Below are 144,179 nucleotides of genomic sequence, written 5' to 3' on the forward strand. Positions count from 1 at the left end.
GGTTACAGGAAAAGCAACAAGCCCAGAGGACCCCGCACCTCACAGCTGCTGGACAGAGGACTCCTGCTTTTAAAATACACGGTGATTTCAGAGATGTCTCTAATGAAAATGTGGGAAGAGAAGAAGGACACACCAGTTGCCCCAATTGCTGGAGTAGAGCGTCTTGTTGAAGTCTCTCAAAACAACCCTAGGATGCTAATGCTCATTCCTAGTTTAGAGACAATAAATAATGGAGCTCAGAAAGGTAAAAGAACTTGGCTACTGTGTCTCTCAGTAAATGGTGAAGTTAGAATTTGTGTCTCGTTCTGGTTCCCAAATTCACCCTCTCTCCATTACGCAATGTTGTAATTATACTCAGGAATGAAACCAACTAATCAATGGCAAGATATCTCCCTAACAGTAACTAAACAAACCCTGCTCTGTGTTTGCTGAGTAATTCTTTAGAAAGTGGCTTCCCATGTAGCCACCAAGGAGATCAAGAAGCAGAGTATTCCCAGTAGCCTCAAAGGGTGGCATATGCCTCATCCCAGTAGCAAACCCTTCCCTCAGAATCGTGGCTTCTCTGCCTGCCTTCTTCGTGGTCATGTTATACCCTATCTTTTTATAATTTCATCATGTATGGAACTGCATTAAATGTGTTTGTGTCTTGCTATTTTTCACTCAATAGATGGCACTTTTCATTGGCACTGTTCTATTTTAGCCTAAGAATAAACTACAGTTTCTCTAACTCCAGTGTTGATGGACATTGAATTATATAAAATTTTCTACTATTACAACAAAGGTTGCTAAGCACATGCATGCTTATATTTTGCTATGAATATATATTCTTTTGCATAACTCCATGAGTTTGTCTAAGATCATCGTTCCCAAACAATTTGGTCTCGGGACCCCTTTATAATTCAAAATTTATTCAAGAACTCAATGAGTTTCTGTTTAGATAAGCTGTGTCTTATTAATATATGCACATTAGAAATTTAAAATTATAATTTAAAAATATTTACAACCCCACATATATAACAATAATAAACTCATATCTTAATACTAAAATGCTCGTAATGAAAAATATGACTATATTTAAAAAAACAAAATTATTTAAAACTTTTCATTGTTTCACATTTTTGCCATTGTATTTAATATTTGACATAATAGAAGGCAGCTGTATTCTGCTACTTACTTCTGCTTTAACTTTGTTGTAATATGTTGTCTTACCTAAAAGGGAAAAATCCCAGGTCTCACACTGAATAAATAAGCAAAAAAGACCCTGATTTGTCATAGTTTAAGCTCAAATTCCCTTGTTCAAGGAACAGGTTAAATATTTTGCCTTTTATCGCCCATTTATTTTTCTGTGAATGGAATGGCCATATCCAATTTTTATACTGCCCCAATGATAACTCTCAGAAGTCCTTCAGTGAAGGTTTCTCTGTAACTGTGTATAAACATGGAACTTTGTGAGCACAGCTACTTTCTTTCAAACATGACTGCTGACTTGCTTCCTTTACCTGTTTGAGATGCACTCACGGAGTGTGATCATGTTCACAATCCCTAAAAGCACCCGGAAATCTGACTCAGTTCTCCATCCCACAGAGCTCTCAGCTCCTTTCTTCTCTCTTTTTCTGTTAAAATTCGGACTTTGATTGATGTCGGTGTGCCATTACAGACAAGGACTAATAAGCAAAGCCATCATAGATATGAAAATAGAACACTTCTCAAATAGTCAACCTTAAAAATTAGTTCAAAATATTTTTGAAGTTTTTAGTATCATGTGTTTCAAATTAGTCTCAGGGATTTTCATCAACAAGAAACTTGAATGTCAATTATTTACACCAAAAAGTCCCTTTGTTGAGCAGATCCTGGGGTTGAGTTACACCATTTCTGCTAACTCGGGGGTTCATTTCCAAGTGCTGCATATATTTCTTCTAGCTTCTGTGAAACTAAATATTGGCTCAGGGCCTAAGGAATTCTTTCCCGTGGCTTTTGGAAGTCAGATGTTCCTCTTCTGCATTACAAGAAAAAAGTCTTAAAATATTTAGAGACCCTCCAAGCTTGGGAGCTTTGAAGACGTCGGGAAGCCCACGCTGGGAGCTGGGAATTGCCATATCAACAATATTCAACAAGGAATTGTAGAGTTATTTTTTCCCTTTCTGCCTGGGGATAAATAAGGAATTGTAAAATGAAAACTTAAACTTTGCCATTTTTACTTACTATTGATAAATCCCATTATGACCTAACGTTAGCCAGAGTTTCCAAAAAAGAAAACAAGAGAAAGAAGAAGAAAGAATCAGTGTAAGAATGGCTGTGAATTTCATAGTTAGAACTTGGTTATGCAACCATGTACCCTGCTTCCCTATAACTGATTACCATAAGCCTCTATTTTATCTGAGTCCCCAAATTGTGCTTAGTGTTTTCCAAGGAAATTCAATCAAACACAGAGATTCTTCAACCCTTTTATTCATATTAGGATACCCCCCTGCACATTCAGTCTCTCCAGGTGCTTTGTCACCTTACCATGACCTGTAGGAAAGATTTCATCTTCTCTTCACCCCCCACCCTGACCCTGCCTGACAAGTCTTGGTCCTCTAGCTACCTTACCCCTCCTCATGGAAGTTATCCCACGTGGTCCCTACATGGATCAGCTCTCACAAATTACCCACCAAATATGATCATCGCAGCCATAGAGTATGATGCTAAAAAATTCTGGATGTTTCTCTTGAGTCTTCTGATGTTGAATGGTAAGCATTCGGTGGCTTACCTGTTATTTGCTTTAGGTTTATCACGTATAAAATAAGAAGGCTGTTTCTATACAGAATGTTTCCTTTTCGTTATGTCATTTGATCCTGTCAAAATCACAGCGAGTTGGCTGCTACTGCCCTCATTTTGTAGGATTTATGTAATAATTCCCATAAAGTGCTTTGTTGGAATATAACAGAGGGCACAAATCTTTACTATTCACAAGATAGTGAAAAATAAACATTTGACTGGAGGTCAACCTCACTCTTAAAACACATTTATTTGGACAATGTTTATTTGCTCTTATAAATTCTAAAGGGATAAAAATCGATTGCATTTATTTCCTGGGTCTAACTGTATCTAAACATGAACTGTAACTTAGTTTTGCTTTCTTATTCTTTCTGTCTTTGCCCTTCTTTTAGGATCATTACCGTTAAGGTACAGAATAAAAGAAAATGAATTCCATCAGGAGTCATCACTCATCATCCAACTTCTGCAATTTGTCTTGGGACATTTGATAATCATAGTATTATTCCACCATCCACTTGTATTGAGACTAATACAAACATGTCGGGTTGAGCCACACAGGATGTTCTAAATCCAGAAACATAGTATTGTTTCTTTGATAATCATAGTATTATTCCACCATCCACTTGTGTTGAGACTAATACAAACATGTAGGGTTGGGCCACACAGGATGTTCTAAATCCAGAAGGAGTCACTTTCTAGGGACTGTATTGTCCACAGTGCTGAGGTCAGGGCATAGAAGAGCTGGGTAGAATGTTAGAGTAGGGTCAGCTAAGGTGCCTTCTGACTAAATCTACTCAAAATGTGCATGTTGGAGGAGATGTAAACATCTGCAATTATGCGTGAAGTCAATGCCATGTGGTTTATTGCAAACCAGAAGAGGCCACGGAAACCAAAGGATGCTGGGTAAAGTCACAATCCTTTCAGGAGGAAGCATCCGGACTCCTTTTAGGGTTCCCTCCTGATCACTGACTCACCCAGTAGGATGTATAGACGAGGACCAGGGAGCTCAGGTCCCCACGCAGAAGGAATCTGACTGGTTTTGATCATCTGGTAGTTTTGCGTATATTAACCCTACATTTTGCATTTTGTGGCCTAGAGGAACTTAACAGATCTAAGAGAAAGCCAAAGCCTCTGATATGTAAAATCTTTTCTGTTGATGTTTCTCTCTAGGCTCCTCCTCTCTCAGCAGTGATGCCTGGCAGACCTCATGGAACAACCCTGTTTTGCCAGCCACCAGCCTTCTGTGGATGGGGAAAAAGTCTTTTCTGATTATCCTGGCATGACTGTTGAGAGGTCTGCATGGGAATGAAGTTAATTAGGCTGAGCCCCCTGCACAGGTGCCTTCTAATGATTTCATCAGAGTCCGTGCAAATCTCCAGCAAGTCATCTTTGTAGGATCAATTTCCATTCCCGAGTGTCTTCAAAACTGACAGCTCTCAATGAGAAATACTGGTGTGTTATCCTAACATCAAAGTGGGGCTGAACTGGAGATGCATTGATGCTTTATTTCCCTCTCCTCCCCTCTGTTCTCTTCCCTTCTCTCCTCTATGGTCTCGTACACCAGCACAGAATAATGCTAATGGCATTGACCCAGTCTATCATAAAAATAGGCTGGTACCTAGTGATGCTGTTAAATGACTCAGTGTAAACATTATATACCTATGGGAAAATCATGTTTTATTTGTCCAGACTTAAGATGTGTACTTTATTTGGAATCTGACATCTTGTAAGATAATATTTGCTTGTCAGTTGCTTAAGACTAATACCAAGTAATAATAACTGTTTTTTTGTGTTTTTGTTGTGTGTGTGTGTTGTTGTTTTTTGTTTTTTTTTTGGGGGGGAGGGCGGGCAGGGAATGTAGCAAGTAGGTAGAGAGCAGTTAACATAAAGTCTGAAGTCAGTTTTTAGGGAAGAAAGTTAGACTTGGTAAGGTATGGTGTGTTTTAAATGGCTGATGCTTAATCGACAGCCCTAGGGTTGAAAGTTCTGATGAGAGAAACAAGACAGGCTTTCTTCAGATAGAAGATGTTTTATAATTAAATGTGTGTTTTTTTGTATATATAAAAAAGAGAAGATGTTAGAAGAAGACAAGCATTGTGTGGCATATACATCATTTTGCTATTCTAATGCTGCAGTGAGAAGAGAGACAAGAGTAGATGAGAAAAAAAATATAAGAAATAATCAGGCAGATGGTTTTAGGAAAATTCATTGTTAGGTAACCATGGTCCAGCTATACACCTTCATTTTTAAAATAGAAGAATAGTTCTTTCAAGATAATAACAAAGTCGATACATGGAGTAATAATACTGGAATCTTAGAAAGGTTATAAAGCCAATGACCTCATAGATAAAAATAATAAAGAATCCATTCATTTCTATTCAACACAAGCTAGCTTAAATCTGAGCTTCTTGGGCATTTGATTTATACACCTATAATCTGAAAGTTTCCATTCACCCACACAGTCAAGACATGCCACAGAAACAGTGTGGGGGCTTGGCACACAGATAAGAGCCAAAATGACCTTGTCTGTCACAAAAGAAGTATCAACAAATAAACAACTGGCTGGGTGTGATAGATATGAGTTTAGCATTGTTATGTTATTGTTATAAGTGACTGAAGGGAATGTTTGATTATTTTGGAAACATGAATTTTAATTTTATAGGAAAAAGAAGTTTACAGAGTAGGACATTTTGTTGAAGAGCTTGATTTGGTTAGGATACATGAAATTATGCCTTTTGGCGATATTTCCTAAGTAACTAAGTTTACACGTTATTATGTTCAATCTCCAAATGGGAAAATAAGCTGACATCAAATGTGTACAAAACATGTAACTTTTAAAGGGAATGTGTTCCATCATCATCATAGAGCCAAATCTAGGTATATAAAATCAATCATCAAAAAAGTAAGTTAAATTGAATTACATAGTAAGTGTTCAATAGAGGTAGTTATGATGTGATTAATTGTATTTTATAATCTCTTTTAGTGAAGAAACAAACACAGTCTTGTATCAAAACAGGTTTGATATAAAACTGTGATACTGGAGTTTATAGAGAACTTTGTGAAGTATTTTTAAATGTTTATTGAACTGTAAATATCTTACATTAAATGGTTAACTTGCCAAATAACAACCAACTAATCGACACTCAAACGATTAGAAATTAATTTATATTTCCATAATAAAATGACTGCATTAGGGTTGAGACTGGAGAGTAGGCAGATTCTTCAATCACTTTTAATGTACCTCCTAATGCAACTTCTCTGAAATGGGAGCACACTGTTTTTATTTAGACCACCTTTATCTCTGTTCGCTGAGGGTGTCTAAAGTGCAGAACACATACCCACACTGCTGCGTCAACTAGCTGGTGTTTCCGCCCATCATGCCCATTTCTGAATTATGAAGAGAACCTTCAGACAATGAGAACAGAGCACTTATATTTATTCGGATGCTGTCTTCAGAGTTTAAGAAATTCACAGGTTGTCCCAACAATGAGGCTTGGCAACAGGGTTTTAATGTAGTCCAGGAGGACATTTATTAATTTATTTTTAAATATATTTTTATTGATTTCAGAGAGGAAGGGAGAGAGGGAGAGAGATAGAAAAATCAACCATGAGAGAGAATCATGGATCGGCTACCCCCTGCACGCCTCACACTGGGGATTGAGCCTGGCAACCGGGCATGTGCCCTGACCGGGAATCCAACCATGATCTCCTGGTTCATAGGTCAATGCTCAGTCACTGAGCCACACCGGCCAGGCTAGGAGGATGTTTATAGCAGGCGTTCTATTAGTTCCATCAAGCAGGAGGCAACAAAGATCAACACCATGTCTGATGTCCTCATTTTTCGTTACTATCTTGGCTGAAGTATGAGAAACATGTTAATGAAACATGTCAGCTCTTTACAACTTGTTAAGGGACAAGAGGCAGGACTTCCCCAGGCCATGGATCATGGAATCTCGCGTGCTCGCCAGGCCCGGGGCCGTGGGAGTGCTGGGGCCTCTGTTTCTGTGAGCTGCTCCCTCCCACCGGCGGCCATGGAGCTGGGCAGAGGTTCTTGTCTCCCTACTCTCCTAAGCCTGATGAGCCTGGGCGTCTAGAGCCCTGTCAGTGTGATCTTCGCTCCCGTATTTCCCCACAGGAACATTCCATTTTCCCTGCTGCTGTTCATCCTGTTGAGATGTCTGACCTGCACAGGTTAACCAAGTCTGTTCTGAGGGAGCAGTGCCCTGGGGAGCAGGTGTGATCCATTGGTGTGGGGGCAGACACCAGCGGGGCCGGGAGTGCTCCCCAGATCAAGGGTCTCAGTGCTGTGTGTCTGTACATTCCTGCCATGAACAGAGTTTAATTTTTGTAAGTAGACAAAACGGCAGTTTCCACGAAGCTTGTTTAACACTCCCGGAACAAATTCTCTCCTTGTTTCTGAAAATCCATGTTCTGCCTCTTCCTGCTAGCTGAAGTAAGTTTCTTATAAGATTCTCATTTTATCCTTCTAGTTGGTAGAGATCCACTAAGAAAAATGAAATTATGAATCTGAATTCATTTCTCCTGGCTATTATAATAGCCAACAGTCCCCTCTGTAATTTTCAATTATTGTAGAGGCTTTGGAATTTGAAAATAAGCCAGAAAATTTCAAAGAGATAATATAGTGTAATGATTAAATAATACCAGTACTGTGAACAGTTTCCAGAAAAAAAGAGAAGTCCCATTCAGTCACAAGAACTCTAATACTCAAGGTGGTTGTTTTGGGGAAAAAATCATTTATCTAAATGTATTGCCTGAAATCATTCATTTCAAAATTTAAAAATGAACGCCATTAAAATCCTCATTTTCTTTTTTAATCCGTTTTGGAACCCCTGAGTTGGTGGTTGTAAAGAAGAGGTATTCTGTTTTCCCTGAGGTGGTACCCTGGACACGTGACCCAGCTCTGGGGGTGCCCACTGGACTCTTCAAACAAGGCCAGAACCATCAGAGAGGTAATTGCTGGAACATTCCCGGCACATCCCAAGTCTGGATGGCAGTTGCTCTTGGGGATGCCAGCCGCTGTTGGAATCACTGTCTGAAGCGACTGTTTCCCTCCGAAGGAGCGGAAGGGCTTGAGGTCCCGCAAGGAACCCAGGGGTCAGATTCCCCCCTCCCCGCCGGCCTGTGCTGGCTGACCACTGGCCTGCTCCGGCACAGCGCATGCTCAGACGTTTCCCTCAAGTGTTACTTCCATCCTGGGTGTCAATCACGTTTTTGGAGAAAATGATTTCTCTTCGGCGCACCGTCCGCCACTCTCTTTTGTACAGACGTTGGGGGGGAATGGCTCCCCAGTCTGTATGTGTTTGACCTGATCCCGACCCCCCTCTCCGTGAGCCCTGCTTGTCCTGCTTCCTTCCTCCTCACACAGTGGGAGCTGTGATGCTGAGTCCCAGCTCCTTAGACCCTGCCTGCAGGAGCCTCTCCGCCTCCATTTCTTCTTCTGTTGTTTTGGGGTATTTAGTCATTTATCTGGTCTGAGCCATTCTCTCTCTCTCTCTTTCTCTCTCTCTCTCTCTCTCTCTCTCTCTCTTTCTCTCTCAGCATTTCCCGCATTTCTCCTCATCCCCGCCTTGCCTAGAGGAAAAGTCAGTATGTGTTCCAGGGGGCGGGGCACTGCCTCAGGTTAAGCCTTGAACTTACTGACTCCCTACATGTCCACAGAGTAGAGATCTGGGCCATCCCGGGCCAAGGTGCAGGATTGCTCTGGAAACCTGTTCCTCCCTTTCCGGGTAGCAACAGGTAACCCCGCCTCCCCTCGGGGCTCCTGGTGCTGCCACTACCTACGGAGCATTTTATTGCCTGGTGCCCCCTAGACGGCTGTGTGAGGGGCACCTCCACGCTCCTCCTGGGCAACCCCAGCTCTGCAAAATGTTAATGCCCCTCATCCCTTCTTCTATATCATTTCATAGGAATTCATTCAGTGGCGACTGCAACATAGAGGGGACACAGCACCCTTCTTTCAGATTAACCCTGTAAAGCTAAGGGTCACATCACTCTGTGCACGACTGTCATTCCCTAAGGTAGAGCTGCAGAGACCACGGGGGACAGATGCACAAATGTCACGACTGGACCCAGGTTGAGGAGTGGCCTTCTCCTCGTGGGAGCTGATGCATTCTGCCCAGAGCAGAGGCATCTGTGCTAAGATGAACCTGCATCGGGCTAGAGAAGATTCCTTTGAGCCTTAAAAAGGTCTGGTGTACATTCTTTTCATGTCACAGTTTTTCTATCCCGCAGACCACGGAACAGATTTCCGTGTGAGCCCCGTGTTACATGCTAGATGGATTACCTGGGGACCCTGAAAAGCCCTATGGGATTCCGAGGGGAGACGGATGGTACTTGTAATTCAGCTCAACAGTAGAATAGCATGGCATCCGTTTTTAAGTAATGCCTCTGTTGTGCAAAAGCAAGCCCCATCAGAGTGGTACATTCCTTGAATTCCTCAAATTAGACTATAAAAGCACTATTTTAATTTGCAATGTTGATAGTTGCTACTCAGGAAAAATCCCCAAACATGTGATACAAGTAGAAAATCTCTTCATTTTAACAGACGCTGGGATAATGTAGTTACAGCTATAAATCCACAGCAAATATTTTGCTTCATCTTACCCTCACGTCCACAAAACTCTATGTGGTGATGTTTAAATGTTTTCCATACAAAGTGGAATATGCTCTGATTCATTTCAGAACGGCGTCTGCTCGAGCACCCAGGGCCTCCAGGCTGATTCCTGGAAAATGTGTCTCTATGAACAGAGGCAGGAGGACAGGGAAGTGCCTGGCTCGGGGCAGCCTGCTCTCCAGGGTGGCATTTCTGAGAAGGGACGTAGCTACCCAGCAGCTGGCCCCCCCTTGCCCGCCTGGCAGGCCCTGAGTGGCGCTCAGGTGTGGGTTTTGTTTGGTTGGTCATCCTGATCTTGGTGTTTCCGGTGCGTCCCTGTTTGGTAGATGCTCTCTTACCGGTGCTGCAGACTCCGAAGATGTTACCTTCTGGGGAGAAGATCCCTCTTGGCCCATTGGTGTCCAAAGCCAAGACCTCAGAGGGATCTACGGGCACCCAGAGTGGCTGCTTGGCATCTCTCAGAGCTTCCGGAAGGGTGGACAAGTGACCCTTCCCAGCTAGTTTGTGTGGCTCCCTGTTTTATTAAGTGACTCCTTAGCTGATGTTCTAGAGATTAACTCGTGTCTCTTGGCCAGAGGAGCTGGTGACACAAACCCGGAGCATGAAGAGAAAAAAGCAGTATAAATATGATCTTTTAATTGGTTTTCCATCACGGCCTTTGTCGTGTTTCATTCCGAAGCCCCAGAGCAAGCACACAAGCCTGCGTGATCGATGGCGTCTCCCCCACAAGACGGCCTTGCTCAGGAGGCTGGAGGGGGAAGAGCAGAGTCCAAGATGGACCGCAATTAATTGTGTCATTGATTTACTTTGTCACTATGTATTTAGCAAATATGGATAAAACTCTCCCAAGGAAATACATGTTGCCAGAAGCGGGGGCTCCGTGGGCGCAGGCGCAGTGACATTCTCCTCCAGCTCTCATTCTAGACTGATCACAAAGGAGGAAAGTCCTGTTACAGGCAGAAAGACAGGGAGGGATGGGCTCTGACAATGTGTCCTTAACCCTTCACTGTCTACGCCTGGACACGGTCAAACTCGCCCCAAATCAGCACATTACACTTACTCTCCATTACTTTCATTTCCACTATCTTTTCTTCACTGCACATAAATCAATGGAGCACCTATTCTGTTCCAGACGAGAGGATACATAGAATACCCCGGATGAACCAAAACTAAAGACATACTTCCACTAGCCTCGTATTTAAAACCAAAAAGGGTTCTGACTCAGAAACTTATTCTGCTCAGAGCCGCAGGGGAAGCCACGCATCTGTCCTTTAATTCGGCCGCAGGATCCATGAGGGGCCCGCGCCAGGCTTCAGCATCTATTTGATGTCGGTAAAATCCATAGACTCTGAGGGAGAGCTGATCGGTAATTAACAGTGTTACTGAACTAAACACAATTACCGGTGTTTACCTCATCCCATCATGCTGCTTGCACCAGAAGCAGAGATCAGATGAGTTTCCTTTCCATTCTGGTTAGACATGGTTTTTTAAAAAGTCATCTAATTCAATTTAATAACGAGAAGACCCCAAATCAAGTTTGGACAAAGCGCCGACTTGCCGATGAAGGCCTCAGCCCTGCAGGACTGCGTGTGTTCCAGGCCAGGCCCCTAACCCGGACACTCCTCCTTCAGCGCTCACACACTCCTGCTCTTCGATGATACTTTAATCAGGGTTTGGGCTCCTGACGCCTGTATTTGCACTGCAATTTGCCCTGTAAAAACAGAGATTCGTCATTACTAAAGTACGGTCAGTATTGCGAAGCCCTCATTTTGTGACTATGATTGCAATGCTGATAATAATTTCATTCAAAGGCAAATATCTGGGGTATTACATTATTATATTATTTTCAGGGCACACCTGAAAATAATATAATAATGTAAGGCAATTGTAATTGAAAACAAAATGATAAGATAAAAAAGGCAAATATCTGCACCAAGGGAACATGATACAAAACATAGATTTGCCTACTTGGTTATCAAATTAAATATCATTGTAAAGATGTACTTAACATATCTGGTATCACATATTCTGAATAGGAACAAGAAATAATTTAATAAGAAAGAAATAACCATGATCTGATTAAAGAACTTTTGGGATAATTAAAGAAAAGCATAACATGATTTGTATGTATATAAGTGAAGTTTAGGTTATTAGGATATTTTCCATATTTTTCTAAAGCAGTAGTTCTCAACCTTTCTAATGCCGCGACCCTTTAATACAGTTCCTCATGTTGTGGGACCCCCAACCATAAAATTATTTTTGTTGCTACTTCATAACTGTAATTTTGCTACTGTTATGGTAATGTAAATATCTGTGTTTTCCGATGGTCTTAGGTGACCCCTGTGAAAGGGGTCACGACCCACAGGTTGAGAACCACTGCTATAGAGCCTAAGACCATCGGAAAACACAGATATTTACATTACTATTCATAACAGTAGCAAAATTACAGTTATGAAGTAGCAACGAAAATAATTTTATGGTTGGGGGTCACCACAACATAAGGAGCTGTATTAAAGGGTCGCGGCATTAGAAAGGTTGAGAACCACTGCTCTAAAGACAAGTATGATGTCCTGAACTGCACGGGGTTATCGTTATCCACTCAGATTATAAAAAGCTGTTTCAAATCTTAAAAATCTAAAAAAAAATCCCCTGCCTGCAAAGGAAGAACGTGTGTCTTCTTCCCACCTTCCGAACTCTCTGGTGGCAGTCTCAGACCCGCAGGTGACGGCCGGGCTCCTGGAGGGCCCACCGCCCACCCCCCGCTCCCGAGGCCCAGTCAACACCTACCCACCCTAACCTTTACACAACTCAACACTTATCTCCTCTCTCAAGATTATTTTTTCTCCTGACAATGACAGTAGTCTTAATTATTCAGATTTTGTCTTTTGACTTCCTTTAACATTTTACCTGTAAAAAATGTACTTTTTCTTTTCACTTTTACATTTTGGTCTTCCACTAGACTGGGAGCCCCCTTAAGTTCAAACTGTATTTTTTTTTAGCTTAATACTTGGTACTTTCTGGCATAGAGCTTAAACGTATTTAGCGAATTAATGAATAAGGCTGCATAAGGCTAGAGCTGCTCAGTTATTTATTAAGTTAAAGAATGGCATGAGAAACTTACAATTTCTGGGGCAGACTGAGATATGATCCAAGAAATACAAAATTTGACCTAACACTCCCTGTAGCCTCAAAACAAGCAAAACAACAATGGAATGAGAGAAGACTCATTTTTGCTGTCTCTTCCAACGTTACACTGCAAATTGTAGAATTATTTGGGGTTCCCTGAGAGTAGAAAAGGTGTATTATTTCTTTTATTATCATTTTTTTGCACATAGTAGGTACTTAATTTGTGTTACATGAGTAAATGCCTGTGCACACACAAGAACAGTTATTAAACTTAAAAATTTTATCCATCAACCTAGCAACCACTATGGATCTACCACTCTCCAAGGTACTGAAAAGGCGGTAATGAACAAAACAGACACTAGCTCCTGCCTTTACGACACTTACATAAACCTTAAATTCAAAAGTGACATGTTCATGCTTGCAATATACACAACCTAATTATGAGCTATAAGACCTCCCATATCTTTTAGACATAGCAACTGAGTATTGAAGATCCTATTAGGATTAATTACCTGTTCATTAAAGGATCATACCTGTGGCTACAGTCTATGAATATTTAAAAATGTTAGAAAGTTATTTCTGTAACGTGGGATTGCTTTACCTAAATTAGGGCTGTGCTGCAGGGCTGGCTCTGGAATAAAGCTTAACAGTTCTCTGAATCAAAGCCTGATTTATATATGAAAATAGTTAATCATTGGATATTAGTCTCTATGGAGTGTGGGAATATGAAATTCAGAATTTGAATACTCCATGGATTTTCAAGATTTTGCAAGCCGTGATAATGTCATGGGCATTATTAATAAAGACTGAGTAGTCCTTCATGCATGACTGTAATTGGTTTCATGTGCTTAAATCACACTCTTGAATATGTTAGGCCAGAAATCAAAATAGGTTTGACTTCCCTAGCTCCCAAAATAACAAATATTTCTCCAGAAATTTCATCTTTCACTGCCTTTCATTCATCTCACCATTTCTTTATTCTTCCAAGCATAGTTACTGAACATTGATTCTGTTGCATGGTCGCCCCGATGCTAGTTTGTGAAGAAAAGAGAGAGATATTGAACAAATCTACAAAATATTGAGTTTGTTATAGTAAGGGGATAACTATACACTGAGATAAGATCTATGAGAGCATACACAGAATTCTGGTCAGTTTTGGGGGTGGTTTCATTAAGGATGTGACATGAGCTAAGATAAGGAAGGCTTATTGAAGGGTAGCACTGGTGTCATTAGGAAAAAGGAAGGCATATAAATAACATTTATTATAGACAGAGAAATCGACTGGTGACGAGGGTGCGTGTCACCTTTAAGGAAGAAAAAGAAGACTCAGACACACATGGGCTGAGTCAGGCTGGAGGCATATTCATGGCTACAGTGTGCAGACCCTGCAGCCTGCTGTGAATCATTGTGATCCTCATACTTAATAAAGTAGTAAACCACCCAAATGTTCTAAGGAAGATGGCGGTATGTGTGTTGCTTCACGTTCAATCTGGCTCTGAGTCGTTTACAAGGGCGGAAGTGGGCATGGAGAGAACAGGTGAGAGAGCATGGTGATATTCCAGACCAGAGACAGGGGTGGTTCCTTCTATTGGATGTGGGAGGAAACAAAGAGAATTAAGAAAACAGGGTAGATGCCCTGGCCAGGTGACTCAGATGATTCGAGTGTTGTTCCATGCTGGTTTCATTCCCGGTCAGGGCATTTACCTGGGTTTTGGGTTCATTCCCTAGTGGGGAAGTGTGTGGGAGGCAACCAATTCATGTCTCTCTCTCTCTCTGACTTCCTTCCTCTCTTTCTAAGAAAATCAGTAAAAATATATCCTCAGGGGAGGATTAAAAAAAGAAAGAAAGTAAACAGAGTAGATAAAATCCAGTGGGGATAGTGGGGGAGAGATCAACAGAAATTTGCTGCAGACAACAGATAGACAATAGGACCACTCAACAACTAGGAATCACAGCATGTGATGCAATTTGGGTGGAAAAGCATGGCTTCCTTTGTAGACGTATTTAACGTTGCTGAATAAACCGTTAGAAACATTTCTGTATCTGTGTACAGAAACGTTTGGAGATAGAAATGTTGATGTCATGTGTGTAAGGTTTTGTACATATATGCTTGTATATTTTTTTCCAAGGATACTAGTTGGGCTTAGGACTAAATAATGTTACCTAAACAAAATGCCAGGCTGTGTACAGAGATGATTACCAAAATCTTCGCCTCTATAGTAACCAGTGGAGCTAACAAACCAATAACTTGAGAAAATGGCACAAGAAATATTTTTTTAGGGGGAACATTAAAAAATGTGAATAGACCATATGTTTAACTTGATGCTTCACTGCTCAAAAATGCCATCTGCTCTGCAAACAGATCAAAACCTATGATGTAAAGTCCTAACCCTTAGACCACTGGAGAAAGCCCCATATAATGGGGTGCTGGACAGGGTCCAATACTACTGAGCACTTCCTCATGTTTTCTTTCAGGTCTTGACACAATTCATGTTGCCTCCCTCTCTTCCCCACACCAAATTCCCGGCCTTAATGTCTTTCTTATTCCTCTCCATTAACACAACAGCTGAATAGTAAGGGACCAGCTCTAGTCACAACTTCCTTTTCTTAACTTTCCCACATGCCTACCTACCCCAAGGGTACAGAGATCATGGTCACCTCCAAATTCCTAAAGTATTATTGAATTTATTACACATTTAGGTATTAGATATATTTTTCCTGAGATATTTTTAAAATTATTTTGTAAAAATTATATTAATAAGAAGTTACAAGTAGATACTCACAAACATTCATATTATTGATGTTTATTTTTTACACACCCTTTATTTTACTATCTACAGCTGTATACAAGATTGTATAATCTTTAAGTTTCACAGCAAAATGAAAAGTAAGAGAAAGCACAATATATCCTAACACAGTATCTCCATGATGCACAGCACAATCAATGAACACACTAGGTAACACAAGCAACCTACTGAGTGTGACTATGACTTTTGCAGTGTTTTTAGAAAGCCCAGGTCTCTCTACTTCAGTAGTTTTGGTTGTGACATGATATAAAGCTGATGAAGTAGAGTGGATATCTGGCACCAAAAAGTTATATGGGAGATGCTTCTTTTTTTCCTATTAATATTTTGTTTTTGTTTTTTAATCAAAAGTATATTTCTTTTTCTGCCTAGCCAATTTTGCTCAGTGGATAGAGCATCAGCCTGTGGACTGAAGGTCCTGGGTTCATTCCGGTCAAGGGCACATACCTCAGTTGCAGGCTCAATCTCCCTGGCCCTGGTCGGGCTCATGAGGGAGGCAACCAATCAATGTATCTCTCACGTCCATGTTTCTCTCTCTCTGTCTCTCCCCTTCCCTTCCACTCTGAGTGTGGCATCTAGGAGGCTCATGGGAAAGATCTTTGGGAAACAGACCCTATATGAGATGAGGGAAGCAGGATGAAGTATAAGATAAAAAACTGTGGTTGAGTTGCAAGATTCTGGAGTAGACATTGCAATTTAAATATGTTCTGAATTGAGTTGCAAGAGCCAGACTTTGTACCCAACATTGACTAGTCATGGGAGGGAGATTGATCAGGTGCCAGTCAACTTCCCTGGCCAATTCCCAAATAGGAAAGCATCTGTAAGCTGGGAGTCGACCCCCCCACAAGCACAATGGGGCAGAAGACCTTGGTCTGCAAAGGACATAGAGTGGCACGACCCACCACCCACCTACTAATCCCATCAACAGAACTTGCTCTTGTTCTGAAACTGAACTGCACTTTGCAGATACACATTACATCCCAGGGAAGGCATGGGAGGAGATGGAGATAAGAGATCAACCAAAGGACTTGTATGCATGCATACAAGCATCACCCATGGACACAGATGGGGGGTGAGGGCATGTGCTGGCGGGGGGGGGGGGATGGCTAGGGAGAGGTCACTGGGGGGAAAAGGAGACATATGTAATACTTTAAACAATAAAGAATTTTAAAATATAAGAAAACTTTCTTTTCACAACGTATGGCAATTGTACGATGGTTCCTATTTTTCAAACTTATTTTTCTTAACCAACTTCTACCCAGCTGTAAGGTTCATCAAAAGTGCCTCTGAGCTCACTAAGAGGGGAGTAAATAGATACAGCAGGGAAGGCCCTGCATCCCATGCCTGTGTGGACAACACAGCCCTGCATTTCTTTTACAGATTGCAAATAGCCTTAACATTTCACCTATTGCCTTGTCTACTGCTACGCAAAGTTTAACACATCGCATTATTTAGTTTTGTAAGCACTGCCCATTAGATGGAGATCCAGACTGATACACAGAGGTTAAACATATGTTCCAACTATCCCAAGCTAAGAGGCCATAGTGCATGAATTGAAACTCGGTCATTCTAAACCTAAATTCAGTATTGTTCTTATCACACAGCCATTTTGGATTTAAGAAGTCATTCATTTAAATTACCTTTGCATTTACACACCCTTTTTGGTAAAATTTAATTAATTAAAAGGGTGAGTAAAATTAATTATCTGAGTTCATTTGAGTTTTCACATTATAATTCTAAACAGCTTCTATATTGGTGCAAGACACCTAAGTATTCACATGTTCTGTTTCATATTCTGCCAGGGAGGTGAGATTTCCTGAAGTGCCCACACCGTCTGTCTCCTTGGTTGGGTCTGTTTTTTTTCCCGGCACTATCACTTTATTTTTGCACAGCACACTGTATAACATTATAATTAAATACAAAGGTTACGTAAGTACTCAGATACTTGAGCTCTGATCAGCAGAGCTGTTGCTTTCTGGATAAGTGCCTACAGAAGAGCATTACTGTCGATTTTAATTTCGTGTTGCTTCAGTGGCAAAGATAAGTGTGATGCTGAGCAGATGGCTGTCCTCACACAGGGCGATTTAAAGCCCTGGGAAGGGACACAAAACTTGGGGCAGCTCTCAACCCCGAGAACTGCACTTTGGACGAATGGAACTAGAATAAGGACAAGTAACGCAACGACATCAGTGTTAAGGATTAACACATAATGTAAGATTAGGAACATTTTTTTAAAGTAAGTTCATAAATGAAAGAAAATCTAAGCCTCTAGAAAAATTTAAGTTCTCTGAATTTATGCCCTATTTTATGGTGACTTCTTAGTCAAACATTGGGGGCATGGGTGTATTTAGTTGGGGGTATATACCCAAACGACTGTAAATCAAGCCAAATTATTCATAGGTTCCATTCATATCTAGTACCATTGTGCTAGAAAGAGACTCTAATAGACGAATTTACACTAAGAAGGCATGATTATATTTCTCTTGTCTATAGGAACTTTAGAAATTGCTTGCAGTTTATGCGTTTATAGTTTATTTCTGTTTGGCAAAGTTTGCTTTCATTAAGTAATTATTTTATACATAAAGTAGTCTTTTATTTTATCCACATGTTCAATCTAGACTCCTAAGAATTTGTATGTTTGATAGTGACCTTATAATGCAATTATTATTAATAAAATAATATTGACAAAATTTACTCATTCTCTTCACATCCCCCAAAGGAAAACAAATAGTACGTTGCTAACAAAAGCATGGTTGGAGATTATTTTAAGTGGCACCTAGCAGCAGGAGCATCTGAGACATAAATTCTCCAAACTTAGTTGTTGTTTTTTTTCCCAGGGTTCTTCCTTCTTACATACCATTTCCTAAATTTTACTTCTAATCCATCCTATATAATAAAAGCCTAATATGCTAAGTATCCGGTCATCGGGTCGTCTGGTCAACCAATCAAAGCGTAATATGCTAATGATATCCTAAGGCCACTCAATTGCTCACTATGACACGCACTGACCACCAGGGGGCAGTCAACTGGTCAACCAGTTTCTATGATGCGCACTGACTACCAGGGGGCAGACGGTCCAACCAGTAGGTTAGCTTGCTGTGGGGGCCCAGCCTATCAGGACTGAGAAAGATGGGCTGGACACGCCCTGGAGCCCTCCCACAGTCCCTCCTGGGCTGGCCAACCTCCTGCATCCCTCTCCGACCTGGATTGTGCATTGATGGGGTCCCTAGGCCTGGCCTGTGCCCTCTCACAATCCAGGACCCCTCGGGGGATGGCAGAGAGCCAGTTTTGGCCTGGTCCCCTTCAACACAGGAGCTGCTCCCTGGTGGTCAGTGTGCTCCCACAGGGGGAGCGCCGTTCAACCAGAAATTGGGCTCATGGCTGCCGAGCACAGCGGTGGTGGTGGGAGCCTCTCCTGCCTCTGCAGCAGTGCTAAGGATGTCTGACTTATGGCTCCTGGGCTCTCCCCAAGGGCTTCCGGACTGTGAGAAGGCACAGGCTGGGCTGAAGGACTGCCCCCGCCCCCCCCCCCCCCCCCGAGTGCACGAATTTTTGTGCACTGGGCCTCTAGTTTAAAATAAATAAAAAAAGATCCTCTTTGGGCTTTCTTACCCCCTAGCTACTTAAGGTCACATGTTTTTCTCTAGAATTCCTTCAGTTCTGTTTACATTCTGTGTTTTGATTTTGCAACAAAGATCAATAAATAAAGCAGTCAAGGACACTTAAGACAGAAATTTATTTTAAACATGAGAGACATGATAAGACCATTTTCAAAGTCCTTTTATTATGTGGCATCGGATAAAATAGTACATTAGAGGTTTTCTATTTCCCCTGCGACCTCTAGGCCTCTCTGCACTAATAAATGCTGGTGAACTTCCAATTCTGTGGCATGGGCACTTGTCACTCCATATAGTTGACTGAGGGAGGAAGGGACAAAATTTACAAGGGGTTGTCACTGACGTTTCTCATGGCCAGTTTCCCATGACCAGCAATCCCTGCGCAGCACCTCAGCCTCCATTACCGGTGCTGTCTCTCTCTAGGTATGATGGGAAATGACAAACCCTGGTCTCAGCTCTGCAACCAACTCCATAGCTGATCTGCTGTCATGACCATGTGCAAATAAAGGACCACCCTGGGTGTGATGGATGCAAACTACCCCCAAGAACCACTAGCTGCCTGGAAAAGAATACATTACATCTCTGTCTGCCCCTCTGTTCAGCCAGCTTGTGAGCTCTCCATGAAGGATGCTCCTCTCTATTTAAAGCACCTTGCACTATTTTTCCTTAACCTCCATCCTGGGTGAAATGACATGAACAAAGAAAATGTTGATATCAGAAGAGACTCTAAGCTTCTCCTAAGATATTACATGTTCTTTCTGTTAGAAAGAGAAACAGTCATTGAAATGGATTAAATGGATGTCATATGACAAATTTATTTTTAGAGATCATTCTTGATTCTGCATAGAGAGCAGCCAAGAAGTGAAAGCAAGAAGATCAGCATTCCCAAAGTAAGGTCACTGTATGTATTTATTTTTATTATTATTAATTTTTTTTTTACTGATTTCAGAGAGGAAGGGAAAGGGAAAGAGAGAGAGAAACATCAATGATGAGAGAGAATCATTGATAGGCTGCCTCCTGCACACCCCACACTGGGGATAGAGCCTTCATCCAGGCATGTGCCCTGACCAGAAATTGAACCATGACCTCTGGTTCATAGGGCGATGCTCAACCACCAAGCCACACCAACGGGGCTTATACTAACACAGTGGCAATGGACATGGAGAGAAAATGTAAAAGTGGGCATCTTTTATAAATAGAATTTTAAATAGAATTGATTCAAGAGGAGATTTATGGAAAACAAGAATGATGGAGAGAGGGAGAGAGAGAGATGGAGAGAGAAAATTACCAAATACACTATAAATCCTGTTGCCATGTACAGAGGTGGGGTGACTGAGCGTGGGAACTCATGTGGGTCCAGGTAGAAGTTTGGCTCGTGAAGAAAGTCATGGGCAAGACATCACAAAGCTCCATCCCCTCTTTGTGATGGCGCAGCAAATACTTGGAAAAACATGCATTTGTCAAAGGGCAGGTCACATGCTTGGGAATCCTTGTGGAGTCCAGATTGACTCTCACAATGTCTGCACCACGTTTTCTTGTCAAACAGCATCAACGTTCAAATATTCCAAGGTGTTCAGTGTATCTGCTATTTCTCTCATTACTACCCTTACGTTCACTTGTGCTTTGGTTTAATTAAAATTTTGGTAAATGTAGAAACAGTGAGAAATGGAAAATTACATATCCGTACCAACATAAGGCATAGCTGATATGATTTGATGCTTATTCTTCAGATTTTTTTTGGTATTTTTCCATGATTGGCATGATACTGTGTATACAGCTCTACCAACTTTTGGTTGTGCTGTGTTTACAAAAGATCACAACAAAAGCTTGTATATTATCGGTCATTATACGGCTGATGCACTGTCAGCACATTTCCTACCTTTTGCTTTTGCACTGTCAGTACATTTCCTACCAATGTGTTTAAGAAAACCTATCCTATCAAGTGGTACCTGGAGACCTACTGCTCATAGAAAAAAAAATAAAATGCTGTTTTTTTTCTACTTCCTTTATTATTTATTTAGGCTCTGAGCTACCATGGGTGGAAAAATAGGTCGAGATTCATATCAGCATTATGCCAGAATTCCATATAAGACGAGTGGAGAGCAGTGAGAGCTGAGAGCTCTGCTTCCTAGTTAGACGCCACCGAAGCCCCTGGGCATCTTAGTAAGAAGAGCCTGACTCCCGGAGCACCTCATTCTCTTCCTTCCACCCAGGACCTGTTCACCTCAATGGTCACTCGAATGACTCATTATTGCTCAGTTATTATCCATGGAAATGGTCTTCCAAAACCCTATCACTAAAATATTTACAGCATTATAATTGCTTTGCACTTCAGGGAACAATAACAGGGGAGAGATTTTTTTAAAAAGCCTGAGAACAGCTAGTTCATAAAAGAGATATATCTCCTTACTTTTCCAATAACCTTGAATTAAAAATAGTGTGTTTACCTCTTTCTGTAGAGATATAAACAAATATTAAATACTTTAGAAAAAAACCCCGACACAGGCACACAAAGAAATTTATTCCAAGGAGAGAGAAACAGTGTAGCAAATACAAACTGTGACTTTCGAGTATTGTAAAGCCAAGGTCATTATTAAGAAGTGCATATCCCTTCTCACCCAAGCCTTCTCTGCACATTTTCTGCTGTTATTGTCCATGAAATACGTAATTGTTTATAATCATTGGGGTGTATAAATAGTGCATGTCATTTGAAAGCAAACCAAGGAGTAAAAATTCCTATGAGCCATCACTTTGGGGTCACATGCCCATATCTACATATGCAGTTACGTTAATATCTGTAAGCAATACAAGCGCTGGAACTTTATGAGATTAGCCAATACCTTATCTTCAACACACAAGGTAGACAGAAGCCACATTGTCAAAGAGTACCTTGCTGCTTTAGAATCTAAACTTGGGTAGTTTATTCAATAGTTTGGATACTTAGGCCTCGGGTTTTGGTAATCCCACATGTTCATCTTCATAAAAGGGAAGTTAGTGTCCATAAGATTTCAGGCCTGGCTGGCCTGACAAGGGCTCCTCTTCCCATAGACAACATCCAATCCATGTCAAGTTTTGGGGTTTAAGATTCAAAACTCTGGGCTCCTCTCCTTCTCCTCTTTACCTATGCTTTCTTCCTTTGGTCTAGCTGATTAAACTGTTGCATCCTAATTCTAAAAGCATTCGAGTTTCTCTTTCTTATTTTATTCCTAGATCAATTTACTTAAATATTTTGATGTTAGCATTCAAAATTTTCAAAAATAGTTCTTGGATTAAGTATAGAGAGTAAATATAGTGTCACTGTTGACAACTTTGCTACCAATGTTCATCTTGGTCTCTTTACCTTAAGCTCTTGGGGAGCTACTTATGCTCACATCCCTTAAACTTGAGAGAGCATAGTGCCTTCTGTGTGTATTTAAATAGCTTGTGTGCCAACTATGTCATTATCTCCTTCATTGTTTTAGATTCTCTCCCAGTTTATGAAGGTCAACAGGTTAGGATATGGGCTCCCATATACCTAAGAGGACATTACAAATGTAGAGCAATATTAAAAAGAGAGCCAGAGAGAGAGATAATAAATGTTAAAAAATGGTTAGCTGGGTGTGGGCTGAATAATGCTCCCACTCTCCAAATCAAGACAGAGTGGAATTGGCACCAGATAAACATATATAAATGGAACTGAATTGACAGTATGAAAAACCACATGTCTATGGCCAACTGATTTTTTAAAATATATTTTTATTTACTTCACAGAGGAAGGGAGAGGGAGAGAGAGAGAGAAACGTCAACGATGAGAGAGAATCATTCACTGGCTGCCCCCTGCACACTCCCTACTAGGGACTGAACCTGCAACCCAGGCTGGGACCCCTTGGTCCATAGGACAATGCTCAATCCACTGAGCCACCACAGTCAGGCTATGGCCAACTGATTTTTGACAAGGGTGACAAGCCCTTTCATTGGGCAAAGAAAAGGCTTTCCAATGAATTCCCTGAGTCAACTGGACTGGCACATGCAAAAGAGTGGAAGAGGGCTGCTTTGTTACACCACACACAAAAATCATCTCCCTGATGGAGAGGAAGAGAAACTGAGCCCAGAGATTGAGCACACAAGCTCCTACCCACAGACTGGGAGGAAGAGTCGGGAGAGTCAACTTTTCATCTGCCCAACTGTGTAGCAGCCGTGTGGCCCAGTCTCCCAGGCCTGTTAAATTCGATGCAAGATTAATTGCCTGTCATCAGCCACTTCCACCAGAGCTAAAGAGCTGCCATTGTCTGTCACACATCTCCTCTAAGAGCTCTGTGGTGATAAGAATGGGATGCTTTTACTGAACTTTCTTAGCCTAGCACATGTTCCAATAGTTTAATGCCATTGACAGATACTTTCTGTTCATCCTTTCCCTTATCTATCCCTGTCTTTACGCTTACTGTAAAACACTAGTAAAATAAGAATGAAAAGTCACACACACCCAATCACCACCAACAACAAAAAGTGAAAGCTAAAACAATGAAACTATAAGGAAAATAAATTGAGAAGATGTTTATGACTTAGATTTGTAATTGATTAGATCTGACATCAAATTCAATACCAACAAACAAAAAAATACATAAATTGGACTTCATCAAAATATTTTGTGCTATAAAGGGCAATAGTAAGGAAAGTAAAAAGTCCTATTTTTATTATTCCAAATTTTCCCCTTTGCAATGGGGATGTCCTACCATTATAGCTCAGAATCAGCTAACTTGTTTTCCAAGTTTCACAGACCTAGATGAAGAGAATTTTATTTTTTCTCAAGATGAACGATATCTAGAGTCTCACCCATATCAGAATTAGATGATTTAGAAAATGAAATGTTGGACATTTTGAGTTCATTGGATTCACATAAGAGTGAGGACTTATGGTTAATGCTGGAATGGGTTAGGTATTTTGCAATGTTGAGATGGGGTGAATGTGTTTTGCATGTTGGAAGACCATGCATTTTGGGGAGGGGCCAAGAGGATATTAGGACCTTACTGCTATTACCGTACCCCAGAGGGGGCACACTTGAGGCTCAGTACCCTCTCCCCACTTCTGTGTCCTGCAAGGGTGGGTCGTCTATACAGATCACAGGAACTGATGGGTATATAACTATTAAAGGTCGGTATGTTCCTCTTGCCCTGCATTTTCCTTAATTCCTCCTTCAACCCTACTCTCCAGGTGTTCTATTTAACTGGCCTGGGTAAGGTTGTTTAGCACTCATTCTGTGCTTGTAAATAAACGAGGTTATGACTCTTTAAAAAAAAAAAAACTGTTGAGGGATAGATTGTGTTCCTTAGAAAAGATATGTTTAAAGTCTCACCCTGTACCTCAAAATGTGACCTTATTTGGAAAGTGGACCACTGCAGATATAATGAGTTAAGTTGAGGTCCTACTGAAGTGGTGTGGGCCCCTAAGCCAATATGATTGGTGGGCTTTATCAGAAGACGTTCATGTAAAGACCCAGAGAAGAAGGGAGCACGCCATGTACTGATGAATGCAGAGACTGGAGTTATGTAGCTGCAAGCAAAGTACCATCAAGGATGCTGGTGATGCTAGAAGTTGGGAGGAAAGCACGGATCAGATTCTCCCCTGGAGCCTTCAACAGAGCTCGGACCTGCTGATATCCCGAGTTCTTAGTTATAGTCCCTGGGACTGTGAGACAACTATTTTCTGCTGTTTTAAGCCAGTCAGTTTGTAGTACTCGGTTACAGCATAAAATGGATGTTAATTATTTTACAAATATTATGTTTCAACTACATTGGAATTTATAAAAGGCCCTCTAAACTTTAGAGTCTAAAGTATGTTAAAGTGCACTGGGCTGGACAGGTCTATAAAAATGCTGACTGAATACTAAATGGTGACAGGATTAGACCACTTAACCATTTGAAAGTAAGAAAACTTAGTTTCTTATGTTCCAGTATAGCCCTTCAATCCTGTCCATTCTTATGATGGCTACTAATGCTTTCATTGGCATAAAACTTTATCTTTATTGAATGGCTCCAACCAGTAAATGTGTGTGATTTAGAATTCATAATTATGGTGAGTAATAACACAACTTGTTGAACATCAAATGATGCTTAATTCAGCTGCCTAGACCAACAGATGTCTCCCACGATGGGAGACATTTCGTAAGAACAGAGTCCATGGAATGTTCTTTTTTATTTTTTCCCAAATAATTATATTACCTTACTAATAATTATATTGAAAAATAACTATATGCATCATATAGTGAGTGCCTAATCTACAGATTCTTTTTGAGTTGTAAATGTGTAGAAATTTAAAATCTAAGGCACAGAGAGCTTAGATAATGTGCCCAAAGTCACTGATCTGAAAAGCACCAGACCTGGGAATTGATCCAGGTTTTATATAACTCCCAGGCTCCCAGCCATTACATTTTACTCTAAAGAATCTGCCCTATGTGTCAGTACATGAGATATGGCGGGCCCACTGTCACTGCTTAACCTAAGAGCCTTGGACTCCTGAACACGGCAGGTTCTACGAAATTATCTGGCTTTGCTTAAGAGACAGGGATTGCCGCATTGGCTCACTCCTCTGATGTGTGTAAATAATGACCAATTCTTACACTGGGTCAAATGTGTTTAGTCAATTTAATTAAAGCCACTATACTTACTATTAGTGTTCCTGAAAGAACTATGGCATAGAGGTTATGGACATTCTATGATCGTACGTCTTTATTGGTTTAATAAAATGGTGCTCTCATAGGGGTTGGAGTATGAGCCTATGACCCACTAGGAGTGATGTACTGTCTTCGTTTATAGATCATATTAATCTGGAACTACCTCACGTGGAAAGCTCTTATCTTGCACTCTACGGTATATTAATTCATAAAGGGGAGATCTTGGAATTGGGTATTACATGAACCTACCAACGCCATAAATGCAAATTAGTAATGTTTTTTATTAAATATTTATTGTTGAAAGTAGTGCATATGTCCCCTCTTTTATTCCATTGACCCCTTATCGCCCCCCACACTCCACCAGGCCTCCACCACCCTACTGTCTGTGTCCATGGGTTATGCATATAAGTTCTTTGGTTGATCCCTTCCCACCCACCCCCACCTTCCTTTTGAGACCCGACAGTCTGTTCCCTGCTTCTATGTCTCTGGATCTACCTTGTTCAACAGTATATTTTGTTCATTAGATTCCACCTATGAGTGAGATCATGTGATACTTGTCTTTCTCTGACTGGCTTATGACAGTCTCTAGGTGTAAGTATAGAACACACCCATTCCTAGAAGCTTAACCCTTCAGAATCAGAACCACCATCAATTTATTCTAATACCTGCTTCAATATCTGTCCCCAGAGAGAAGGTTCCTGAACATCCTGTCTAAAGTAACATACCCAACCATGCCCTAGCATTTAAGCCTTCTCCCGATTTAGAGTCTGACAACAGCACAATTTTATTATTTAATGTTCTGGAGGCTAGAAGTTGGAAAATCCAGTTTCACTGAACTAAAGCCAAGGACTGGTTCCTCTGGAGACTCCGGGGTAGTATCTGTCTCCTTCCTTACCTTTCCCAGCCTCCAGGGACCACCTACGTTCCTTTCTGTCCATGTCCTTCCTGCCATCTTCAAAGCCAGCAAGTGTGTCACCCAGACCTTAGCTTCCACCGTCACATCTCCATCTTGCTCCATCATGTATTCTCTTGCCACTCTCTTGCCCTCATATGGACTGTGTGATCCTATTAGAGCCAACCTTATAATCCAGGTAACCTTCTGATGTCAAGATTCTTAACTCAATCACAAGTACAAAGTCTCTTTTGCCATTTAAAGGAATAAGTTAACTGCATTAGAGATTAGGACATGGATATCTTTGGGGGAACATAATTCTTCCTACCACAGGGATTATTGGGCAAATATCAGGTAATCAACTTCTTTCCAATAAAATAAGATTATTAAAATAGTGTGGTGAAAGCCTGAGTTGGGGCAGGGGCTGGGAGTAGGGGCACTAGCAGGGGAAAATTGGGGGACATCTGTAATACTGTCAACAATTAACAATAAAAATAATTACAAAAAAAGTTAAAAAGTAAAATAAAAGTTTGTTTAAAAACTCAAAAAATAACACTTTAGAGTCAAAAGATTATTTATCCCATTACTGAAGTGTAAAATACTAAGTAGAAATATGCTTTTGTTGTTAGAAATAAATGTAGTACTTTTTTAATTTGCATAACATTTTAGAGCTGTGGTTAATATACATATATTGGAGGCCCAGTGCACAAATTCATGCACATTGAAAGGAAATTAATTGGAAGAAATATTTTAATATCGCTATTCACCCTTTCTCTATAATAGAAGTGTCAACCAAATTCATGATCGACAATGACAGATGGAAACACATGCGTGCAATTGGCGCCAGCAAGAGCTTTATATATATGGATAAAGTTGCTTAATTAGACCTGCTTTCTGATTTAACGAAACTTTTTCCAGCCCAGTGAAGCACCCCAACTTCTCTTTCAGGTAATTGTCAGCAACACAGCAGTAAATATCAACAAGAAGCAGATTATTATTGTACTAGTAGATCACACAGGGAGAACAAAGGGTGAAATACTTAACTGCAGCAGTGTTTGACTATATTCTGTGCAGTGAGAAAACCTGAAGTCATTTTCAAGTTCCACTATATCTTACTTCTTTTCAGTCAGGTCAAGTTTCTAAGCTTTCTAAATCTCCATTTTCTGGCTAATAGAAAGAAAATAGGATTCCACCAAGCCTCCTATCTACCTACTCCAGGACTTCTGTGAGGATCAAATGAGATGAGGCATGGGAAAACGCTTCACAGACATTTGGTTAAGGTGCAAAATGTTTGTACCTGGCTATAAAGCAAGTCGTGTTCCTGGGCTAAAGAAACTCCAACAAGGTTAGTCGTCACTAGGGAGAGGAAGCCAGGCATTGCTATGTGACATCATTACCCGGCACCCACAGCCACCATTTCCAGGCTGGGCTGGGCTATGGGCCGCATTTTGTGCCATGGAGTCTTGGCAGCGTCAGCTGTGATTTGGTGGGCTGTTGCTCTGGGGTGGTGGCAGGGCCTGTGTCCCACTTGGGGGAAGCTGAGTGTTCCTTTGTGGGCACCAGGTCTGCAGTGCTGTTTCTCTGTAAATGGCCAGTGCGTGTCACAGCAGCTCCTGCATTGAGCGTCTGCCCACTGGTGGTCAGTGCACATCATAGCGACTGGTCAAATGGTCGGACACTTAGCATATTAGCCTTTTATATATAGAGATAGCTACCAAGTACACATCTGTACACACTTATCTCTCTATATGGATGTATATCCATGGAGCATGGAAAAGGAAGGGCAATGGATTTTACATGGTTTAAATGAATATGCACACAGATATACTCTTAAAAAGAGAGCCCACTAAACTAGGGCTATGAGATTCTCTTTGGGAGTAATTGAGATGAGTCTGCTTCACCTTTCACAGATTTTGAGACACTGGGGAGCGTTCCTCCTCCACGGGCTGTGATACTCATGGCCATGTGGAGGGCTGCCTGGGTGGACTTCGCCTGGTTCTGCGGGAGCCCTACCGCAGACTCCCCCCCTCCCACTCTCACCCCCCGAGCCATATGTCTCACTATGTCTCTATATGGAAGCCAAACTCGGATGTGGTTCATAAATTTTGGATGAACCTGCAGAATGCGAATTCAAAAATTAATGAGCGTGGATTAACACTCTCCGTGGGCAGTCTTTGTTTATGTGCTTCCCACATTAGACCTATGACCCATCCAAATCATTTTCTCTGCGTTATTGCAAACCTGTGATCCAGACAGGGGCAGGGCCATTGGCTAAGGCGCCGTCATAAATATCACCCGTGTCCCAGTGACTTCATTGCTCCCGCTGAAAGTCTGGGAGGCTCGGGGGCCAAGTATAAATAGAAGCTGACAAGTTTCATCCGGGAAAGGGAATGGCAGTGTGAACTTCATTATGACATCAGTATAAAAATTATATTTAAAATGTATTTTAACATTGTTCATTAATAATGCCAGGAAAATAAACTAGCTACAAAGAGGCAAATAGTCCACTTTTTAAAAATATACTTTTATTGATTTCAAAGAGGAAGGGAGAGGGAGAGATAGAGAGAAACATCAATGATGAGAAAGAATCATGAGATGAGGCACATGAAAACGCTTCACAGACATTTGGATCGGCTGCCTCCTGCATGCTCCACACTGAGAATGGAGCCTGCAACCCCGGCATCGAACCCAGGATGCAGGCCGAGGCTCTATCCACTGAGCAAAACTGGCTAGGGCAAGGCAAACAGTTTAAATGGCATGTTGATGTGATAAAAAAACAATTATTGGTGTCTAGGGGCTGGGAGAACAGAAAATACATGTAACTGCAGAGTAAGAATATCAGTAAAAGCACACATTGCTGGATGTAGACAACTTATGCAGAAATGAATATGGAATAGTCTATATACAGGTCAGGGTGCTGGCTGACTGTATGGACCTTGCCTAAATCTTGCAGAAGAAAGCTGAAGCCAGAATTATCTGGTTCGCTTTTTATATGCCTGTTCCAAAAAATTTGCATAGGTCCACAATTTCATCCAGAAACTATGGCAATTTGTAGAATATTTGAATTTTAACAAGATGATTTTTCAAGATCCTGAGGATTTATCTGTGACCACACGTGTGGTGGAATAATAAAGATGGCTTCAGCAATCATACCAATGAGTAAGGAAAAAAAAATGCCCAACTAAATGGTCTTCTGTATGAAATGATTTTTCTTAACATCCTCAGCTTTATCCTTTTTATCAAATTACAAATGACACAGATGACACGCTTATCCGATTATAGGAGACGCAACTGGAAGCTACAGCTCAAAACATCTAAACAGCGGGCCAAAGCGTTCACAATGAGCAAGCTCTGTTTTTTTGTGGGTTTTTTTAAACAGACTGTCCCTTCTTCCCCCTCAAATGCATGAACTCTAAATATCACCAAAGTTTCACGATCAGAAAATAGAGTTCTGTGAAAAGGACATTTATTACAAGGCTTTTAAGATTGTAAAGATTGAAGAAGATAGTAAATGCCATTAAAGCACATACTCAAGTCCATAGTCACACAATTCCGTGTGTTCAATCATTAGCAAACCCTTCCAGCCAGTCCTTATTATCCCTCAAATACTCCTCATTCTTAGGAGATGCTTGTTTCTATGTTTGCATCACTTCATGACTTTGACATTATGGTCCTCTAATTTACGGGTCTCTAAGCCCTTGAGAGCATGATTTTTTTTAAGTTATGTTTGTACTTTTGTTAACTTTTGGGTGCTTTATGAACAACTATTTCTAACGGGAAACATTAGGCCCTTGAAATAAAGTCTTGTGAATAAGTCTTCTTTCCCCCTGCAAATGCCTCTTCGTGTCTGGGTACTTTTTCTGTGAGTGTTCAGCTCTGAGCCACCTATTTGAAGATGGCACAGAGAAAATAAAAATGTCCTTTTAATTTTCCTAAGAAGTTGTCAACCTTTTCCAATGCTTGGCTGAATAGCAAAACATGAAGAAATGCCTTAAATCAGCAACATAAAAATTGCTTTCGAAGCTTTTATTATAAAGGAGTTCATCAACCTTGATAACATTTTTCCTTGTGGATAAAGGTAGGAGGAGAAGTGTGTTCATTTTCTACTGTTGTGTAACCATCGCCACAGAGTCAGTGGGGTACAGCACCTGTTCATTATCCCACAGTTTCTGCAGTTCAGAAGGTCAACACAGAGTCATCCGATGCACCTTAGGGTTTCAAAAGTTTGAAACCAAGGTGTCTGCTAAGCTGTGTTTTTATCTGGAACGTGATGTCCACCAGCTGACGCACACAGGGTGTTGGTGGACTTTAATTTCCTGCAGGTGTGAAGTGAGGTTCCCTTGTCATATCTGACTGTTGGCCAGGGGTACACTCTTTCCCCCGAGAGCCCGCCCCCAAGGTTCCTAGATGAATGGCCTTCCCACACGGTGGCAGCTTAGGAGAGTCTGACTCTAGTCTTCTAAAACAGAGTCTCATCTACTATAATGTCCTCTCACCTTGGTTTAGTGTAGTCTCATCCAGGAAGTGCTTTCCTGTCATGTGCACAAGTCTCACTACCCTCATAGGAAGAGACATGTGCCTTCGCGCATGGTAATCTGGGTGGGTGTCTCAGAAGTCTGCCTACCATGATTAATATATATATATATTACATATTATTACTGAGTGGCCAGATTATTATGACCACCTGACGTTTGTAGGCAAATTAGCCGTACACTGCATCGTATGGGATATGGAAGCCGTTCAAACTGGGATATGGAAGCCGTTCAAAGCTGTTCAAACACCTTTGCTGTCTGCAGTTACCAAGATAAAACGTCTCCAATTCGCACAGGAACACAAGGATTGGACAGTCGAGCATTGGAAAAAAGTCATGCGATCCGATGAATCACGTTTCCAGTTGCATCATGCAGATGGCAGAGGGAGAATTTTGCGGAAACAGTATGAAAGCATGCACCCCACATGCATGAGTACAACCCTTCAAGCTGGTGGGGGCAGTGTTATGGTTTGGGGCATGTTTTCCTGGCATGATTTGGGCCCTTTAATTCATGTGGAACAACTTCTGAATAGCACAACATACCTAAGTATCGTTGCTGATCAAGTCCATCCTATCATGTTGATGGCATATCCCAATGGAGATGGCTTCTTCCAACAAGACAATGCACCATGCCACGGTGCTCATATTGTGCAGGAGTGGTTTCAAGGACATGAGGGAGACTTTACCTTGCTTAGATGGCCCCCAAAATCACCAGATCTCAATCCAATTGAGCATTTGTGGGACGAAATTAAAAGAGCCATCAGGCAGCTGGTTCCACAACCATCCAATCTCACAGAACTGGACAATGCTATTCATCAGGCATGGTGTCAGATTCCTCGCATCACCTTTCAACATCTCGTGGAGTCAATGCCAAGAAGAATCACCGCAGTATTGAAGGCAAAAGGTGGCCCAACGAAGTACTGATGGCATGGTCATAATAATCTGGCCACTCAGTGTGTGTGTGTGTGTGTGTGTGTATATATATATATATATATATATATATATATATATATATATATATATAATTTTATATGTATATTTGAGATTGTTTGAAGACTTCCATTCTCTATCAACGTTTAGAACCCCATTTTTTAATTCATTCATGCATTTATCAATTTTTTCAGTAAAGACTTAAAAGCAGCCCTGCAATACTGCAATGCCATTCTGATACCACACACCGGGAATCGGCAGGCTCCACCGTTAAAGGCACAGCCACCAATGAGACCGCACACACTATAGACAAAACAAGACCTGGGGGTTTCACAACCATCTCAGGCTTGAAGGTCTGTTAGAATGACTGATGGAACTCACAAAAGCTCCCTTGGGCCTCAATGATTTTAATTGGGGTTGCGTTTGGTAGATGTGATTGATTGAACCATTAGCCACATGACTGAACTCAATCTTTAGCCCTCTCCCCTGCCAGGAGGTTACACCAATAGCATGTGGCTCAGTTCCAGTCCTCTAATCACATGATTCATCTTTCTGGCAAGACCAGCCCCCAAAGCTGAGTCATTTCCTTAGCACAAACTTGAGTATTTTTCAAGGACCTACCAAGAATAACAAAGGCATTTTAACAACTAGGAATACTTTAAACTTTAGAAACTCTCTCCAAGAAACCCAGGAGAAACATCAAAACATCATTATTATTATTATCATCATCATCATCATCATCATCATCATCATCATCATTCAATAGTCTCCTGTGTGGCATTAACTGATCGAGGCTCTATGGCTACTTTGTTGATCATAGTAAACAGAGGTTTGCCCTCACAAGACTAACATGTAGTATGAGAATAACAAGAATTAAACAAGTTGTTAAAAAAAAGAAGTCAGATGGACAGAATAAGAAAAAAAGGAAACCATGAAAACTTACATTAAGGAAAGCTTAACTCTTCAAGAGGAAAGAGAAAGCCTTCTTTGAGAAGTGATCGGTAGACTTAGGTTAAAGAATAGTAGAGAGTCAGAGAGAACAAGGTCATGTGGGAGTGGCCTCGTAATTGAATTACCATATGTAAAGTGTCCATGCAAAGTAAAGCCTGCATCAGGAGTGGCAATGAGGCACCCAGTCAAAACACAGTGGGAAGGTCAGAGTTGTTAGATGCGGTTTGGAGAGTTAAGAAGGCAAAACACCAGGTAGAATTTTATGAGATCGATGTTAAAGGAATGAGGAACTTAACACAGAAAACAGGAATTCACTGAAGGGTTTTCAGCAACAGGCTTTCCCTCATCACCAGTGTGGCTTTGACACTCCTCTGGCTCCTGAGGGGAGCCTGGAGGGAGGAGGACGGGACTCTCCCAGGCTGACCCAGTCCTGGTGGGAGATGATGGGGACTGTGCTGACTGGGGTGCTAGCAGTATGGGGGAAAAGAGGTGACTGTTTTTTAACCTCCTGAGATCATATAAAAGGCGAGGCTGGGAAAAGATCTGATCATTAATCACGTAATTGCACTCAGTCTAGATATCCATCATTGAGACCCTAGTGCAGTATCACACCCTCACCTCTTACGGAGCATCTGTTCTCCTCTGGGCAGTGCCCCATGCATTTGTCATGTATCACCTCATGGCAGCTCACGAAGACAGTGACTTTTTACACAGACAAGAGCTTAATTTTCCTTAGCTACCACGGAACATATATGCATACCCATGGCCATGGACAAGAATTTCGTAAAGGCTACGGAAAGAGTAGGCTGGGGAGGGTGGAGGTGGGCAAAGGGGCGGGGGAAGAGGGACTCCTGCAATAATGTCATGGCGATACTACTAGTTGGCTCCCCTTTGACTTTTAAATGACTCTGCGGGCATGATTAATATTCCATAATAACTGGATTATAAGCTGATGATGCTACAGCTTATACTTTGTAAGTTCCCATAATGCTAGCTTGCCTCAAAGAGAATGTACAATGATTATATGGGACAGGAAATCTCAATGTGACTGTCACCCCAGGAAGAAAATCCACACCCACAATTTTATACTTGCCATGTGTTATATCGTACCAATTTGTAAAATTTATTTTCTTAGTCATTCTGTGCTCATATTATAAATATGTCATGTGAGGGTAATTCGGCTATGCGAATGTTCATCATGATATTAACTTCAATCATAACCTTTACTGGGTGTTATATTAATGTGTCTGGCAACTCATTCTCATTGCTTCATATCGACTTGAATTAAAAAGACTAAATGGCAAGGGTTTAGGATCTCTGTGTCAGTGTCTTTTGTTCTAATGAGGTGACTCTGGGTGGACTCCTGGCTGTCTCCTGGGGGGATACGTAACAGGAAAGACCAAACTATGATTACAAGCTTGAAAGTGTCAGCCCTGCTTGCCCCCACCCCCCCATTCTATTGAGAAAGGAGAAGGGTTGAAAATGGAGTTAATGGTTGATCATGTCTATTTGTTTAAAATATATTTTTATTAATTTCATTAATTTCAGAGAGGAAGGGAGAGGGAGAGAGAGAGAAAAACATCAATGATGAGAGAGAATCATGGATCAGCTGCCTCCTGCACGCCCCATACTGGGGATCGAGCCCACAATCAGGACATGTGCTCTGACCAGGAATCAAACTGTGACCTCCTGGTTCATAGTTCTACGCTCAACCACTGAGCCACGCCGGCAGGGCTGATCATATCTATTTGATGAAACTTCCATACAATCCCAAACGTGTGGGGTTTGGAGAGCTTCCAAGTGGGTGAGCATAGGGAACTGCTGGAAGTAGGGTGCACCTGCAGAAGGCCAGGGAGCTCCAGCCCCCTTCCCCAGACCTCGCCCTACGCACCTCTTCCATCTGTGTGCTCACCTGTATCCTTTATCATATTCTCTTATAATAAACGGGTAAATGTAAAAAAAAAGCATAAATGGCAAATAATAACAGAGCAGGAATTGAAGTTAATTGGACCATAAATTGTCATCAACAAGGTCTGCCTCATAATTCAGAAAAAAAAATGATCATAACAAATACTGTATATAATATGTATGAGAATTTTACTTTGGTTCCAAACCTTTGCTTTAAAGTGTATTAATTGAAAAGTAGATTCTATATAGACACCTAAGTTATTCTGCCTAAAAGATGGCATGGATCTGACACGTCTACCTGCCCTTTATGAATGATTCAACAGAGTGCTGACGGCCTCACAGCAGTCAGGAGGTCAGGAGCTGCTCTTATCTCCGTGGGGCAGGATTTATGGCTCTGATGTCCTGAAACCTCAAAGTGGCTTACCTGAGGGATGCACCAAATGGGATAGTGTCATTGGCATTTTCCCATAATCCGCATAAAGTTATAAATTTGTCCATCTCAAGATTCAAAATTTAGGTTTATAAGACTGATACGAAGAAATAAAGACTATAAGGCACATGGTGTATAAATACCATTCATTCTAGACACTTCCCATTATCTCAGCTCTGCCCTTGATCTGATCCAAGAGACCAGGTAACTTAGCATTTTCATGAACTCCTTGTTTACGTGGTGAGCATCTTGGTCACTCCACTGGCTTGTGTTCACCGAAGGCATTTCCTTGGACATTGTTTTGGACCATCTGTGCATAATGCACTAATTAGATTGCTGTATTTCCATGATATTTGAAGCGGCTTAGCAGCTTAGAGCGAACATTTGGGAAGTGTCTCCATGGAACTCCAGCCAACTTGTGGCAGTGACAGCAGCAGGAATTGAGAGGTTCTGGAACATGTTTCAGACAATGTAAGCAAGGAATTAGCTTCGCTCAGTCATATTTACTTTTAATTTAAAGGGACACCATCTAAGAATTACCGACGTCCAACAATGCAGTGAACTGGTAAACTGTCCATCTCCATGGGCATCGGGACAGAGTCTGAGGTGGAGGCAAGTCCCTTCTACCGAGTGACTGTTGAAATTAATAATCTCCTAGCCTCAGTTCCAGTACACCTTGGCATGATTGTGATTTCAAAATATCGTGAGAGCAATAGACAGAGTTAGTTGATCATCAAAGCAAAAGACAAGAATGGGAGCGAGTGCCACTTCCTTAGTTATTTATTCACTTTTTAATCAGCTATCTTAGAGGTGGGAGAAAGGTAAGGTTTTCAGATTACTCTTAGAAAATGGAATACAGACTCATCACAGGAAACTGAAAATTAAATACAAGCTTACAGTGGAAAATTTGGGAGGATAAACCAACTTTTACAATCACCAAAAAATGTGTTTCTATAACATAATGAGCTCAATCACACTTATATGGAAATGTCGGTGCTACAGTACTTTCCAAAGTATGCTTATCCCCAAATGTGCTTGTTATTTCTACAGAAGACAGAGTTATATAGTATTAGTGCAGTTAGGACTCTCCCATGAGCCATCCAATTCTTCTTCAGAGATCTCTTCCCTAAGGTTACTTCTGAGTCCTCTTAACTCACAGACACTGGGATAGTCTCTTATGTTAAGGACTGAACTCTTGCCTTAAATTGTAACCACCATCAACTTGAAGTCTCTTAGCAACAGACTCTAAAATAAAGATGCAATTGTAAGTAGATTATTTAGGAAGTACAGAGAACATCGTTTGGAAAATAAATGTGTAATAATACTATCATATTCCAGATAAAATAAATCTTTAAATTTTAAAAAATATCCTTTATTATCTACATTTTCTACATGTCACCAAAACAATGGCATATACTCCCTTCCAGGAGGCAGGGAAAATTATTCCTATTTCACACTTTAGTTATTTAAATTGGCCTTAGGTGACTTTTTCTTTTATTTACTTCTTATATAATCTACAGTTGGTAATTTGGGCCATCTTTTATTATGTTATGTTATACTTCCAGTGAAAATGATAATACATTTTATGAAAGAATAAAGCACTTATTTTAGGTCAACACAGAATAGAAGACAAGGAGCAACAGAAGTTTGTGGACGATTGCAATTTTATTTTACCTGACCAGTTAAGGTGATAAGGTGAACATTGTCAAGACAGAAAGACATCTTGAAGAAGGTCAGTTTTTCAGACACTGGAAATCGTTCTGGAACAAAATAATCTCTACAAATCTTTCCATCTTTAAGTGTGAATACTAACAAAGGAGTGGTCTTGAATTTCTTTGTCTCCTTGATCTGTAACAATATCCCCAAATAACCTGCAAACCGCCCTCCTTTGCTGGAATTGTCATAACATAGTGCCGCACTAGGTGGCTTAAACCACAGAAATTTATTTTCTCACCTTTATGGAGGCTAGAAATTTGAGATCGATGTGTTTGAATCATCTGGGGCCTCTCTCTGTCCTTCTCCTCCTTGTGTCTGCACATGGACCTCCCTCTGTGTGAGTCTGTGTCCCAGTGAACACGTTCCTATGAGGCCACCAGTCCCATTGGGTTAGACTCCACCCCAGGGGCTTCGTTTTAACTTAATGACCTCTGCCAAGAGCCTGTCTCTAAGTGCAGTCACACTCTGAGGTCCTGCGGGTCAGGGTTTCAACATATGCACTAGGGTGAGGGAGTACCTATGCATTAGGGAGAGGGAGTACAGCTCGTCCCATAACACAAACTGAAGTCCTTCAGCTGCCACAATAGATAAACATGGAATAACCAAAAAGAAGGCAACATTTTGTTTTCAAAAACATCTCAATATCAAGGAAGTATTCTAAGGAAAGCAATAGCACAACAAATAACATCTAACGTGAACCTTAAGTCCAACAGGAATGCTATTACAAGCAGGAAGCTGTGGGGCTATATTCAAAGTTGCTATTCAACACACACTCACACCTCACTTTTAATTAAAGTGGATCGATGCACAAAATGGCATGGAGAAAAGCACCCACAAAGGTTAGAATGCATACACTGCAGGCTGGGCAGGGCTTTCTCCTTTTCTCGAAGGCCTTAGCTTAATAACCTGAATCCAATCTATTTTCATATTTCCACTTCTGCACTTTAAAGAAAATTATTTTGTGGATTTCAGACTATGGGCCTAGAAAAATAGAGAAAACGTATAGCAGATAAAATTGTATAGTACTTTATGTTTTTATTTGTTTGTTTCCATAGGAATTAATACCTATTATGAATATTCAAAGTTGCCTAAGTCCTCCGGGTGGTCTTCTGAAGAATCAGACAACCTCGACCTCTACTGCATTGGTGAAAGCACTTACATCAGCGGGGTAGTCAAATACCCATTATTCAATACAAATTGCTTAAAAATAATAGTAATTAAAGGTATACACTCCATTATTTTACTCTTCCTCTTGACAGAAATTCAACTTACTATCAAACACATAAGTCTATCAATGGTTTGCCTTGAGGTATTTTTTGTAAATGCCATAGTGGGTACACACACATACACACACACACACACACACACACACACACACACACACGTGACATACTTTATAGTTATGATTTAAACACCGTATCCTAAATTCAGCATTTATACCTTCAGCTCCTGAAAATTATTTAATGACAAAGGGAAAAAACAGCTCTACTTTTAGAAAATAAGATAAATTGAAACTCCTTATACATCCAATAAAAGTATAGATGGGTTACATGAGAAGGACCTGAAAGACACATATATCACACAGAGAGAAAGAAGTGGTGAGAATATCAAGAGGTAAAAAAAAAAACAACAGCAGAAATACACTCCCTGAGTGTGAAAGGCCCACCTCAAGGTGGAAAACCTGTATCTGTTTGCAACAGAATATTCAAAATCTATGGACTAAAAATAAATGAATAATAATAAAAGTGCATATATGTTCTGGTAGCAGATTGACACCAGCATTTATAATTATTATTATTATTATTATTATTATTATTATTATTATTATTGTATCTCTGAGGAGAGTCCAGTAGCAGTTGCAGAAAGCAAAGTTAGGAATGAGTTTGCCTTGTGAAAACTGACAACCGGCAATACTTGCCTAACATCTACTCATCCTCCAGAGACCTCCTCCAAACAGTTGGATCAGGAAAAATCCATTTGCTTTGAAAAGAAATAATACCTTTTTCTTAGTTGTTAGAAGAGCAACTGTATGACAATGGCATGAAAAAGGAGGTGGTAGGAAAAGTACAGGGAAGCCTGTCAACCAAAAATCGTTGCAACAGGTGAAAATTTAAAACATGTCTCAAGTTTAGTAACGATAACTCAATTCATCTACGAATTATACAAGCAATTACAAAAGTTGCAAAATACAGGGTGGGGGAAAGTAGCATACAGTTGTGAGTACACAAAACACAGAGCTTATTCCTGTATTATTTATTAATGACTATATTATTTTCCATACAAACAACTGTAAACCTACCTGTGCGTCCCCTCCACCCCTGTATGTAGGTATATATGCAGTAGAAGCTGGTAGAACAGAGAAAAGAATTGGAAAATTGGTTACTTAAAGGAAATAGAAAAAAATAGAAACATGACCATTATAAAATGCTCAGTAATGATTTTAAGAAATGGATAAGAAAGAAGCATTAAAAAGAAGTAAGGAATTTAAAATGATTATAGAGAAAATGAAAGACAAATTAGAAAAGATAGACATTTTGGAGTCTGCAATGAAAAAAAAAAACACACCCACATTTTAAAAATGAAATGAATATTTAGGTAGATAATATGATACTTTTTAATTAAAGGCATACATCTACATATAGAAAGGTACATCATATGTTGGTAGAAATTGTCACAGATTAGTCAGTATTGTAATCCTTACATAAAATTAAAATATGACAACCCCTACAGCAAATGTCCTAAGACATGAATGCACAGATTAATGAATTATCACATGATGAGCACGTGCAGAATTGCCACCTGGTCTGAGAAATGCAACCCAGCCAGCACCTCAAGTCCCTTTTCAATCACAAATTTCTAGTCTGTCTTAAGGAAACCACTTACTTTAACTGTAACACTTGTGTATCATTCTGCCTATTTTTAAAATTCATCTAAACAGACTCACATAATATATATGTATTATTGTGTGTCTGGCATACTTGTCTCAATACGTGTGTGAGATTCATGCTTATTGTTATAAAGTGTTCAGATTTATTCTTATAGCTGTACATTGTTCCTATCCACAACTCTATGCTAATTCTTACTGTCAATGGCCATTCAGATAGTTTTTATTACATGTTATTATAAGCATCGTATCTATGAACATTCTCAGACATCTCTCTTATTGCACAGATGCGTAAATTTATTTAATGACTAAATGAGGAATGAAATTGCTGACTCATCTAACTCTTCAGATTCACCTCAACAGGTTTCTAACAGTCTTGCCTAACGTATACTTGCTTACTTGTTTCACATCTCCATTACTACTCTATATAGACATTACCTTTGGAAAGTATTATAATAGCAAAATTAGGAGAGGCAATATCTACATGAAGTTTACTGTCCCAAGCCTCCTCGTTACCTGACTCTAATTTGTAATATGTTGGTTGCTGGGAGGCCCACTGCTTATAACAGGCATTTTCTGGGGAAATATCAGCACATGGTTGTCTGTCTGGGAGAATATATGACCATGCAGGGTATGTTGTTAAGTTCCACACGCTTGGAAGTTGGACTCCGAGTGCTGTAAAATAAGAAGAGAGGCTTATTTCAAGGAGAATGGCAAATTTCAGTGAAAACTCCTGCCTAGGGTGGCACATTTGACTTTGACCTATAAGTTAATGTATCATTTAATTTTCATGAATTAGTCCCAAGAGGTAATGGACCAAAAAAGTGGTTGGCACTTGAAACTTAATCAATTAGTGTTTCACAGGAAGTTACTGGAACGCATCCTATCCAGACCAGTTCTGGTTTATTTGCATTCATCGGACACATCCATGGGCTTTACACCCTATTGACGAGGTGGAGGCAAAAAAGAGGCGGTACTATTGGGTCCTAGAAACAAAACAAACATGTAACAATATGAATTAAAGGTTAAATTTTTTTGAGACAGATTCAAGAAGTTAGCATTTATTCTATTGGTCTCACCACCTGGGAGGTGACTACTCCCTTTTTGTACCTGAATAACCTTCCAGAGACTCGAAATCGCAAAAGCGCAGGTGCAGCTACCCTGACGTGCTGTGCTGCGACATCACTGAAAAACACGCAGCACAGACACAAATAACCAGAGACCGCCGAGCAAAGGCACCACGCGTTTCTTGAGGGCATTTGTCTAACAGATTAAAATACCTATTTACACATTTATTACTAGGTCAAACTCAAAGTTGAATCTACCTCACATTTCTGATGCTAAGCTCTTTATTTCCTTACAGAATTGGTTGTTATCTACACTAATAAAAGAGAAAGATGCAAATTGACCATTCCTCCACAACGCCCACCAGCCAATCAGGTGTGAGTATGCAAATTAAACCAGCAAAGATGGAGGGTTAATTTGCATACACAGGTGCAGAGCGAAGACTGAAGACTGAAGACTGAAGAGGCTTGGCTTCTCTGCTGTGGCCAGAGCGAAGGCCTGGGTCCCAGGTGCTGGAGGAAAACTGGTGCCGGCAGCCAGGGAAAGGAAGGCCTATTGCACAAATCTTGTGCAACAGGCCTCTAGTTTTAATATATTCAAACTTCCCATTTGTCTTTCACAGCTTATCCTTATAAAAATGTGTTTTATTAAGCCCAAAACAGAGCAGCGTACACCTCATCACAACTATGCATATCATTAGTCTATTCCATTTGACTTAGAAACTACTTTTTAAATGAATATACATTTGGCTTCCAGAAAATGATGGCTAAACAACGTGTGGGCCTAGTGCAAAATGAAACCCGAGGACCCCAGCTGGGGAAAAGAAGCTCCAGCCCCTCACCGAGGGCCTACTGTCTCAGCCCAGGGGACTGCAAAGCATTACAACCTCCCTGCCTGATGCTGTCAGCACTTGCATTGAGGGTGGGTGGGTGAGAGATCATAGTGAAGCTGTCCATCGAATACACCAAGGCCCTCTCAGCCTGGGATGGGATGGCCATGCCTCAACCTGCCCAGAGATGCAATGGACCACACATCTGACCCCAATGCTTCCTAGAGTTCAAGTCCCTGTGGGGTAGCGGGGGGAGGGGTGGTAGAGGGTAACAGCAAAATGTGTCCACCTCCACCTCATGCCCCCAAACTTCCTGGCCGCTGCTCCAGGTGGAGGCAGTAGGGGTCATGGAGCTGGTGCAGGAAGAGGGAGGCAGTGAAGGAGCTGAGGGAGGGAGGGAGGCAGGCAATGAGTGTTGGGACTGCACAAGAGCTGGGGCACCACGCCCCAACACACGCTCTGTTCTTCTATTAAATTGAAGATACAAAACCCAAACGCAGAGATAAAATTAGTAAGAATTTCAAGATAACGACCACAGAGCATCAAACCCCTGAGCATGGGTAGCATGTGCAGCGATGTGACTGCTTTGGGAGCAGCCTAGGAAGCTTATCCTGCCTCTAGATTTATAGCCCCATCATCTTGGAAACGTTAAAACACCCTCCTCCCAAAAATACTCTGTGGAGACGGAGCTCGTGAGTCAATTATGAATGCCTTGGAGATGACCTGCTACCACCTTAGTCACTGTAGTCTCAGACTTGGGAGGAATAGCGCTACATCAACCAACAATGCTCACTGGCTCTGTTTCTCCACAGATGCAGGTCATGGTCGCCTGTTGCAAAACTGAACACAGATTTTGAATAATATTACATAAGTGACTCTCTCAGCCTTCTTTCATGCCTCAAAACTATTCATAATGCAGCACGATTTTGTGAAATCCTCCTGAGACAGGCGACAAATGAGTTGCCTCTGCATTATTCTTCCATTGTCACATCCAGCCTCTGATTCTGGGGGCCCACTCACCCCTGAGCTAACACATTCCAGTCTGAGACCTCTCTCCCCATTAGGGAGGACCTCAATGTATTCAAGTGGATTTTTCTTCAGTATAATGTTTGCTTTCTGATCCTGGTTCTGCACTATACATACAATATATTTAATTCATTTTTCTTGTGAAAGCTATTTAAATATTTAAGGAGAGTTAAAATATCTTCTTTAGATTAATATGCTTTATATTTAGCAGCTGAGAAAAAGTCAGTTAATTCATCCTGCTAATAATTATTGAGTGTCTCCTCTTTGTCAGTGTGTAAAGATAAACATGATTTACAAGAGAGGCATTGCTCCTGCTCTGAACGACTGCAATGGTGTTGGTTAAACTGACAATTCTTCAAACAAACTAAGTCTGATACATGGGGTGGGGGGTGCCAAGTGCTAGGGAATCAGAGAACAAAAGAATCTAACCCACAGGCACCTGAGTATCAGCCAGGTAAACATGCACAGCTGTGAACAGGGATTGCCGAGAAGGGGTAGGAGGAGGATTGGAAGTATCCCAGGTAGGTATAAAAATTATATTATATACCAAAGGCAAATTACAACATGATATAACTAAGAGAGCTAAATTGATACTCTGGTTCATCTGGGAATAATGTGCAGAGGATGCAATGATGAAATAAAATGAAGCAGGACCATGTAGACCACTGTAAATATGTCAACAAGTTGGAATTTGACTTGAAGGTTAAAGAAATCATTCCAGTGATTTCAAAGTAACCTGTTCATATTTTGGTTAAAAATAGATTACTCCAAATGCATGATGAGACAGGGCAAGAATGAAAGAAAGACTTGAGGCCACAAGACCAGCTCTAGCAATGGACCCATGTGCAGGAGAAAGCAGGCACATTGATTTTCTCAGTGAAGTAAATACTCTATTAACTTTCTTTGCAAACACTCTGTAAATCAAAAATTGTTCTAAAGATGAAGTTTATTAAAAACTTGATTATCTACATATTAATCTCAATAAGTAAAAAATATAACAGAAAATCTTAAATGAGAAATGTAAGAGCAAACATAGTAAAATTAAACAAATATTAAAAAGAAAGCCAATACAACCTGTTTGTCTTTTAAGTAAGAATCGTGAAATAAAAATAATTATGGTGAGATTAACCAAAACAACCAAGCAACAATATGAAAAAGAAACTGGGAAAACAATCGTAAAATAAGAATGGGACATTCACAGGCTGTGTGGAGATTCTGAAAATTGTAACAGTACAATAAATTCCTTTAAGACAATAAAAATCAGTCCAACAGAAAAATATAGGGGGAAATGTAGGCAAAATATTTAAGAATGTTCCAAAACTGGTGAAATCTATCAACTCAAAACTTCCAGGAGGTAGGTCAAGCCAGGATTGGATAAAGATTAAGAAAGCCTCCTTAAAGAACACATACAGAAGCTGCTGAAAAATCAATGACAAAGGCACAAATCTGGAAAAGAACAGATAATCTTACATGAAATGACAATTATATTGACAGATAAATGCCCAAAAGAGACACTGGAAGCAAGAATCAATTGAATATCCTTAAAGACTAAAAAGGGGGGGAAAAGCTAACCTAAATGCAATGTTTAATAAAAATATCTCTCTCTTGAACTTACTGAAACCACAGAGCAAAGGTATAAAGTTGCATTTCAGACTCTGGACATTAGTCAACTCAGGACACTGATCCTTGAGATGCGGGTAGCAAAGCGGGCTCTATGTATGGTAGTCCCTCCCAGCTAACGTTTGGGAGAGAGTTTCCAGGCCACAGACCAGTGAGGGGACAGGCAGAGGGGACAGGCTCTCCCTGAATTGAAAAGGTAGAACCAGGAGCCCAGAAAAGCCAAGGCATCTAGAGTTCCCAGGACTGAGGACGAGAGAGGGGAGAGCTACAGAGTGGCAAAGACTCAGCGTACCAGAGAGGGTACTAGGGGAGTCAAGCATGGCGCAGGCCAACGCAAGGGCTGGCCACCTGAGACTGGGGAAAGAGACACCCGATGGGGCAGGAGAAACAAAGCTGAGAGCTCATACAGGAATATTGACATGCCGCCCGTCGTGGGAAGCTTTGTAAGTCCAGCAGCGGCGGATACTCACTCAGAAGTGCATTGCCTCGGCATTGGTGTAAAATCAGCCCGAACCGAGAGGTTTCTTGTTCTGCCTGCAAGGCTCCCAGCAGGGTGAAAATCACAAGACTTGGCAAGCGGTCAAAAAATAGAGTCATTCAAAAAGAATAGCATAAAGTATAACCCAGAATGATGAGAAAAAAAATCAAACCGTAGTAGATCCAGAGTGAGACAAATGAGAGAATTAATTCAAAATGGCTTGAACTGTTATAGAGCTTTATTCCATATGTTCAAGGAGATAAAGGCTGAGAGTGTTAAGTAGAGATACAGAAGGTATAAATAAGACTCAAATTGGAAATTTTAGAGGTAAAGAGAAGACAGTGGCTAAGAAAAGTAGACGCAGAAGAAAAGTTGTGTGAACATGATGGCATGGCATGGATGAGCTGAGCAACAATGTCAAACCACCTAAATAGGTGCAGCCGGAATCCCCAAAGAGGAAACGTTGAAGAAGAAAAATGTTTTAAGGACCAATGTCGATTTTATAATATGATTTTATTGATTTCATAGAGGAAGGGACAGGGAGGGAGAGATAGAAACATCCATGTTGAGAGAGAATCATGGATTGGCTGCCTCCTGCACACCCCACACTGGGGATGGAGCCCGCAACCCGGGCATGTGCTCTGATGGGAATTGAATCGTGACCTCCTGGTCCATAAGTCGATGCTCAACCACTGAGTCACACTGGCCAGGCCTTATTATATATATAATCCTCAGCTGAAGACATGCAGAGAGAGAGAGAGAGAGAGAGAGAGAGAGAGAGAGAGAGAGAAAGAAGATAGAGAGAGAGACATTGATTGGTTGCCTTCCGTACATGCCCCACTTGGGTATGTGCCTTGATCAGGGATTGAATGGTTAACCTTTTGGTGCACAGGATGACACTCAACCAACTAAACCACTCTGGCCGGGCAGGACCAATGTCCATTTAAAAAATGTTGAAATTTGCGAACCCACAGAGCTCAATGAACTACAAGCAAAAGAGGCTACACCTACATCATATTCAAAATTCTTAAAACAATGAGAGAATCTTAAAACCAGTCAGAGGTGGAGGAGAGGAAAACACACTGTGGACAGAGACCCTAATTTCTCATCAGAGATGATGCAAGTTAGAGAGACTGTAGAACAAAATGTTTAACAAAATAAAAGGGAGGGGGAGGGAGATCTCTTGAGAATTCTGTGCAACCAGGTATCTTTCAAAAACGATGGGAAAATAAGAACAATTTAGTTGCACAGGATCTGAGAGGCTTCCCCTCAGCAGAGCTTCAGGGACAGTAAAGGAAGTCCTCCAGGGAGAGGACAGGATGCCGACAGAGACAAAGAAGATTGGCAGCGGAATGGGGCCTACGTGGGGGCATGATCGCACTTGACAGCAGACTTGGGTAAGTTGACAATGTAAATTGGAAACCAGAAGATAATCACTAAATAACCAAAACAATGAAATGCAGCTAACAGGTCTTAAAGGAGAAAAGGGAAGTGTAAAACCACTCAATTATGTATTGAAAGTATAAACATTCATATGCTTTTTTCCTAGTGAGTGCAGCACTATTAGTAATAGGTAAGTTCAGAAATAACTAAACAGTGCATCAGTAGAAGATTTGTTGAATGTACCCGCACCATGGATGACTGCTATACAGTTTTAATGTAAGGAGGGATACAGCTTTTTTCCTACATACTGCTTTGGATTGTTTTCCAAGAAAAAAAGCAAATTTAATAAAAATCTGTAGATTATGTTACTATTCATCTAAGAAGGATACATATATTTAACAATGAAATAATAAAATGTTATTATACAAAGAGAAAGGGAAGATAGTAATGGATAAGGGCCAATATTTTTAAAATATACTTTGTTTGACAAATTTATTTTGAAACCATGTAAGTAGCTTACACAAATAATAAAAAATGTTTTAAAATCAAACTCTTAAGAAACAAATGAAAAAAATGAACTAAAAGTTATTAATTTTGTCACAAAACCTTACAGAGTCAAACTATTCCAAATGACTTTAAGTTCAAAAACATATATACATATATACACATATAGATGTAGATAGGTAGATGATAGATATTCTAACATTCTTAGATGTGAAATGGAAAATTATATTGGGAACCAGAATTTTCACCATGGAAATAGACTATATCAATCTAACAGTGATATTGGCAAAGTAAATTTATGCTGATTGTCATTGATGATGTATTTGGTTGTATTTATTAAATCTTATCTTGTGATTTTTTTTAAAGTTTACTTTATCTTTTTCTTGTCTCGAGGTATTTTCCTTTAGTGGTGATTTTTAAATATTGTGTTCTATATCTCAAAATATACATCTCCTTTAGTTTAGAAGCTATGCACATTATTTCTAGTGAATTAAAGACTTTTAATTTTTTGCATGCCTTTCTAACTTAAACATTCTAATATCAAAATATTCTCATTCTTCATCCCTAATAGAAAAGCTAACTTCTAATCTTCTGAGTTAATATTACCCAATCTTTCATTACCTTGTTTTATATTAACCAAGCTAGGCATTATTAATATCCCTTTATGCAGACCCCTTGTGATGGTCGTATTATTTCTGAATTGTGGTGACTGTGTGCAGTGGAGGGTTCTATGTGTCTGGGTCTGAATGACCGGGACATGACTGGCGCTGTGCACACACAGGCCTGCTTCTGAGCAGGGAGACTTTGGTTGCAGAATGTTGCAGGGAACGATAGCCACGGGCCATGTCACTTCACACCGACCAAGGGCGGGGTGGCCCGTTTGGAGGCACATATTGTCACATTCAGTGAGAAACAGAGCAAAAGCCCAGCCACCCATTATGAGTGGTGACCAGAGAGGCCAGATACGTCACCCAGTGGAAAGGGGGTGGGGGCAGCAAATACAGCTTCTGTGAGCAGAGGTCACTTCATCATCAGAACACGCCTGAAACCACTGGTTCCTTCCCCCCATTTTTCAGAGACCGCATGGGCCCTCGTCTGCTAGGACTGTCATAGCAAAGTGCCACACACTCACACAACAGAAAATGTTCTCATGGTTCCGGAGGCTACAGGTCAGAGGTCAAAGTGTCCAGGGTTGGTTCCTCCTGGGACTCTCTTCTGGGTGTAGATGCCGTCTTCTCCGCCGGTGTCCTCTAGTGTCTTGCTCGGGGTGTGTGTAGCCACATGTCCTCTCCTTGGAAGGACACTAGTCATATTGGAGTAGGACCCACCCCCACTGACCTCATTTTTTTTAAAATATATTTTATTGATTTTTTACAGAGAGGAAGAGAGAGGGATAGAGAGTTAGAAACATCGATGAGAGAGAAACATGGATCAGCTGCCTCCTACACACCTCCCACCGGGGATGTACCCGCAAACAAGGTACATGCCCTTGACCAGAATCGAACCTGGGACCCTTCAGTCCGCAGGCCGACGCTCTATCCACTGAGCAAAACCGGTCAGGGCTCCACTGACCTCATTTTAACTCAGTCACATCTTCAAAGACTCCATCTGAAAGTACAGTCACACTCTGAGGGACTGGGGCTGTGAATGTCATTGAGGGGAGGGGAGAACCATTCAGCCCATAACAATGTCCTTGAGGCTTATTGGATTAAATAGGACACATGATAAATTAGGGAAGCCAGCATTCAGAGCAACCCCTTTGTTATCAATCCCATGATTTTATGATGGAAAATTCCAACCAGATAGGTCTCTACAATTTAGAAAGTTATTAGTAGTATTTCACGCATACTGTCGCTTATTAAAATGTTTTCATCCAAATGCTTAACCACTTATACTTACATCCCATTACTTTCAATCATGTCGGGACAAAGCTAACTAAAGTAAAGACAAACAAGGGAGAAAAAAATGTTCCCAATGGTCACCCTGCTGAGAAAACGATTGCGTAGCTGTTTCATTTTCAAATATGAAGTGCAAGTTTAGATGTATTTGTGTAGCCAGACAGAGATAAATTTGTTTTGAGAAACTAAATTTATCTGAAATCAAAATGGCTTACACTTAACGGGTCTAGTTTATTGCTAGCAAGCATTGCTTTGATGGTTCCTTATCTTTTGGTGATCAAAGATATATATGTTTACTTTCCTCATTCAGAATTTTTTATAGACCCATTTTTCATATGTCACCTTGCTTATGCGTAAGCCTACCTGCAAGTCCGATCTGAACACAGCGAGCGTGCCTGCTGCTATCTGCTGGGCCTTCCACGACAGGTGAGGATTGGGATTTAGTGTCCCTCCTCTGCTTCTTTCCCAAGGCTGTGGACTTGCTCGGGATGCCATCTCTCTTAGAGGCAGTGCGACTGCTGGGAACGTGTAGCTCTTACCATGCGACTGTTCCTCAGAGCTAACATTATGTTCAATAATCTCCCCAAAGAAAGAATTCACGTTCAGGTTTTATTAATTTCGAATTGTCCATGTCAAATCTCAGAAAATAATATTATTGATCATGGGTATTGTTCAGGACACTGAAATGAAGGATCATTGGTGAAGAAAACAACAACGTCAATTTTAAAAAATATATGGCATTGGTCCAGAAAGTCACACTCAAAATAGATGTCAATTTACATAACAGGGATATTATTCTGGAATAAAATCATTGCTTCCTAAAAGTTGTAGAGTGGTGATAAGGTTATTCAAGAAGGTAGGAAATAGAGGCCATGGCTAAGGTTGAAAGCCAGATAAGATGGCTTTCCAAGTGCTGTTATTCTTGCTGTCAGTATGTCTACTTGTCCCTGAGAAACCTCCAGGCTCAGCTCACTGCCTTCTGAGTGTCGAAAAGTAGTTAAAGATGCATCAACACACGCTGTCAACCCGTTGAGGCAGTATGTTGAACCTCAAGGTTGCAGTAAGTGAAATCTAATATTTATAGTTTACACATGTCAGATTCATCTAATTTAGACAGTAGCTTTTAAGTTCAGTGAAAACCATAATTTATAACTTGGGCTTCATAACATTGATAGGTTTTTATACATTTTTAAAAATTTATTTCAGATAGGAAGAGATAGAAACATCAATGATGAGAATCATTGATCAGCTGCCTCCTGCACGCCCCCTACTGGGGATTGAGCCTGCAACCCAGACATGTGCCCTTGACTGGAATCGAACCTGAGACCCCTCAGTCCACAGGTCAATTCTGTATCCACTGAGCCAAACTGGCTAGGGCGGTTTTTATGACTACAATTCAAAACCACTTTTAGAAAACATATTAGTCTGTTGTTTCTAACATACTTAATCTAGAATAAATGAGAGTGGGGCAGGTGAATATTACTTCAAAGGGCTTATTGTATACTGAATCTAATATATCCGAACCTGCATTTACCTTTAAATACATATGAATTTTAATGGTAATTGTTTTTTCCTTTCTAAACTCTCCTGACTTATGAAGCATGATGCTCAGCATGCTTGTCTATATTTCCCTTTTGTATATTTTATAAAAAGCATTTTAAGAATCACTTCATAGCTTAGTGGGAGACTTGTATGTCTTGGGTGTTTTTAAATGAATTTTCTCAATCATGTGCATTTAGTGTGTTCTTAATGAAAAATGAAATGCTTCTATAGGAGACCATTTCTCTCCGGTGATAAGAAACCTAGGATATCCAAACAAAATCTTGGTAGGAGAGTGGATGTGCAGGTACGAGGGGAGATCTGCCCCTCTGATAGGGAGGTCCTTGGCTTACAGCCACCACTGTTGGGAAGACCTTAGGTGCCTCAGCCCTCCAGAGGAGCCGCAATGGGATCGGAAGCCCAGTGTGACATGTGACCATGACATCAATACTTGGGGTAGAAACATTTCTAAGTGGCCCTAGATGATTTCTAAATGAGCCTAGAATATTTCTAAAAGGCCCTAGAGGGTTGCTGTAATGTCACCTTGAAAGACCCACTACGCTATGATCTTCTGATGAAAGGAACGAGGCCCAGGAACAAGCAGCTATAATTCCGCCATGTATCAAGCCTTTCGCAGTCAATACCTACGCTTGGTGTCTATGTCAGTGTGAATGCGTCATTTCCCTCTCTTAGGACAGCAGCTGAGCAGATAAGGAGGAAGCAAAGAGCCTTAATAGCAGTCCTGGCACTAGAGCGCCCTCGGGCAGAAGCGCACAGAGGGACTAAAAACAACAGCAAAAGAACTAGAAGAAGGTTGGCAGACGTGACATGGATGACCATGCAGGTCTGACTCAAACCCAGATATTCCAGTCGCTAAAAAAGGGGGTTCCTAGTTACCTATGTCTACCTCCCAATAGTCTGAATCTTCAATAAATCGTGTCCGCCTCACAGCACAGACTCAGTGTTCCTCTTAGCCACCTTGTAAAAAATTATTTTTATTTTGTTCACTTTGCTACATACTTAACAAGGAGCAATTTTATAACATAACTAGTTTCCCTTTAAAGGCAATGGGTTAAGAGTTTATGCTGGTTAAAAAATACTGCCATTTTCACATCGAGGTTTTCTTACAGTCTTCAATAAACTGACATTGGTCAACACCGATATTTATTTACAAATTGTATTTCACCAAATCTTACCGCATATTTTGTTAAAATGTGTCATTCATCACCCTCAGTTTTAAATTATGCTGTATAGAATTTTTTGTCACTGTTATTACAATCCTATGTTCTTGGACATAATATCCTCTAAGTACTTATCCATTTAGCCATTCTTCAAGAAATTAGGTCAACCTAAAATTTTAAGAGACACTCAATAAAATAAAGCATAAATTTAAAAAATCTTAAATGCATTTCAGATATACTCATAATCCTTCCAGGAGGAGTGAAAAAGGAATATATTAGCTAGTTTGACACTTATACATTAATACATGTATTTCCATAATGGAACTATATTTCAATTAAAAATGCCTATTATGAAAGTCAGCTGAGTTCATGAACTGTCTCAGAAAATGAAGAATCAGGACAATCCCATGGGTTAGGCATTTGCTAGCATAATATTTACTTATATTAGAGGCCCCTTGCATGGAATTCTATACTCTGAAGAAAACTGTGTGCTCGCACCCGACCTGCACCCGCTTTGGCCTGGTGCTGCCTATGTCCGCCACCACACACCCCAGTTCCCCAGTTCCCTGGTTCCACGGAGCCCCCTGATCGATCGCCCCACAGAGGGTGGCCTGGGCCTCCCTCTGTGGGGCGATTGCGGAGCGCCTACCATCAATTGCCTCCTGACCGGTTGCCTGGGCCTCCCTCCCTGGAGTGATTGTGGGACAATGGTGGGCCCCCAAACCAATCACATTGCATCTGGCTTGGCTGGTCTGGCGCCAGTGCGTGTCATAGCCTGGTGGTCCAGAAGGTCGTCTGGACGGTCATTCTGCTGTTGGATCATTCGGTAGATTTGCATATCACACTTTTATTATTACAGATGGGAGGAGGGGTAGAGGAAACTATCCTGGGGCACTAAGGAATAGTAAGATGTAAGATGATGACAATGAACACAGGAAGATAAGTCTGTTGCATGTTTTGAGTTTTACAAATTCCAAAATATAAGGTCAAATAATTACTGCCAGAAGTTCCAGCTTCTACCAAAAGTAAAGACAGCTGGTAGAAGTATTTTCTATGGAAAGTATATGAAAAAACAAAGGTAGGATAAAGGTAAGTGGGCAAGATACAAAGTGTTGAGGAAGAAAGGGAACAGGAGGGTAGAAACAGCAGGATTGTCCCACAGAGTCAAGAGTTCAATCAGCACAGCGATTGTGAACTTCAGAGTCCCCTCTCAGCATGGTTACACAGTTTTCTTCAGAGTATAGCAGGTGGGCTTGTCAAAGATATTATTTTAACAAGAGTTCACTCTGCCCTATCAAGGGATACAGATCGTCTTTCTTAAAATACATACATATATGTATACTTAATATACATATATATATATATATATATATATATATATATATATATATACATACATACATACATATAACTGATTTTAGAGAGGAAGGGAAAGAGAGAGAGAAATAGAAAAATCATGAGACAAAGATGAGAGAGAATCATTGATTGGCTGCCCCCACTGGGGATCTAGCCCACAACCTAGGCAAGTGCCCTGACCGGGAATCTAACCCTGACCTCCTGGTTCATGGGTTAATGCTCAACCACTGAGCCATGCCGGCTGGGCCAGATAGTCCTGATTGTAGGAAGTGGTATAAGGATTGGCCCCTGGGTTTACCCTGGATGAACAGGGAGGTACACAATAAAGGGGTGGGGTGACCAGTGCTGGGTCATGGCACTGAACCTGTGTGGGGCTGACTTTCCTTGGAGGATGGTGACATCTTTGAAATGATAGTCTAAGGGACTGAATGGGTGATGAAAACGTCCCTGGCTATCACCGCTGGAATGAGCGGCTAAGGCGGGAGGAGGGCAAGTTCACTGGAGAGCAGGGGCTCCAGGGTTTTAGTTTTCAGCATATTTAATTTATGAGTAAATTATCTTATTAATAACAGTGTTAATTAACTTTATTTATTTACCCAAATTATTAGTAATTAGCAATTTAATGTAATGAACCTAGGTTAAATAAACCATGTTTCGGTCAGAAAAGATTACTTTTAAATGTATTATTATTTTTTAATTTCCTGGAACTTTCTTTTTTGTTTTCTTATGTTCTTTTCATGATTTATTATGTTTCCCTTATGACTGAGAATTTAGGGACACAAAAGAGTATATTGATCCAGAAAACAAACAAACAACAACAACAAAAAAAACACTTTCAAATAAAGAAATGATCATGAGTTTGATGAAGAGACAGATCAGAAGGAAACCTCGAACCTAGAGTTCTTCCTGATTTACATAAACAAGTGCATAATGTAGATAAAATAACTGTCCTGGGAATGCCGGAGCTATCTAAAGAGAAAGGAGAGGTTGGTGGCCTCAGGAGCTCAGCTGGGCGGGGACAGGTGCTGGGCTGTCAGGAATGGAAGAAGCTGGCCCACGCCATGAGCCAGACATGAAGGAGCGAGGCTCTCATCACGCTCTGATAAGGGATAAGCAAGAGTCTAAAACCTGAGGCAATGCCATCACCCCTAGACAATCGTCCATGAGCTGGCCATGCCTACTCATGCTCCCGGGAATGGAGTCTGGTTGAGGGTCAGACCCCGGGAGTTCTCTCCGCTACTAAAACCCCAAAAAAAGTTCCTGCTCTTTAATAGACACTGTGAAGGGCCAGGAGTAGAAAAGTGCCAAGTACTGAATCAGCATGGGGACACAGATCTCCCCTTCCTGACCCCACTAGAGGTCTCCTCAGAGGCTCCTGGAGAAGACCTTTGCCCAAAACCTCCGATGAAGAGACCTGGAGATGCAGGGACTGTGCTCAAGCCTGGTGTGGGCACGGCAGCCTCCAGGAGGTCAGCCAGGGAAAGCCCTTGTAATGACCTGTGGTCACACCCGAAAGGTCACACACCAGGGCTCTAACCGGAAGCCAGGCTCCTCAGGTGGAGGCCTCTTTTCAAGCAGCGCTTCATGTCTGACCACTCACTGAGATCCTGTGAAAATCCTATACAATTTGTTTTATGTTTCAGACTAATGAGTTATGATGTCTTTCTCTCCAGTTGTGAATATTAAGCTGGTGAAACGTAGTAAATAATGGCTACCACTCTCCATGTGGTTGCTCAGACTATATGGGTGAACTTGAATGTTTTGCAGGTGCATTATGGGAAAATGGGGGAATAGAAGTGTAGGCCATCTGGCCTCCTTCAACCACAGGAAGAAAAATGTGGTGTAAATGCCATCATCTTAAACTCAGGGGAGACAGGAACTGGGTGTCACGGGGTTCGTGCTGATGGCTCCCTGTCAGCTCTATGACCCTCATGTAGATTTGTATCATGAGAATCAATGGTCCCCTCTCACTCTAACGGGCACAGTCAGATGTCAGGGCAGCAGAGGATCTGGACTTAGGGGTGACTGGAAGCTCAGGACCTTCAGGACCCTGTTTCTCCATCACTTGTCTGAACCCAACCACTAGAGACCTGTCCCTTTACTTACTAGCATCATGTGTGTAGATGAGCTAGACAATTGCCACTGGGGTGCATTACCAACCCATGCCTATTCATGCCCATTTTGGCTCTGATTAGACCTGGATCTAAGTGAAGCATATACACCACTTAATACAAATGTAACGAATCCACTCTTGATGAGATCATTTTTAAGCTTCTAGATTGTTCCACGGTGATATCTCATTCGGTACTTTCAAAGCCCCCCTGAGGCAGGTGCTGTTAGTCCTTTTACAAAGGAAGAAACGGTGGCTTAGAGGGAGGAATTAGTCTGTCCAAGTTCACACAAGTATAGGACCAGGGAATATGACAAACTTCCGGAAACTCTGAGATAAACATATTAGCACCAGGATTGAATTTTCTTTAGTTTACATAGAGCCGAGCAGAATCCATGGGCACCCCAACAACACCTTTATAAACATAAAAAGAAAATGCTATGCCAGCTTCGTTTGAACTTAACATACCCCAGGGAGAGTTACATCCCCTATCTTCCATTACTGGAAAAAACGCACCCCAATAAGGCCTTGACTACCATGCTATTTTTCATTTAAAACCTATTAGCATGGTGAAAATAAATAATACCCTAACAGTTTCCAAAAAACACAAAACAACATCAATAGCTCTTGTGGTAAATATTCACCACGGCGTTTCATTTGACAAGGTTATCACAGGATTTTTCATCTTTGTGTTTTAATAAATTGCTATCATTTTTTTCTTCGCATTAGACTAGCGAGCTTTCCATAGATGGAAGTTATAACCCAATCATCTTGGAAGCGTAATATTTATTCTACTTGCTAATGCTGTTAGGAATTTTCTTATAGTCCAACGGGGAGTACTTGTGTTTACTTGGAATAAGTCTGTTTTTATACATAGCAATATAAATGCTTGGATCTATGCTCTTAGGTGCCAAGTTCACGGATACTGTTGGAGGGAGTGGGATGGGAAGGCTGATTCCAGGCACTAGTCACGTGATTTTTTTTTTTTTTGTCTCCTGGTTACCAGAGTGAGCTCAGTTTTAGCAGATTCATCCAGGTGTATAACTGGTACATGAAGTATATGATGACATGTGACTTTTCCATATTCATATAAAACCCAATTTAAAAAGTGTTTTAAAAAGTCAATGTTACAAAGTAGAAAGCGTCCTTTACAAAAGTCATTTTGTCAATGATAATGTGATAGATGTTTAAAGGAAAAGATGGGACTCACTGGGAGGAAATCTACCTCGCGGCTCTCTCTCTCACAGCTTTCAATACGTCGCTCCAACTTTACATCTAAATATAGATCGGGAGGCTTGATTTAATTTCTCCGAATTTATTTATTTGCACCCAGACACCACGGACCCCTGGTCTTCTCACTGTAAGAGCTAAATCACCACGTGCCCCAGGCCAGAGCAAGCTGCCGTCCTGAACCATTGCCGGGCCTCTGCCCATCGGCTGCAGGCACGGAAGCAGGTTGCACAGTGGAAAAGAAAAGGAAAAAAGAAAAAAACAGTGGACATTGCCCTGGCTGGTGTGGTTCAGTTGGTTGAGCATAGTCCCATGTACCAAGAGGTTGCTGGTTCAATTCCTGGTCAGGGCACATGTGTTAAAGAACGGAGAAAGAGTGAAATTAAAATATTGGTCAAGTTTCAACTTGATATAATGTCTTCAAAATATTGTGTAAAAAAAAAAGAGAGAGAGAGAGAGAGCGCTAAATCACTAGCCCTGCCACTGAAGTCGCTTGAGGGTGCGTGTCTCCTGTTGGTTGTGCCTCTCTGAACCCCATGGATGTGATAACCGTGTTAAAAACATAAAAACGGGCTGATGTTGGTTTTGAAGTGGGACCTGAAGGATTTTACTCAGACTGGACTCGCTGTGGCGAGAAGGCTGTTTCCCTGGAAGAGGAAGACAGAGGGGAGATGCTTTGGCTGCGGGGAGCGAACCTGGCGCGCATCTCCCCGCAGTAAACAGCCCGGTGCTGCCTGGAGCCCAGCGGGACGGGGTCCCGGGTGGAGGCCTCGTGCTCCGGCATGAAAACTGTGTTTCCCCGTCAGCCCTGGAGCCAACGGCACCGACGGTCCTTTTCCTCGCCCCGGAGCGAGGCGGCTCCGAAGGTCCAAGCTGCTAACGTGTCATCCAGGAGCCCAGGACAGAGGACCCTTCCTCCCGGCACCCCCGCCTGGCCTTCCTGGGGGGACCCCATTATGGGAACAGACACCGGCCTGAGGCCGGGGCGGGCCCACAGCAGGGCTGCCCAGAGCTGGGTCCTGGGGGCCAGGGGCTGAGCAGGGCGGGGCTACAGATGGACAGGACCTGGGAATCGGGCCGCTCACCACAGGTGACATCTGGTCCGGGGTTCACGTTCGGAGGAAGGTCCCGGAGCTCCGGGGGCTCAGTCTGTGGAGGTCTGCGTCCCACGGGAGAGATGTTTGGATGAGAAGGACAGCATGGGGCCTCCCTCCTCCGGCCCTGCTGTTCCCCCCACCTTGCGGGAGGAGATGCGCCTCTTGGAAGGACGCCCTGCGGCGGACAGAACACCCACAGGAGAGAGCAACGCAGAGGCCCGAACCGCCTGCTGCAGGGGGGCTCCGTGTTCACCGGGCTGGTGATGAAGTGGGGCTCTGGGACTGGGTCCCTGGGGCTGGGGGCTCTGGGCCCAGCCCCAGAGCCCCCAGCCCCCAGCCCCAGAGCCCCCAGCCCCCAGCCCCAGGGCCCCCAGCCCCAGAGCCCCCAGCCCCCAGCCCCAGAGCCCCAGCCCCAGGGCCCCCAGCCCCAGGGACCCAGTCCCAGGGCCCCGGCCAGCCCAGCGGCAGGAGGGGCGGTAACTGCTCTGCAAAGAACTGGGCAGCCATCGAGGGCCACTGCTTTGAAATGTGACCAAGGGAGCGGAGTCCGTTTTCTGTTTGGTTTGTTTTGTACTTAGGACCTCCTCTGCCTTCACTGACAAGCTTCACCGTAAACATACTTTCTCTCTCTGAGGACAGGAGCGTGCGCCCTCCCCCCAGATTCATTCCGCCATACGGTCAGCTGGCCTCAACTAACAGTGTTTCATTTAATCGGTTGGGGGGACATTGGTTACCAAGGCCCCACAGCGTTCAGTGCAATGCTGGGGCATGTCATTTGTAGGTTACACGGTGAGCCCCCTGCAGAGTGGCGGAGCAGTTTGGAGGACAGGCAGGCGCTCTGGAAGGAACCTGTCTGAGGACTTACCTCTGGTGGTGGAAGGACAAGGAGCAGGAAGATGCCCCCCATTCCTTTCCCATCCCTATTTGGGGTGCTTTCTTCAGTCTAGAAACATAGTTTCCGTTTTCTGAGTGATCTTTCTATTGTGTAATTTTTGAAGCTGATGAAATTGCATAACTAATTTGTTCAAGCATCTGTTTAATATTTTTACCTCGAATTAGCCCTACAATTAGTTATTCTATGTTATTTCCAAAAGGCGTCGTGTGCAGACACAGGGACTAGACCAGGTTCAAAGGGCCAGGGATGTTCAGGCAAGCAGGCAGGAAACGGGGTGATGGACAGACTGAATAATGAGCACCCAGAGTCCCCTCACCCAGGGAGGCACTCACCCAGGGAGACCCTCACTCAGGGAGGCCCCACACCCAGGGAGGCCCCTCACCCAGGAAGGCCCACACCCAGGGAGACCCCACACCCAGGGAGGCCCCTCAACCAGGGAGGCCCCGCACCCAGGGAGGCCCACACCCAGGGAGACCCCACACCCAGGGAGGCCCCACACCCAGGAAGGCCCCACACCCAGGGAGACCCCACACCCAGGGAGGCCCCTCAACCAGGGAGGCCCCACACCCAGGGAGACCCACACCCAGGGAGACCCCACACCCAGGGAGACCCCACACCCAGGGAGGCCCCACACCCAGGGAGGCCCCTCACCCAGGGAGGCCCCGCACCCAGGGAGACCCCGCACCCAGGGAGACCCCACACCCAGGGAGGCCCCACACCCAGGGAGGCCCCACACCCAGGGAGGCCCCACACCCAGGGAGACCCACACCCAAGGAGGCGGGGCCAGAGCACAGCTGGTAGCCATCCACAGAGGGAATCCACTCAGTAACATGTCACTTGAGAGAAGCTGGGGCTGGGAGGTGGGGGGTGGAAGGGGGGAGGGATGGATAAAGTAAGGGAGCCTCAAATCCTCAAGGGGAGGAGACCAGCTTTCTGAAGGAGAACTCAGTGGCCCTTAAACACAAGCACAGCCAAAGGAACGGGACACGTGGGGGACTGGACCCAGGAAGAGAGAGGCTCTGATGGAGGAGCTGAGCTTCGGGGTCAGAGGTCATCCTGCGCATCTCTGCAAGCAGCCCTGTCAGCCCTGGGACGAGGCCATGGGTCCCAGGGGAGCACGAGGGTAACTTACCTGAGACTGTGGCAGAGGCGGCCTGTGATCGCAAAGCTGCGGCTCCGGCTCCGGGGAGGCTTGGTCACCCTCGGGGCGTTCACCAAATTCACGCACACACAGAGGCAGTCTAATGTTTGATTTTAAATCAGGATTGCTCGGGGGGTGGCTACGGATGCAGAGGAGAGGCAAGTATCCCCACGTGGTAGCAGGGATTAAAGAGGGCTCGCTTATGCCCCTGACCACCCTCCTGCTCAGAGCGATAAAGCAGAATATTGTGGGAGCCCTTCCCATGTCCCAAGTGGCTCAGGGTTCCCTGTTCAGGGTTCCTTGTTCTGGAGAAGGCCGCACACAAATGAAGAGACTGGAAAAGATCTAATTTGGGAAATTGGGGGGCCAGGCGGGAGTCCACCTCTAGGGGGAGGACTCCCACTGCTCTGGCCTTGCCATCCCTTTTATTGGGGTTCTGAGATACACCCATAGCCTTTAGGCAGGAAATTCCAATAATAGACAATCAGCAAGAATTTACATATGATGAACAGGTGGAGGTTTCTTTAACTACCAATGTCTCAACTAAACAGTGAGTGAATAGCTCCGACCATTCAGAGCGATTAAGGTTGACCAGCCTTCCGGATTCCCTTTTCACATTTCTCTATTAGTGACAATGTTCGGTTTCCGGCAGAATATGGGCACAATACACTCCTGAAACAAACATTCCCAATTCTTCATTCATTTTACCAACATCTTTCTCACATAGACAAAGTCAGACTCATGGGCTCGTCTGGCTGGTTGGAAAGGATTCAGGATTGATCTCTCTCTCTCTCTCTCTCTCTCTCTCTCTCTCTCTCTCTCCTCTCCCTCTTCCTTAAAAGAAAAAAAAAAAGGAAAGGATGAAGGTTTCCCAGTTCCTAAGCAATGGGTTGGGATCTCTGCCTCCCCATTCCTGATCCCACTAGAGAGAAACCCAAGGAGGACTCAGAGTAAGACTTACCTGAAGCAAATATTTTTCACCCCGTCAACAACAGGACTAACGTGTGACGTGGCTCAGGTGAGAGCACTTCCGCGGAGTGCTCCGGGTGCTCCATCCTGGAGCAGGAGGAGGATATGAATGGAGAAACTGGTGAAATCCCAGCAGACTGTAGCTTCGCTAATACTGCAGTGCCAAAGCTACTACCTTCACCCCTACAGCTGTACAGTGGTTATGCAAAAGCTAACATTAGGGGAAGCTGAGTGACAGTCACATGGAAACTGTAATACCCCTACAGCTCTCCAAATCTAACGTATTCAACAATAAAAATATAAATTAAAAACGTGCAGTTCTGCCCGACTGGCATGGCTCAGTGGTTGAGCATTGACCTATGAACCAGAAGGTCATGGCTTAATTCCTGGTCAGGGCACATGCCCAGGTTGCAGGCTTGATCCCCAGTGGGGTTGTGCAAGAGGCAGCCAACCAAGGATTCTCTTTCATTATTAATGTTCTATCTTCCTCTCCCACTCTGAAATCAATTTTTTAAAATGTGCAGTTCTTATACCTCAAGTACCATATACTAGGATAGTAATTTGCAAAACGTTAGCTATGCAGCAAGAAAACAGCTTGAGAGTTGATTACCCCCTTGCAAGTTCAGGGTTTCGACTTCAGTTTATTTTATGCATTAAAATCTAAAGAAAGCAACTATTAAATATTAATCAAATCTCCCCTCTGACCTATATCATAACTTAATACAACACTGTAGGTTTAGGATGAGACTTAAATGTACTGTAATCAATCAATGTCTGAATTCCTTGCAAACGTCGTAAAGACCTTCTCCTCGAAGACTCCCAGACGTGCAAATGCTTCATTATCAGATTCTTGGTTCAGGAAAACTTTTTACTGAGCTAACACAAATACCCATTTATTTTTGTACCAAGAATACCATTCTCAGCCTCTTATTTTGACAGAAAATACATTCAATTAAAAAGCGATAGTCCTTGTATCTTCCCATTCCCGAGGTAGAACTCCCATCTTTCTTCTTGTTTCAAGAACCCTTGCCTGTCTTTTAACAGTACTTATGAGTCTCTAGCTATCCCTGATAATATCCTAGAAGCTAAACTGAACATTTTATATGCAAACTGATATAGTTAACACAAATTGAAGAGGGCTCAAAAATCTCTTGTCTACATACTTTCATTTGTTAACGTAACCTCAATTCCTATAAGCCCTTCATACCATTGACAGATATTGATGCATCCTCACCTCCTTTCACTTGTTTCTTAGAAGTATTTTTGATCCCATATTTTTGAATTTGGTTTTCTAGACCAAATAAAGGTGATTAGTCATTGTCCTTACAGAAACATTCTTAGAAGAATTACAGAACTCTTTCTGCCTTTCCAAACTATTTTGAATACTCACATTCTCTTTTTGTGTGTGTGTGTGTGATCTTTGAAGTTATAATATTATTAAGATCCTTAGCTGAATCACCAAGAAAGCAAGCAAGGAATAAAAAGAATTAGAAAATAATAAAAAACAATTCTTTCTTGGTGAGTTAATGATTGTTTGTAGTGGTGTGCTTTGATTCTTTTCTCCTTATCATTTATCTGCGATAGGTTTTGTTTTGTGAATACTATAAGGCTCTCAGAATACATCTTATATGTATAACAGTCAATTTTTAAGTTGCATCACATTGTGATTTATAGTAAATATATATGTTTCCTATCTTTGTTTCTGACAGAGATCTTCTAAGACATGAATTTTATCACTCTAATGTTTTCATATTACTAATTAGCATCCCTTTTTTTTCAGCTTTAAGAACATCCCTTAGCATTCCTTATAAAGCAGGTGTAGTGGTGATAAAGTATTTCTCTCTCCTTCATTTCTGAAGGACATCTTGTTGGGTAAAGTATTCTTAATTGACAATTGATTCTTTGAATACTGTCATGTGCCACTTAATGATGGGACTGTGGTCTAAGAAATGTATCATCAGGCAATTTCATTATTATATGAATATCATAGAGGACACTTACACAAACCTAGGTGATAAACCTACTCCACACCTAGGCTATATGGTACAGCCTATTGCTCCTAGTGCATTACTGCACCAAACAAAGCAAGATTATATCAAGCACAGGATAAAATGAGGCAATCAAGAGACTGGGTAAAGCCAGCATAACACAGCATACTGTTTTAGAGCAAACTTTTCTTTTTAATAAGTAAAAAGAATGCACTCTAAAATAACAATAAAATGTATAGAGTAGTAAGTATACAAACCAGTAATGTAGTCATTTATTATCATTATCAATCATCACGTACTATACATAATTAAATGTGCTACTAGAGGTCCGGTGCACGAATTCATGCACCAGTGGAGTTCCTTGGCCTGGCCTGTGGGCTCGTGCCAAAACCAGCTGTCCGACATCCCCCGAGGGGTCCCGGATTGCTAGAGGGTGTAGGCCAGGCCGAGGGACCCCATGGGTGCATGATTGGGGCTGGGGAGGCACACGGGAATTTGGCCAGCCAGGGAGGGACTACGGGAGGGCTCCAGGTCGTGTCTGGCCCATCTTTCTTAGTTCTGATTGGCCAGACCCCAGCAAGCTAACCTACTGGTCAGAGTGTCTGCCCCTGGTGGTCAGTGCATGTCACAGAGAGCAGGTGAGTGGCCTTAGCATATCATTAGCATATTACGCTTTGATTGGTAGAACAGACTACCGGAAACTTAGCATATTAGGCTTTTATTATATAGGATACTTTTATATGACTGGAGAACAGTAGGTTTTTTTACACCAGCATCACCAAAAACATGAGTAAGGCATTGTGCTATGATGTTAGGGCAGCTATGATGTCACTTAGGTGATAGAAATTTTTCAGCTCTGTTGTAACCTTTGATACCACCATCATATATTTCGTTCATCATTAACTGAAAAATTGTTATGTGGGCAAGACTGCACTTTGAATATATCACCCCCCTCTGTCCTGACCTGTGAGATTTCTTAACAGAAATCTGTTGATAGTCTTATCAGGATCCTCTTGTGTGTGATAAGTTTTTGTTTGTTTTTTTGCTGCTTTCAAATTCTCTCTTTGTAACTGAGAGCTTGATTTTAATGTGTATACTATATAAATCACAGGATCTGAACTTGAGCAAACTCTAATTAATGTTCCCCTGATTCTGGCATGAATCATGATAATTCATGATGCCAAAGGATTATAAATTCTTTGAATACCAGTTCTCGGGAACATCACCTGGCAAGGCCAGGAATGCGTGCTGAGGCGGGGTGGGCCACTCTGCTAGCACAGAGAAATGGAACTGTTTCACCCTGTTATATAAAGCTGACTGAATTAGAATTTATTCTTGAGACGATCACAGATACTAGAACTTTCTCTAATTCATATAACCCGCTTAAACGATGCTTTAAATAATGATACATCTTATAATAAGGCTATTTTTTTGTTTTGTTTTACATTTTTTATAATCTGTTTTTATGCTTACGTTAGTTAACTTAAAATCATATTTGAAATTTTCATGCCCTTAGATGATAAATGCATTGGTGGTAAGGACCACATTATCTTCAAGAAAAAGTACCCTCCAAAGGTGGAAAGTACCTTCACGTTCATATAGTGCCACAGTCCATCAGTAGTTGAACATTTTATCTGTTACAACTTCTCCGTCATGAGACTGAGCAACCCATGCTGAAATACTTTCAAGAACAAAACTCATCTTTATCAGAATATGACAGTGGTAATAATAATATGTTCACTCTCTTTACCAAATCAAAACATAAACAATTCTGAGAAATTATGGGTAGAATTAGGCATGGCATCATTGATGCTACCGATGCTCTAACAGATAGGTAGTCATGGGTGATCAATCTTATGCTAATATGAATGATGTCCCAAAGAATATGAATGCATTTGTACACGTGTCATTTCACATAGCAGCACATTACGGGTATAAATGACTTGCATTATTATCATCAACTTTATCTTAATAGAGATTATACAAATATATGGTCTCTGTACCTCTGTTTCTACCTCTCTTCTTAGATCATCTCTCTACCTGTCTGTCTACATAATATATACACATGCACATATGCACATAAATATGTATAGTATTATGAATTTTGCCTAAGATGGAAAATGATATATTATGGTTTTAATTTGCATTTCCCATATTTTGCAAGGAGCTTAGCATGTTTACTCATATTTAAGAGTCATGTTAATTTCATTTTCTAACACATTTGTACTCTTTCCTATTGAGTTATTTCTTTTGCTGTAATTTGTGTAAGTTATTTTATATATTAAGGAAATTACCCTTTATGGGCTTTAAGATTTATAGATATTTTCTTTGGTGTCTCATTTGCTTTTAAATTTCTTCTGATGCTTTTTTCTATGCATTTAAAAATATGTTATGAGAAAAGCTTATCAAGCATTTCTTTTATGCCTTTTATTTTTTTTATAATTATCAAAACCCCCCACACTCCCAAAGTAATGTATGAAATAAAGCTTTTATGATTTTTTTCTCATGCTTTCATGGTTTCCCTTACTATATTCAATTTCTCATCATTCTGGGTTTTTTGTGAGATGTAAGACATGATCTTTGGGTGATCCTTCAGGTGGCTGTGTAGAGGGCAGATTTGTGAAGGATGGAACCTGAGACCATATTCAGTGAGGACAAGGCATGGTCATCAGTTGGAGAAATGCCAAAGACAGCCGCAGATCTGGGTTTGTAGGATGTGAGCTCTGCATTAAATGATGAGAGCCCATTGGAGCTTCTGCGCAAACTCATCCATGATGAACTTTTCCTTGTAAACTGATATATGCTGAGTTTAGACCAAAGCTCTATCAGTTCCAGAAATCATATTTTAATTTGTAAATTAACAAAATTTGATCTCTCTACCTATCTATCATCTACCTACCATCTATCTAGTGATTATCTATATTTACCCATGTGTCTATTTTTAAATATCTAAAAACAATTAGCTTTCATTTGAAAAAGTAATCCATTTGCATTTCTCTGGAGAGTTTTGGGAGGAATCCAAGAACATGTGAACAAAAAGAAAGAAAAAGAGAGACCCCTCCTCCCAGGGGGCCAGAAAGTAGCATGTTAGAGCCAAATGCTCTTAAAATGTGGTCTTTGAAGTTTTGAGAGGCCTTTTTCTTTCTAAGAAAGCATGTCTTGATTGACTTAGGTAGTGTATTCTTCCAACCTGTTAAAGTATCCTATAGTAGCAATTTGTCCGTGCTATTTAAGAGGTAATTGCATAGTAATTTCTGTTACACCTAATGAAGCTGGGTGACTTATCAACTCCGTGGTAGGCACCGGTTTCCTAGTAACTTTTCAAGGGTAAAACACTGAGGTCAGCTTTGAGTAACTCAAGGAATTATGAGAGCAACTTAGGGGAGCAACACTGGGCCAAGCTGCACATTGAAAAATATATTTCCCTTACAAGACATCATCATCATGAAGATGAAAGCAACCGCAAGCATTGATGGAGGGCCTAGAAAACCACTCTGAGATAACCCCAAGGCCAAGGAATTGCATTCGAATGCCTCTGCTTCTACTGGGAAAAATATGTTTAACCAGAAAACAAAGACACAAATGTCAAAGTTATGCAGGTAGTATTTGAAAGAAACGTGGTTCATTTAAATCATCTCCCGTGGCTCTCTTCTAGACAAACAAGATATGTTTAATTACATGTTCAATGGAGTTCTATTTTACCTCCCATGTCTGTTTCATACCAAATGTCTGGGTGCTCAGGACTTTGTAGGCTTTCTGGGTATCCCCATTGACAGCACACAGAATGAACTCGGGGTATTGATACCGAGGATGGTATTGGGAGCATAATTTTGTCTTTGTTTTCAACTTAGTCACTTTTAGTTCTTACTATAAAGATACATATGACAGTATATATAATATTGCAATAGTGAGTAGACAGTCAAAAAGAACCTACAAACTATATTTTTAGGGAGATAGAGAGAGAAATGTATGAACTTTGGATTTCAAAGCTGGGATCTAACTTATGTAACTCGCCTCAATAGCTGGCAGTGTTAGTACATGACTAGTAAGTCACTAACCTAGTACAAAGCTTCCCCGTCTCCCCACTCTAATCTGAATATAATTTAAAAAATAAAGAAAAAAAGAATCAAAGAGACATCTTGCCCACATACTGACTTTCAGATTGTAAACTTTTAGACTGTCAGCATTCAAACAAATATTGGGTAAAACCTATAAAAATACTTCCTTTAAAGAAGTTCTGACTGCAATCTTTCCCTCCAAATTATTACAACTCCCCCAGAGCAAACGTGCACTCAGAATAGATTGTTGAACAATCAAGGGAAGTAATTTATCTGGTGCTTAAAAGAAATAACTACCTCCCTGGCCAGCTGGCTCATCTCGTTGGAGTGTTGTCCCCTGTACCAAAAGGTTGCGGGTTCAATGCCCACTCAGGCCACATGCCTAGGTTTGCAAGTTCAGTCCCTGGTTGGGGAGCATATGGGAGGCAACCAATTGATGTTTCTCTTTCACATGGATGTTTCTCTCGCTTTCTCTCTCTAAAATCAATAAACACATATCCTCGGGTAAGGATTTTAAAAAATAAATAACTACCTCTGGATGAGAACTGCATAACAGCTCTTGGACCACAGTGAGCTTTGGGATACCACCTTAAAGGTGACCTTTATTAACTTAGCTGACTAGTCAGTAGATACTTTATGGAGTTCAATATTCTATAGACTGATCAGAAAAGGAAACTTTTAATGCCCTTAATAGGGCCATTAGTGATATTACCAAATGAAATTAAACTGAAGGACAATCTCAACAAACCTTTTTTTAGTTCTGATAGCGTACCTCTGGGAAACTTAATTGCTGGTGTAAATTGGTGCCTATTTCCTTTATCTCATTTTCCCCATCTAGCTTAAATAGATAACAGATGATTACACTGAATGTAAATTAGAAGCATTGCCTATTTTCTAAACTTGACTCTTGTAAAAATAAATGCATAGACCTTTATAAACTCAAGGAGAATTTTTATGGAGAGTCGACAGTACTTTTATAAAGTTGACACGTTTTTCACGGACAGTAATCTCACTAACATTTTTCAGTGTGGAGTGACACCAGTGAATCTGTGATTCCGCTATTGATTCCAATTTCCATTGTGGCTAATTATCCCAAATGACAAGGCTCTCGAGTCATGGGAAAGAAAGCATCGTCCAAAGAGAGGCTTCCGCAGTAATGGGACAGTATGGACTTCCGTGTGCTCTACCCCAAATGAGGACATGTCATGGCATAAGCGCTAGAGAGGAGTCAAGGATTGCCGACTTCCCCCCAGATTTTGCCAAGTACCAGGAAACGTAATCTTCTGAGCCTCAGCCTGCGCTTGTCTTCCTTGGGGAGTAATTTTACATGGCTTGCCTCCTCTCTAGGGTTCATGTAAGAATCAAATCAGATAACATGTGGGAAAGTATTATGAGACTATACACAATACATAAACAAAAGATATGTAGAGGTTTGGCTACATTATATTCAAACTTGACTTCAGATCGCTCTTGTAAGCAGCAGGAAGAATTCTTTGGTCATGGCCGTCTGTTGCTTCTTCTAAAGTAAATGAAACAAGCCTAGGACATGCACATCTGCCTCACAGGTAAGACTGTGAAGCGGGAAATCCACCTTAAGTAGCGGTTTATGTTAAGTATGCAGGAAAAATGATGATGAGTATGTCCATAATATATTCAACAGAAATGTTTTATAACATATACTATAAAGAAGAAGAAATTTAAACGCCAAAATAGCCCTAACTGGTTTGGCTCAGTGGATAGAAAATTGGCCTGCAGACTGAAAGGTTCTGTATTTGATTCCGGTCAGGGCACATGCCAGGGTTGCAGGCTCGATCCCCAGTAGGGGGCGTGCAGGAGACAGCTTATCAATGATTCTAATTCATCATTGATGTTTCTATCTCTCTCTTCCTCTCCCTTCCTCTCTGAAATCAATAAAAATATATTTTAAAAAATAAAAATAATGCCAAAATACCTATCAGAACAAATAAACAAGTGTCCAAGGTTACAAGGTTATAAGATCAACATACAAAAAGTAATCCCATTCACAATAGCATCATAGAGAATAAGGTAGATAACAATAAACTTAACAGAAGTGCTGTAACATTTGTATACTAAGAACAAAACATCACTGAGAGTAATTAAAATTCTAAATAAATCAAGAAGTATTCTACATTCAAGGCTGAAGACTCAGTATTGTTAAGACACCATTTTCTACCTGAGTTGATCCATAATTCTGAAGAATCCCAGTGGGCTTATTTTATGTTTTGGTGGAAATTGAAAGCTGACCCAAAAATATTACATAAAAATGAAAATTCAAGAAGCAAAACAGTTGCAGTAATCCACACATTTTGGTATTGATGAAAGAATACACTAGGCCAATAAAACAGATCTGAGAGTTCAGAAATGTATTTACATATTCTTGGTCAATTGCTCTTTTACAAAAATGCCAATAAAATTCAATTAGGGAAAGGAACAGTCTTTTCAACAAACTGTGCTAGGAGAGGTGGATGCACACGTGGAAAAAGAAGAAGGAAAAGGAGGAGGAGGAGCGGGAGAAGGAGCAGAAGTAGAATTTCTACCCTTATTCATATCACACACAAGTAATAACTCAATGTAACATTTACCTAAATATCACATCTGACAATGTAGAACTTCTAGATGAAAATATGAGAAAAATCTATAGATGATCATAGGTTAGACAAAACTTTGTTAAGTGTAGCACGGAAACACACAGCAATTTAAACCTTAGATTGAATTGTAATTAGTCTAGGGAGTGTGAGGTCTATGCAAAGGTGGTTTTAATCAGGAGACATGAGAAAAATGTGTACACATTATAATCATCGGAACATGATGTGAAGACTCCACATGCGGCGAGTTTCCTAAGACTGGGAGTGTGCAGTTATAACGCACCCAATGTTGCAGCCATTGTACTGCACTAGAGGAAAAGAGGAAGATGCCACCCCCTGGTCTGAGGGGACTCCCCGTCTCACGCTGCAGCAGGCAAGTAGAACAACGAAAATAAGTTGGACGCAGGTTGAGAACAAAGGGTGCCCATGGTAGTCCCCGAGGTTGGTGCATAAGAGACTCGGAGGTCGGGAAAGCTTGCTGAAGCAGGCTACAACCGAACCGAGTTTTTAAAGGACAGATGCACATTATCCAGACAAAGAAAACAGGATGGGATGATACAGACCAAGGAAGGTGCAAAGGCATAGACAGATTCCCGTTCACACAGGTCTAGGTGACACTGTGGTAGACGCTGGAAATACCAGTGAACGTGACAATTTGTGAGTTATTCATGTCTACTTCGTTTGAAAGTTAAGTGCTAAAGGGGGAATAAATCAGAGAAGAGACTTAGAAAATGTAGTGGGGGAGGGTTACCATTTTCGATGATATAAACTGGGAAGGTCTCACTGAGGAGGTGACGTTGAATAAAGACCTAAAGAAAATAAGGGAGTTGCCTGGCCAGCGTGGCTCAGTGCTTGAGCATTGACCTATGAACCAGGAGGTCACAGTTTAATTCCTGGTCAGGGCACATGCCTGGGTTGTGGACTTGATCCCCAGGAGGGGACAGACCGGAAGCAGTCAATCAGTGATTTTCTGTCATCAATGATGTTTCCATCTCTCTCTCCCTCTCTGAAATCAATAAAAATATTTAAAAACAAAACAAAAAGAAAGAAAAGAAGGGGCCAGTTGCTGTAGGAGAGATGCATTTTAGGTGGAGGGTACAGCAGATGCAAAAACTCTGAGCGGCAGCCTAATGTAGCTGGATGAGGACTTTAGTAAAGTGGGAGATGAGGTCAGAGAAGTAACTATTTGACCTGAGAGGACAGGTTATGCGAGCCTTATCTACGGTTTGAGAAAATGGCACAGAAGAGCTCATCCGGGGCACGTTGTCCACTCAGTGTAGCCACAACATATACTAGTAGAAACAAGGGTTGAGAATTACAAGATGTAGAGCTCGAGGGGCAAGCAAGATCAGCTCCTGAAGGTCCCTGCACAGAGGGACCGCAGGTCGGTGTGTTCGCAGAACAGCCCAGGGGCCTCCTCTTGTCCTGGTGTGTGAGAGAGTGTGTGTGTGTGTGAGTGTGTGTGTGTGTGTGAGTGTGTGTGTGTGTGAGTGTGTGTGTGTGTGTGTGTATTGTTTGTTTTTTTGATGTAGCTTTTAACTATTTTTATTGAATTCATTGGGGTGAGATTAGTTAATAACATTATATAAGTTTCAGTTATACAATTTTAGTACATAACCTGTATATTGTATTGTGTGTTCACCACCCCAAGTCAAGTCTCCTTCCATCACCGTTTATTCCCCCTTTGCCTTCTTCTACCTCCCCCTACCCCCTTCCTTCTGGTCATCACCCTACTGTTATCTGTGTCCATGAGTCTTTTTTTTCTTTGCTTAATCCTGTCACCCTTCTCACCCAGCACCCAACTCCCTCCCCTCTGACAGCTGTCAGTCTGTTTAGTGCAATGTTTCACTCTCAAAAGTGTTCTGGTTTGGAGGCTAAATGTCATGAAGGAACATGCTTTTAGTCTTATAAGAAAGAGGGACGAAGGGAAGAAAGAGGGGGTTTGAGCAAGAGCTCAAAGACCATGTGGAGGCAGTTTGTTCAAAGCCACGCTGGAGGCTGGAGGCTGGAGACCATCTCTGTCATGGTGGAGAGGCCTCCTGAAGGCTTGGTAAGTGCAGGGACCTCAGCCGGTGGGTCGAGGGGACTGAAGCCGCAGCAAAGAAGTTGTTTACCGGAGTTGGATGAGGTCGTGATTCTTTGTAGCCTCCTTTCCTCCAGAGCCTTGGGAAGTTCATTGCTTTTACGTGCTGGTGAGTCTTTAATAGGCAGTGACCTTTGGTACATTTACACCAGGGAATACTATGCAGCTGTAAAAAAAACAAACATAAAAAAACAAGGCTCTCTTACCCTTTGAGACAGCACGGAGGGACCTGGAGAGTATCATGCTGAGCGAAATAAGTCTGTCAGAGAAAGACAAGTATCACATGATCTCACTCATATGTGGAATCTAGTGAACAAAATAAAATAGATACAGAGACATGGAAGCATGCAACAGATTGACGATTCTCAGAGGGAAGGGGCAGGGAGCAGAGATTAACAAAAGAACTTATATGCATAAATGCATAACCCATAAGCACAGATAATAATGTGGTGAAAGCCTTGGGAGGTGGAGAAGGGGATCAATGAGAGAAAAAAGGGGACATCTGCAATATTTTCAACAATAAAGATAATTTTCTTAAAAAGGGAACTGTCTGTCCTCTGAGCACGGCTGTGAGGGTGCCTTTCTATCCTCCTTCATAATTTGTGAAGCGTGACAGAAATTATTAGATGGTTTGATTCAATGTTTTGGAATGCTACACAGATACAAAGCATCCTATCAAAGTGCTTAAGTTGGCTGAATGGCTCTGTAATGGGGCATAATTCACTATTAACGTCATAGTTTTAGGCCATGGTGTCTATTATGTAACTTTCATCTCATAAAAAACTCACGAGCAATAATATACTCTAATTCTAAGGAACTTCAGCAGACAGCTGAGTCACCTAAATAGCCAACGTGTCTGCTTCGGAAGCAATTTTAAAATCAAATAAATCTTAATTTTGATTTTTAATAAACTTTACCTTTGAGGAGACTATTAATCACGATCAGGATGAGGGAAGGAATTAGCATTCATTAAGCTAATAAATATGTCAGACAGCATTTGAATGCCATCTAATTTCATCATCCTAACCACCTCAGAATGCCAGTTTTTACGAATTAGCAGGCTCACCATAGTCAAGTGACTTCACCGAGGCGACTCAAACAGTTAAGTGGCACAAACTGAGTACAAAACAGGTCTGCTAGATGCCAAAGCCCCCACTCACCTCCTAAAACCTGTTATTCTCTGTAACTGTTTGCAGTAAGCATCCCACTGAATAGTCAACGGATCAAAACTAAAAGTACAAAATAATAACAAAAGATATAGTTCACTACAGTGCTGGTATTTCCTAATGTGCTAAAGAGAATCATTGCTTCAGCTCGAAGTAATTCTGTGAATTTGGTCAAGTTGGGTTACGTAGCTAAGTCTCTTCTGTGTCTCCAGTGGACTAGATGACAGTATTTCTTTCGTGGGGTAGTTATGTGGATTAGAGAAGGCGAATGCAAATGTCGAAAATACTACCTAGCCCATCACATACATGCAAGTAATTCTCGCTAGTCATGTCTTCCAGGTAAGTGTATCCATTTAGCCAGGTCCCACGCAGGAATCATCGCACTCAGTGTAACAATTACTGCTAATTAATGACACGTAAGGGACACGTAACAAATTTTGCACTTAGACTTGCACGTAAATGGTTAGTATAAACATTCCACCACAAATGAAACGTGCAGAAGGCAGCTTTTGAGTGCACATGCAGGTATAAATAACAGTGCCACCTGAACAACATAGTGTTTCAAAGCAAAGTAGTAACTGACTTGGGCAGTGTTCCACTGAATGAAATGCAGAAGGAAGAAGAGTTCACAATACATGCCAATAAGTTGCAAAATATTATGCCTGCCTGAAACTCTGGGTTGAAACTATTATTTTTAGCAAATGCCTAAGGTGCTTCTCATAGGAAGGGACCATGTGGTTTTATTTCCCAAGTGATGCTTCTACTAACAATGGTTTCAGTTCCAAGGAACTTAAAACTAACCTAAGAAACAAGATATTTCACCTCTACAAATTAGAAACCTTGTCTTGGTCTATGCTGTGATCTGAAAATTGGTTGAAAGGGAACATAAATGATCTGAGATGTGAAACCTGGAAATTTCACTTTCTGCTCTAGATGAGACAGCACTACAGGTATTCAAGAGATATAGAAGATAAATAGATATTGATCCATTGTTTTAAAATATTTTTCTATGTCGCACAATTTTTAGCAACACACTGAAGATAATATTGAATTTTCATTTGGAACCCAATATATTTATGTGTAATTTCTATGGTATTGGAGGTATTATTAGTCTGGTCTTCTATTGGTTTACATAATTGATTGTATTCAAAGAGCTCTATGGATCCCATGGAAATAAAGTCAATAAGAACAGAACATTAAGCAAATTGTTTTATTTTCGTTATTACTATATTGGAAAATTGTCTTCTTAAATCTCATTGATTTTTTTTAGATAGAAATGTGTGATTTATTGCATATGAAAATTTATGAGTATGGATTTTCTTCAGTGTTGGTTCTCAAATGCAAATAACACCTCATTTAAAATGAAAGATTTTATGCATAACAAATATTACACAAAAGTCTTATACATTTAAATATTACTGATCTGAAAATGCTAAGAAAATAATATTCCGCACCATCATCTATTAGATAAATAGAGCAATGGTGGACGAACTTGTGATGAACTGTCTATGCAGCTTAGTACAAAGAGCAAAATTTTCATTTGGAACCCATTTAACCCTTAAAACAGGATACGCTTTGTTACTCACACTATAATTTTTTGTTAATAATTCTATCATATTACAAATTCTACTCTCAAATCCCTTTACAATAGAAACATATTTAATAGGGTGCCATTTAAACTATAATTTTTTAACCTTTTGCACTCGGATGTCGAGTGTGACTCGACATGGTTAGCATCAGTAGCAGCTCTTTTTATACTCTTTGAATGTATCAATAATTTGAAATATAAAAAAAATCCAAATAAATAAGTTTGTATGAAAAGAAACTCCACGCTTTGTAAAATCTGGGGTGTTTAAAAAATTAAATCCCAAGTAGAATAAAGGAATCGAGAAAAAAGCAAGCGAGTGCAAAGGGTTAATCACAAAACATAAATAAAATATGGCCTTGTGATTTTAACAATTTGTTCTGAGGACCATTTCAAACTATATGTGGAAAAATATTTAATACTAGAGGCCCAGTGCATAAAATTCATGCACAGGGGGGGGTCCCCTCAGCCCAGCCTGCACCCTCTCCAATCCAGGACCCCTTGGAGGATGTCCAACAAGGATCAGGCCTAAACCGGCAGTCGGACATCCCTCTCACAATCCAGGACCACTGGCTTCTAACTGCTCACCTGCCTGCCTACCTGATCACCCACAACTGCTCCCCCTGCTGGCCTGGTCACCCCCAACTCACCCCCACTGGCCTGGTCGCCCCTAACTCCCCCTGCTGGCCTGGTCCCTCATGCAGCCTGCTGCTCAGTCGTTTGACCGGCCCTCACTAACCCCCTGCCAGCCTGGTCGTCCCACACAGCCTGTTCGGTTGTCCATTCAGTTGTTTTGGTTGAGCCAGTCGCTTAGGCTTTTATATATATAGATACAGTAAAGTTCAAAACTATGTAAAGTGAAATATTAGTCCTAGAATTGCTTATCCCTTTATTTTTCTTAAAATTAATAATAAATTACCCCTTCAAATAAAATTATATGAATAGCTTGCCTATATAAATGAGCGCTGAACATTTTGATTGCTACTTTCATGATCCAGTTGATTATATTGCGAACCCTGAAATTAAATCTATCTGCCAAGGACTCCCTGTGGTGAACTGGGCCCAAATCCATGACCAGCATCCAGCAGGCATTGTTCACACAAGCCCCTCATGCATTCAGCATTTCAGGGAAAAGCCACCGACTGAGGTGCCAGTCTCCGGCTCTGGGTCCCTGCTCTCTGAGTCAACCCTTACAAGGGAGTTCCTGGTTTCATCTTTGGAACACTGGACTGAGAGCTGCCCATCCAACCAGAACTGCACAACTACATTCTCATTTGCATCTATGTCAACCAATTGGAACTGTTCCCTAATGACCAATCAGAATGCATAATAACAACCAATCAGGATTGTGTGACTCCTACCAATCACAACTGTACAAGTTTAGATGCCTCATTGGCATAAACTTGAACTATTTGGGACCTGGGTGGGGACTTTCTCTATGAAAAGAGACTTTTGTCTCTGGAGAGCACACTTTTGGTTTTCACCAGAGGCTGTGTTTTCCCTGGTTTGCAAACTGTTCACCTGAATCAAGTTTCTCCTTTCTGCACCTCTTCGGGAGTTGCTGACAATATCAACACGGCAATGTCATGGGCTCATTTCCTGTAGCCACACTCACATTAATCCAATGCTCCTAAAATTTTTGGTTACCTACACACTTTATATAATAAACATTTTGCTTCTGCAACTTCACCATGGCTGTTGTTTACCTGAGTAATTGTGTGTGTGTCTCTGTTCTACATTGCACATTTAAACTTGAGCCATGGCCCCAGTTCAGTTAAGGATGTGCAGCTATGTTGGCTGGTAATGGTCTTGATCCAGCATCTAGAAGGGTTCAGGAACCTGGAGAAGGAGCTGTGTGTAAATTAAATGAGTCCAGAGACGAAACAAATTTTGGAAGACATCATGGGGAGTCAGAGAAGACTTAGCTAAAGGAACTAAGTTCTCCTTGTCTCAGGACCCCTTGCTTTTTATTAACACAATTTGTCCTAAGGCAAGGTGGAGATATACACATCAAAGGGTAGGGTTTCGTATACACAATCCATTGTCAGATTGGGGAATTACCTCCAGACGTTCAGGTATTTGGCCAGGAGGAGGCAATAACATGTAGATTAAGATGCCCTTAGCTGTCTGGCAGCAAGCAATCATTTAATGCGTCCTTTTCAGGTTTGGGGAAATGCCCTCAGCCATCTCCAGATGATCCAGCACTGCTGACATGCTGGAATTGGCTTCTGGCAGGCTGGTGCAGCGGGCAAACAAGAGCACTGATAGGCGCATGTGCTGGGCCATAAAATAGGATGACATGTGGGGTAGTTGGAAATCTTCAGGCGTTGACAACAAAAGACCCAATTCTGTTGCTAAGGCCTCCTGTTTATATTTTATGGCCTAGTTTTTCATAGTTCACCCATTAAACAGGAAGCTCAATGAGGGTGCAACTCCATTTCATTTACCCATTGTATCTTCATGGGCTATCCCCTTTTCTGCCGCAGGGGATGAGATCAGAAGTTAATTTCTGGTGTAACAGATATTTTTACAGCATTCGTATCCTATTTCTGCCTAATAAAACATGACTTTTAAATATGCAGTTGACCTTTTAAAAACAGAGGTGGGAAGGGCTCAGGTCAACTTCCCTGCAGGCTTTTCTCGCTGAGCACCTGGACTGTGTTCACCCACAGCTGGGAGTGTGTGGCTGCACAGGCCATTTGTGCACTGATCTCTGCCTTTTACACAGGAACAGTTTTTGTTACTATAAAATGTTTTTAAGTTTAAAATTTTTAAAATTTATTTTACATCTCCAGCTATTAGCTTCATCCTGCTAGCAGTATAATTTAGCCAAGTTACTTAACCTCTATTTCCTCAGTACCCTGATTTGTAAGCTTCCAGGCAACTTAGAACAAGAACAGAGTTTTTCCAAAAATAGAGTGTTTTTTGTATTGTTAATTTTAGCAACTTGGTGAAAGCCATTCCATTTTATATATTCCCTATCTCTACTCTGTCCTCACACTTAAATTTGAATTCCACATAATTTTCACGTGTCAAAAATATATACTCCTTTTTGTTCTGTTTTGTTTCTAACGATTTAAACGGCAATAACTATTTTTAGCTGGTGGTACAAAAATAAGTGGCATTGCATGCCTGGACATGCCCGGATATCAATGACTACGTTTTGGAAGTTTAATTGGTGGGGCTCTTTAACAAATGTCTCCTTTAGTTTACTCAGCAAACTGAATATTAACACTTTTCCCATAACCAATAGTAGTTTAGCATTTACATGAATACAGATATTCCATGCATTTCTCAGAATGTCCCCAGGAGTGGGAAAGACAAAACAGATTTGTCTTAGGAACTCTCTGAAACTGGAGCCAGGCTCAAGTGTCTGGGTCCCCGCCACCTGGAAGAAGTGTGCTTTCCGCGGAGGAGGTTGGAAATGTGATGTCCAGAAGCCAGAGTGTTGCCTTGAGAGATTTCCTTGTGTCCCTTCTGGGCGCTTCGCTCCTGGCTCATGTTCCCTGGGGCACCTTGAGAGGTCTCAGGGTTCCCACCGGAGAGGCAGCGCTGCATTCAACGGGATCCTTTCAATGAGATTTGTAGCCAGCTCTCTCGCGCTGGAATGTAATCTGTTTTTATAGCTTCCACAGCTACTAGCAAACTCCGTCCTGACATTTTCAATGTGTGAAGTTCACTCAAGACATGACTTCTCTCATCTGCTCATATTTTTATGGCAGAAATGACAATTTATTAGACTCTCATCTCGGGAGGGCACGCATTTGCTACAAAGGAAATTCTGCCCACTCATTGTCTACAGTGTGCCCCACTCCTCCTGGCACAGCAGGATGGCCATGGAAGCCAAGCATGGAAAATGCAGAGGCTCCCCCACCCCACCCTCCACCCCCCAGGGCTTGGCAGGGTCCCAGATCTGGGCCAGATGGGATGTTTTCTGTTACTACAGGGAAGTATTCAGTACCCTTCTTTCATTTTTCTAGACATTTGTAGATTATTAAAATAATTGTATCCCACTGTTTGTAAACTTCGAATCTTATTTTATTTTCCTACAAAACATTTTGTACTTTTCAATTTATTCATGGTGGTTTAAGGACCCGGGCACTTATAACATTTATTTAAGTTGATAGAAATGTTCTTTGGGAGTTCTTATAATGTCTGTGCACCTGTAAAAGCTTTTACTGTGTAGGTACTAATAGAGTATTATCCTAAGTACTTCCGCTCTATTTTATGATTTCAGTTTTTAAACTAGAATGTTTTCCTGATAATAAACTCATGGCATGCTTATGGAAAATTGTGTGAAACACCCAAAAACCCAATGGGTAAAGTGAAGAGAACTTACCCCAAACCACAGAATCCCCATGTCACATTTTGAGGTGCATTCTTCAAATCCCTGGTGTTATAATCTATCTATCTATCTATCTATCTATCTATCTATCTATCTAGACTAATATGCTAAGTGACCAATCATCCAACCAGTCACTATGACATGCACTGACCACCAGGAGGCAGACGCTCAATGCAAGAGCTGACGAGCTGCAGTGACTAGGCAGCGGTGGTTCTCAGGCGACACACCCTGAAACCAGAGAGGAGGGAGCCCGATTCCTCAAGGGGCTGCACATTTCCACCGTTGGCCCTGAATCTGGTTTACTGCACACTTGCTTTTGTGTTCCACACCCTGTATGACAGCAACTCTGCAGAGTGCCCTCTAGCACTCTGGGACCCCTTGGGGGATGTCAGAGAACTGGTTTCGGCCCGATCCCTGCAGGCCAGGCTAAGGGACCCCACCTGCCAGAGGGACCCAGCTCATTCTGCAGATACCCTTTGAGCCCTCCAGCCAGGGAGGGACCATGGGATGTTGGCTCCAGGGCATGTCCGGCCCATCTTGCCCAGTCCCACCCCGCTGGCCACCTTCTAATTAATTTCCTTTCAATGTGCACAAATCCGTGCACTGGGTCACTAGTTTTGAATAATAGCCAACTTTAAAGAAAATAAGTTAATTGTTTAAAACGTCGTCTGCAGTACTAATGAAGAACAAATGTCTATTCATAGAATTTGGAGTTATTTGTGTTTCATATTCATCATATTTTGACACTTTTGTCTATTAAGGAGTTAATTGTTTCCTAATTGATTTGTATGAACTTTTCATATGATTGATTTTAGCCTCCTTCTGTCTTATTTTGCAATTAGTTTTCCAGTTTATCATTTTAATTATCTGTTTTTATTGTATCAGTCAGAATATCTGTTCTTTGTAACAAGTTAATCTCTAAATCTTGGTGACCTAACACTGAAGGTTCCCTTATCAAAAATGCAGTTTCTAATTCAGGTGGTGGAGCCCTCCATGAACATTATGATAGGGAGGAATAGGTATTTGGATTATAAACATGACCATTATGACACATGTCTTATATGTTGCCCCAGCAGGGCAGAGAGAACCACAATGCAGCCTTTTAAATTTGGGCTGGAAACCCCACACTGAATTCTCCTCTCAGCTGGTTGGATAGACCAGATACAGTTGGGTAGAACTGGGCACAGCTGGACAGAACCAATCACAGTGGGTAGAACCAGATACAGTTGGATGGAACCAGGCACATTTGGGTAGAATCAGGCACAGTTGGATAGACAAGGCACAGTTGGATAGAACCAATCACAGTGGGTAGAACCAGGCGCAGTTGGATGGAACCAGACACAGTTGGGTAGAAGCAGGCACAGTTGGATAGAACTGGGCACAGTTGGGTAGAACCAAACACAGTTGGATAGAACCAGGCACAGTTGGATAGAACCAGACACAGTTGGACAGAACCAATCACAGTGGGTAGAACCAGACACAGTTGGATAGAACCAGACACAGTTGGATAGAACCAATCACAGTGGGTAGAACCAGGCACAGTTGGATAGAACCAGACACAGCTGGATAGAACCAGGCACAGTTGGACAGAACCAATCACAGTTGGACAGAACCAGACACAGTTGGGTAGAACCAGACACAGCTGGATAGAACCAGGCACAGTTGGACAGAACCAATCACAGTTGGGTAGAACCAGGCACAGTTGGATAGAACCAGACACAGCTGGATAGAACCAGGCACAGTTGGGTAGAACCAGACACAGCTGGATAGAACCAGGCACAGTTGGACAGAACCAATCACAGTTGGGTAGAACCAGGCACAGTTGGATAGAACCAGACACAGCTGGATAGAACCAGGCACAGTTGGACAGAACCAATCACAGTGGGTAGAACCAGACACAGTTGGATAGAACCAGACACAGCTGGATAGAACCAGGCACAGTTGGATAGAACCAGACACAGTTGGACAGAACCAATCACAGTGGGTAGAACCAGACACAGTTGGATAGAACCAGACACAGTTGGACAGAACCAATCACAGTTGGGTAGAACCAGGCACAGTTGGATAGAACCAGACACAGCTGGATAGAACCAGGCACAGTTGGACAGAACCAATCACAGTGGGTAGAACCAGACACAGTTGGGTAGAACCAGGCACAGTTGGACAGAACCAGACACAGTTGGGTAGAACCAGGCACAGTTGGGTAGAACCAGGCACAGTTGGACAGAACCAGACACAGTTGGGTAGAACCAGGCACAGTTGGATAGAACCAGACACAGTTGGATAGAACCAGACACAGCTGGATAGAACCAGGCACAGTTGGACAGAACCAATCACAGTGGGTAGAACCAGACACAGTTGGGTAGAACCAGGCACAGTTGGACAGAACCAGACACAGTTGGGTAGAACCAGGCACAGTTGGGTAGAACCAGGCACAGTTGGACAGAACCAGACACAGTTGGGTAGAACCAGGCACAGTTGGATAGAACCAGGCACAGTTGGGTAGAACCAGGCACAGTTGGGTAGAACCAGGCACAGTTGGGTAGAACCAGGCACAGTTGGGTAGAACCAGGCACAGTTGGATAGACCCAGGCACAGTTGGGTAGAACCAGACACAGTGAATAGAACCAGACCCAGTTGGGTAGAACCAGGCACAGTTGGGTAGACCCAGGCACAGTTGGGTAGAACGAGGCACAGTTGGGTAGAACCAGGCACAGTTGGATAGACCCAGGCACAGTTGGGTAGAACCAGACACAGTGAATAGAACCAGACCCAGTTGGGTAGAACCAGGCACAGTTGGGTAGACCCAGGCACAGTTGGGTAGAACGAGGCACAGTTGGGTAGAACCAGGCACAGTTGGATAGACCCAGGCACAGTTGGGTAGAACCAGACACAGTTGGGTAGAACCAGGCACAGTTGGATAGACCCAGGCACAGTTGGATAGACCCAGGCACAGTTGGATAGACCCAGGCACAGTTGGGTAGAACCAGACACAGTTGGGTAGAACCAGGCACAGTTGGGTAGAACCAGGCACAGTTGGATAGAACCAGGCACAGTTGGATAGACCCAGGCACAGTTGGGTAGAACCAGACACAGTTGGGTAGAACCAGGCACAGTTGGGTAGAACCAGACACAGTTGGGTAGAACCAGGCACAGTTGGGTAGAACCAGGCACAGTTGGATAGACCCAGGCACAGTTGGGTAGAACCAATCACAGTGAATAGAACCAGGCGAGTTTCAGGGAGAAAGCAAATGTCAGCAAATGTCCCAGCCATGGCATCGGCCTAGAAACGTTATGATTTTATTTTGAAATACCTAGATTTACTGTTGGAACTGCTGGTCAGGTCACGGTGCCACCCCATTCTCTTCCACCCATTTACGCATCTCCCTGCTCGGACTGACCTCAATCTTCTCTTCAGTCTGAAGACTCCCGTCTACCCTTCAGGTCAAGAGCAATAGTCAGTTCCTCTTCCAAATCCTCTGGATGCCCAGAGCAGAATGTCCCCTTGTGTGCCCATCTAATCAGACGTGTTCCTGAAACAAGCTACTTCTTACTGTGCCCATCTCGTCTGTGGGTGCCCTGGGGAAGAACATCATGGCGTTTATGTCTACTATCCCATTCCGCCTGAAGCAGCATAGTCTCCAGTCGGAAAGCCTAAGAATGGAAGCGTGTTTCACACGATTCACTATTAATGTAACTTTGATTAAGGTAGCCGCCACTGTGGGCTTTATTTTCTCACCTTAAAACTAGAGTTGCAAAAATAAATATCCGATTTTCATAGGAATGAAATGAAATAGCATATAGCCAAATGCCAATGACAGCACCCAACATAGGTTAGGAAATTGATAATTTTCCTTTTTTAAAAAAATAACTTTTTCTTTCTTCTATTTCTTGCATAGTTTCTAATATAACAGAAGTGCTAGAATCTTTAAGAGTTATTATATGGCAAAATGCTTCCCAAGCTTCATTTATTTATTTACCAATTATACAATTTTGTAATAACTGTTGACAACATACATTATAGTATACCTAGTAGTATTTTGTTTATACAGTTACAAAATATACTTAAAATGAAAGTTTTATATTACTAACATTAATGGAAAACCAGCAGCACTTGCCATAAATAAAAGGAAACAAAGCAACTTTATTAAATTATAAAGTAAACTAGAGGCTCCATGCACGAAATGTGTGCAAGAGGCTTGGCCCTCACAGCCTCTCGCAGCCCAGCTTCGTCTAGAAGGTTGTCTGGTCGGTCATTCTGCTGTTGGATCTAATTAGCATATTAGCTCTTTATTATATAGTATTATAAAATAAAAGCAAACAAAATTTTAAAGCACATTTAAACATGGAAAAATGCTCATTAGAAAAGTTTTTTAATGAGAAGTCTTGAAATATTTATGATTATTCAGTAATGAGAGGATATTTGACTCAATATTGCTTGGTGAAACATGCCACAGTGGTTCCATGCCTAAAAGAATATTGTGGTGTGTTTTTTTTTTAGTTTTTTTATGTTAGTCTGCACTAAGTGACTCTGAACTCAGATGTGTATATTAGCAAAAAGAACAAAACGATTTAATGAATTTCCTAAGAGGTCTGAACACTGAGACCAAACACTCTCACGCAGAATCATGTCAATGATCCTTGATGTACAAATTTCCATTTCAAGAGGTTGTTTTCTTAGAACAATCTTTCATCTTGTGACTGGCATAGATCTCTCATAGTGAAAGGATCAATTAAAAAGTTAATTGAAGTTCCCACAATATCAATAAAATAAGGAACTTTCTCTTAGTGAAATTCGGTGAACTTCAAAATAAAACAGTGATCAAATTCATCTTCACTCACATATTTGTAACGCTAAGGAAAAATGAATCTGCTCGATCGCCCGCGCCTCGGATGGCCGGCACTCCCTGGCCTTCGCAAACATCTCCCAAAGGTCCATCCCCGGGCCAGACACCCTCTCATCGTGCTGTGATGACATGTGGACACAGACCTCCTGTGGGATGCGTCTTTGCATTTGCCCTGCTCCTTTCTATTCAGCGCCCTGCTGCCATGTCCGTTCCTGCTCAAACATCTCTGCATTTCCACAAATCCACAAATATTTGCAGAATCCTATGACTTCAGGTCTCTTTTGCACCTTCAGGCCGGTCAACAATGAAAGACGTTCTGTGTTCACAGCAATGGTTGTTTTATCAACGGATAATATTTTTTTGCATCTAGAAAAATATTTACAATTGAAATAAATTTAAATTCTGGCTGTATCACTAACTAAATATTTCCCTTTTCATTGTGGAATTATTAATCTCTCCTTGTACTTAGTATAGATGTTTCTACATATTTTATGTTCATGTATATGTTCATGACTTTTATTCTCTCTTGTATCATTCTAGGAATCATTCTATGGTAGCCATACTTCTCTATGAAGATTCGGCCTTAAATCAATTTTGTCTGCTATTAAAGCACCAGCTCCGGGGGTGTGGTTAATGTGTGTGTAATTGCATGTATGTTTATATCGATCTGCGCACTGGGAAATGTTTAGCAGGTACCGAGGCGGAGCCTGGGTGTGTGAAGCACTTGCTGAACTAGATGGTGTAAAAGCCTGAGGTGGGGACCCGCCTGGCCTTCCCTGGGCAGTGCCACCAGGACCCAGAGCCACACTCCTTGTACACAGTGAGAAAGAGGCTGTGCCACCCTCCCCTCAAGCCCCAGGGCCTCACTAAGTGGTGAATTGGGGGAGGGGGGTATGCCTCTTGCAGTCCATCTCCCCCATGCACATGGTTCTCCTCCTCTCTGCTGGGTGGACCCAGTGGGCATCTCTCATTGCAGGATCCACATCCTCATTCCTCACCTCCCGCTTCTGAGCCTGGCATCCACCAAGTCTGAGGTCACAATCCCTACTCATTCCTTTGCATCTAAAACAGTATTTTAAGAAATATGATCATAGCTATTTCAGTCCCAGTTTTACCTGAGTTTTAGCTGACATATTCCAAAGTGAGGTGTCAGACAGCATAATCTTCCTTTCAGGAAAATAAAGTGCCTGAAAAGCAGCGTTTTAACAGGTAACTGATCTCCAGCTTAAGAAGTGGTTTGGAGAGACTGAGAGAATAACTAACGGTGGGGAACGTGTGTACACACGTGGATACGGAGAACTGTCAGCATGTGCAGGCTGCAGAGGAAAGATGGATAGAACCAGAATTTATTTAAAATAACAGCTTCCTGCCCAGCCGGCATGGCTCAGTGGTTGAGCATCAACCTATGAACCAGGAGGTCATGGTTCGATTCCCAGTCAGGACACATGCTTGGGTTGCAGGCTCAATCCCCAGTGTGGGGTATGCATGAGGCAGCTGACCTATTGTTCTCTCTCATTATTGATGTTCTATCTCTCTCCCCCTCTCCCTTCCTCTCTAAAATCAATAAAAATATAGTTTAAAAAATAATTTAAAAAAAATAACAGCTTCCTTCCCAGCAGGCATAGCTCAGTGATTGAGCATCCATCGACCTATGAACCAGGAGGTCACGGTTCAATTCGAGGTCAGGGCACATGCCCGGGTTCAGGCTCAATCTCCAGTAGGGGGCATGCAGGAGGCAGCAGATCCATGATTCTCTCTCATCATTGATGATTCTACCTCTCTCTCCCTCTCCCTTCATGTCTGAAATCAATAAAAAGATTAAAAGTAAATAAATAAAAATAACAGCTTCTATATTATTGATCTACAAAAAACTTTTATTAGCTTTCTGTGTAATGGTATCTAGGACAATGGTATTATTTTTCCAGGGAAACATCCACATCAAATTTATGGGGCTTGTCAGGGGACCTCGCTCTCTCGGCAGAGCCAGGAGACGGCGCAGCTGGAGACGGCTGCCCATCCCGAAGCCGGTGGCAGCTTCGGCAGAACCGCACGTTTCCTTTGGGGATAAATTAATGTGACTCTATAGAGAGTGATTAGAATTCATTCGACTCAATTTCATTATTTTATTTTTTTTTAATATATTTTATTGATTTTTTACAGAGAGGAAGGGAGAGGGGTAGAGAGTTAGAAACATTGATGAGAGAGAAACATCGATCGGCTGCCTCCTGCACACCCCCTATTGGGGATGTGTCCGCAACCAAGGTACATGATTCCTTGACGGGAATCGAACCTGGGACCCTTCAGTCCGCAGGCCAACGCTCTATCTACTGAGCCAAACCAGTCAGAGCATCAATTTCATTATTTTAAATATCCACCTTTCATTTTATTTTCAGGAGTTTACTTGCTATTCTAGAATATAATAGTCCTTATTCTGACAATAAAGGTAAAAGCCCTGAACTCTAGAGAAAATTCTGAAGATCCCATTTGTGAGTGAGCACCTTACCAGTAAGTCCACAGCAGGGGTGGACTAAGCCATCTCCAGGCCCTTCCCAGCAGCAGCCACACAGGCTCTGCTTGGACGTGTGGCTGAAACCTGGGCCAGGCAGTGGGCGGTCTGTGACGGAGGGTAGGGAGCTGACGTTCCATTTTCCAAGCAGAGGCCAGGGAGCTCCCACACAGCGTCCACACGAGGGAACCAGGGAACTAGGCTCAATGCCCCACACGTGTCTGAGTCGTTTGTGACCAGGAACATGTGACAATAAGCTTTGACAATGAGGAACATGTGACAATAAGCTTTGACAATAAGGAACATGTGACAATAAGCTAAGCAGTGGCGACAGCTCCGTCACTATGTCCCCATATGTGCGCTCCGCAGTCCTCCAATCACTGCAACCCTTCCCGCCGGTGCTGTCACTGTGTGCAGGGAGGGACTACACGTGAAAATCGTTCTTGCAACAAAGCCTAGAAGAAGCAACAGATGGACATCTGTTACAGGATAATGGGGCCTTTCTTTAAATATGCGTGTGGTAAAAGAAAGAGATGAAGTTTTTAAACTCTATGAGGAAAATGACTCTGAGTGTGTTTCAATATTTATCCATTAAACAGCAAATGGTGTGTTTTGCTTTACTTCTGCAGAACATTAAACGCCTATCTCCCTTTCTCTCTCCAGATCAAATTCCCTGGTGGGATATGTGGCGCTTGCTATGGATCCAACCTGTTCATTTGGCAGATCAATAAACGGGCCCGAGGCTACATCATGCCCTGCCCACGGGTCACATCTGAGAACTGGGAGAAGGCAGGCGATATAAAGCTGAAGCCTTTGGTTCGCCCGGCTGTCTGCACTGCACACACTGCCGCTACTCTTCACTTAATGACGCATTAATTCTGTGAGTTGCAGGTGATTGGCAGCACAAATAATCCACCTTTTAGATGATGCTCCATTCTTTGTAAAAATTGGGCTGTCTTCCCCTCGCAGGCCTTTCAACAAGCCTGAGCTGTGGCAAAGAGCAATGGCCCTGCCCTCAGGCACTGAAACATCACGTGAACACTGTCGGACTGGGTCCCCTCTCTCCTGTCACCGCCTGCTTCTTCTATCACAGCAGGCTCTACCACCTGAGGCAGGCAACGGTGGGGTTGACTTGTTAGGGAAGGCCTGACCCCTCTCCTTCCGCCTCCTCCCCCAGCATGGCCATGGAGGCCAGAACATCTCTGAGTCTTAGTGAACCTCACAGAGTACATCTAGGCCCTTTGGGTGGGTGTGGGAAGTGGGGTTGGGGTGGGGGGACTCACGATACAAACCCAGGGGTGGGTGGGGTTGGAGGTAGTCACAGAGGTGACGGCAGGAGAAAGGAGAGTTTGAAACAGACAAGGAGGGGCCGGAGAGAAAGGCCAGGAAGACTTCCTGGGGAAGATGGAAACCCCTCCCGGGCAGCCCTGACTTTGTCAGGGGGTGGTCTGCAGTGTGGGGCTCTGCCCGCAGCGTGTGGGGCACAATGGCCCCTCATTAGGAAGGCCTTCCCCACGCCTTGAAGGAGGCTGGGTGATCGCCACGCACACTCTCCAGTCCACCGCCTTCTCTCACCACCAGGGATCCTGGGAGTACCGCACGGAGGGATGCGGGGCTTTGTGAGTGAGACTGTGACGGGCACAGCCCGCCCCCCCCTCCCCCCCAGGCACCTGACAGCTTCTCCTTCCAGGAGTGTCCGGAGGGGCGGCCCCAGAGGCAGGGAAGCCGAGCTGCTCTTGCTCCTCCTGGGAGCCCCGTTTCTGAGGGTCAGGAACACCCACCTTCGCAAAGTTCTCTCAGGACAGTTTCCATCAGCGTTTGTTTCTTACAGTGTGCAGCAGGACTTGGTGTTTCCTCAAAAAGAAAAAAATCACTTATTTTAGAACAGAGTTCAACCTGAGATGTGGCTTCAAAGAAGGTTCTGAGGGCAGATGGAGGTGCGAGGAGTCACCCTCCTGAGGCTCACACGGCCTTCAGCGAGAAAGGATGTGGAGTTTGCTGGTTTCCCACCAGAGAATAAGGAGCACCTGCTCCAGTTAGAGCAGGGTCAATGTATCCATTCTAATACACGGGGGCGTTTTTATTTAGGGCAAAGGAGCTAACATATGGAATAATATTGAAATAAGCAATACAAATGCATGGGAAACAGGTCTTCCCCTGTTTAATAACGTTACCTCTTCGGTTCCTCAGCTGGAAATAAGAAGTGTTCTTTGTGTAAATGTTTTCATTCAAATATTCCAGCTTTGTGTCTTCGCTGCCTCTCTGCCGGCTTCCTTGGAGTTCTCCCGGCCAAGCAGAAGTAGGAAAGACGAGAGAAGATGTAGTTGCTGGGAAAATCCACCTGTTTTCTGTGGAAAAGGAAATCAGTAAGGATTCTGTTTCTGAGAAAGGGCAGTATGCATAACAGCCTTAGGGAAAGGCAGCATTGCTCAGATAGGGGCTTCAAGCATACAGGACAGCGATATCTGGGACCCGGGTGAAGGGGAAAGGGAGTTAAATGCAAGAGAAAGAGAACATCCTCAAAGGTGCTGGCGCTCCATGCTATGCATGGCCAAGGGCAGGGGCTAGCTGGGTGCAGCTGCCAGGACTCGGAGAAGAGGAGGGAGGAGTTGGAGCAGGAGGAGTCTCTTCCAGGGTGCCCTGGCTCAGCAGTTTTGAAATAGCGGCCCTGTGCGCTGACAAGCCAACTCAGAGGACTGCAGGAAAGCCACAGCAGCAAAGGCTCTGGTTCCGGACATTTGCAGAGCCTACACGTGACAATAGAGCCGTCATCACCAATCGCATTTCCTCTCTATGTAATGGTTGGTTCATTATTGGGGGGAAAAATGAAGAAGTAAGAGTTTATATAATTGGAAGAATACCCAACTAGAAGCAAATGTGAAAACCAAAAACAATAACAAATAGTACTGGCAATGTGTAAGTTATAGCTACATAAGCATTTAGGGTGAGCCAGACTAGACTGTCCTAAAACACACACACACACACACACACACACACACACGCACGCACGCACGCACACACGCACACACTTCAATCCTCCTTATACCTCATGGGGAGCTTATACTCCCTGGTGTCATCCCTAATTTGCAGATGAGGAAACTGAGCAGGAGGGAGTGCAAGTTTCCCAAAGGCCTACTGCTAACCTCCGGGCAGCCAGGCTTTGAGAGGCGGGCTTCTAACACATTCTGCACTATCGCCTGGAGTTCAACACGTTTCTATTAGCAACCTATCGTATTCTCGTGAAGAAGGCAAAAAGAGAAAAAATGAAAACAGCACGTGGAGTCTGGCAAGAGGTAATAATTTAGTGGGAGAGAAAATTGTATACATGAGCTCAGAAGTGACTGGTGGGATGTGACATGCACCCGCAGGGAGGAATATAAGGATGAATGGCACTGTGGGTTAGCAGGTGGGACCCAGAGGCAGAATGCCCAGGTGTTAGGATCTGTGTTTTCTCACCTACCAGGCATGTGATGATGAGTCTCAATTTCCTTATTTGTAAAATAGGATCAGTAACAGAAACCTCACAGAGCACTGTGGTGAATGTCCTCTGAACACTGTATAGTAGATTGTGGTTTTTTAAATATATTTTTGCTGACTTCAGAGAGGAATGGAAAGGAGAGAGAGAGAAAAATATCAATGATGAGAGACAATCATGGATCGGCTGCCTCCTGCATGCCCCCCCCTTGGGGATTGAGCCTGCAACCTGGGCATGTGCCCTGATTGGGAATCAAACCATGACCTCCTGGTTAATAGGTCAACACTCAACCACTGAGCCATGACAGTCAGGCAAGTAGTTTTTACTAGTTAATTACTACACTGCATTTTCCCAGCCAGTCTTCTCTATTTCCACTCAACAACCATGAGGACACGTTTATGTACGAGTGGCTGAGAACATTAGTCAAGACTGAAAAAATAATGTATTTATTTTCTCCAAAATGAATGAATGAATGATAACTCAATGATTTAGTCTTTTAAGTGCATGTCTGGTTATATTATTTATAATTTTACTTTGTTTTCTAGCCATGTTAGAGGAATAAGTGAAAAGGAAAAGCCAATTGAAGCTGATATGAAATAAACTTACAAAACTCGACGTTAAACCACGTTGTTTATCTTACAGGAGAGTTTCCCTGGTAACTACATGTCTCCGGCTTTCCAATGGGCCTCTGCTTGAATTTTCTCCAAGATGTCGGGTTGTGTTCCTCATCAGGAGAGGTGCTCATTGCAATCACAGTGTGTTTGGGGGGAGAGTGGTGTTTTGTTCCGGGGTAACAGCTGTGAAGATGAACACATTCCGCTGATTAGCTGTGTGGTGTTGCTGATTCTAAGTAATTGTTATGAGTATTGAAATGTGGTTGAAATGATACGCTTGGCAATATCAATTTCTGTAGCATCCTATTCCTATTCATCACATTTGTAATTTTTGTGTTTATCCAGTTCATGGGAATTTTCCTTTCATGACTGTTTAGATTTCATTAGTCATCTCTTCTGTTAACAGGCCAAGCCGTGGGTATGTTTGTTAGCAAATGATCACGAAGGAGAAATATGGAAGGAAACAGGCTTCTCAGACCGAAGAGCCAGAAAGAGGAGATCTGAGGCCTTCTGTCTACCGTATATGGGGTATGAAAATGACGTAGAATTACAGACTGAGCCAGTTAAATTCATGAGTAATCAGTCGTTAATCACTATCAGTATTGGGATCCATTAAATTAGTTGGAGGCTGCTGCAGTGAGAACAGGTGTTAGGTTAAATCCCAATTGAGCCAGAGAATATGGATTGTTAAATTTGCTGTATTGAAAACAATGGGCCAATGCACTCACTCTTGTCCCATCAGAGCAATGCATCCTCAGTGTGTGACTAACAGCACTGCATTTTTAACCCTAATCCAAGGGACAGGGACAGTCCACTGCCTTTGGGAAATATTGGTCTGTAAATATGAATGCATGTGATAGGAATTCACTTTCAGACCATTGCAACATCAAGAGAGGGGGCTGTGGGAATACGTGAACTTGACCTAGTTCCTCAGAAATCTCTCCTCCATGTATTTAAAAACCAACAGCTATTGCAGACATCTTAGGTCAGGGTAAAGGTAACATAAAGAGACTGGTGGGCTTTGGATTTTAGAAATTGATAATGACTGGATTGAGTGACGCTAAATGGATAAAGGTTGGGTTTACTAGTATAGGGTCATAATTGCATTTCTGTTTTTGTATGTCTGTGCCCCCATCTTTTGCTTCCTATGATGTGTGTTTTCTGTTTCTGGTTTATAGAATTTTAGAATGTGTGGCTCTCAATATTCATGAGAATTACCAATATTATCAATGATCAATATTATCAATTGTCAATATTAATGAGAATATTAGTAAGAATTATCTCCATGTAAGGGCTATTGTAGTGTGGTTTAGAAGTTCTATGAGGGGATAAAATTAACCTATCTTGTACTTAGTGTAAGTTCATGTACAAAATATTTTCAAAATATACACAACTGAGCAACATCGCCCTGTTGCCTCTTGCAGCCACCCTGACCAGGAATGGAACCCACAACCTGGCCATGTGCCCTGACCAGGAATCGAATCTGCGACCTTTCGGTGCATGGGAGGATGCTCAACCATTGAGCCATACCAGCCATAGCAGGGGTGCTCTTTATAGAGGGGTGTATCATCACAACTGTCTTTTATTGTATATCAACTATCTGTGCACACGTTGAGTTACACTCTCACAGGACAACCTATTTGAAAAAAAAAAGAGAGAGAGAGAGAGACAACCCTAAGTTTAGAACATCTAAACAAGTGACCAATATATCATAGCATATGCACCTGAACAGCACATGTCTGTAAAAGGCAATCATGCTTAGAAAGGAAACGAACATATCTAAATTAGTGGATATTTATAAATACCTTGCTGTCTTACTGTGAAAGAATTTATGGACATCACGGTTCCATTTGGACTGAATAACGTTTTTCTTCCCTGCTAGAATGATAGTGGAAACAGTAGCGATGCTCTCCACAGTGGTCATCACTGCGAAGTAATTAACCTTGACCTTCATTAAGGCCCCTGCTCTGCTGGCAAGATTTATAATGACTGGAGCGAGACATGATCTTGCTGACATAATTTCCTGGGTAGTAGTAATAATCCAAACGGGAGGACATTAAGACTGACTTCCGCAGGCTTTGTTTTTTCTTCACGTGAACGCATTATCGAGAAAATGTAATCCCCCTCACGCTGAAATCCCAAGGCTGAGGGCTTATGTGATAGAATTATACTAGACAACTAATTATCTGTTGTCCATTTGAAATTTAAACAATTTCACTTTCCATAATTACTTCTTCCTCATTGTAGGTTCAATAACTAAATCCACTTGTTAAAATGGCATTACAAAGAAATCCTTGAGGGGGGAAAACATGATTCTAAAGATTTAGAGTTAGATTTAAATAAATGATCATTATACAATTTTAGTGCTCATATTGTCTCGTTTGATGTGCTCATTACCAATAGGAAATTCCTTATCTGTACTATGAAGGAATCCATTCATTTCTGAAGTGGATATGTCAGGGAGGTGAAGGCCACATTTTTGCAGGGTTATTATTTATTGATGTCTAGCTGAATATGGGTTTTAGAAACTTGTACTTTCCTACCATCATTTATTGTATTAACATGCAACTATGCTTTGAATTTATTCAAAACTAAGGAGAATTGTGGCTTTAACACTTCTGCAGGGATTATAGTATTCATTTTTAGATGGAAAACTGTTTCTAATCTTGCCTTTATGTGCATGCATGCATACGTTCTCACGGGAATTGTGTTAGTATTGATCTCAGTGGCAGCAAATACTGAATGCCAGACTCTCACCAACCATCTTCCATGCAGACCTGGGTTAAGATCACCCACAGATACCCAGTATGGGTTTATGATTTATGGAAGGTGGTTAGATCACCGTGGTGGAATCTGTTCTGTCACTAAATCGAAGGTTTTTTTAAGTTTTACTGCTTCTTTTTAGGTGGAAAACTGCCGTGACCCGGGGAGCAGAGGTGGCGGCGGAAGCCTCGGGATCTGTGGTTGAGAGAGGTGACCTGGGCCGTCCGCTTCGCTCTGAGCTTTCCCAGGACCCGGCCCCCTCCATCGGCCTCTGCCAGGCTCATTGAGGAAGACGATCTCCTCCCAGGATGGAGCGGATTGCTGCTGATGCCATTTGGAAGCCAAACTGGTGAGATGCTTTTTTAGGCCAAGGCTTATTTTCTTGTCCCATAGAATGCTTCCCAAATATTATTCAGAGTCTATTTCTGAGTCATGTGATCATTGCAAAAAACAAAAAAAAAAAGCATGCAAATGAGGCTCCCTGTTTTGAATCTTAACTTCCAAACTTCTTTACTTTTCTGGCCCCTGTGCGTGGCCCACGCCTGTGCCCCCGGCTTGTTCACGGCTGGCGGGGGCCCTGCGGAGCAGAAGGTTGGGGAGGGAAGCGCCTGACCTTTGTGTTTGGGCCGGTTCTCCTTGTCACAAGTGGGGGGGCTTGGGAAAAGGCTCTAGGTCCTCGCTTTCTGTTGTTGGGGATCCTGAAGCCAGCGGCTCTTCTGCTTGCCCGAGGCCTCCTCTCAGTGCGTTCCCCAGCTGCTCAGGCTCCAGGCCTCTGGAATGAGCCTCCTGCTCAGCCCAACTCCCTTCCACCGCCAGGTCGCACCCGGCCACGCCCTGCGGTGCTGATCTTACCTGTGGCCCGTGGCTCAGAGCAGCCCAGGGCTGCCAGCTTCCTCCGGCCTTCTGCCTCCCTGGATCCATTTTTCTAAAGCGGGAGGCGCTTGGTAACAGGATTTGTCTTCCGAACCATCAAAGTGACTGCATTAGTAAACATTTGCCGTAGCCTGGCAAGGGACAGATGTGTTCCAGGCTGAGCTATCTGTTTCCTTGCTGCCTGCCACCTAGTCTCTAAGAGATGCGTGCTGGTCCCACCCACCCTTTCCTCGGCAGCACTCCACCCACGGCTGCTTGCTGGCGTTGTGACTGAGGGAGGGAATGAACTTGGGTTGACCAGAAGAACAGAATATGATGGAAACTGCTAACCTTCTCCTCCTCGTCTGTTTAGAAATAGAACACTCCCTTGTGCCCGCCTCTCCACCATTAGCTGGATGCCTGGCAGCCAAATGGCACACTAAATCTCACAACATTCCTGGTAGCTAATGGTGAGCGTGTGAGTGAGTTGGGAAAAATGGGATGTGAGTTGAAACATCCTGGTCCACTCTTTTGAAGAGAATCAAGATATGCCCCCCCTAAACATGTCACTTTGGCAAAAGAAATAATTTGAATTGAAGGCAATTAAGAATCAAAAGATATGAGTCCCCTCTCCTCCTCTTATCTGCCCCAAAACAAGGAATAAATTCCCCTTTGTGAAGATGGCTGCATTTCCCGCTCTCCTGTACCAAGATGAGGAAGCAGCTACCCTTTCTTAAAGCCCAAACCCTCTCTCCTTTAGCAAGAGTATATAAGCTCCTTATTTCCAACTCTTTTTTGTTGTTGTTGTTTTTAAAATGTATGTGCTTTACTTTCTCAAGAAAACTGCTTTAATTTTTTTATTTAAAAGAAATTGCTGGGAAGCGACTTTATAAGTATTTTTTTTACATTTTGCTCTCAGTTTATCAGAGGAGAAGATGCAGCTGGAGACGATAAAGCTGTCAGCTGAAGTGTCAGAATTTCCCTGCATAATATTGTTATGACTTCCTCCTCTTGGAAGAAGAAATACAAATGTCGTAGCAAGTGTAGATTAGATATTGATTATTTTTGAATCACCAAGCCAGGCCAGAGGGAAAGCTTACTTTTTAATATGAGCAAAAACAATCTGTTTTCCCAAACCAATGATCGAGGTGCAGGAATGGGGAGCCGTCACCTGCTCCCCACGGCTCTGCCTGGCTCTTAGAGGGAAGGAAAGAGGTGGGGAATCCGTGCTTCAGAGGTGATCTTTCCAGAAGGAGATCAAAGAGCAAGCGTGGCACAAGCTGGCATAAGCCATAGACAGGGGATGGGCACCGGGCCGTGACTGGCGGTTACAGAGTGGCATTATATCTGCCTTGTTTTCACATTGCATGAGATCCCATCCTGTTTTTACTGCTTTCTTCCTGACAGAAGGGTGAAGGAGACCTTCAGCATTCACCTGAGTCTAAGCAGCATGGACACTCACCTCCACCAGACATATGCACAACAAGGTGAATCGTCCAGATAAAATGATAGTAACTAACTGGCAGTTGGGTCCAATCATCTTGATTCAAGTGAGTCCATTAAATTACTGTTCACTTTTACTCTAGATTGTAATGTGAAAACTATTTAGTTTGGTCAAAAGATAAGGTGGTAAGAAGAACTAAAAGAAATTTTTTTTAAAAAATGGTGATGGAAAGAGGTTTGACTTGAAATAAATAAAATAAAATAAATGAAAGAGATTTGACTTGGTTGGTGGGAAAAAAGGGAATAAAAAACCTGCTAGAAATTATTCAAGTTGGTACGGATGCTATTCTGCAAACCTACTTTGCATGTCATAGTTGTATAGGTTCAGATATCAGAGAGAGAACAAGATAATGCCACCCAGTGTCTGGACCACAGAGGCTTATAACACAGCCTTAATTTTCATGAGTTAGATGTAATACAAACTATTCTTGCATAAGCAAAACAAATGGGTACAAGTAATTTAATATGGATTAAATTATATACTAATAATAGACAAATATGTAAATTGACCGTGCCTCTGTGACACCCATAGCCAATCAGGAGAGAGTATGCAAATTAACCCAACAAAGATGGCAGGCCTGTGGGCAGCACACACGCATGCAGGCGCCAAGCAACCAGGGTCCAGGGACGCCACTGGAGTGTCTGGTCCTGTCAGCCCGGCCTGGGGACAGCTGAAGTTCCCAGTCCTTTTGGTTTCTGCAGCCCCTTGTCCAGAAGCGGAAACCCAGAGCGCGGGGAGCACCAGGAATGCTAGGAATCGTAGTTCTGGTGGCAGACGCGTTGCGGGATCTCCTAGACACTAGAGCAAAGTGAGCCTGGAGCAAGTTATTGTTGCAGTGGAGGATGGAGGGAAAGCAAAGGTGAGAGACATAAGTAAAATCAGAGTGTCTAGGAAAAATTAAAGGGATGATATCCTAAAACTTCCAGGAAATTTCCAACAATGGAGCAAAGAACAAAAAAAAGCCTCTATTATTTTGTGAGCACCAAACCAAACTGGGTTGGGGTCTCAAACAATTTGCTCATATGATTGCAAAGACAGACAGAAACTCCCAGATTGGAGAGGGTGCAGGTCAGGCTGAGGGACCCACCCTCTGTGCATGAATTTCATGCACCGGGCCCCTAGTATTATAAATAATTGATTTACAGTGCTCAGTATATGCTTTTCATTGAAAAGATAACTATTAGGTTGATACTCAACCAAATTCTACTTTTTTAAATTATAAATGCACCAAGGCTTAATACAAGTTCTCGCTGGATGGCTAGTTACATAAAAGTTGAATATCTAGAGAGTGTCAAGATGCTGAACAGGAACCCTTAGAGCAGTGGTTCTCAAACTTTCTTCTTTTTTAAAAAAATATATTTTATTGATTTTTTACAGAGAGGAAGGGAGAGGGACAGAGAGCTAGAAACATTGATGAGAGAGAAACATTGATCAGCTGCCTCCTGCACACCCCCCACCGGGGATGTGCCCACAACCAATGTACATGCCCTTGACCGGAATCGAACCCAGGATCCTTCAGTCCACAGACCGACGCTCTATCCACTGATCCAAACCGGTTTCGGCAAGGTTCTCAAACTTTCTAATGCCATGACCCTTTAATACAGTTCCTCACATTGTGATGACCCTCAACCATAAATTTATTTTCATTGCTACTTCACAACTGTAATTTTGCTACTGTTAATGAATCGTAATGTAAATATCTGTGTTTTCCGGTGGTCTTAGGCTCTACAGCAGCGGTTCTCAACCACAGGTTGAGACCATCGGAAAACACAGATATTTACATTATGATTCATAACAGCAGCAAAATTACAGTTATGTTGTAGCAACAAAAATAATTTTATGGTGGGGGTTACCACAACGTGAGGAACTGTATTAAAGGGCCGCGGCATTAGGAAGGTTGAGAACCACTGCCTTAGAGGTTTCATTGACAACAGGACACTGGGCAACAGATTCACTTCTCATGGTGATTTTTAGCTAATACATTTGCCCAAATCTTAAGCTACAAGCAATTTCTGCTTAACACTCTGCTTCATTTTGCCTTTATTTCCATAGAAACCGGCTAGCATGGGGATGTCCCGACAGTTCTGCTTGCATCAGATCTCTTGCCAAAATGTTCCGCTGCACCCAGGTGTTGGCGTTACAATGCACAGTGACTCAGATTTCTGTTAGGAATCTGATTGGTAATAAATGTCCTCCACTGGATTTCCTTCCTGTTTTTAATTTTAAAAGATGCCATATTAAAAATTTAGCATACTCATTCCTTATGTCACTTAATTATATATTTCAAATTAAAGGATGCTTCTGCATATATTTATTGTGTACCTTTTAATCAAGATAAATATGTTTCATTTAATCTTCAAGTATGTAATATATTTTAGGATGTTGATAGTTATAAACATATATAAAGTAGGATACTTGTACTCTAGAAATCATATTGAGTGAAGGAGAAAAATCATGAAAATCATCATTTGAAGATACAGTTTTTTAAATGTAGGCTATCTACATTACTACTGATTTATGAGATTGGGTAATTTTCACTGGTTGCGGCGGGGGGGGGCGCGGTTCTGCATAAATGAGCATTTGCCAGAAAGAACAGCTGAGGGAAGATATTGAAAAGGAATAATAGGACCACAGAAGACAGAAGATGGAAAAAGATCCAAATGTTTAGGGAAAATAAGTAGCATAATGTGCCTAAAGTAGAGAACACTTACAATGTTAGATTCTTCAAACAATTTAACATGTCTACTTAAATGGAAACGTAATTTGCAAAGAGAATGTTATGCTGTAGGCAGGCTCACGTTGTTTTTGCCTTCATTTTTCGAGTTTCCACATCTCAATCCTTCCATGAGGCTGTTCAAAAATCACCAGGTCCCATGGTGTCTGCATTCAGTGGCCAGTGGCTGAACTGGCCTGGGCACGAGGAGAGTGCTTTTCCATTCTTTTTTTTTTTTTTTTAAATATATATTTTATTGATTTTTTTACAGAGAGGAAGGGAGAGGGATAGAGAGTTAGAAACATCGATGAGAGAGAAACATCGATCAGCTGCCTCCTGCACACCTCCCACTGGGGATGTGCCCGCAACCAAGCTACGTGCCCTTGACTGGAATCGAACCTGGGACCCTTCAGTCTGCAGGCCGACGCTCTATCCACTGAGCCAAACCGGTTTCGGCTGCTTTTCCATTCTTAAAGGGTCATTATTTGTTGGGCACAGATTTTCCTTGAGTTATAAGCAATTTAATGTCCTCAGTCTCCTGTCATTAAACATGGAGTAGACACTTGATACGTTACTTTTTTGAGCTACCAACTGACATCTGAGTGCCCTCATACCAGCAAGTGTCCATTGCAACGCTGACCGTGGGACTGCACGGGAGGCCACACTTCTCAGTACCTAGGCAGCCGGAGGTAACGTCACTCCAAGCGGCATCCTTCCCCCGGTGTAGCTGCTGCAATGGCAAGTCACGCTCGGAGTGAACATATTCGCAGTAACTTTGGAGAAATTCAATCGAAAACTAGATTTTCTATTATGTTCCACGACTTTCAAGCTTTAAAGATCTTATCAAGAATTTAATTAGACTAACGTCCTCAATTCCCCCCCTTAGGGAATATACATTAAAGCGGTTCTTTCCTTTGGCAGTTGGGATAGAAATGAGTTAGTTCAGGTGTTTTAGTTCAGGGTGATACAACGGAGCCTGCCTGTCATAGGCCCATCGGCTTCATGAATGCCGCAGTTAAACTGCACAAGAGAATGTTATGACAGTAGATGGAATGAATGAAAAAAAATTAAAAGGATATATCTAATATGCTCATCGCAGTTAGGTAATTTCCCACAGATCCCAACGCAAGGCACCTTTACTTACTGAGCGCTGGATCTTGTCTTCACTTCTACCCTAGCATATGTATTTATATGATGTAATTCAGGGAAATTGCCATTTGTGTAAGCACTGCAGGCTGGGCTGCTTTTTGTTGGGCTCCTGCCTGAGCTCTGGTCGCTCCGTCACCTCCTGGGCTTGGGACAAGATGTTAGGAACTCACAGCTTTCAGGAACAACCAAGTATTACTGAAGAGCAAGCCAGGAAGTTCTGCCCCACTCTACGTATGTGTCCCTGATTTAGACAAATCGGGGTACATGCATCTACACACACGTGGCTCATATTTGCCTCTGGGTGAACATTTATAAGCACATACAGCTATACGTATGAGCGATTGCAATGTGTCCAGCCCCGTTTCAATCAGTTTGTACACACTCCCTCTTCGGATGTTCAGGAGAAAGCAGCCCTAAGGAGCATGCACCGCGCAGAGATGAATGGGACGTGAATGAATGGGACAGGAGCACAGGCCACAGAGGTCTCACCCTGGGAGGCAGCAACCCACCTGCAGAGCTTAGAGACATGCAGACCCTGTGCCCCCCCACGGGGCCCTGGTCTCCCAGGGAAGCTTCAGCATCATGTATGTCACAGTTTACCACGTGGTGCTATTGCTCTCCAAAACCTGCGAACCTGTGTCTCACACAGGCCTGGGCTGTTCAGTGTTGGACTGGTTTCTCAGCAGGCATCCTAAAAAACTGGCAAGAGTTTTTATGACCCATTTTGTTCTTAAGCCCTGTCACGTTCTGTGGTTTCTGTCTGTCCTGCTGATGGTTTGCAGCGGTTCTCAGCTTCCCTCTGTGCACAGCCATCAGCTTGTGAGGATTCACTGCTCAGCACTCCAGGAGGCCATTGTTATTGACAGTAGACTCCCCTGCTGAGTCGCTTCTCTCTGGACCTTGTAGGTCTTTAATCACACCCGTTTATGAGGACCCCGCCCCCTTTATGTGACATTCTGCAGGCATGGTGCATTCTCTTCATGTCCATGTTTCTTCCTTCTACCATCTAGGTGCAAAGACCAGTTTTCTCGTGCCCCAGTCCCAGACGTGACCCTTGCCCCAATCAGGTGGGATCACGTGGTCATCCTGAGAGCTCTGCTGCTCCCCCTGCTGGTCTGTAATCACCCTGCCTGCCTGACATGGTGGCCCTCAAGGGGACTAGTCCATCTTCTGTTTTTTCTGAAGAGATGCCATGCCCGGATTTACCTTGCTACAGCCATTATTCTTCCCTGACCTGCTGGATCATTTTTGAAAATGGCATTTTGTTATGCACAGTTCCCAGTTCCCTTCTCCCCGCTGGCCCATGCTCGCAGCTGAGTTCTGACACTCCAGATGAAAACCTCTGATCTAAGCGATGCTCTGTCCCACGCATCCCAAGGATCCCCAAGCTCTCTCTTCTCAGCAGGATGGGGGGAAGCTCATCTGCCTTTTCTGATTTGAGAGAGAAAGAACAGCATCCCGGCCGATTCACCCCGAGGAAACATGGACAGACATTTTCCCTGTGATCTTTCCCGTTTCATTTTCAAATTTATTTTCCCAGGCAGCATCGGTATGGCATCCTTGAACTAACTTTTAACTGTGAGTGGCACAAAGAAAGTCTTTATTACATTGTCATTGCTGCTATAGATTTTTCAAAGTAAAGACTATAAAATATCAAGGATTGGATCCAGAGCCAATTCTTCTTTCCCCCGATGCCATAATGTTAAATGGAGCTAAATGCGCATGCATCTATTAGCTGGAAAGTGCGAATCTTGAGAAGTTACCTCAAGGTCATCAAAGGTCATATCATCCATAAATGAAAGTCATGAATATCATGATATTGGAGACAGCCCTAAATGGGCAGTGAGTTGGTTTATTTTAAAGCTTATCACACACAATGGCAGAACTGGGAGGGACATTTAAGATAATCTATTTGAACACCTTTATTGTAAAGATGAGCAAATGAAAGTCCAGAGAAATGATATTACTTGCCCAAGGTTACAGAATGACTTAATTATCTTTTCCCATAATGTGATAAAGCTGCATTTTGAACTAGCATTAATTTTACCACCGAGAGAATGTATAACCCATGCAGCAGACAATAAAAGGAGGGGGGTTAGAAATAAAACTCATGGCTAGAGGAGGCTGGAAACATTTTGAAACTTGTCATTTAGTGCAGTATGCTTCTTTTAATGTTAGAAATGGGGGTTTAAAAGACATTGACTGACACACATTTACAAGGATGCTCAAGCAGGTACAGTTTCCGCTCTTAGGTTATGGTTGGCTCTTTATATTTTATTCTGTCGCGTTTTTGTTGAATGCAGGGAGACTCCAGGGGAGTGTGAGAGCTGGTGACAGATAGACTTTCTGGGAAGTGGATCTCTGCTCAGCAGGGTACAGGAAGCTGACCACAGAACCGCAGGACAAGATTCCCAATACCAATAACACTCTGAGAAGGAAGCAACCCATCAGCATTTAAGGCTGTTTCTAGCAATCTTTTCTTCATGGAATAGAAACATGCCCATAGCCTTATCGTATGCTTGTTCAATCTCTTAAAAAAAAATGTATAGCCTCCCGTATGAAGTTACTTAACTCTAAGATTGGACTCTGGAAGCAGGCTGCTGTGATTTGAATCCAACATCTGTCATACGCAGTGGAAACCTAAGCAAGTTACACATTTCCTTGGAGTCCCCGTTTCCTATTGTAAGAATTCATTAAGTGAACACATAGAAAGCACCCAGACCAGGCCCTCACATACCCTGCGTGACCTCCATCGGTTGTAATCACCGTGATAGTTCTGGTAGTAGCAGTAGTAGACATTGGGGTGAAGTGGTCGCATAGGATGCTCAAGAAAACAAAACGCTGCTTGGAGAAAAACCATTTTTGAAACTGGCTCATGTGGGTTGTTGAAGCTCTCAGCTGTGTCCTTGCTGGATCTCTCCCCGTCTGATGGGGGCATGTCCGAGTCTCCAACTGTTACCGTGGGTCTGTCTGCTTCCTCTGAAAGTCCTACCAGTCAAGCCTCACAAAGGCTGACGCTCGGCTGTCAGGCTCACACACTTTAAGGATTGTTATGTCTTCCTAGAGAGGTCTCCCTTTTTCGTTGCATAATGCCCTCTGCAGTTCCTTGCTTTAATGCCTCTTCTACCTGCAATTAGTATAGCTGAAACTCCTTTTTTTTTTTGAATCCTCACCTGAGGATATTTTTCCATTGCTTTTAGATATAGTGGAAGGGAGGTTGGGGAAGAGAGAGAGGGAGAGAGAAACATGGATATGAGAGAGACACATTGATTGGTTGCCTCTACCAAGCCAGGGATCGAGCCGGCAACCAAGGTATGTGCCCATGACTGGGAATCAAACCAGCGACCCTTTGGTGTGCCGGTTGACACTCTATCCCCTGAGCCAAACGGGCCAGGGCTCCTTTCTTTTGAATAGTAGTAGTATGATATCTTTTTCTTTACCCTACTTTAAATCTATATGTGATTCTTACAATCCCTTTTACAATAGCATAAAAAATAATAAAATATGTATGAATAAATTTAACCCAGGAGGTGGAAAAATCTGCACACTAAAAACAATAAAACATTAATGAAAGTAATTGAAGGAGACGCAAATAAATGGGAAGCTTCCTGTGTTTCTGGACTGGAAGAACTGACATTGCTAAATGTCCATACTACCCAAAGTGATTTACAGATTTCATGTAATCCTAATCAAAACTGCCATGTCATTGTTCACAGAAATAGGAGGGGGAAAACACAACCTAAAATTGCTATGAAACTACAAAAGCCCCTGAACAGCCAAATCAAAGTTGAGAAAGAACAAAGCTGGAGGTATCATACTTCCTGATTTCAAACTATATAACAGAGCTACACTAAGCAAAAAACATGTGGTATTGACATAAAACAGACACATAGACCAACAGAGCACAATAGAGATTCCAAAATAAATAAATAAATATATATATATATATATATATATATATATATATATATACACACACACACACACTAGAGGCCCGATGCATGAAATTCACGCAAGAGTAGGCCTTCCTTCCCACTCACCCTCGCTGATGGCACCAGCTTCCCTCTGGCACCGGACCCAGGCTTCCTTCTGGCTGCCAGCAGGTAAAAGGGACCCGGGCTTCCCTTGCAGCCCTGGCTTCCAGACGTCTGGTCTAATTAGCATATTATGCTTTTATTATATATACTAGAGGCCCAGTGCATGAAATTCAGGCTGTCCCTCAGCCTGGCTTGCACCCTCTCCAATCTGGGACATCCCTCTCACACTCCAGGACTGCTGGCTCCTAACCACTTGCCTGCCTGCCTTCCTGATTGCCCCTAACTGCTTCTGCCTGCCAGCCTGATCACCCCCTAACCGTTCCCCTGCCAGCCTGATTGACACCTAACTGTTCCCCTGCTGGCCTGATCACCCCTCACTGCCCTCCCCTGCGGGCCTGATCATCCCCAACTGCCCTCCCCTGCTGGCCTGATTGTCCCCAACTGTCCTTCCTTGAAGGCCTGGTCCCCCCCAATTGCCCTCACCTGCAGGCCTGGTCACCCCCAACTGCCCTCCCCTGCCAGCCATCTTGTGACAATGTGGGGGCGGCCATCTTGTGGTGGCCATCTTGTGACAACGTGGGGGCAGCCGTCTCGTGACAATGTGGGGGTGGCCATCTTGTGACAATGTGGGGGTGCCCATCTTGTGACGACATGCGAGTGGCTATGTTGTGACAGCCATCTTGTGATGACTTGGGGGTGGCCATCTTGTCACGTGAGGGCATCAGGGTCAATTTGAATATTACCTCTTTATTATATAGGATATATATATTCAATTTTGAAAAAATTTCTGAAATTATACTCTAGGGAAAGAATGCTCTTTTGAATAAATGGTGTTACAAAAACTGGACATTCACATGCAAAAGAGTGACTCTGGATTGCGGACTTACAAAATACATGCAAGTCAACTCAAAGTGGATTAAACACTTAAATGAGACTTGAAACCATAGGACTCCTAGAAAAAAGCATTGGTCTTGGCAATATATTCTTGGATTTGACACCAAAAGGAAAGGCCGCAAAAGCAAAAATAAACGAGTGGAACTACATCAAACTACGAAGCTTCAGCAGAGCAGAGGGAGCAATCCACAACATTAAAAGGTAACCCATAAAGTGGGAGAAAATATTTGCAAACCATCCATCTAGTGGTATAGGGGTTAATATCTATCTATAATAATAAAAGCGTAATATGCTAATTAGACCGGACAGCCGAACGACCTTCTGGACATCCTTCCAGACAAAGTTGGGGCAGTGGGGGCCAAGGCAGAGGTGGTTAGGGGCAATCAGGCAGGCAGGCGAGTAGTTAGGGGCATCAGGCAGGCAGGCAGAGTGGTTAGGGGTGATGAGGCAGGCAGGCAGGCAGGCAGGCGAGCAGTTAGGAGCCAGCGGTCCTGGATTGTGAGAGGGTGTAGGCCGGGCTGAGGGACTCCCCCTCCCGCCCCTGTGCACGAATACCGTGTACCAGGCCTCTAGTAGTACATAAAAAGAAATAAGACAACTCAATAGCAAAGAAACAAATAGCCCCTCTCGGTCTCTCCAATCCTGTGGTGGTTTTCCCTGTGGCCCGTTCCCTCTCTTATGAATCCAGAAGAGTTGTTGATGTTCAGTCCTCTCAACTTTTTTACTTGTTACTTTGGAGATTAGATGTGACCAATGTAGGACAGAGCAGCACTTCCAATCTTCCATGTGGAAATGGAAAGCAATTGCTGACGTTCCCTCCCTGTATCTTATTATTCTGCCAGCTTCTCTTAAAATGCTTGTCTAATTTGAATTCTCATCTCTTCCCTGCATTCACATTAATAACGTCTCTAACTTCTCAAGACAATTTATAATGGAGTATTCTGTGACAGTGATAAAGCAGGAAGTGCCGGGAGAAAACAGACGCGGAGGTAGATAGTGGCAGTTAATAGATAAAAAGTACCTTTTGCGGCCTGATGAAGCTGAGAAGCTCATTGAAAATCACCTGGTACTTGTTGTTCTGCAAGTAATTTGGAATTTTGTGTCTCTGGGCCGGGCAAGAAATCAACATTAGATAGCTTTGTATCAAGCCACTATTATAGAGGCAATAATTTAATTTGTGTGATTGAATTAAATCATAACAGAAGAAGCACAAACAGAATATTTTTTAAAAGCACCAACACCAAAATAGTAGGAGTAGATTGGGCAACAACATAAAACACAAAATTCATACCAATTCTCCTAGCCGGTTTGGCTCAGTGGATAGAGCCTGCTGACCAAAGGGTTCTGGGTTCTGTTCCGGTCAAGGGCATGTGCCTTGGTTGCAGGCTCCTCCCCGGCCGGGGCCCTGGTCATGGCGCATGCAGGAGGCAACCAATCAATGTGTTTCTCTCACATCAATATTCCTCTCTGTCTTTCCCTCTCTTCCACTCTCCCTAAAAATCAATGGGAAAATATCCTCGGGTGAGGATTAAAAAACAAGAGATAAAAGGAAAAAGAAAACAGTGTAACACCGTTTAAGCGTGTAGGGTGTAGACAAGAGCAACTCACGTTAAAGAAACTGAAAACTCTCTTCTGGGTGATGTTTTCGGGGAGTCAAGGATGAAACCTTAACCAAATGTCAATAAAGGGTGGGTCAAAAGTGAGCCTGTGAAGTGTTATGGGGTCAGAAGAGGGCGATGGGGGTTGGAGCTACTTAAATAGATGAGGGGGAAGACAGGAAAAGTTGGGTGTGAGTTTTAATAGACACAGAAATGTTTACTAGGTATTTATTGCCTTGAGTTTATTTTTATTTCCATACTTTTATTCCCATTCCCAATGACAAAGTCTTTGAATGTTGTATGCTTTCATATTATTTTCTGTGCATGACACAAAACTTGTAGTATTCAGCAGTTAATTTTATTTTACTTTTTATTTTTTTTTATTTTTTTAGTTGTTAGACCAGTTCTCCGTATCTTGATAACTAAAAATTAAAAAACAAAAAAAAACAAAAAAAAAACAACCTACTTGATTGCGTTGGAGAGCTCACAAGTTCTGGAGACTTCATTAGAAATGGCCTTGGGGAGGATTGAGAAAAGGGCCGTGAGTCCAGCTTTTAGTGCTACTTTTTGGTAATGGGGTCTTACTGATTCTAGAGTGGACAAGTGCGAGAGTAAGGAGCTGAATAAGGCTTCTAACAACCTCTGGAGCCGAGAAAGATATTGGAACCCGGGACCTGGCAGGTGTGAGAACCATGAAGAGTTTTAAGACTCTTCCCTTTCAGCTGGAAACTCCAAGTAAAAAGCCGCTGATTTAGGGCCCAAAGACATACAAATGACTAATGTGCACGTGAAAAATAAATGCAAGCAGCGCAAATTAAAGATCACTGTGAGATATATAATATCCACCGGAAAAGCCTATGTTAAAACGACAAGTCATACCAAGGAAGACAAGGATATGAAACAACCACAACTCTCAGGAACTGCTGGTTAGCATTTAAAGGGGACACAAATATTTTGCAGTTTCTTTTAAAAATTTCAAAATGCAATAAGTTGTATCATGATACAAAGTAGTTAAAAATATGACCATACCACCATGATATTCCACTCCTAAGTATCTAACCAAGAGAAATGTCCACACAGGGACCTGTGCACACGTGTGCATAGTTGCTACACTGTGCAACAGCCAAAACCTGGGAGAAACCAGATCATGGGTTCTTACATAGCATTAAGAGGTATTGTATTATTAATTCACATAGTAACATAAATTAATCTCAAAATAATTATGCTATGCAAAAGAATCCATACAAAAATAGTGCATATTTTATTATCCCATCTAACTAAAATCTTTGTAAATGTTAACTGCTCCATAGTGACAAGACCCCTGACCACGAGTTGCTGGCTTTCAGGCCCAGTGATTACAAGAGAGTGGACATGAAGCAGGCATGTGGCATGATCGATCTCTTCTTCCTCTCAATTGCTAGGATGGTTTCATGGGTGTATACATGTGTCAAAACTCACTGAATTTTAAACTAGATATGTTCATTTTATTGTATGTCATTTTTACCCTTGTTTAAATAACCTTGTTCAAAATGGGGGCAGGGGGAGTTAATTGACTAATTGCTGCTATCTAAAGGCAAAATAACCAGAGTGGATAAGAAAGGTAATCCAGACATATGCTATTTAAAGAAATAGATGGAGAGCATTATGCTAAGTGAAATAAGCCAGACAGAGAAAGATAAACATCACATGATCTCACTCATTTGTGGAATATAATGAATGGCATAAGCTGATGAACAAGAACAGATCCAGAGACTGAGAAACGTCGATCAGAACGTCAAACCTCAGAGGGAAGGTGAGGGTCGATGGGAATAAGGGGGAGAGATCAACCAAGGGACTTGTGTGCATGCATATGAGCCTAATCAATGGACACAGACAACAGGGGGGTGGGGCATTAATGGGGGGCGGGGGGTAATGGGGGAATAAGGACACATATGTAAAAAAAAATTAATTTTTTTAAAAAAAAAGAAAGAAAAGCAGATTTAACTAGAGAAAAAAGGAGGCTATATCTAAAAAAAAAATATTGCCTCTCAAAAATATATATATATATATATCTAGAACATATTTTGGATACATAAATAATGAGAAAAAAAAGTATAGAAAGGTCACTATATATGTGATCAAAAATATTTAGAAATAACTGCTGAACACACCCAAAGGGAGTAGAAGGGAGGCAATCGCACAGCAAAGAACAGACATGCGTCTGTTGGCCCAGAAAAGGAGAGCTCATGGAACTTCTGAAAAGCCACAGGTGCCCTTCGGCACATTCACAAACTACGATGTGGTCATTCAGTAGATCTGATGCAGGAGTTCACAGCGTCCTAGACAAAAAGCCCACCGTCTCCATTCTGATACTTCATTACAGGAAATACCCTCGGCACCACCGTGAAAGCAAACAAAGAAAGCCAGGAAGAGGGACCCCGCCAGGAACCAAGCCTTGGGGTCGAACGGAGCCTGGAAAAAAAGTCTTAAACTAGGAAAATGAGGCGAAGGCACCACAAGAATTAAGCCAAGGAGTCAAATAGATATAATTCAATTAAAACTTTTTTAATGTTAAGCCTGTCTACAATTGATATTGTTGAACTATTTTATAACTGCCCACTGCCGGTAACCAAATACGGGATGTGCCTAACGGAGGGTAAACAACCATTACCTTCTCAGGTGCCTCACTTTTCCATCCTGGTCAGTCACCTTTCCTTGGCTAGCAGGGAAATGCATGCACTTGAAAGTGGGCTCATTTGTATTCCTGTCCCCAAACATCAAATAAAGTCATCCATAAATTAATTTTATGCGCAATTAAGTTCTTCCAAGTCAATACTTTTGGAATTGATTTTTCTTTTACAATCAAGACAGGGTTTAGCGCCTTTTACAACACTAGGCACACTCTCAGACAGTTGGCCTTCTCTTTTGGTTCCCTTTTTAATTTTTTTTTTAGATTTGGTGAGAGAGAACGGGCTTTGGAAGAGTTGGTGAAGGAGAAGGCTGATGCCATGAGCTGTCTAGGCAAAGGGACTGTGGTCACAGGGGAGGGGCCCTCATGGTGAGGGAATTCAAGTCAGCTAGCAGCATAGCATGTAGACACGGGCCGGGCGGTAGTCAGTATGTTTTAAGAATGTGAGTACATGTGATTTTAGGGTAAAGCCTGGCCTCTCCATAAGTGTCCTTATGGTGATTCACGAGAAATTTTTACAGAAGACAATTTTAATATAAGAGCTTTCAAAACAATGCTAGAAGAAAATTCGAGAAAGTGGGTAGGTTCCATGGAATGACGCTGCCTGTTCTGAGGAAAAATAAACAAGGTTGTCCCAAGGAGAAGCAGAAAGTCAAGTATTAGTTCACAGGGTTACTATGGAGATTAAATAAAAGAAGATGAAACAGGGGTTAGCAAAGTGCCTGTCATAGAGCAAGCTCATTAAACATGATGTGTATGGCCTTGACTATCATTGCCACCTGTATCAAGATTTTTAGTTTAGGGTGTTTTTGGTTTTTTGTTTGTTTGTTTGTTTGTTTAGTTTTACTTCATATTTATTCCATTTTATCCCTGCTTTTTATTTCTCCTTTTCAGAAAATCCAGGCCATCAAGATTACTAAATCCTTTTGCCTGATCCCACAGGGGGAGGTCATGAACACCCAAGCAAGAGCTCAGCTGCTGGAACTTCTCTTCATGCTGCAGTATAGCATTTCCCATGTTGTCGACGAAAATCAAGGCCAAGGCCAGAGTGTGTCAAGAACTTTAAATCAATTTGCGGAAGAAGGAAAGGCTGAATTCATTGCCAACACAGCGTCTCAACACACGTAACAATGCTGAGAACAGAACAAATCAGACATAGGAGGGGAGAACAAAAGCAAAGCCAGTGCTTAAGGCGGAGCCCGCAGGTGTCCTTGAAGAGAAGCTTCCAGAGCACGAGAAGATGCTGGCGCAGGTTCACACGGGGATGGCAGTGAGGAGCTGGGAAACCCAGGGGCATCCTCAGACCCACAAGGATGTGCGTACGATGGCAGGATAGTGGGCACGGAGCAGAAAGCACCCCGTTTTTCTCATGCCCTTTATCCTGGGTTCACCCTCTGGCATACACTCTCCAGTTCGGTAGGCACTGGCCAGTGTCTCCTAAGCATTTGCAAGGCCAGGAGCCTGAATCAGGGTGTGCTGTAGTGCAGAGCTCACTCCAGAGTCTGAGGACTTAGCACACACAAACAAATATTGATATTCTTTGCACATTGAAAGGACAATATTTTATATGTTCTTTTGTTTGAAATAAAATATATTATAAAATGAATTTCAACTGTTTCTCTTCACTGTTTAAATGTGCTTACTATAAAAAAAAATTATGATGGCCTAGCCTGTGTGGCTCAGTGGTTGAGCGTCAACCTATGAACCAGGAGGTCACGATTGGATTCCCGGGCAGGGCACATGCCCAGGTTACCGGCTCGATTCCCATGGTGGGGCATGTTGGAGGCAGCCAATCAATGATTCTCGCTCATTATTGATGCTTCTATCTCTCTCTCCTGATCCCTTCTTCTCTGAAATCAATTAAAAATATATATTAAAAAGATAAATAAAAAGTGCTACTTATTTTTTTTATTACAATGGCTAGCATTGTATTTATGTTGTGCAGATTCAAATGGGCATCTTGTGTTCCTGTCCCTCCTCTGGAATCTGGTTTTAAATGGTCTGCAAGGAAACAGGTAGAGTTATATAAAGTCTACCCTTGGCCATGGGAAACATGCCAAGTTAGAGGCCAGGTGAGGGCAGTGCTGCACCCTAAATGAAAAACCACGGGCTGAAGTGCTAACCAGGACGGACTCCAGGAGCACCCCAGAGTCCATGACCCTAACGTGAGCTTTGACCTCATTTATGAACCCTGCCAGCTGAGTGCCTTCTGTCCTTGGCATTTTCCAATGCATCTTAGCATCGACTCAAAATAGAGCGCACGGTTTTACCAGTAGAACAGGAAGGTGAATGTCACAATAACAAGCAGAAGTAAACATGTCCTTGTCATGATGGAGGCAGGGAGGCTGACCACGGGTCCAAGTGTGCCTGAAGCCAGTTCCAGCACGTCAGCAGGGCTGAATCATCTGGAGATGGCTGAGGGCATTTCCCCAAACCTGGCAAGGATGCATTAAATGAATGCCCAGACAGCTAAGGGCATTTCAATCTACATGTTATTGCCTCCTACTGGCCAAACACCTAAACAGCCATAGGCAACTCTCCAATCTGACAATGGATTCTGTGTACCAAACCCTGGCCTTTGAAGTGTATATCTACTTTGCCTTAGGACAAATTATGTTAATAAAGAGCAAGGGGTCCTGAGACAAGAGAGAACTTGGTTTCTTTAGCCAAGCTCCTCTGGCCCCCCAAATGCCTTCCAAAATTATGTTTCATCTCTAGACTCTTGATTAATTTATACACAGTGCTTCTTCAGATTCCTGAACCCTTCTCGATGCTGGATTAAGACCACTGGCATTAATTGGCACCCGAAAGATGGATGTTTGGAGAAGAAGAATTCACCTGAGCGGAAACAACACCAGTATGGTGGTAAGATTGAACTATGTGTAAACCTTGTACCAAGATCTGGAAGTCGAGAACCAGAGTGGACAAGAAAAGTCTTTTGTTTTAAGTCAGATTGGAGAATTGCCTACAGCTGTTCAGCTGTTTGGCCAGTAGGAGGCAATAACATGTAGATTGAAATGCATTTAGCTGTCTGGCAGCAAGCAATCATCTATGCATCTCTTTCAGGTTTGGGAAAATGCCCTCAGCCATCTCCAGATGATTCAGCCCTACTGACATGCTGGAATTGGCTTCTGGTATCTCAAACTTTTTGATTTAAATAATATTACTAGTTTGATTTAAATAATATTACTAATATTATTTAAATCTAAAAAGGGGGGATAGTAGGATAATCCCCTGTAAGAAAATTACATCAAGCCATAATTGCTTTAAATTCTTTACTTTGAAAATTAATTTTCATTTGTAATGCTGATAGCAAGACACCCATGAAGACACACATGGTGACAAAATAAGCCAAAAGAAAATCATTTGGGCAAAATTGAAAAAATCTCAAGTCTAGTTTATAGAAAAGAATTCCTATATTAACCTTTGGTTGAGAATATGTTTGTATATTTCCAGAAAACTCCTCCAAGCCCCTGTGGATTCCTGCAACAACAGATTCCAGAGAGGAACCGACCAGATTGCTCCAGCCACAAAATAGCAGTGGCCCCAAGACAAGAGGAGAAACAGTCCAGAGATGGAGATGGTGAAGACGCCTTGCCAAACTAGCAGTCAGCAGCTGTGCATCGCTGCAGGTTGTCCAGGACCAAACCAGAGAAGGTTGGACCTGCATTGCCACTGTTTGTCCACCACCCAGAACTAGAATATCATTGCTGACATGTACACATAAGGAACTGTTGGACATTGAAATTGGGACTCAAAGAACTGTTGGCCCAGAAAGAAACTGACTACAGACTGATTCTTTTAATGCCTGACAGCAATTTAAATGGACTTGATATAACTCTACCCTTTCCATTGGATTTTAAAATCTTAAGACATTCTTGTTAAATTTATAAAATCAAAAAGGGTGAAATGCCGAGAACCAATTCCAGCATGTCAGCAGGGCTGAATCATCTGGAGATGGCTGAGGGCATTTCCCCAAACCTGAAAGGGATGCATAGATGATTGCTTGCTGCCAGACAGCTAAGGGCATTTCAATCTACATGTGCTGGAATTGGCTTCCGGCACAAGTGGATGCTGGGAACATACCGGCGGAGGGGTGAGTCTTTGAAATGCAGTCACCCACAAAAAGCCAAGCACTGACTGTAATGCTATGGTCAGTGCCCATGCTTAAGATATTTTAATGTTGTTTTTTTTTTACTGAACATTTCAAGTTGCTACTCCTACAAAATATTTCTTTCAGAATAGCTGATTTCCCCCTGTAACTGATAAAATACAATATTCCAAAATCAAAATATGTACAACTCAATCCATCTGTCTGAATATTTCTATGTGTATGAAGATGAGCGCTCAAGCTTCAATAGGTACCAGGAAATAAACATGAAGAAGATGATTAAGTCACAGACTGGCATGTTTTGTTTGTGGATGTAGTGATAAGGCATGTTTTCCACCGTGAGTAAAGTTGGGTTTTGAGATCTATGTTCATGGAGTAGAAAGAAAAGTTCTTCCAAGAACCATTTACCTTTAAGTATAAAGGACTTTGCAGAGCAAAGCCGCATTATTATCACTGTCCCTAAAATAAAGTCTCTTCAATTCATAACAGTATTAAATTTTATAGAACGGGATAAAACAGACATTGTTACAGTATGTGTTTTGACAAATCAGTCGATAATTTCAACTGGAATCATTCTAAAGTTATATTAATAGCCACCCATGGTTAAGCACTTACTGTGATGCCAGCGATAGTTTTAGGTGTTTTGAATGCATTTTATCACTTATCATGCAGGTTATATAACAGAGGTATGATTAGCCCAATTGCAGAGATGTAGAAAGAGTTCTGAGATTCTACATAACTCATCTGACGCCCCTCTTGGGGCTCTCAGAGCTGGAATCCCAGCCAAGCTCTTGTACCTCCAAAGCCTTTGCTCTGAGCTTCCACCTCCTTTTTCCTATTTAAGGCAAGAGGAGGGAACTCTAGGGTAAATGCATCTGGATCCAATTAAGTAATGGACATATTTTTGCATTGATGTCTCTTGGTGGAATGTTTAGTCTGTTAAACCTCTGTGACAAAGACGTGAATCATAAAATGGTATAGACACATAAAGACAACCACACTCACGTTCTCCGATGTGTGCATACAAGACCTCCCACACCCGGCGCGCCCTCCCATGCTCAGCCACGGGAGCAGTGCCCAGCACCCTGGAAGGTCCCGTTTGGCCTGATGAGGAGTGAGTGGCCGTCTTTGTTAATGATAACTATAATGGAATTGCTCAGAGCAATCCCTGCCCAGTGTCTGAGACGTGCCCTCCCGGGGTTTGCACAGGAGTGCCTGCTTTGGTCTTGTACTTTTCACATCGGATCTTTTCTACTTGTAAAAGACCGTAGTCCATGTTGCTGTCCAATTATCCATGCATCTTAGGAACTGTTCTCCTCAGGAATCAGGATTTGGAACAATCTCTCTCTCTCTCTCTCTCTCTCTCTCTCTCTCTCTCTCTCTCTCTCTCTCTCTTCTCCCCCCCCCCCCTTCTGCCCTCCCTTCCTTTCTGACCTTCTGCAGTGAATCACCCTTGAATAATCAGTTCTCTGGAAATCTTATTCTTTTTTTTCTTTTTCTTTTTTTTTGTTAATCCTCACCCGAGGATATTTTTCCATTGATTTTTAGAGAGAGTGGAAGGGAGAAGGAGAGACAGAAACATCCATGTGAGAGAGGCACATGGATTGGTTGCCTCCTGCATGTGCCCCTTCCAGGGCCAGGGATCAAGCCTGCAGCCTAACATGCCCTCGACTGGAATCGAACCCAGGACCCTTCAGTCCGTAGGCCGATGCTCTATCCACTGAGCCACACCGGCCAGGGCCATCTTATTCTTTTAGATTTCCTTCTCGCAAGGGTGGAAATGTACACTCCCTTTTTGCATGTGTCTTTTCAAATCTTTTTTCCTTTTATGGAGAATAACAGTGGAATAATCTCCCCCTCGTGTCTCCTGCTTCTCTGGAGGCGCCGGAACGCCGCCCCCCTGGCTGATGGTGACACCAGGAGGTGATGGCCGGGCTGTGGCCCTTACTGCCATCAGCATTCACTAGCCAGGCATTGCTGTCATCAGAAAGCAGGAGACTTCTCTCTGTTGGCAAACATTTAGCCAGTTCCTCAGAGCCAGCATCACAGTACAGAGGAGGATGCTAAGCAAGTGTTTTATTCAATTAACAGTTATGAAAAACTGAAATGTAGAATTCGTAAGAAAATGTTCTCTTCCTAATGTAATAAAATGTTTCATGTTTCACTGTTTATTTGGATAATTCAACCTTGTTTTTTTTCACAACTTGCATTAATGTGAAGGCATTTAAAAGGCTATTTTTGTTGCATAGCATTTTAAATGAGTTTTACTGACTTTATTTAAAACACGACATTTTACAAACTCTCAGAGCTTCGTGAATTCTGTATTCATGTGTTCGGGCTGCTGTAACAAAGTACCACAGATCATGTGACTTAACAGCAAAAGGTTCTTTTCTCAGAGTGCTGGCAGCTACACGTCTGAGGTGAAGGTGTGTAATAAAACCTACTTAAGTTTCAAACAAAAAAATTCTAATGTGTCAACCCAGAAAATACTTATTATCTTAGGAAATATTGTAATCCTTTTGGCTTTGAATGAAATTGGTCAAAATATTGAATCTCCCCTGAAAAAACTTTCAGTAAATGGTTTTGTTTTCACATGTCACCTTAATGCATTGAGAGAGGCTAAGGAAATGTATATCAGAAGAAGAGAAATAACACAAGGAATTATCACGAAGGAAAGACAGAATCTTTGACTTCTGGGCAGTAAGTGCCAAAACGTACAAGTGCTTGCAAAGATCAGGCTGAAAATACAAATGACCACGAATTCTTCTGAAAGGGATCAGTTAGCTTTTTTCCTACATTCCCTGAGTGACTCCTTTTCTGCTGGTGCCTCAGCCCTCACTTCACGCCCATACCTTTTCCCCAGGGGCATTTAGGTCATCGCTCTGTACCATGCGGTCCGTTCTTTCATATCACTTCATCCCTGCCCCTTGGTGGTCATAACCAATAAAGAAATCATTTCTTATTTCACTTTCGGTTCCAAAGCATTCTCGTTTTGCATCTGGTAGGCCGACTTGTGTATTTCATTGTTCCAATCAAGAAGTTGTTGGCCCGGGTTTGTAAAGCCAGGGCGCTCACCTTCCGAGAGTCCATATTTTCATGGAGATTCAAGATAACTATGCATCTGCTCAAGGTCCCTCTTGGGCTCGGGGCCAAATTAATCAGCACTGCTCAGCTAGTCTTTCGTGGGGTTCGCTTCACTCTTTTTGATAGGAACTTTGTTTCTTACTTTCACTGAAGTCAGTTTTTTATTTCAATACTTTTGATGCCTTGAGTTGAGTTCAGAAAAGAGAGAAACAGGCTCCTTCATTGTCAGCCTTAAGTAGAAGACATGAGGATCCTCACCAGTATTGAACTTTGGGGTGGAGGGGTTTCCACGTTGGGACCGGCAGGGTACTCCCTGGTTGATCCGAGGCTTAGCCAAACATGTCTAACAGGTGAAGCTGACCCAGTTGTGCCACGCTTGTGGTAACGGCAGCATGTCTCACAGGCTACAGAGAAACGATGCAGAAATCCCTTCAGTTAAATATTTTAAAGCATCTTATTTCCCCCAGAAATCTTGAGTAAAGCAAACCCCATTGGGAGTCTCCTGGCTTACCGATTAAGGCTATTAATAAATATAGATTCCAGGACAGAGTTGCCTTGTGGCTACAATAAGAGTGATTGTAGGAGCACAGATTCCCACCGACATTTGGTTGACCCAATTTTCCTAGTTTTATAGAAGGAGATTACTAAAGGGAATTTTCAAGAACTGATGTACCTCATAACCATTTCTGTGGACATCCTGTTAATCATCTTCAATTGGTGGCAATCTCTTCTTAGAGAACATTGTATTACAATGGCAGCTATGCTTTTGCCCAAAAGTGTGCCCTTCATTCCGCTAAATGATTCTTTGTAATCAATTCGTTAGATTTGTTTCTCTCCTAAAATACAGAATACTTCAATATCCTTAGAATCAAAGATTGAAGAGATTTTTATAAAATTTTATAGAAAGTTTATGAATTTCACTTTTTTATTTCCAGGCTAAGCAAATTCTTAATCCATAACTATCCAACATTCTGACAGAAGCAATGTTGAACTTTGACAACAGTGAGAAGTCTGTGAGCAGGAGAGGCCGGGCCAGAGCATCTCTCCGTGGCCTGAGAAAGAGGCCATCTGCCAGACACACTGGGTCCTGGGACGGAGTGAATTTCTTTCTCTATAGGAGCATGAAGGGTAGAGCTTAAAGATTCTCTTGACAAGGTCAATAATAATAGTACCGCCCGGCCAGCGTGGCTCAGTGTTTGAGCGTCGACCTATGAACCAGGAGGTCACGGTTCAATTCCCGGTCAGGACACATGCCCAGGGGTTATGGACTCGATCTCCAGTGTGAGGCCTTCAGGAGGCAGCCGATCAATGTTTCTCTCTCATCATTGATGTTTCTATCTCTCTCTCTCCCTCTCCCTTCCTCTCTGAAATCAATAAAAATATATTTTTTAAAAAGAATAATAATACCATTGTGCTAGCGAGCTCTATATATTGAGGTGGTAAAATAGTCAAGGATTGAGACAGGCTATACCATGCTATTGATTTGTGAAAAGGCCTGCAGCTGAGGGATTAAGGAGAACAGGCCTCAAATCAGCTTGTTTCACCTGAGAGGGTCCTTACCCACAACATCCCTTACCTGGCTCATTCTGTATAACTCAGCGCGCCTTCAGCTGCAGGTGTTAGAAACCCATATTGAACTCACTCAAGTTTCTGAGGAGGAAGGGCCCGATAACCGAATGAAGGCGGCAGAATGAGTTAGCTTCCTGAACACTCCAAAGCAGGAAACAGGAACGCAAAGGTACAGTCCGATGGCATCAAATCCAAACGGAGAAAATTCCAGAAGGGTAATTTCCAAAATAAAGTGAGGTATGTATGTTTTCATAAGACACGTTGCTGACGACCACATACAAAAGGTGCATGCACATCCCCATTGCTGTTATTGACCTCTCACCAAAAAGTCTATCAACATCAATTATGCTAAATTTTATATAACAGAACATCTCTGCATTTCTTGGACTTTTTCTTGCTCCTTGGGAAATTATAATACACTTAATAATTGGTGTGTTTCAGAGCATGTGCTGACATTGACAGGAATGGAACTCAATGACTGGTCACTTGACTGCAGGTTTCTTTCAGAAGACATGAAAACTTGGTTTTTAGGAGTTGAAAATGGATCAGATGTCAGAATAAAATGATTTCTTACTATGTTTATTGTGGGGCGCGGCTACAGCGTTTGGACAGGTTCAAGTCTTGGACTCATGGGAGGGCACAGTCCTCTCGTGGCCACGTGAAGTCCCAGCTCAGAGGGCAGAGCCCTCCCAGCACAATTATAGCCAACAGCTGGAGTTGTAAGCTTGAACCTATGGTCCGAACACGTGGCCCCACGTGCCTGAGTGATATAGGCTGCAAGTAAACAAAGCTTGATCAGGTGCATGTAATTGAGTGGGACTGAAACCCACGAGAATGTTGTAAACATCTTGATCACGCCCTCACTGTGCCTCGTGGAAATATGTCTATACAATAAAGACTCGGCTTCTAGTCCGTGGCGCTGTCTCTCCATCAGAGAAGCAGCGTACCACCGAGACCCAGCTTTCATTCTCTTTTCTAAGCCTTTCAGCTGCCCCCACTCAGGCTCACCCTTGGCCGTGCCGGCGCGGCAGTTTATGAACTACCCAACAATATAAGTATGTTTAGTATGTGTATAAGGTCATTTTGACAGGCCTGAAAGATGACAGACATGTTACTGGCAAATCCACAGCTGATACACATTCATCATCAATACTTAATGCCAGCCACTGAGTTGATTGTAAGTGACTTCAGGGTGGCAATTCATGATACAAGATTCCCTATTGGGAGAGGAATCAGTCAAGGTTAAACATTTTCTGGAAGTTGAGAATATATGGAAAGAGGAAATAATGTGGGAATACAAATCAAATCTAAAAGATAAGATTTATTGTGGCTTCTCAGCCTTTCATTTTTTCATATTGATTCTACCTAACCAACACCCTTCTTTTTTTCCTGCAGACAGTGGAGGACAAAAATTGAGAAAACCCTGAATTTAGTTCTTACCAGACTACTTGGCTTTGTAACCACAGGAAAACTACTCAATCTGTCTGTTTATTGTTGGGATCTCCTTTCCTACCTCAAACCTTCACCCTCAAAGCTGAGGAGCAAAGCATGCTGCAACTCAGAGGATGGGGCACTGTCTCATGCCCCCCCTCCCCCGCCTGCTGGACTTGAAGGGCACCACTGGGACACACACAAGGTCCGCATGGGCCCTGAGATCTCTGCATGTTCCTGATTAATGTTCCGGCAGGCGGGACCTAATCACTTGGGTCTGGGCCACCTCTCAGGATTGTGTGTCCAGGGAGCAAACGCGAGGGATGAGGCAACAAAGGGCAGGTTTTTCACTCGCTAGGAAGTAGTGTGTCCGCAGCTCGGTGTTCCTCTCCAGGAGCACTGCCCTGTGTGTGCGGGACCCAGGGGTCTTCGTGTTACATTCAGGGAAAGAGGACAGAGCATGAGAATCAGGCAGATACTCCAGCTGCTGCTCTTACCTTGTGATATGGGGTTGTCCTCTGATTCTGGGGACTTGTGTCTCCGTGACACTGGATGGCAGGGTAGATTGCTGGCTCACATGTAGGGTAACATTTCACGTTCTCACATCCTCCCTCCACAAGGATTGATAGCCACACCTCCTTGTGGTGGTAAAAATATTATTGTTATTATGTTTTAATAGGGGAGAGAGTATATTTGAACTGATAGAGGATTAGCAGTTTACAAGAGGGATTTCTTATGTGGCCAGCATGGCTCAGTGGTTGAGTGTGGACCTATGAACCAGGAGGTCACGGTTTGATTCCTGGTCAGGGCATATGCCAGGGTTTTGGACTCAATCCCCAGTGTGGGGCTTGCAACAGGCAGCCAATCAATGATTCTCTCTCATCATTAATGTTTCTACCTCTCTCTCCCTCTCTCTTCCTCTCTGAAATCAATTAAAATTTTTTTTAAAAAAGAGGGATTTCTTAAGAGCACATGCTGTGACCTGGGAAAAGGCAGTAGGACAAATCAGAGACTTTGGGAAGAGATGATGTGTTTACAAAGAACTGTGGAAAGAAGTTAGCATTTGGAAAGAAAAGGTTATAACGTGGAAAAATCTATGGTTGTGCGTAGTTAAGTAGCTACATGATTCAGGTGGGCAAACTGTTAAATTGCATAAACAATAAGGTTTCCATCTTCCTATATTCAAAGACATATCACAGCCCTCACACGAAGAGCCTACAGCATGCTATCACCTTTGGCTAACACCAATCCCTTTGGTGTGAAGTGGTGAGAACATAATAAGTGTTCATTAAGCAGCCGTGTGCACCAAGTACCGTAATGAAAGTAGATAAAATCTACACTAATAAAAGAGAAAGATGCAAATTGACTATACCTTTGCGACACCCACCAGCCAATCAGGAGTGAGTATGCAAATTAACCCAACAAAGATGGTGGATTAATTTGCATACGCAGGCGCTGAGCGGCCGGGGACAGGGCGACGAAGCAGGCGTTCCTCACCACCCCAGCTGCTCAGGGCCTCTGAGCAGTGTGGTAAGGCGGGGCTGGAGCAGAAAGAGGTGGCTCTGGGGCTAGAGCGGAAAGGCGGTGCTGGCAGCCAGGGAAAGGAAGGCCCATTCTTGCAGGAATCTTCATGCATCGGGCTTCTAGTATATAATAAATGGCTCATACCTATGAACAAATAAGATTATCTGTTTTGAATTGACCCATTTTATGGATGTGGGGATTCATGTGGCACCCTATGGGTAGAAGAGTTAAGTGCTCCTTGTAATACATGGATGTTGTCAACATATCCCTTGACATAAATTTGAATATAAGCAATAAAACAACATACTTATATGCAACTAGAGGAAACTTGGTTCAGGAGAGTTCAATGCCTACCTTTTCCTCAAAGGTGAGTGAAAATTGAACACTTATCTTTAATGTGCTAATCCAGAAAGGTGTGTACCAAATTAAAACTGTACTGAGGCATGAACATTTTAAAGATGTCCTACCTAAAGAAACACAGTTGTATGTGTGGTGCCAGGTGGGCCCTGGAAATATCGGGGGACACTTTGTATGTGATTGTTCAACCACTATGCTGTACACCTGAAACCAAGACAAAAAAAATATTGGATGTTAACTGTAATTAAAAAAACAACACACGTAGTTGGGTTTTTGGCATTTTTACCTAACTTTCTCTTTAAAACAGAATCTTACTCCTTTTCTATCACTAAATTTATGAATTAACCTTACCTGTGAATGAGAGTATCACTCTGCCTAAGGGCAGATTTCTTAATTAAGTATGTGTATTTCAGACCTATAATACAAATTGCGTGAACTCCAGATACCTTGTCTTTGTGATAATAAATTAAATGTCATTAGGAAGAATATCTTTCCTACTATATTCTTCCGATAATATATCTTTGAATACCATATTCTTCATAAGACATGTCTGTCAAATATTTAAATTGGATTATTAATTTATTCTTATAGCTCAGGGGCAGAGTTTAAATTTATATGCAAATGTCACAACTTCTAAAGGTCTGAATTCATCTAGTTTGTTGAAGTTTGACTTTGTATCGAAGATAGTATGCATATAATCCTCCGGAATAGGAATGACATTCTCCAGTTATCTTTAGTATAAAAACTGAACTGAAACATTTGAATACTCATAAATGTGTAAGAGCTATTTCAGAATTCCATAAATATTTTATACAAGAGAGCCTTACAATATATGTTATCATTCACTTTCAAGTAGATATCATTAAATTTCAAGATGAATCCAAATAAATATCCTTTTAAGCTGATTGTCAAGCACTCATAAAATGACAATTATTAAATATCCATAAAATAATGTGCAAAAGAAGAGGTATTTCCACACTATTTCTGGTCAGGAAAATTACAATATACACTTTGGTCCATTCTTATTTTGAAATAGCACTAGGAATAATCATACCCCCTGAGTTAACCTATTTTTTATAGCATCTATTTATAGAAACAATCTTCATTTAGTACTTAATGGTCTTTCTAGGTCTTCAGAAAGACAGAGAGCTCTATAATGCGTCTCTTTCCCCACCCTTAACATGATCACACTCTGTTATTAAATCATCCCTAATGGTTCTGTTTTTCAGGGTAAGTGCATTCTGATCCCTCTTTTTCTATAATAAATTTTTCTGCAGGTCAAACTGTGTCCACCACTGGTCTCTGAAACCACGTAGGGCAGGCCCTTGGTCTTATTTATATCCCTGTCTCTCATATCTCACACCACCCACTACATTTATAGTAGGCACTCAATAAATGTTTGTAGAATGAATGATTTCCACATCAAAATTGGAAATAACACATTCCTTGCAACTGAGGGAATTTCAGATATGAACAGAGCATGTCTATAAACAATGAAATAATAGGAAAATATGCAAGTCCCGGTGCAAGTCCAGGAAGGAAAAAAATCATCCTGAGGGAGTTGGAAATAACTTCTAAAATTAATAGTAAGGCAGAGTTTGCAATAAAAGCATTACTAATTCGAGGTGGAGGAATTATAATATTCAGGGGCCTGGAGATATAACACCGGCAGTAACTTCCTGAGAACCGCAAGCGGCTCAGTATTTCCAGAGACCTAAATGAAGGAGAGCGTATCTGAGTGCAGACATGAAAACATTTGCTGCGCTCGTGTCCTCCCAGCACATACTGAATAATCTGTCACGTCCCCACAACTAGGAAAGGCCGCCTTCAGTTTGCAATCTATTTTGTATGTATTTTGTTCTATATTTTGGACTTTATATTAGACTGAGTTGATTTATCTGTCTATCCCTATACTATTATGTGCATATTAATTCCCGGGGCTCTATAATTGACTAGGATGTGAGACGAGGCTTCTTTATTATCCTCGGTGTTCGATGATTTGCTGAGTGGAAGGTGGAGGGAATGGACTTGGATTTGGAGAGAATGCAAAGCTATGGAATAACTTCTGCGGGGAATGAAAGGAGTTTCTAGAGAAGCTTACACAGCATGATTGTTGGGCAGGATTGAGACTCCAGCTCTCATGGCAACAACCTGAAGATACGCATCTCTGACATCATGTGCTTATTTTCTCTCAGCCCTGCGTACATCATACCACGCTGACTACTGCTTTGACTCAGAAGTCCAGCTGTGTACTCTCAAAAGGCAGGGATCACATGCAGCCAACTTGAGGTTGCAGAAGTGTTGAAGGTCCGCGGGATCATGGCGCCATTGGCTCAAAGCTTCATCGGAGTGAAAATGAAGTCACAGTTGGGATGCTGTGCTTGGTGAACAAAAGGAAACATCTGTATCTACAACATACAAAATGTAGGAGTGAGAGAGGTGAAAGGAGGAATGATGATGCTAAGAGAACTGGGTGTTCCAGAATCCGTTTTATGGTCATTCTTCAATCAAAGTTGTGGTCATGAAGGTGAGCGGTAAAGTGGATGAGATGTTGTGGTGATTGGATGACACAGGTCTAAGAAATCAGAGGTGAGAACGTAACCGGTCCTGTCTGAAAAGACGGTACAGAGCGCCACCACGGTGAGACATGTTTTGTTCTGCAACGTAAGGTGATCTTTTTTCCCAGGAGATGCGGGGCATGTCCAGGAAATCCTGGGTGTGAGGAAGAGGGGAGGCAGGAATGGAGGGAGAGCTGCATGAGAAGCATATTGAATGCCATTATTTCTGAAATTACTGCAGCTATTTATGCTGGTTATTACCGTATTTTCTGGCGTATAAGACGATTGGGCGTATAGAAGATTTTCCTGGGTTAGAAAGTCGTCTTATACACCGGAAAATACGATATGAAGTCACAGAAAAGGCTGATTTGAATGGCTGCACATGCAATTAGATCTGGAATATTTCTGTATCATGTATGATTCCTCTCTCAGGATATTCTAAACTTGAACAATATCATCATATATCTGGATCCTGTTTTCAAACTCTGCGTACGCACTTAATCAAACTTCCCTTTAGACACGAAGAGTTGATCAATTATATTCCAAAGTCTTTCATTTCCTTTATATCTCAGACCACATTCTGATCCCCGGCAACTCAAAATTAAACGAAGGTGCTCTGCCCAGCCCTGCAGCTGGCACAGTTGTCTACGAGAGCGCTCACTGAGGGACAGCGGATGCCCTGCCTCCGACCCCTGCCTGTGCCAAGTGAGGGGCGTTATATTGAGGTTCTGTAAGGGCACAGGTATGGGGGCCTGGGCTTTCCTAGCACTGCACGAAAACCCTCCTGAGTCTGAGTGTCCACATGGCTGTTCCATCCCCACCATCAACCAGTGGAGCTGACTGGACACACGCTTGGCTCTGACAGTTTTCTGAATTGGTAAGACGTCATTACAATTTTTCCCCTTTTCTCTCCTTGATGTTGCTGTTGTGGGCTGTAGGGTATTAGAGGAAGAGGAGGAAACGAGACCACTTGGCTTCTGCTGGGGTATACCCATGGAGGCTGGCAGGATTTCTACGAAGAGAAACAAAATTTTGTTTTCTCTATTTTTCTGATTTCCCCAGCTTAGAAAATGGACACATTTTAATCAAATTTCTCTTATAAAATGCTTAGTCAAATCTTGCCTGGGAGCTCAGTTGGTTGGGTCATTATCCTGTACACCAGAGGGTTGGGGGTTTGATCCCAGGTAGGGTCGGATACAGAAGGCAACCCATCGATGTTTCTTTAACATATCTCTCTCTCTCTCTCTCTCTCTCTCTCTCTCTCTCTCTTTCTCTAAAAATCAATAAAGTCATGTCCTCAGCTGAAGATTTTAAAAATGCTTAGTCATTTGTTAAGCAAATACTAGGACCTGTTCTATAGTCAACCTTTTCTGAGTTTCTAGGCTAACGGCTTGTGCTGTGTCCAAGAGTTTTTCTTAGATGTGGGCTTTGGAGTTGCCTCGTGGGCTTGCTTTTTGCTTTTTAGGGATTGTGATATGTAGTTAATGAACACATAAATGCACCCAGATAGCTAGCTTGGCCTTATGTAGACAGACAGGTCTATTTCAGGGGGAAAAATGGGACAGAATTTTCTCTCTAAGTAATGAGAAAATTGGAAATGGTATCTCTTTATTTAATTCAATTTGCTCTGGAGTTTATTGGACATTTATATTATCTCCTCGTAAATTGCCTCCTTTTTATTCTAATTTATAAGCATTCTTTTAGAATTACAATTATTAATTCTCCTTGGCAAGAATTCTCCTCTCTTCCACTTTGAGGGGCGCGGTGACCCACAAGACAGCACCACAGGCCTCTGTAAATCACACCGCCCAGATCACTGCTTCCATCCCAGAGTCCAGGATGCTGACCACACCCACCTGGCCCTCGGTAGTTAGTGTGGCCTCTGGGACCCTCCCATCTCGACATTCAATTACTTTGACTGCATTTGAAGATCCCAGTTTAATGGCAGCAATTCTGCTGCTGTTTCTGACCCACAGTGAGCATCCACAGAGCTCCTCCCTCCCAATGTACTCCTCACGTCATGGTGCAAGTGTGTCCTCCCAGGGAGCGTGTGTCCCCCACCCCGAGTGGGTGGTCAGCTCGCACATGATACATCTCTCCACCATCACACTCTCCCTGAGCCTGCGGTCCTTCCACGACAGCAGCGATTTCAACCAGTGCACAGCGAGAATTTTTGAAACATGCAATACCTGGCTATTTAGTCAGGGGCACCGACCTCTTTTCCCTTAGATTGTCCAACAACGAAAAAAATGACAACAGCCACCACAATGGCCATTTGATGTGAATGCATCAAAATGATACCTATTTATTTTGTCAGATTGGCAAAAAACATAACCTATTTTTGGTGCGCTGCAGAATTTTAGTGGTTAGTTTATGTGAGCCCTGAGATGAGAAATTTGAAAATCGCTGCTCTACAGAACACCAAGATAGTGCCAGTATTTCAAGGTCATGTGGTGTGGGCCACCTTTTGGCTTACATTTCTTTTTATTTTTAATCTTTATTGTTGAAAGTATTACATGTGTCCCTCTTTTTCCCCTTTGACCCCTTTTAGCCTGCCCCCGCCCCCTCCCCAGGCCTTCACCACACTATTATCTGTGTCCATGGGTGATGCATATATGCATACAAGTTCTTTAGTTGATCTCTTCCCACCTACCCACCCACCCTGCCTGACTTTCCTCTGAGATTTGACAGTCTATTCCATGCTTCTATGTCTAAGGATCTATTTTGTTCATCAGTTTATTTTGTTCCTTAGATCCCATATATGAATGAGATCATGTGATACTTGTCTTTCTCTGACTGGCTTATTTGGTTTAGCTGCTAACCAAATAACTTTAGCATAATATTCTTCAGGTCCCTCTATGCTACCTCAAAGGATAAGAGATCCTTCTTTTTTACAGGTGCACAGTATTCCATGGTGTAAATGAACCACAGCTCTTTGATTCACTCATCTACTGATGGGCACTTGGGTACATTCCAATCAGCCAAGCAAAAGACGTATGGAGCCTTTGCTAACCCCTCCAGCTACAACATCAGCTGCAGAATCTCTGTTTCATAGGCCAATATAAATACTTTTGATCTCATCCAACTTACATTCTTTTTACCACTTTCCAGCACCCTTCATATCCACTCCCACATCGAGTCCCAGACTCCTGTGGGCATGAATGGAAAACACCATGCAATCCCTTTAGTGTACCAGCTCCTCATGGCTCCTGCATTATAAACCATCTTTGGGGACTGCTGGGACCTGAGTCTGATTATAAGCTACAGGCAGAGGAGGCCATTGCAGCCTTCTCAGGCAAAACGGGTACCGGCCTCAGAGGTGGAAGTGCTGCTTCTACTGGTAAGAAGACGCAACAGAATTTAGAGGATCAAGGTCCTCAGTGTCACTGGGATCTGCCTCTATGTCTCCATCTTAAGGCTGAGGATCTCATTTCTTCCCACTCAACGCCTGGCGATGCCAGCACTGATCTCTGGGTCAATTTCCCCGTTAAATCAACATGTTAGTTTTCTGGAATTTGTTTTCATGTCTCACCAGCTATGCTATTGGGAAATAATACTTAAGCTTTTAAAAAAAATCTGACTTGTGGAAAATTAAATAAATGTGTGTGGTATTTATCTCTATGTAGAATAAAGCTAAATAAACTATTTTGCAAACATGAGCTCGTTAAGCAACATGACATTATTTTTCCCCACAGTCATTTAGCTTATGATTTCCAGCTGTTTAATTCTCTATGGCTCCCATAATAACTCAACTCCTTATTCCAAGCTAGGCTGCGCAGCTTGCTATACATTAATAAAAAGATAATAATAATGATAGCACTTAAGGATGGACAACCTTGTAATTAACTTTGAATTGTTTGCACAAGTGATAAAGATGTTATATTCATTGGGGAAGTAGAAATCATGGCTGTTAATTATATTTTTTAATGCTTATAAGTGTCTTTTAAAATTAATAGAGTAATATATAAAATATTTTCAAGTTTTTATTGTATTAAAACAAAGTACTAAGAATAACCAACATTTCAGGGTTATTCTATATGTTGACATTTGCTGGTTTTGAACAAAAACATCAGCACAAATTGTTTAAGATGCTATCTAAGTCCTTGGTTTATTATTTCCCAGTTTTCTACAAAAACAGTCTTTAAAATTTGAGAGGACAGATGAAAAACCATGGCAGCAAAACAAAGTAGCAACTAATTCATATTCTCTGAGCAAATTTCCCATAAAGGCATGGCACATTTAGCTGAAAATAAATCACGGGGGGAAAAGATTCTGACAAAAATCTTTAGCAGTGACCATAATAAGCACTTTTTAATCTTTTTATTCCTCTTCCTTGCACCAGCATTTCCTACCTCTAAGTTTAGAAATCAGGATGTGTCCCATCCAGAAACAGAAAATAAACATGGGTCTCTACTGGATGAATACTTGCTTGAGTAACCACCCACTCTTAAATTTTTTTTTCTGCTCCCCTCATATGCAAAATTAAAAACCCTCCTAAAGCAGTGGTCAGCAAACTCATTAGTCAACAGAGCCAAATATCAACAGTACAACGATTGAAATTTCTTTTGAGAGCCGAAAACCAACTTCTGTGCATGGGCCACGAAGTTTCAATCGCACTGTACATGCGCGCCCGCACATGGTATTTTGTGGAAGAGCCACACTCAAGGGGCCAAAGAGCCGCATGTGGCTCGCGAGCCGCAGTTTGCCAACCACTGTCCTAAAGCAACCAGCATGAGAAACAGATTTCCAAAAAGCACCACTTAGTCGGCAGATCATGGAGGAAAAGGACTGGCGATGGGGTGGTTGGAAACGCTTAGCAGAGCCATCCGTCCCTGGAAATGGGGCCAAGTGCCTATAATGAGCCCTCCCTTTAATCATTAAAGTTTAATGTCTTATATAAGAGGAATACATACTCGGAACACCAAAGCAGAGTTCCCTTCCTCTCTATTAGCATACTTGCGTGAAGATGATAAGTGGACTTTAAGAGTAATTACAAAAGACCTGGCCAGATGGCTCAGTTAGTGGGAGTGTCATGCCATAAACCAAAAGGTTGTGGGTTTCATTCCCGGTCAGGGCACCTACCTGGGTTGTGAGTTTGAACCCCATACAGGTGGCAACCAGTTGATGGTTTTTCTTTCTTCCTTCCTCTCTCTAAAAATCGATGAAAATATACTCTTGGGTAAGGATTAAAAATAATAATAATTGCAAAAATATATATAAACCAAAAAAGGGTAAACAAACCCCAAATCACATAACAGGTCTCATCAAGATTGAAAAAAGCTTTGTAATTAAGTTCTATAACTAGGAATTCTCAGGGTAATCTTGTGCCTCTGTCTTCTTTCACTCAACAAACATCTCGTTTCAGTGGATTCTGCAGGCAGTGATATTTTATTCATTTTAACTGCTTTATGGTGTTTTGTTGTATGAATATACCATAATCTCATTATGCATCATACATTGACAAGAATGTTGGTCATTTCTTGGTTTTCTATTTTTAAAAGTAGTGCTATTTTTGAAAACGTTATTGACCTATGCTGTTGCACACATGTGCACACTTGTTGAATATATGCCAAAGGGAAACAGTTGACATGTGAAGCACGTGGCTCCAACTTCAATAGAAACTACAAAGTTCATTTCCCAAATGGCTGCATCCATGGGATACCAACGAGCACTTGGCATTTTCAGACTTTTTTTGAAATCTAAAGTATTCATTTAATGATCAAAGTAAAGATCCAGTAGTTAAATAATAACTTGGAATTATCCTACAAATAATCACATTGTCATGTACAATCTCATTACTTTTTACTAATTCTACATTTAAGTGTTATCACAGTATTTTTATCTGTATTTCAAAACATTGTATTGAATAGTCTTTGTACAAAATGTTTAATCATTTCTACTATTGCCAAAGCTGGATAGGAATTAAAGAAACATACTTTTAGTAAGCAAAATATAGCTGAAGAGTGGGCACACACATAACTTTGATCTTTAGAATATCCAGAAAGATACTTGACAACTTATTCCCTTAAGAGCCTCTAAGAAGATGCGTTTGCCTGACTAATTCTTATTCCCCACTGTGTCTGTGTACTATTAACTGTTTTCCCAGAATAAAAACAATCACCAGGGTTATTGGTTATGCTAGAATGGAGAAAATAAGACCATTAAAGATAACCAACTGTTTCTTTGTATTTCTGTGAGTAGGAGGGGAGACTGTCCAGCTTCAGTTTGCGGGTGGATTAAATGCTCTAAGCCTCATTTCCTAAATAGGGCAGATTATTCTCATAAAGACTGAAATTAAATTCATAAACATAAATGAGCAGCAGGTTTATAAATTTTCACAGGCTGATCACTCTTCCGTTTTTCTGCATGAACAAAGAACTGCAGGCTCAGACTTCCTACTAACTTTAGACAATGAAACCTAGCTCAGGGGGCTGTGAGGGTGGCTTATGGGATGGGGAAACTCAGTCACACGTCCTCTCTGGAACTGGAGGCTGTGCTTGCTGTTGAGAAAGTGCTTTCTATTATTTCCACATGCAACTAGTTCACCTGAGGAAGGTGATCGGGTGTTCTCCTAAGGAAGCTCTAGGCTTTGCATCCAATCAGAAACCCACCCATTACTTTTCCCTTGGAGTCATTATCTACCAGAAGAGTCCATCTTTAGAGAGAGTCCCCTCCAGATAGAAAAAAATAGCGAGTCCATTTGCAAACGTTCATTAGACAGAGGAAAAAGGGGCATTAGCGTGTTGACTTCCTGGTGATCATTGAGCGATGGACAGTACTTTGATCACATTCGGAGGTGAGGGGGGAAGGGTATTGTGAACTCTCTGAACTTGTATTTGCAACATTTCTTTAATGATTTCAAAATAAAAGTTTTTAAAAATGTGACTCTATCGTGTCAAACGATGAACATTTCATCTTCCCAGTGTCCAGCTGTGGGATATTCTCAGAAATATCTGAATGCTCATCTGGACTGTGCACAGCTCCATTAGCTCAGCCGAGGTCATATCCTGCGTGGTTGATGCTCTCTCCTTAAAAACAGACAAGGGTCGTGCTATTGGTCCATTTGGGTTGATATCTCTGAAATTCTTCTTTGAAAGAAAAAAAATCACTAGTTTGCCAGCTCCATCTGGAGCCTGCTAGTAGGCATCTGTTCGCTGCAGATACGTGTGTGGCTATTAGATACGGACGATTTGTTTTTATCGCGCCTACGATGTCTAAGTAAATGGGAGCACTTACAACAGGTGTGTGCAGAGAGTGCGCCCCCAGAGGGCGGGAGGGGGTCGCCTCCCTCTCCCTTCCACCCGCCCTCCAGCGCTGTACCTGAGAAGATGATCACATACTCCTTGTATTAAAACTCAGGGAATCGCACAAATATACCTCACATCATGTCCACGGCAATAATCCAGTCTTGGGAGTTCCTTTAATGTAAGGCATTTTCAGTCCCCTGAATGTCGCCATCTACTTCTCTCTCTTTTTTGGGGGGGAGGGTATGGCGTGGAAGGGGGGAGAAGGTAAATTTACTTTTCTGTTTATAAAAGTATTAAATGTTAACTAGAGAAAATTTCCAAAAATTATGATGAAAATAAAATTCATCAATAATTCTACCACCTACCGCATTTGACATTTGGTGTTGTTCCTAATACTTTTTCTATGACTATGTTTTACAAAATATGGGGAGTTCTTTACACAGAGGATTTACCTTCAACCATTGCTGATGTTTAGTATACTGCTTCACATATTAGATAACTAGAACCAAAATATTTTACTCGTATAACTTTTCTTTTAAAGAATACCTTACAGCCCTAGTCAGTTTGGCTCAGTGGATAGAGCATCAGCCCAGGAACTGGAGGGTCCCAGGTTCTATTCCTGTCAGGGGCATGTACCTCAGTTGCAGGCTCATCCCCGCTCCTGGTCTGGGAGAGGTGCAGAAGGCCGCCAATCGATGTCTCTCTCACATCGATGTTTCTCTCTCTGTCTCTCCCCCCCCCCCTTTCACTCTCTCTAAAAAAATCAATGGAAAAATATCCTCGGGTGAGGATTAACAACACCAGAAAACTTTAGTACATACAGCGATTCCTTTGCTGCTAAAACCCTTCAGCCTCACAGTCAATGCTCATTGTGAGTTAGCCTATGTCTCAGGTGCGGCAAGTGACCCTGGAAGGGAGCAGCTGACCTGTCCACGCCACACAGTCACAGAAAGCGACAGCAGGGCACAGTGACAGAGTGTCGTCAGGGCCAGCAATGCCGGGCAGTGGTCGCAGGTGGTCTGTAGACTGTGCACTCTTACCTGCACCGTTGCATGCCTTCGTGTGTGATGATCAGGATCTCGTCCACATGGCTGTTTCCTTAGACATCAGGGCTTCTATTTGTTCAGCTGCTGCCCCTGCTGAGACCATCTCCCTTCTGCAAGACAAGGGAAGTCTCCAGGCCTCTTACTCAGAAATGTAACGCGAGACATAGAGAGGCACTTGGCTTAGCCAAACTCTCCACTTGCTTAATCCACCATAATTGAAGATAATCTCTCACTAAAGTGGGAGCAATGCAAAAATCAAATTAATTAGTCTAATATCTAAGTCCACAAGATTAAGATGCACAGTATTTCAGAAGGATACATGGGCATCATGTGTTAAATAAATGCTGTGTGAGAACAGACAAATGAATTCGTGCCAGAGGAAGATATTCAGGAAATTAGCAAATTCAGAATTTAACACTTATTTACAAAGAAAGTGCATCATGACTTTAAATAAAGAGCCCAGTTAAAAAATAATAATAAAGGAAAGCATCCACAGCAAATGAGCATTCACACACATACGTCACTGTGAAGATAAAAAGGCTGTAGAAGTTGATATACACCTTCACTCGTAAGACGAATTCTTGCCAGTGTGTCTATTACTGTTAGGAAAAAGTGAAAAACACAGTGATGCTAGTACTACTACCAACATGACTTCAACTTCAGGTCCACACTCAGTGTGGCCTCACAAAATCTTCCTCATATGTGCTCCCACTATATTCAATGACTATTGTATAAATTCACGCAACTGCCTGCATCTCTTTCTTCGGAAGACAGTCTTGACGTACTTTATAGAAAATCAGAAAACATGTCAGGATCTCCCTCATCTCCTGGCCACTGTGTCTGCAAAACACATGTGGCTCTCGCTCCTCCACTCACTTAGAGCCTCTGGACACCATGGAAGAAAAGAGCCTCACCCAGTCAAGGACCACTGGTCCCCTCCCGCCCCCCTGTGCAGCATTCTCCTTACCCACCTTCTCCCAGACTGGCCCAGGGGACACTCTATCTGCCCTGACAATTTCAACATCTTTCTCTCTCCTGGCTCATTCCCAACAGCATCCAAGCATGTTTCATAATTCCCTCTCTGCAAACCAAACCAAATACAAAAATAACAAATTGCTCCCTTACTCCACACCCGCTCAACCATAAAAGTGTACTAATATTTCTTCTCCACCCAACGAAGTCCTCAAACGTTTTCTAACCCAACAGTCTGCCAGTTCTTACTCTTTTTCTTTGTTTTGAATTTTGAAATGTTTCACTCATTTAGAAAAGTCCGATTGAGTGTATAATTACCAACAACATTGCCTTACAGAGATTTCATAATTGTTATTTTGCAAATAATGGGTTCAGACTTTTTTTAAATATTTTATTGAATTCATTGGGGTGACATTGGTTAATAAAATTATATAGATTTCAATTGTACAATTCTATAATACATCACCTGTATATTGTATTGTGTGTTCACCACTCCAAGTCAAGTCTCCTTCCATTACTATTTATTCCCACTTTACCCTCTTCTACCTCCCCAGCCTTATCCCTCTGGTGATCACCATACTCTTGTCTGTGTGGATGAGTTGTTTGTTTGTTTGTTTTCGCTTAATCTCTTTACCAGCCGCCTAATCTCCTTCCCCCGTGACAGCTATCAGTCTGTTTTCTATAAATATGAATCTGTTCCTATTTTGTTTGACTTTCATTTTTTTAAATAAAATAAATCTTTATCATGTGAGTTGCCAATGCCTCTTGCCCAACCCACTACTTTCTCATTTCCCTCTAAAGTTAATGACTATTTTAAAATTTTAGTCTAGTTTTATGTTTCTATATTTTTACTACATTTGTTTAGATTCATATACCAGTATAGTATATCACATAATTCTTCAATTTGTAGTTTGTGAGCTTTGAGATTTATCAGCATTGTTTTATGTAGAATTATGACATTTATTTAAGATGTTCTATAAAGTTACATTGTACAAAGTGGTCATATTTGGGATGAAAAGTAAGGCTGTTTCCATTTCTTCTTAGCCTGAACGCTGGTGTAATAAGAATCTGCTTCTTGCCTCTTTCGGTCCCCGTGTGACCAGGTCCGGGAAATAGGACGTGAACTACTTGCCCGTTGAATAGGCTCCTCTTCAGCTTAACTAGATGCTGTCAAGTTGCTCTCTACTTTGGTTTTGTCAATTTCCATTACCGCCAGCACCGCGAGGATCCACTTTCCTCCATCCAACCAACAGCATATGTTACGAACAGACTTTTGAAATGTTTGCCAGCTCACTGTGTGCGCAATACATTTGCATTTACCTGATTATAATTATGATTGACATGTTTTCATCTACTGGAGATTTGGATTTCCTCTCCTGTGAATTGTGTTGCTGTTGTTTTTACCTACTGTGCCTCTTGCTAGATTGTATGCTTTTGTCTAAATCTAGACTTCATTTATATATTCTGGAAACTACTTCTTTGATAAATATATGACTTGAAATTTCGTATAGGCCGTGTTCTTGCTCTAAAATTAATATGCATGTCTTTTTAATAAAAATGCTCTATATTTTTAACTAATCACATTTATTAATATTACCTTTAAATTTTCAAAAACTTTTCTGTGAATTTTGTTTTTCAGATTTAAATTACCAATTTATTTAAGATTATTTTATACTAGAGGCTCGGTGCACAAAATTCATGCAAGAGTAGGCCTTCCTTCCCCCGGCTGCAGGCACAGGCTTCCCTCTGGCACCCGGGACCCGGGCTTCCCTTGCAGCCCCAGCTTCGTCCGGAAGGTCATCCAGAAGGCTGTCTGGAAGGACATCTGGTCTAATTAGCATATTATGCTTTTATTATTATAGATGAGGTAAGTTAAGGATAGAAATACATTAGGGAAGTCATATTGATACTCTATTGACAATCATTATTAGACTATCCTTGAACTCATAACTGCCTAAAATTATTTTTATCCAGATGTTTGCATAGCTTGCTCTTTACTTCATCACGCCTCATTTTAAATGTCACTTCAATCAAGAGAATATTCTTGTAAAATATATTCCTCTTCATTGTCCTCAACAAACAGTTTCTGGCACTTTGTGAGCTCATTATTATTTATTAGATGGATAACAGTACAAACCACTTGTATTATTATGTGAATCTGAGTCAGTGTCTAGAGCACAGGGCTGTCAAAGGCTGTCCAGGAATCCAACCAAATATTTTTGTGTAGGTGGCTCCCTTGTCTACATAAACATTTTTATTACAAAATAGAAGATTTTACAAAATTTATGTTCATGAAAAGCATAGTGATTTTTTTTATGAAGACTAAATAGAGGTGTAAAGAAAAGGTACTTTTTTACATATTTGTCACATCCAGTGAAGATGAAGTTTTTTTAAAAAAATATATTTTTATTGATTTCATGAACACAAACAGCAGTGTGGTGGTTGCCAGAAGGAAGGGGTAGGAGGAGAAGGGGGTCCTGATATATGGTGACAGGAGATTTGACTTTGGGTGGTGGGCATACGGTGCAATATACAGATCTTGTAACAAAGAAACCCACACCTGAAACTTATATGTTCATGTTGAACAATGTCACCCAAATAAATTAAAATTAAAATTAGTAAATAGCCCAGCCAGCATGGCTCAGTGGTTGAGCATCAACCTATGAACCAAGAGGTCATAGATCAATTCCCAGTCAGGCCACATGCCTAGGTTGTGACTCAATCCTCTGGCGGCGGGAGGGGGCGGGGGCGGTGTTAGGAGGTATCCAATCAATGTTTCTTTCTCTCAATTTATGTTTCTATCTCTCTCTCCCTTCCTCTCTGAAATCGATAAAAATATTTTAATAATAAAATTTAAAATTTAAATAAAATAGAGTGCTGATCAGACAAAGCCAAATAAAGAATTCTCCAATGATATAGGCAAGCTATCTGCCTCATTGGTGTAGTGCAAGCAAAAAAAAAAAAAATGCAGGCAACATTCACTGGTTAATTTTCCATTTTAAATGAGCTGGAAATAAATTGGAGAGAGAAGCAAAGCCAGCAATACAAATAATTGAAAGGCTGGGCAATATGAGTAGGATTTGAGTTAGTGGACTTTAAAAAATACCCCGTGGGTGTGCAGGATGTCTCTTACTCTTCTCAAGTAAATGAGGAGAAATGCTCATTAGAGCGCATGTGTACACAGAAATGATTTCTTTGGCAAGAGCATTGTTGTATGAGGCATGACTTTTATTTTCTACATGCAGTACAGCCCAATGTTGACCCAGAAGTATAAATCAGAGAAGGAGAACACACACACACACACACACACACACACACACACACACACACACATCACTAGGCTTAAGACCCAAAGATTAAAGCATGGCTCATGACCAACCTCATCTTGATGAGTTGACTCATGATAGATTCATCATATTTTATATTCATTTTATTGTAATAGTCTATAGACTCTTCAATTTGCTCTGTTCTGGGCTATTTTGTAACCTGAAAATTATTCAGCTTTTATATTATTCTAGGTTTAAAGTTTTTGTGTTCCTTACACACACTTGATTCAATCTTACTCTAAGAAACAATGACTGTCCAGAATGCACCACTACACATTTATCTATCAGAGTTCAGCAAACGGCAGCCTCCAGGCCATCCAAGCCATGCCTACTTTTGCAAATAAAGTATTAGAACACAGTTACTCCCATTTGCTTACATATTGTCTATGGCCATTTTCTCACTCTAATGGCAAATAAAAAATACTTCTGACAAATCTCATGGCTGGCAAAGTCAACAATGTTCACTAACTATCCTTTAGGTAAAATATTTGTCAACCCCTTATCTAAACACACACACAAATAAAAATATGTACACAGATATATACATACATGCCTCTTAGACCTGCAAAGCAAATGTTAACCAACAAAATAAAGTATTGACAATTTACCATTTATACTACTGGTCTAGCACTTAAGGTTATTCTTTGAAAATGTAATAATAAATGTAAAGTAGTCTGAGAAATCTAAACACTTATAAATTTTTTAGAGAAAAAAAATATGCTTTCACAATTCAGTAGGAGAACAATATACTTAATTACATAGAATTGAATTTCTTAATACAGAGAATACATATAATAGGAAATAATTTGTAAGTGATCAAAATTGTGATCTTTCTTAAAGGTATATTTGACATCTGACCATTGTCATTGTGGTTCTTTTTAAAAGAGAGATTCCAAATTATAGACACAATAGCCTTAGCAACTATAGAAAAGCAACAACATATGCATCATAGAAAGCACTTCCTCTTTTACTTTAAGTATAAGCCCACTTTAATAGTGTCTTACCCTTACAAAGCAGAACTAACTCTACTTGAATAAAGGCACTTCATTTCACATCAATGAACTCCCAAGGGTGACATAAAACTTGGCAGTGATATAAGTGGCATACCAATATCTATTTCTTGCATGTCTGTTCTAGAGTATTAATCGTGCTGTTGGTATTTAAAGGGTTGCGATGAACATTCCCACCGGTATTCTGTAGCAATTTAATCACAATCCTATTCATCATTAAGTGTTACCCCGTGGATAGTATCACTCACTGTAGGCTGATATTACGATACGCCAGAGGCACTAGACAGCTTTGTCTTCATTAGCTGACTGATGTGGTGACTGGCAGGATTAAATGCCATCAGTGACCTCCTAATTGACAAGTCCATGGGCTTCGTCGGAGGTCTCGGGCGAATAGCCCTTTCTCAGGACTGGGCCCTGCTAAATGCCACATTCCTTCCACACCCTTTCTCTCTGCGTCCCATGGAGCACATTCTCCTAGTGCAGTCCTTTTCTCCAACTCTTCATTCAGACTCCTTTCTGGTGACTGTTTTCCTCTGCCTTGTTCTTAAAGAAGGCATCCCCAAGATTTCTTCAATAAACAGCTTTTTTGCTCTGTATTCCTTTCTCAGGGGTCATCTCCACTTCCATAAATTAGCTAGCACTGCTAAGATGAGAAACTTTGTGGCATCCAGGCATATTATGGGTTCAACTACCTGGTGGAGGTGGGGGTGGGGGGGTAGGGTTCACATGGAGAATGCAGGAAATAAAAAAGGAGTTAAATAAAGAAGGGTCTTTTATTCATTTTTATTTTTATGTTATTAGTTATGCACACTGTCATATACCTTTTGACAAAATTAGTGGGAATCTAGCTACAAAATTAGAGAGTTTATTTCTTAAGCGAACACAGTGAAATTTTATCAGAATGAGAGGGGGATCTGTATTTTGCTCCTTTTCTTCACTACTGCTATTGTAGTAGCGCTACCAGTAAACTTTATTTTTCTACTTCAGGTATGTCAATTTAATTCTCACCATGAAGTAATTCAAATTGAAGACACTTTATTTAAATAAATTTCAAAGATAAAAATTGCAATTCAAATAGTTTCATTTCTAGATTTGAAGATGAAAATGGCATTTCACTATTTAATAGAAACTCTTAAACAGTTGTTTTATGAGGAATACATACAGAGTTATTCTACAAGCCATAATTAAAGACAACTCTTTCTACAATTTTTACAGAACAATGTGTTTCATTTTGTTGATGGTTTTCTTCACTGAGCAAAAACATTTTTAGTTTAATGTAGACTCATTTGTTGCCCTTGCCAGAGGATTCATATCCAAGAAAACATTTCTAAGACCAAGGTCAACATGTTTACCACCTATATTTTCTGCCAGGAGTTTTATGGTTTCAGATCTTACATTTAAGTCTTTTTTTAATTGATGAGAGAGAGAGAGAGAGAGAGAGAGAGAGAGAGAGAGAGAAACATCTCTTTGTTGTTCCACTTATTTATGCATTCACTGATTGACTGATTGTTGTATGTGCCCTGACTAGGGATCTAATTCACAATATTGGCATATCAGGAAGACACGCTAACCAACCAAGACAGCAGGCCAGGGCCTTTACACTTAAGTTTTTAATCCAATTTTAGTTTATTTTTGTATCTGTTCAGTTTTCCCAACACCATTTATTGAAGACACTATCTAGGACATTTTATTTTAGACTAGAGCCCCGGTGCATGAATTCGTGCACAGGTGGGGTCCAGCCGGCCCACCCCCAATGGACGGGGGGGCAATTGGGGGCAGGGCCGGCCAGGGGGAGTTATTAGTGTCGAAGGTCTTTGCAGGGTGTATACATGTTTGCTGTTGGCTTTTGGATGAGTTGAAGCTTCAAAGGCGACACAGCTTTCGTTTCTAAGCCTCTCCCTAGACAGGTAATGCTGTTTAGTTCCCTGCTGACAAACCCTCTAAAGAGAGGCCGTGGTGTGATGTGGCTGCCCTCTTTGGTAGGAAACAGTGGAGAGAAAACGCAGGAAGATGGTGGTTGTGTTGGGCGCCTCTCCTGGACACCTGACTGCATCGGGGTGGGGGAGGGCCGATTGGGGGTGGGGAAGTTGGTGGTTGTGCTGTGCACCTCTCCTGGCCACTTGACTGACGGTCCAGACCGTAAGCAGTTTTCCTCCTGATCACTCGTCATTCAGGTTCCTGGTCTATGAAGCCTGGAGAGCGTTTACTTACTTAGAATCACTAAAGGTCACACTTCAGTGATTGGGGTAGTGGGGGCGTCAATCAGGGGTGGGGCCAGTTGGCCACTGCAGTGCACGTTATTGCCACCAGTTGTTCTGGTCATTCTGGTCATTCCGCTGTTTAGTCACTTGGCTTATATATATATAGATAATTAATTGTCCATGTTTTACATCTTAAGTCTAATGTAAGAACTGACTGTAAACATTTTGACCATATGGATTTTAACAAATGTCACCCAAACTACCTTTGGGCTATCTACCTAATATTAAATTAAATTAAAGTAAAAATTTTCTCCATGCTAAAGATTGGTTCTTTGATAATAAATGTCAAGTATATACTAGTATTCAGTTAAAATTTTTTCACAGGCCCTAACTAGTTTGGCTCAGTGGATAGAGCATCGGCCTGCAGACAGAAGGGTCCCAGGTTTGATTCCGGTCAAGGGCATGTACCTTGTTTGTGGGCACATCCCCAGTAGGGCATGTGCAGGAGGCAGCTGATCGATGTTTCTAACTCTCTATCCCTCTCCCTTCCTCTCTGTAAAAAAATCAATAAAATATATTTTAAATTTTTTTTCCACAGTCTCATTAACTAATTATATTTCCTTTTAATATGTGCCCTACTTGCTTGTATGCTTTGCCCATTAGTCCATACGGCCTTTTCACTGTAAAACTCTAATTTTAAGGAAATCAGTCCTCTGTATATTATATGTGTTTAAAATACTTTCCCAGTGGTTTCTTCTCAACACAACTTATAAAATAATCCATCTGTTGAGAATTACTTAAATTCTTCATAATCACATCTTAAATAATTAGACACCCATAAATTTATTCTTATTTATTTCATTCTATTCCTTCAAAAGGCCATACTCTTGATTATCAGAGCTTTAGGGTATATGTTGAGACATTATAAGGCTAATTTCCCATATTTCAATTGCTTCTTTAAATGTTTTCAAGTTATTTTCATTTGTATATACTTTAATGTTTTTAAAAGCACATTTTGTATAATTACTCACACAAAAAATGTTGATGTTTAATTGGTATTTCATTTTACAGAGATTATAATTTATGTAAAACAGTAAGTCTTCTTCAAGGTGAACTCTACAAATCAAAGCATCCCCAGTGTCATATGTTTGACTTTTCTTGTGTATAAGCATAAACTCTCAGTTGAGTTGAATAATAACACAGGATATATTGACTCTCCTGGTGTGGGTAGATGCATATACTTCCATGCAGGGTGCACCAATGTAAGTGTTGTTAGCCAGTTGGCTAACTCACAACTTGCTTCTGATCTAAGCCTAGAGATCAGGATACTAGCCACCTCACCCTCATGTTTCTGAGGTAACACATTTCGTTAAGCAAATGGCTTCAGCTGGATCTTTAAAACTTATGTTCTCCCAGTGGTCTCTCTATTTTCCAAAAAGTTTTTCCACTGGCCCATTTCCCTGGTCCTTCAGCATTTTGCCAGAATATTCCAGAATACTTTTCTCTTGCAGGGAAGGCATACTCAATTCCATTTGCAAGTTCTGATTGCATGATACATTCTGAGTATTATAGTTCAGTTATTTTTAGCATGGTTTATTGCCCATATTTGGCATGTGGAGGTCAGAGATTTATATCATGTTAGCTTCCACTGCGTCCCCAGCTGAAGACCTTTAGCAGGCCTGCGGAATGATTGCTAAGAGACTAATCTATTAGCAATTTTCTCAAAACTGTAATTGGCCTTTTGTTGAGTCATCAATTTAATGGTCACATAGAGGTCAAATGTGGAATCTTAGAGAGGGTACTAAGCATTCAGACTTTGCTCCTTCCACCAATTCAGTGCCAACACATCTCAAAAAAGGATAGGCTTACATAATAATTCATCTCAAACACAGCTCATGTCTCTTTTAAATGACTTTGGCCCAATTACAGGACTTTGTAAAGAACCTTGTACATGTCAATAACAGAATGTTTATTCTCTGTAAATGTATAATAATCATAGGTTAGTCTGTAACTTCAAAACAACGGTGTAAAGGTCCGGATCTTCAATATCCATGTGTGGATGGTGAAGGTCATTAAAGGAGAAATGTCAGGTGAGCAAGAAAGGATCCATGTTCTTTGGGAAACATGGAAGTCATAGACATCACAAGCTGGTTTTTCATGAATCCCTAATCATACTGACTTAGGTGCTTAGAGAGTTGAATTGGGGGGAAAAGATAGCGGGATTTGGGAGTAATATTTATTCTGAAACTTATAGAAATTTTGAGAAAGCCACTTAAATAGTCAGATTCAGTTTGAAATATGACTGTGGAACCATGGGTATGTTTGCTGGAGATGGACAACCCACATTCAAAAACAGCTCTTAAGATTCTACCAAGTCAAATAATTGTGTTAACTTATAGCACCCCATTTCCCTAGAGGACTTGACTATGTTGTCAAGTCCTTGATTTTTATCATTAGATTTTTATTTTTATTTATTTATTTATTTTTTTTTTTTTGGTTATTCATCACCCGAGAATATTTTCCCATTGATTTTTAGGGAGAGTGGAAGAGAGAAAGATGGAGAGAAACATCAATGTGAGAGAAACACTTCGATTGGCTGCCTCCTGCACGAGCCCCGACCATGGCCTGGGCTGAGGAGGAGCCTGCCATGGAGGTACATACCCTTGACCAGAATCAAACCCAGGACCCTTTGTTCTGCAAACTGGCACTCTATCCACTGAGCCAAACTGGCTAAGGCTAAATAATATTTTTAATAAAAATACTAAATATGATGATAATTCTGCTAGGGATTTCTTTTCCTCAATTATTTATTACTCGTGTGCTTTTTAAACCTTAAAAACATGCTGTATTAATAAATAGCTAACTCTGTCCTTGAGAGAAGATATTTTACCAGACAAAGTAATGATTCACAATGAATTCTAGTACACAGGTTATGTTTTGCTTGCATAGGTTAGCACAGTGTATCTATTATTGCTGAACAAAGGCTTGATATGTCAATAGTACATTTACAATAATCCACCACGTGTTTCTAAAATTTAATGTTGAGGTTTTCAAGATATAACCAAAGTGTTATATCAGCTTACAGAATGCCATTTTAACTCTTAAATGGCAAAATATAAGCACAAATCTAGACACTGGCATTTGCAGTGCATTCTGGTTCTTAATAGAGATGCTATCAGACTTAGCAGGACCTATCCAGTGATGATCAATTGCCATCTATTTAGCAAAAACATTTTACTACTGCTAAGACAATTGGCAAATAAAATAAAACTGTTAACGCATGTTGTTCTCACGCACAAAATTTTCTAATAACTAAAGATAAATGATCGTTTCAGAAGTATTAACTGAATATATAGGATTGCTCTATAAGCTGTGATTCAGTTTTTTTGAAATTCTTATTTCATAAGGACCGTCATTTTGTTTGATCTCTCAAGAACTTGCTGCATTATAATACATTCTCAAAGTATACCCTTGAAGAGAGAAATGTAGAATACACATCAATGCACTTGGTACTAACTAAATTAGAAGAAGATCAGTGTGACACACTTTTTTTAGTAGAAGAAAAATGTCACATATGTTATTAGCTGAATAATGTAAAGGGTTGCATCTTTTAGTGAATTTAGTAATTATTAACATACTAGAGGCCCAGTGTGCAAAATCGCGTGAGACCCAGACCTGCTGCGCCGCGAGACCCATCAATGCTCCTCCTGGTGACCAGTCGTTATGGCGTTATGGCATTATGGCATTACAGCCACTGGCCTTTTATAATATAGATGGATTTAGAACCCACAACATTCAACTCTGCAGCTGAAACCAAAACTGTCTCTCAGAGTAAGCTGGATAGGACAACTTCTCCTTAAAATAATTTATTGCAGAAGATAGGATACAAGTTTCTTGATTTATATTTTTAAGTTACTGTTATGTCTCCTAGGAAATGTTTGTAAATCAAGATGGAATAAATATATAGCAAATATTCTGAGAAGTGAAAAATTATGGACTTCCTCTATTCATGGAAAATTTCAGTCAATTTATTACTTTATGAAGTTTTTCCACATGGAAGACTCTGAATTTATCTGTAGTAGCAGTTCACCAATTATCCAAAATGCTTGAAAATTAGCTAAAATTTCTAAGGGGGTATTTTGGCAGGAAAATAATTTTACAGAACACTTTGGCATTAATTCATGAGTATTTATTGTATATCTTCAGTGTGTGGAAAATAATCATACATAAAATGGACAATTACTAGGAATGGATTCTTGGTGTTTTTCACCTGAAAAAAAATGGTATTCTAATTTTTTCTATTTATAACGCAGTAATGACATGTTGAGAGATGAATAATTCTGTCCTCCAGCACTTGTATTCCCCACACAGTAAACATCTGGTTTTTTACTCTTGTTAATCAAGTCAAACCTGGTAAATAGCACAATACCTCGTACAGATAAATGGTGGAGAAGAAGTAGAGTAAATGAGGACCTAGTCTTAGTGGTGAGAAGCCCAGAAAGAGTTCTTGAGTAAATCACTTTCATTCTACCGCACGGGCATACAGAGTGGTGCTGGTGGTGGTCATAGCAGGGGTGTAACCTGAGGGTTTGGGGTAAATACTTTCCAAAGCTCTTGAAGCATAATGTCTCAGATTTACTCTTCAGAAGAAAAGAAAGGTGGGTATTATTATCCACGTTTTACCAATGAGGAAACGATGCCCGAGATGCAGAGCAACTTGGACAAGATGCTAATCCAGATATGAGAGCACACCCAGGGCGTCCCTTATGATTCTGCAGTTATTCATTACATTTTAAACAAATAATGGATCACTGTGGTCACAGGTGAAAGTGGGCATCCAGCAAGGGAAGACATGAGGCTAAAATACGTAGCTTCTAAGGTAATAACAATGGTAGTGGAAAGGAAGAATATATTTTCTGTAGAAACAGTAAGACCCACTTAAAAACTGAGCCTGGTGGCTGAGTGATTCAGAGACAAACCCTAGGTTTGAGGCTTGATGCATTTAGTGAATGGTGCCATTAAAGGAGGGGTACGTTTTGAGTACTTCATTTTTTTTTTTTATGCACAGTAGAGCAATCCAGCAATTTATTGTATATACGAGCAAGGTTTCTTGAAGGAGATATAAATGTCAGAGGCATGACTTTTGGTACCATTAGCAAATGTATTTGGAGTTTACCTGGAGAAGGAACATCGTCCAGAAAAACAAGGCCATCCAAAGGCTGAAAGACTCACTTCCCTGGCAGAGGCCGCGCTCCGTGGCGGCCAGTAGAGCTGCTCAGATTCCAGAGAACCGACGCGCCTGTCTCCTTCGTGGCCACTTGTGAGAAAGTACAACCAAGAGGCTTCTTTAGGCGTCTAGTGATGTAACAGCCGCCTTCCAGGGGGTTCTAGGCACCGGTCATAGACGGTGCTCATGGGAGAGACTGGGTCAAGACTGGAAGGGGGACCCACACGTTCAAGTACAGGGAGCCGAGAGCAGCAGTGGAGACGTGAGGCCATGAAGTTGAGGGTGTTAGAAGTTGAATCTGGTCTTGCCTGGTTGAAGGTTTAGGATCTAACTACAAAATCTGTTTTTGTCTCCTTATGTATCGCACACCTCTCTAATATATACTATTATATAGTGTATTTATATAGTATATACAGTACTTTATGTCTATGTATGTATGTAGTATATGGTAATATGTTCATATATGGTACCTTATTTTCTCAGAAATATGGCCTCCAACTCAAGATACCTAACAAATACATGCTAATTTTCTAGTAGGAGAACATTATTACTGTCTCATTATCACCACACGTTTAGATGATCTAGGCTTTAAACTCTAATGATAGCCCTAGCTGGTTTGGCTCAGTGGATAGAGAGTTGGCCTGCAGACCAAAGAGACCCAGGTTCAATTCCAGTCAAGGGCACATACCTTGTTTGCAGGCTCCTCCCCGCCCGGGACTTGGTCAGGGCTCGTGCAGGAGGCAACCAATCAATGTGTTTCTCTCACATTGATGTTTCTTTTTGTCTTTCCCTCTCTCTTCCATGCTCCCTAAAAATCAATGGAAAAATATCCTCCAGTGAGGATTAACAACAACAACAAAAAATTATTGAGCATCAACTAAGTTTCGGGTGTTATTCTAAGTGTCAGAGATACAA

Source organism: Cnephaeus nilssonii (assembly GCF_951640355.1).
Source record: "Cnephaeus nilssonii genome assembly, chromosome: 12".
Classification (NCBI taxonomy): Eukaryota; Metazoa; Chordata; class Mammalia; order Chiroptera; family Vespertilionidae; genus Cnephaeus; species Cnephaeus nilssonii.